At 45.3% G+C, this 144,179-nt stretch overlaps 3 protein-coding genes across 8 annotated transcripts in view; 1 reads left to right on the top strand and 2 right to left on the bottom strand.

Moving 5' to 3' along the window:
- Positions 1-9,650, bottom strand: part of ASB12 (ankyrin repeat and SOCS box containing 12) — a 12,648-nt gene extending 2,998 nt beyond the window's left edge. The window contains exon 1 of one of the 3 annotated variants that reach the window (XM_029607699.1): positions 9,470-9,650. The gene's annotated coding sequence lies outside the window, so the exon portion shown is untranslated. Of the gene's footprint in view, positions 1-8,586; positions 8,726-9,404 lie in introns of those variants that run through there. The other 2 variants (XM_029607698.1, XM_029607700.1) reach the window with 2 other exon arrangements.
- Positions 9,651-24,618: 14,968 nt separating this feature from the next.
- Positions 24,619-108,622, bottom strand: LOC115094544 (myotubularin-related protein 8-like). 4 transcript variants are annotated; one of them, XM_029607701.1, is made up of 14 exons: positions 108,498-108,622; positions 75,751-75,873; positions 69,854-70,016; positions 69,025-69,182; positions 68,192-68,320; positions 53,336-53,470; positions 51,331-51,463; positions 46,927-47,036; positions 46,622-46,747; positions 41,005-41,054; positions 39,741-39,941; positions 38,463-38,597; positions 30,112-30,238; positions 24,619-27,878 (listed from the first exon to the last, which is right to left on the bottom strand). In XM_029607701.1, the coding sequence occupies exons 1-14, from the start codon at positions 108,519-108,521 to the stop codon at positions 27,588-27,590; spliced, it is 1,905 nt and encodes a 634-aa protein (XP_029463561.1). In that variant the 5' UTR covers positions 108,522-108,622; the 3' UTR covers positions 24,619-27,587. The 4 variants fall into 4 exon arrangements, with proteins under 4 accessions (XP_029463561.1, XP_029463564.1, XP_029463562.1 ...); XM_029607704.1 differs by lacking the exon at positions 108,498-108,622 and adding an exon at positions 104,142-104,629 and having other exon boundaries at positions 75,698-75,873; XM_029607702.1 differs by lacking the exon at positions 108,498-108,622 and adding an exon at positions 104,142-104,628.
- A 30,552-nt stretch (positions 108,623-139,174) lies between these two features.
- Positions 139,175-141,639, top strand: LOC115094729 (protein shisa-2 homolog). Its single transcript, XM_029607987.1, has 3 exons — positions 139,175-139,484; positions 141,168-141,313; positions 141,613-141,639. The coding sequence occupies exons 1-3, from the start codon at positions 139,175-139,177 to the stop codon at positions 141,637-141,639; spliced, it is 483 nt and encodes a 160-aa protein (XP_029463847.1).
- The last annotated feature ends 2,540 nt before the right edge of the window (positions 141,640-144,179 follow it).

Below are 144,179 nucleotides of genomic sequence, written 5' to 3' on the forward strand. Positions count from 1 at the left end.
AGGACAGTCAGATGAATATAGAACAAGTGGGTTATGCACTTCTACCAGCAGATGGAGACAGAGTAAACTGATGTCACAGTATACATACCCTTGCAGTGACATCAGCCTGCCTGTATTATCTTCAAAAGCAACCATGGACAGACTAGGAAAACTTGATTAAACAGATAACCATTTCAATCCTCAGCCAACAGGCAACATTGAGCTCAGACAAGCATGTATTAACACTAGTCTAGGGACTGGATGAACATTTACCACTAATCCCTATGTAGGACCACCATAATACAACCATTCGGCAGCCAAGGGAGAGAAGCTGGATTCATCTGACTGTCCTAAAGAAAAGGAAATTATCAGGTAAGTTAGTAATTTCTCATTTCTTAGCGTCCAGTCAGATGAATCCAGAACATGTGGGTTGTACTCAACCTACTCCCGAATAGGGTGGGAGGTTGCCCGCGGTCCAGTCAAAACTGCACATACAAAGGCTGCGTCCTCCTGGGCTTGCACATCCAGACGATAATACTTGAAAAAAGTGTGTAACGAGGACCACGTCGTAGCTTGGCAAATGTCGATGGGAAACAACTTCACTTCCGCCCATGATACTGCTTGAGCTTTAGTGGAATGAGCTCTGATCGGAGTACGTAATGGCTTCCCAGCATCATTTGTATGCAGCCATGACTACCTCCTTAATCCAGCGAGTTATGGTAGCCTGCGAGGCCAGCTCTCTCTGCCTAGTACCACCGTGAAGAACAAAATAGGCGATCCGTCTTCCGAAAAGGCTTAGTAACCTCCAGATACTGGACAATATGTCTCTTGACATCCAAGGGTCACAACAGACGATACTCCTCTACATCTTTTTCTTTGTCTAGAGAGGGCAGGGAGATGGACTGATTCAAGTGAAAGTCAGTCACCTTTGATAGAAAAGAAGGAACAGTATGCAGCTGTACTGCTCCTGGAGTCACCTGGAGGAATGGCTCCTGGCAAGACGAGGCCTGCAGTTCCGAAACCCTACGCACAGAACAAATTGCCACAAGAAACACAGTTTTCAAGGTCAGCATCTGCAAGTTCAGAATATACATCGTCTAAATGTAGAGCCCGCTAAGTAACACAATACCAAATTAAGACTCCATAAGGGTACTGGAAACTGCAAGGGAGGACAAAGATGTTTCACTTCTTTCAGGAAACGGGCCACATCAGGATAAGCTGACAAGGATCCACCATTCACCTGACCTCTGAACCAAGTGAGAGCCGCTATTTGCACCATTAAGAAAATAAATATCAAACCTTTATTCAAGCCATCCTGCAAAAATTCCAAAATGAGTGGGATCTTGACTGAACAAGGAAGAGTATCTAGATCCTCACACTAGGCCTCAAACACTTGCCAAACCCGCACATATGCCAAGGAAGTGAACTTTCTAGCTCGTAGCAAGGTGGCAATCACTGCCACAGAGTATCCACATTTCAGCAAGTGAGCTCTTTCGAGGGCCATACCGTAAGACAAAATCAATTTGGATCTTTGTGAAGAATAGGACTCTGCTACAACAGATCCCTTTGTACTGGAAGCCAAAGGGGCAATTCTGCCAGGAGCCACCACAGATCCACATACCACGGTCACCTGGGCCAATCCAGAGCAACCAAGAGCACCAACCAACCCTCTCTGGTGCTCGATCCTTCGGACTAATCTGCCCAATATGGGCCATGGAGGAAAGGCGTACAGCAACTTGTCTTCCAGCTATTCCTGCACCAAGGCATCAATCCCCAATGACTTCAGATTTCTCCTGCCACTGAAGAATTGAGAAAGTTTCGCATTGCGAGAAGTTTCCATCAGGTCTAGAAAAGTTTTCTGTGCAATCCAGAATCATCTGAAATACCTCATTTGATAGTGCTCATTCTCCTGGGTTGAGTCTTTCCCAGCTGAGAAAGTCTGCTCTTACATTGTCTTTTCCTGCTATACGCGAGGCTGAGATAATCTGGAGATGTGGTTCAGCCCATTCCATAAGTTAATCTATCTCCTGCAACATTCATTGGCTCTTGGTTCCACCCTGAAGATTTATGTAAGCCACAGTTGTTGTGTTGTCCGATATTATCTAGAACAATCAACCCTGCAACCTATTGATGAACTGCAAACATGCCAGCCAGACCACCCTGGCTTCCAAACAATGATGTCTCAGAGAGAATCCTTTGCATCCCAATGCCTTTGCGCTGTCAGCTCCTGACAGCGAGCTCCCCAATCATGGAGGCTTGCATTCATTGTCAATACTAGCCTGTCCAGTGGTGGCAGGGAAATCCCCTTCCTTAGATGATCCGACTGTAGCCTCCAATACAGTTGGGAGGAGACCTCCATCGGTAGATGGAGCTGAACTGAATAGTCCAGAGACTGCGGGTTCCACCAAGACAACAGGAAGTGCTAAAGAGGATGCATATGTGCTCTCAGCCATGGTACCAATTCCAGGATTGCCACCATTATACCAAGTACCTGCAGGTAGGACCATACGGTTGGGTGCAGAGTGTTCATCAATAGATGTGGCTGTGCCATCAACTTCTGAATACGAGCTTCCAACAGGAAAACCTTGCCCTGCTTCATGTCAAACTGAATCCCAAGGTATTCCAACAACTGAGCAGGCTGAAGACTGCTCTTGACCAGGTTCACAACCCAGCCAAGATCCTGCAATAGTGAGATCACCTTGCGGGTCACCAGGCGGTTCTCCTCCAACAACTAGGCTCAAATCAGCCAGTCGTCCAAATACAGGTGTTCTAGGATCCCATCCTCTCTCAATTCTGCCACAACTACCACCATTACCTTGGAAAAGGTCCTGGAAGCAGTGGCCAGACCAAAAGGCAGTGCCCAAAACTGATAATGGCATCCCAGATGCTCTAGTTGAATAGGAATGTGAAGATATGCTTTGGACAGATACAAAGACGTCAGAAATTCCCCTGACTGTACAGCCATTATCACCGAACACAAGGTCTCCATACGAAAATGTGTCACCCGCAGATGACACCCTTGAGATCCAGGATGGGATAAAATGATCCTTTTTTCTTGGGCACAATGAAATAAATTGAATATCGCCCCATATTTTCTTGAGACATGGGCACCGTAATCACAACCCTCAGACTAAGGAGCCTTGCCAATGTATCCGCCACTGCCTCCTTCTTCTGTGAGGTGTGGCAGGAAGAGACCAAGAACCCGTCCCGAGGAATACTGAGAAATTCCAGCGCATATCCTTCTCGTATCACCTCCAGGACCCATTGATCCAAAGTGATCTCGACCCACCTTTGATAGAGAGAGAGGCGTCCCCCTATCTCCTGCTCCCGGGGGTGGGTCAGCAAACATTTATTGGGAGGATACACTACCCAAGCCCGCACACACCTTCTGGGCTGTCTGGAACTAAAGGACCGAGACCTACCAAAAGGTCGAGTCTTATGAAAGATGGCTCCTCTATAGGGTCAAAAACACTTGGATCGCCTAGCATGACCTCTCATGCTAAAAGAGCATGGTGACCGCTTCTTATCCTCCGGTAAATTGAGGAACCGATGATTTGCCCCACTTACTGGCCAGTTTCTCTAACTCGCTCTCAAACAAGAGCGAGCCTTTAAAGGGCAATTTCGTGAGGTTAGCCTTGGAAATCGCATCGACCGACCAATTTCTCAGTCATAACTGACACCTGGCCACTATTACCGAAACCACCCCTCTAGTTGAGGAGCGGACCAAATCACAGCCTGCATCTGCAAAGAAGACGGCTACTGGTTCCATAACTGCTCTGGAATTCACTCCAGAGACATCAACCTCTTGAGAGAGAAGTAAACAAGAACGAGCCACTAGGGAACAACAAAAGTTATTTGCAAAGTCATTGCCACTGCTTCAAATGCTTGCTTAAGGATAGATTCAATCCTCCTATCGTGTATATCCTTCAAGGCCACTCCTCTCTCACAGGGACAGTCGTTCACTTGGAGACTGAACATACAAGTGCATTCACCTTCATAAAACATTAATGCTCTCTCACCACTGGATCCAGAGGGCACAGGCCTTCCAAAATCCGACCTCCTTTGAAATTAGCCTCTGGGGCGCTCCACTCAAGATCAATCAATTCTTAAATGACCTCCATCACAGGGAAAAAACAAGAGGCTTTAAGCACAGAAACCAAAATGGGATTCTTTGGCTCAGACATGAAATCTGCTCCAGGTACACTCAGCATTTTTAAGGTCTGGAAAATCAGGTCTGGCAGTTCATCTCTAGGGAAGAACCGTAGCATAGTCCTCTATGGTTCTAATCCTGGAGGAATTTCACCATCCTTAAAAGAGTCAGGATCCGCGTCATCATCCATGCCATCCTGATCTCTATCGGGTAGTCCTGTTGCTGCTCTAGGAGTACTTTGGCACTTACCAGTAGGTCCAGGCAAGGTTTGCACCTGTGACTCTGCCCTGGGAGCACTGGACAGGGTTGAGGACTGCAATCCCTGGAAAAAATTCTACCTTTGAAAGCGTAAAAGTATCCAGATCAGGAGGTACCTGAGGTGTACTCAGGGAGCTGCATTCCCCTGCTGAAGAACCAGTTAAGGAAGTTCCAAAATCAAATGCCCCAGGTGCAAAGTCTTTTCCCAGAACTACATCTGGCTGGGAAGAACCAGACTTAGCGAAATCAGAGGAAGATAATTCTCCCTGAGCCTCCAAAACAGCACTGGCACAAGTCAGCAGGCACTCCTGGTTGAGATGCCCGAATATGACAGGCAGTGCAAAGAGAAAGGTTTCTTAGATAAAGGTGCCATTAAGCCAGCAGCACACTGCAACGGTGGCTGGAAGCATGCATCTAGCTTTTTTTTTTTTTTTTTGGCCATGCAAAAATTCTAGGCATCTAAAAATTAGGTATCCAACATCTAGGTGTCCCAAAGCCTAGGCGTCCAAAAATTAGGCATTCCTAAGATAGGCGCTGTAAAAAAAATTAAGCGCACAGCGATACTCAACTTGTGCGCACAGGTAAGCGGACATCCACTTAAGGTGCCGCTTAACTTGGACGCACAGACTACTAGGCCTGCCTAAGCTTCCAGAAAGTGGATGCACAACTTGGACGCACAGCTAGACGTACACACTGAACCGACAATCCTGTAGAGGGCAGCCTAAAGAAAGCTCGCAATATGCTGTTGCGTCTTACCGTGCAGCACGCAGGGGAAAAAGTCTCAGTTAGGGGCCTAGTCTACAGTGGCTGCTCACGTCCCTTGACCTCCCATAGAGAAGGACTGGTGCACTGAGCACAGACACTGGGGGAAGGAGGAAGCCCTACAGTAAAAAACTCTCCTCCTCTGTATTTTTTTTTTTTTTTTTAGAAACTTACCTGAGCTCAAGCTCAGTCTTACCTGGCTGACTGCAGAGATGGTCTCTGGCTGTGGGCTGAGAGGGCATTTGTCCTCACCTCTGCGCTCGGCTTCCTGCACCGCTGCCTTTCAGCTGCTTAACAGCTAAGTCCATGCTGGCTGAAAAACCAGTTAGCTGACCAAGGCACTCATTTGAGGGACTCTGGAAATCACCTCAGGAATTTTCAACTGGGGGAGGGATTTTTTGGTATCACCATAGGAGAGCGGGGCAAATTTTCCTTATTTCTCTTTTTTTTTTTAATCAAAGCAATCCCCAGTACGGAGATGCACGTCCACCATCTGCTGGAGACGGAGAATACTGGCAGGCTGATGTCATTGCAGGACTATATATACTGTGACATCAGTTTGCTCCATCTCCATCTGCTGGTAGAGCTGTATAACCCACTTGTTCTGGATTCATCTTGCGGGTCACCAGACGCTAAGAAATCATGATTTGCACACACTAGTTCTATCCAGAATTGATTATTGCAATACCTTGTATTTAGCTTCTACAAAATATGGAAGCTAAATTTATTTTCCTTTGTTGGAAGATTTGCATTGTTACCTCTTATTTGTTGCATTTGCTTTAAGATCTTATGTCTAGCTTTTTGAGTAGTGCATAAAAGTCAACCGACTTAAAGGTCATTACACTTTCTCTTCAGCAGGGCTTATTGAGACTCCCTTCACCTACTGGAGATTCGTTTAGAGCTTATTTGCAAAATCTCTTCAAGCTATTAGGCTCCATTATTGCAGAATTTACTTCCACTTGATGTTACATTTGAACTAAACTAACTAAAATTCAGGAAAAAGAGTCAAGGCCTAGCTCACCTCTCAGACTTTCAGTTATGGAGCGGTTTTAGCTCTGGTTTATATATTTTAATAAAATTTGTAAGTTGTAAACGTCATTGATTTTGTTAACTATGAGCTATAATCAACTTTACTAAACATAACAATAAAGATATGCCATGTTGGGTCAGATCAAAGATCTATGACGCCCAGAATCCTGGCACTGTATTTAAAGTATTTGTTCAAGCTTACCCCATAAATTTATCTCTATAATATAATAAAACAAGTATTTTACCATTTTCTTTCACGATAAATGTCAATGGGCAAATTTCCTATCTTTGAATGGTGGAAAAAATTTGCCACCCTCACCAAAGCACAGGTCACCTGGCTGTTTGTTTCAGACAAAGTCTACTGTGAGAGTGTTTATAACCATAGGGACTGTGCAGGGAGGCATGCAATGGATTCCACTCCCGATGCAAGAACGTCAATGAACATCTTGACAAAATACCAGCTTGCTCCAGCTTAGCATTTTATTTTCTTAGGTAAAACATGAACGAACTTAACAGAATGGGGGGTCAGGAGCTGACATCACCTGTTGGGTTGGATCAGATCTCCTTCCATTTCGCTCTCTGCCACAGACCCAACTGGTAGGAGAAGCAGTGCTTAATAGCACATCAGCTTCCTCTCCTGGGGGGGGGGGGGGGGGGGGTTGCAGGCTCTCAGTATGAGCTACAAGGTGAGGAGGAAGGTGATGGACCAGCTGACGTGCACCATTCTCCCTTCTGGCTGATGGTGGGCCCAAAGAAAACCTGGGGATATGACTGCTGGGAGGGAGAGAGAAGACTGAAGAGACCAGGAATCAGGGGAGGAGACCTGCAATGTATTTTGGCTTCTTTTTTTATTTTACATTTAGGGGTGGTGGGGGCAGGGAGAGGGAGAACTGCATGGAAGGGTAGCGATGGGGAGGAAGGGAGACAAACATGATATGGAGTGGGTGGATGGCAAGGAAAGGGGAGACTGTACATGGGGTGGTGAATGGGTCCGGGAGAGGTAGATCTACATGGGCTGGGGGGGGGGGGGGGGGGGGGGGAAAGAGGGAGACTACATGAGGATGGGTGTAAGAGGAGGAGTTGGGACCCAGGATAAGAAGAGAATAGATGAGGGAATGTCATGGTAGTGAGCCCTTCGGCTGTGGCGTGGGTTGACGTAGCCTAGTAGGCGAACTTACTTGGCCCACACCAACAACTGCAGTCACGCCCTACAAGGACTGGAGCTGGGCTTCCCCTATATCAGCCCGGTTCCCCGCAGATTGAGCCTTTGGGTTTTCTGAGCCTGGCAGGACTTTGGCGACTGTCCCTAAAGGCAGTGGTCAGGGCAGGTGGCATTTGAGGATGAGTCGTTGTCCTTGGCTGAGGTCAATTCCAGGCAGGAGAAACAGAACAAGGAAGACACAGGGAAACTGAGCATGACAGGACAGACAGTGGCCAGGAGAGGGCACAGCAAGAAGACGCAGAAGTGAGGCAATTAATGTTGTGATGCTATTTAACTTAACGACGGTATAGAAAAAGATTTTAAATACATAAATAATTAAAACAAGCAAGGCAAGACAAAGTGGCAAAAGACACGGATGAGAAGCAGGGAGATGGCAACCAGCTCTGCAAGCAAGTCAGGGGCCCTGTTGGAACGGCGCTAGGGCTGGAGCACGGCTGGGGTTTAAATATCCAGCCACACCGACATCATCAGTGGTGCGGCGGCAGGACTTTCCCGCCGCGGGGCCTGGAAAGCGGGGAGACGTGTGCGCGTGCCTAGAGGGAGGCACGGCACGACGGGCCCGGCCTGAGATGGAGGCGTCCCAGGAACTCGGAGATCTTGGTGGCGTCTGGAAGGCTGGGTGGTGCACGAGTTAAGGTGTTAGTCAGGCACAGGGCCTTCCCGTGACCCAGCCAGGACATTACAGGGAGGGTCAGAACTGGGAGAGAATAACTAGAAGGAGAGAGAGAGGGAAGAGAATGAATGGGGTGGAGAAGAATTGAAGGCAGAGGGAGCAAGAGGGACAATGCCTGGAGGAAGACAGTAAAGAGAGAGAGAGAGAACTCCCTAGAGGAGGGGGCACCATAGACAAGTTTTACCCTGGAGCTGACCCTACTTTTTTCTCGTGTATATTACTTACTCTCCTAAATACTTTAATTTACCTCTTGTTCCCTTGTACATTCTTCTCCCCCTTTATTTTGATCTTCCCGTTGCTCCCGTTTCCCCCGCCCTGTTCCATGCATTTCATTAAGTTCTCTGTAAACCGCTATGACGCACCCAAGAACAGAAAACCTTTTAAAAATAAGACAAATACGTGTGCACGGAGATCCATTTTCAGAGGGGTTTGGGTCTGGGCAACGTCTCCATTACCAGGGCAAAAACCCCCTTTAATTGAACGTTTCCCTTCTTCTCACTGGCTAAACGTTACCTGGGTGCAGACAGGGAGGGATGCCGGGGCTTCACTTCAGCCACGTAGCACCCATACTGAGGACCAGCCGGCGAAGCGAGGTCAGAAAACAACGAAGGTAACTCCCCGCTCTCTGCGCTTCGGAATATTATGGACCTCTGGGTTTTGAGAGTTTTTTTCTGGGAGGGAGGGGGTTTAAGGGAAAGCTGCAACAGTGGTAACACAGAACGACATTCATGATCCGATTCGCTAAAGGCTTTTTCTCCCGTTCTGGGTGCAGGCCGAGGGAGATCCTGTTAAATCAGGTCCTGCACGAGAGGGTCTATGAGTGGGAGGTGAGCAAGCAGCCTCTTCCCTGCTCAGATCTGCGTCAAACAATCCTCTAATCCCTCACCAGAAGCAACCAGGCCGTAGCATGTGGGGGAAACTCAGGAGGAGCAGATTCGCTAGGAAGCTGGAGACCTCGGAGCACAGCTCCTCTGAGAGAAGACATGGGGAGGGGACATGGATGTGCCCCCTACAGGAGCAGAGATCGTCTCTGGACGCTGCGTGAACCATTCACCAAATACTTACGCCTAAGGGTGTCAGGGGTATAAGTTAAGCAGGTTATGAATTTAACAAATAAGATACTGGCACCCCATTTAAGCTTCTTAAAAATGTGAAATTTACAGGAACACCAGATATAATCAGCAATATCATCCCAAAGAGAGGCTCAGGGGCTACACCTTTAGAGAGTCTAATTTACAAGTTTAGTAGTTCAGTCAGTAAAAAAAAAAACCTTCCTAATGCTCCTTAGCCACTGTCCAACCCAAGTCCTGGCAATAAATTATTGTACTCACTCCTCTGCACCGACCAGGAAGTTGCCAAGCGCCTGGGGTAATTATCTCCTGCTTTGCTGTCTCACCTCTGTGAGCTGGCCGATGACTTCACGCTGCCAGAAAGGTGAAGCCCCTCCATGCTTGCAGGCTTAATCTCTCCCCCCTCTGCAGGAAAGATCAGCAGGAGCTGGGGGGAGCGCAGGGAGCCTTTCTGGTACACAGAGGGAGGAATGTCCCAGGCCCAGAGAAGCCGCACTCCTCTCAGGGCTAATTTTAGGCACCAGTTTTTATCTGGCCATTTCCATTCTGGGAGAGCTCAGGCCTGGAAGGAAGACAGGTGCTCGGGCGGTGGGGGGGAGGGGGGAGAGGAATGCAGAGAGCAGAACTGGGGGCAGCTATCTGACGAATGCGGGGAGAGGAAGAAAAGATGGCCCGACAGGAATGCAGGAGGGGGGGAGGGGGGCATGGGAAAAATGGACCGGAATGCCGGGGTATCGGAACCGGGGGGGGGGGGAGGGGGCAGTCGTGTGGGGAGCGCTTTGAGGGGGGCACAGATGTTGGAATGAGGGGGGGGGGCATGAGATCCGAAGTGGGGGTCGTCCTCTATAGGGAGTGCACAGGAGGAGGTTTTTGCAAGGGAGGTGTTTGCAAAGGAAGCACCGGGGAAGCTCCATTTTGTAAGGGCTGGGGAGGAGGGTCCACTTGAGGGGGCTCTCAGAAAACGTTTGTGGATAGACTCTCCCCCCCCCCTTGCCTGTTGGCCTGCGGCTGCAGCCTCCCTCCCCTGCGCTGGCCGATAGGAGGGTAGCCCCCAGGCCGACCCCTCTGCTTCCCTTCCCACGCGTGGCCTGTGGAAGCACTGCGTGACCGTCTCTTTTTCCCCAGGCCCACGCGGACGGGCGCAGGCAGGGCGTGAAGAGCCCCTGTGGTGGATAAAGGGCTGGTACGCGGATATTACACCCCCTCCCGCCCCCCCCCCCCCCAATTACGTTTCAGGCTCAGAGGCACCGCTCCCCCCCCCAACCCCCATTCTGAGATTTTAATAAACTCAACAAATGATCACCACGCCACTGCCACCCTTCCCAGAACAATCCTGCAAAAAAAACAAAAAACCACATAATTGGGGGGGTCGTAAGGTCGATATTCAAAATCCATTCAGACGGATAACTGAAAAGTTATCCGTCTGAATGGCTAGCTGGCTATATTTAAAGCCGCAGGTGGCTAGAATTTAGCCTCCTAAGTCGGAGACGTTCCAGGGTCTGGCGGGAGGCGTTTCTGGGCGCACCACAGGACTGCCTGAAGTGGATCCGGCCAACGTATCTGGCTAAAATTTAAGATAGCTGGGGATATTCAGTGGTGCAGCTCCAACTGCTAAATATCGACCTCTATACTTTTAATGATTAAACTTTGTCTCTTATTGAGATACACACACACACACGTGTGCTAGGAGCTGTGCCCCTGGCTCCCGTCGCTCACCAACCATGCCAGTGGGCTCGCTGCTCTAGAGTCCACGTTCCTGCCCAGGCTCGCTGCTCTAGAGTCCACGTTCCTGCCCAGGCACGCTGCTCTAGAGTCCACGTTCCTGCCCAGGCTCGCTGCTCTAGAGTCCACGTTCCTGCCCAGGCTCGCTGCTCTAGAATCCACGTTCCTGCCCAGGCTCGCTGCTCTAGAATCCACGTTCCTGCCCAGGCTCGCTGCTCTAGAGTCCACGTTCCTGCCCAGGAGGAAGGTGCAAGCCGTGCCGGGCAAGTGACTTTAATGAAAGGAAGGGGCGGGGAGAGAGCCAGAGAGTTGTCCCCCACGCCTCACCTTTCCCCCACTCTTTTGGGGATAATCCCTTTTTATTGGGACTTCCCCCGAGAGGCTCTTTTGGCCTGGCTTTCTGTTCCTCTGTTAGTACCAAGAACATAAGGCGATTAAACTTAACTTCCCTTATTTTATTATCCGAAGATGCCACCGGTAGCCACAAAAGATATGAGAGCTCTGAGGGGCGCATTCATATCTCACCCTTTATTATATCTGATCTCGGGACAGCGATAAGCCCCGGACAAATCACTGGTCAGCATAGCACACTCTGACCCTTACTCTGTGGAGTAAACCACTCTAGCTGCCTCCACATGTGGAGATTACATAAACCTATAACTCCTAGCCTGCTGCAGCGACGACATTTTTAGTACGTCTGCCTTGTAGCTATTAGGGGCTAGGCCTGAAAGCACAGTCCCATGCGTCGTGACAGCAATCAGCATAACCTGAAAGGGACTTCAAGGCTGACCTCCAGAAATTCACCTCACTTTACCGAGTGCGCCCGGCTGTTAAGGGAACCCCCCCCCCCCCCCCCAAAAAGAGTGATAATTTGCACTCTCCGTGTTCTTCCCCCCCTATTCCTCTCCCCTCCACCAGTCTGGGGATGGTGCGTATGTGTTGTGCTTGTGAACGGCGGGTGTGTAAGTGGTATCGGGGAGGTGAGTGGAACGTGTGGGCGCACGTTTGTGTGTTTGGGGGGGGGGGGGGGAGGGAACGTACCACCATTTTCTACTGCCCACCCAGCCCCCCTGTGTGAGTGTGTGGGCGCATGTGCATTTTCTCTCTTCTCCCCCGTGTGTGTGTGTGTGTTATGGGAAGGTGAGAATGTGTGTGTGTGTGTTATGGGAAGGTGAGAATGTGTGTGTGTGTGTGTGTGTGTGTGTGTGTTATGGGAAGGTGAGAATGTGTGTGTGTGTGTGTGTGTGTGTGTTATGGGAAGGTGAGAATGTGTGTGTGTGTGTTATGGGAAGGTGAGAATGTGTGTGTGTGTGTTGTGTGTGTTATGGGAAGGTGAGAATGTGTGTGTGTGTGTGTGTGTGTGTTATGGGAAGGTGAAAATGAGGGGGTGTGTGTGTGTGTGTTATGGGAAGGTGAAAATGAGGGGGTGTGTGAGGGCGGATGAACCTCCCCCCCTCCTGTGTGCGTGTGTGTGTGTGTGGGGGAACGAGAGGATTGTCGTGTGTTATGGGGCTGGTGTGAGTGGTATTAGGAATGAATTGGGGGGTGTGCATATCTGGGAGAGAGAGAGCTGGATGGGTGTACATGGCAGGGAGTGGCTGGGCAGGTAGGTGTCTGTGTGGGAGGGATCTGTGGAGGAGAACGGGGGGGGGGGGGGTGTGGGTGCGTGCATGCGTGGGAAGAGAGTGCGTATGTGTGTACGCACGTGTGTATGTATGGAGCTATGGGTGTGCATTGAGGGGGTGTGTGTGTGTGTGTGTACACAGAGTGTGTGTATATGTTGGGTGGGGGTTCGTGGGTCCTCTTCTCTTCCCATCCTTTGCCCCTTGTGCCCCAACTCTCTCTTCCTCCATCTCCTGTGCCCTATTGACGCTCTCTTCCTCCAGCCTCTGTGACACCCTGTGTCTCTCCCCCTTCAGTCCCTGAGCCCTCCTATCTTTTTACCTTCTTCATTCTCTGTCCTTCCCACTCTCTCCCCCCCCTCTATTCCCTGTGCTCTATTTTTCTCTCATCCCTTCTTTTTTGCCTCCTCTGCACCTCTCTCCATCCTCTGAGAGGGGCAGGAAGAGCTGCTTAGAGAGCAGCCGGGAGCTACTGCCGGTAGGAGAGGGAGACTGAGCTGTGGACCCCCGACCCCTCCCTCCACGAGCACAGCGGAGAAGGGAGATGGGGGGGGGGGGGAGAAGAGCTGCAGAGCAGCTGCTAAAGTGAGTGCCCTTGGATCAGGTCCCACCCACCCCCTCAATTCCCTCACAGCTGCCAATCTCAGCGTGGGGGGGGGGGGGGGGGGGAGGGCTGTAGCTCGGCTCTGGTGCTGAGCATCCTCCATTGGGGAGCTGCTGCAGAGGAAAGGAGCTGCCTATCACAGGTGACCCTGCCAGCTCCGCTACACTGACCGAATTCCCCCTCGCTCTCTCCAGTCCTGCCTACCGCTCCGGGCGAGGTCATCACGTCACGCCCACCCGCGCAGACGTGATGCAACCATTACTCAGAGCGCTAGCATTATTATAATACTGCGGGATATACATCTTACAAATGTTTGCACAGATAAGAGGAGGGAAGGAACGGTAATGAAAAGAGAATCGGTGGGGCTAAGGAATACGTTTCGTATCATATTTCACCTGACTTTTGCAATAGTAAAAAGATGTTAATTTTTGGACACTAAGCCAGTGGGGCTCCAGTGTATTCAATGGGCACATACAGCACACGGTGACGCAAAGTGTCCCCCTCCCGGGGACAAGGAAGACAATACAAAGGGTCACTCCTTGCACTCTGGGCCTTGAAAGTGCATCCTTTCCCCTCCCCAACAAAGGATCCCAAGCCTGGGAGAAAGAAAATATTAGAGCTAGCAAGGAGTGATTCCAGCTCCGGAGAGAGAGAACAATTTCTTTTAAGGCCCATTGGACCCAGGGATGGGGGTTACACTAAGAACATGCCATACTGGGTCAGACCCAAGGGTCCATCAAGCCCAGTAATCCCGTTTCCAACAGTGGCCAAGACAGGTCACAAGTACCTGGCAAGATCCCAAGCTGCTTATCCCAAGAATAAGCAGGGGATTTCTGCAACTCCACCTTAATAATGGTTAATGGACTTTTCCTCCAGGAACGTGTTCAAACCTTTTTAAAATGTAGCTACACTAACAGCTTTCACCACATCCTCTGGCAATGAATTCCAGAGTTGAGTTAAAAAAATATATTTTCTCCTATTTTTCTTAAATGTATTACCTAGTAACTTCATTGTGTGCCCCCTAGTTTTTATACGTTTACTCATTCCACTCATTTTATAGACCTCTATCCCCTCGGCCATCTCCTCTCCAAACTAAAGAGTTCTAACCTCTTTAGCCTTTCATCATAGAGGAATTGCTCCATCCCCTTTATCATTTTGGTCGTCCTTTTCTAATTGCACTGTCTTTTGAGATGTGGTGACCAGAACTGCACACAATACAGGGGCATTATGATATTCTCTGTTTTATTCTCCATCCTTTTCCTAATTCCTAGCATTCTATTTGCTTTCTTCGCCACCACCGCACACTGAGCAGGGGATTTCAACATTTTATCCATGAGGATGCCTAAATCCTTTTCCTGGGTGCTGACTCCCAACGTGGAAGTGGAACCTTTGCATCGCGTAGCTATAATTTGGGTTGCTCTTCCCTACGTGCATCACTTTGCAATTGTTCACATTTTAAATGTGATTTGCCATTTGCATGCCCGGTCTCCCAGACGTGCAAGGTCCTCTTTACAGTTTCTCACAATCCTCTTGTTATTTAATTATTTTGTACCAACAAATCTGATGATCTCATTTAATGTTTCCATCTCTAGGTCATTTATAAATGTTAAAAAGCAGCAGACCCCTGAGGCACTCCATTATTTTAACCAGTTCTCCATCCACAATAGAACATTGTCGCCTATCCCATGGCTTCACTTCCTCGAGAGTCTCCCATGAGCTGGTTTTGTCAAAAGCTCTCTGAAACTCCAGATACACTATAGCAGCTGGCTCACCTTTATCCACATGTTTATTCTCGCCTTGATGCCGAACACCGCTTTGGATGATTATGCTTAATGGAGAAGGCAGTATAGAAAAATGTTAATTAAAAAAAAACCCCAAAAACCATAAGTGGAAGCGTCTTGCCCAGGGTTACGAGAAGCATCACTGGGAACTGAAACTCGATCTTTCCTGTTCTCCGCCTGCTGCTCTAACCGCAAAACCACACCGTCTGCTCCAGGTTTAACCTGCAGGCTGCGTGGAAGGGGAGGGGCTGAAACAGAGGCAGGGAAGCAAAGGTCTGTGGGAGGCTCTGGGCTGTAGAGGCACTGAGGCTCCTGGAATGGACCTCCTGCTATGTAGGACCAGGGCAGCTGCCCCTTCTTTCCCCAGAGGTTAAAAGTGCCCTGCATCTTGCCACTCACTTGCTCATGTGACTTCCTGCATTCACAGGAATCACCTTAGGTTTGATCAGTCCCAGCTCAGAACTGATCGAGGGAAGCAAGCTTCATGCCTCACAGCTGTCACTGCTGTTATTCACGAGACAACCCCTCTCCGCCTCTCGGTGCACAATGCATTTTTCTTTCTTCTTGCCCTCAGAAATGTGTGTGTGGGTGGGGAAGGGAGAGGGTGTTTGTTTTGTTTTTTATTTTTAGATGTAATTACTCACCTTTGTAAATCTGAGGTCATGGCAAAATTACATTCAAGCACGGTAGGGATTTCCCTGCCACACTGGGCTCACAATCTAAGTTTGTACCCAGTGGTAATTTTCTAAATTAAAAAAAGGGTACCAAGGTTGGGTCCAACAGTGGCCTCCAGCTTCCACTCCCCCCCCCCCCCCCGTGAGGAAAAGGAAGTCGAAAATGGTTCTAAGGTGGTGACCTTGCAAGATCACCATTATTTTGTAGCAGGGACAATGGAGTGTAAAGGGCCTTGTTCAAGGTCACAAGGAACAACAGCAGGATTTGAAGCCCGTCTTCATTGGGTCACACACTACACCTACCGACCACCTGTTAGGAGGGAGTCTCAGCCATAATTTCAGGCAGACACCTCTAGCGGCCAGAATTCGGGTCCACATTAGTTGGCGTTCTGGAAGGAGCAAAGGCTAATAATCTGTTGCTAGCAGCGACGAGGCTGCGTGGAGAGGAGGTGATCTATCTGCCAGCATAACCCTTCCTGGACTGCATGGATACAATGGGGTAGATTTAAAAAAACTGCGCCCGCACAAACAAAAGTACACTGGATTTTAATAGATATGTGCGAAGCCGCGCGTATCTTTTAAAAATATTTTTAAAAAATATTTTTGCAAAATAGGCAGCCTGTGCACACAACCTGCCTCCGTTGATACAGACTTTTAAACACCTGAAAGATAACAATGCATAGTAATCAAATCTCTTCCGATGGAAAGGAAACTATAAAACTGGGATCATGATCTGAAACTCCAAGGGGGTAGATTCAGGAACAATGTCAGGCAGTATTTCTTCAGGGAAGCGTTTTGGATGCATGGAATGCCATCTCAGAAGAGATGGTGAAGACAGGAACAGTAATGGAGCTCAAAAGGGTATGGGGATAAATAGAGAGGATCCCTAGTAGCTAGAAGATGGAAGAGACTTGGTAAAAATCAGTGGAAACTTTAGCTGTAACATTTCTACACGGGGGTAACCTGCAGGGAGTGGCAGTCACAACTCTAAACATTTTCTGGGCAGACTGGATAAGATCATTTGGGGTCTTTATCTGCTGTCATTTGCTGGGTTACTATTTAAAGCCAGCTTGCTGTGAGACTGATCTTGGCCAGAACCTTCCTTGAAGCACTCATCCAAAAAATGAAAAGCATTCCGGTAATGCCACAATAGCACTAGGAGAAAACCGTTCACCACCCAGACTGCAGCCCATTGCTGGCTTTATATAAAGGTTGCAGTGTGGAATGCATGCTCGAGCCCCGTTTTAATGTTAAGTGTAATAAGGGTGGATAGGAGGAGCTGGAGAATGTGGCAGGCCCCTTGGAACAGCGATGGTGTGAGGAATGCAAGTGTCTGTACGATGCTAATAACTCAGAGAGCCATGGCCAGGCTACATACTTTGCATCTTTGATCATGTTAGTATAAACCTGATAGAAATGAATTATTGAGTTACTACACCGCACAAATGGATTAGGAAGTGGAGCTGGATTTTTTTAGTGGAAGTGGTTTCTTTCATTAAAAAGTAGGTTGCTCCAGGGCACTCCAAAATCAGTCCGGTCACTACTTAATTATGATCATCCAACTAAATGACCAACCATACCTACCATCAAGCTTGCAGCATACAGCTAAATTACCGATATCCTTTCTATTTATTTCACATGCCGATTATTCAATTTTCTGTGCATTCAGTGGGATTAATTTCCCTTACAATTCAACATTTTAATCCAATGTATGAAAGACACCCCTTCCCCTTAACATCGGGGTCAGGATACACCACCACACACCATTTACCTTAAAAATGGAAAATAATTTATTCTCCTTCCCACCTCGCAGCAATACAGAACCAAAAGTTGAGCAGAAGGAACAGCATCAAGACCAAGAAAACATTTAGCAAAAATGGCACAGGACAGATTTTATAATCGTACAAATATAACGACAGCAGTGCAGCAAGGAAACAGGATATTCAGATAGGGCAACGGGGAAAACCAGAATACATGTGCTTCAGTCATAGCAATTACAGCACAGCTCGCCAACAAGTACAAAAAACCACAAAGGGCACGTTTACAGACAGCAAAATCAACACTTCAGTTCTCCTGCTCATACCCTAATATCACCTTTTGGGAAAGATGCATGTTCTTGTGCTGTTAATATGTATAGATCCAGTGGCTAAATGTTCAGCAGTAGTATATCACCAAATCGGTGTATAAGTGTAATATGCATGGACACATAGGTACAGTTATTGTGGATACAGTGTGACCTAGTCACATTAACCTGTTTCTTTGCAGGGCTTCTGAGAAACAAACCCCCATGTCTCCCACCCACAGGCATTGCTATTTGCCTCAGCAAAAACGGAACAGCTAAGCCACCCAAAACAAGGCTGGAGATTTTCACCACATCCTACAAGACCCAACAGGAATTTCAGTGGGAAAGGTGTGATGGTCTTAGTGCTGTCCATAGCATACAGGCCGATACAGTACAGTGCGCTCCACTGGAGCGCACTGTTAGCCCGCGATTGGCCACATGTGTTCAACACGCTATTTTTACTCCTTATACAGTTGAAAACGCACGGCCAACCCCCCCGAAACGAATAGCGCCTGCAACATGCAAATGCGTGTTGATGCCCTATTAGTCATTCCCGCGCAATACAGGAAGTAAAATGTGCAGCCAAGCCACACATTTTACTTTCAGAAATTAACACCTGCCCAAAGGCATAAGTTAATTTCTGCTGGCATCAGGAAAGTGTACAGAAAAGCAGAAAAAACTGCTTTTCTGTACACCCTCTGACTTAATATCATAGCGATATTAAGTCTGAGGCCCCAAAATTAAAAAAAAAAATTTAAAATCGGCCGATGGCCCACGGGTCGGAAGACGGACGCTCAATTATGCCGGTGTCCGTTTTCCGAACCCGTAGCTGTCAGAGGGCTCGAGAACAGACGCCGGCAAAATTGAGTGGCGGCTGTCAAACCCGCTGACAGCCGCCACTTCTATTAAAAAGGAGGCGCCAGGGACGCGCTAGTGTCCCTGGCGCCTCTTTTTACCGCGGGCCCTCGTTTGCATGCAGGCTGATACTTAAATCACGTGCACAGGAGAGCGCTAATGGCAATAGATCAGCACGTCAGGATTATGTCATGCTGAAGTCTGACAGATACATCCTCACCCACTCCAATTAGACCAGCACTCGGAAGCTGATTTTCCTGGAACTAGGAATGCCACGAGTCCATTCTGCAAATGCCGCTGGGCTTTTTTAGGTGAAATGCGACCCCTCCTTCTACACATTCTGCTGCTAGATGTGGGGGGGGACAGCCAGGAGCCCAAAAAACACAGGACTACAAGAACTTTTTGAAAGTACTGTTTTAATCTTTCTAAGGATGCAGCGCTGTTATGTGCTAAATGATTAGTCACCAGGTCGACTGCGGACACAGCTCCGTTCAGCACTTCACAACAACATTTCCATTCCTTTGATTTCCGCACATAAAAAAAATTAAGCTATTAAAAATCAAGAAGGGGGGAAAAAGACACCATGGCTTGCATTCACTTATTTTGCACTGTGTCTGTCCCCCCCAATATAATCACATTGCATAACATCAGAAAAGCAAGTTATTTTGCCTCTTTCTTTGGTAAGAACCAGGCACCAGAACTCGATTGGAAGACAGTAACGCCTGAACCATGCCGCTGCCATGACAGCTCTGGGTACACCTCTCTGGCAAATCCTTTGACTTGCGTTAAGTTACGTGCGCTTCTGGCATAGCAACCGCTTTATATAAAAGTGCAGACTTTAGCACGCGGAGGGAACACGGCGGTTTATTTTATCCCATACAAACGTGCACTCTCTGGCACAACAAGATGGCGGCACTGCTCTGGTCTAGCCTGGTTTGGCTTTGGGTAAGGAGTTCCCCCATCTGAAGGAAGAGAAAGTCTGGGTCATTCTTGCATATCCTCAGCTTTCGCGCCCACGTTCATATACCCAAGCGCTCCGAGTTAAGGGCAATAAACTGAGTCTGAAGCATGACTTACAAAAACACAGAAACGCAGTCAAGTGGAGATTGTACCAGAAAACTGTAGGTGGAACAAGCAAACATGCTGAATCTGAAAGCAATGGCTCGTTCTTACGCACAGATCAGAAAACAATACAGCATCTTCCACATCCATGTAAACGTGTTACTCCATAGCCTTGAGGACAGGAAACAAAATCACACAGGCCTACTCTCCCATTCACTGAGAAACCAATCTCGCATACGTGGCCTTGAGACATCAATGAAAATCATTTTAACGAGCTAGGGTCCAATTTCTTTTTTAAGTTTTAATTTACCCTGGCGTTTTAATTTCACGTCGGAACATTGAACCAGTGCACGTTTCGATATTGATCGCATACACGCTGAAGTAGTCTGGAGGCCTCAGGTCCTCCTGGGCTTTGCCATGCTGGCTACCTCGAGGGACGGCATAAAACATGAATGGAGACCTGCACGGATTGCTTCAAACACAGAGTTTTCATAATCACATTTTGTTCCAACGCAGGGAGCAAACAGGCTGGAAATCAGCCTCCCTCGGTGTAGCTCCAACCGTGCATGCTGCTCAAACTATGGAAGGCCTTTCAGCCACACCGAGCGGAGGCATTGCTGAGGATGGGTGAAGTCTACGCGCAGACTCTTTCCAAACCTTTGCGCGTATGCCTATCCAGCAAAAATTCTAGCTACAGAAAAAGCCGGTGCAGGCGACTGCTCGTACTTTGCACTCATGACAAGTTTCAAAGTATTTTGGCTTTGAGGATTGGTGCCAAGAAATGAATGCGGTCCTTGTCCCAATATGGACAGTTTGAAAATTGTTACCCACCTGCCCAGATGATACACATGTGGGCGGCCACCTTCCAGGTTACATGCATCATTCATTTTTCAGTGAATGCAGGAGCATATCTAAATGACTTCTACCTGACCTTATTTATTTATTTATTTATATTCTGCTTTTCGCACTTTTTTCAGCGCTTCAAAGTGGATTACATTCAGGTACTGTACGTATTTCTCTATCCCCAGAGGGCTTACAATCTGTTTATACTTGAGGCAATGGAGGGTAAAGTGACTTGCCCAAGGTCACAAGGAGCGACAGCAGGACTCGAACCCTGGTCTCCTGGTTCGTAACCCACTGCTCTAACTCATTTTATGTCAAGGATATGGTTGGATCTGCTGTATTGTTTCACGTTAGTTACACATCCCAGTCTTATCTTGGGGTACTGAGAAATCTTACCCCCATCACGCATTACAGAAAGAATGCCTAACAATTCAGCACTCAAGCGTTCCACTTAAATTAGCTACTGGTGAAAAACAGAAAGTGCATTCTATTGTAAAAATACTGAAACTTTGTAAACTGTTAACACTTTTTTTCACATTTTCGTATACAACCTGAATCAGCAAATATGTTTTAAATAGCGAGTTCCTTTTTTAGTCTGTAACCATGTGCTTGCTATATAAGATACATCATTTCACCTGGTAATATCAGTGCGGGGGGGGGTCTGCTGTGAACATCACTGGAGGCTGTCAGCCATAACCTACAGCTTGGGTGTTGATCTTGATTTGTTTGAGGCTAGATCGGCACGTCAAAACAGCTTGGAGATTTGGCAGTAGGGATACCTCACCAACTTTCCAGTACATGCAGGAAAACAGATAGTATGCATGCGCCCCATTATTGAAAATACACGCATATTCTGTTTCCCGCCGAAATGGATGTGACGAATGCATTAACCCTATTGGGCGGTGGCCTATAAACACTTGAGTGGGAACAGATGAACGGGGGAATGGTTATTTACCCTTTCAAATAGCACTAGGAGACGCTGCATTCAGCTGATAGGTAGCACATTTAAAACAAATCAGAGAACGTATTTTTTTTCATTCAGTGCACAATTAAACTGTGGAATGTTTTGCCAAAGGAATTCGTGAAAGCAGTTGGCGTAGCTGGATTTAAAAAAAAGGAGTTAAGACGTGTTCCTGGAAGAAAAGTCCATCCACCATTATTAGCTTTGTAGAGTTGGGAAAGCCCCTGCTTATGAGCAAGGACTGCATCTATTCCTTGGGATCTTGTTGGGTACTTGTGAGCTGCACTGCTCACTGTCAGAGACAGGATACTGGGCTTGATGGACCTTTATCTGACCCAGTCTGGCATTTCTTATGTCTGCCCTTTATTCACTGTGCATCACTTATCTGTCTTGCGCTTAATTCTCTCTTGCTGTGTGCTTCCCTTAATGTTTTCTTCTCCACACTAAACCGTGAGCATTGATGCTTCGCAGACCGTCTCCACCCTAGACGCAACTGCAATTTATCTGTCCCTGGCTCTGGGAAAGACAAGTGACATAGAAAATTAGGCTCAGAGTCCTTATCTGCAGACTCTTGTTATGTAAATCCTGGCAGTCTGCTGGGAGATGGGACTCTCGGAAACAAGAAACTGTCTGCAGCATAATTACACCTGCTCCAGCCAGGCCAGAGACCTTCAAGGGCCTGCATGTCTGTCCCTCTAAGTACTTTAAGCACTGCAACTTGCTCACTAAACCCCATTTTTACAGGTCCCCTTAGCAGGAGATTTTGAATTATCAAGTTGCAAAATAAAAAGATGACTCAGTCAACAAACACAGCCACCTCCAAACACCGCAGTTACTACTGACGATTTTAACCCAGCAGTACATGACTTTCAAGCATTTTAAACAAGTTATCCTTCTAGATTTATCAAGAGAACGTGCTAGGCCACCCTGACCAGGATGACAGGCAGCCCAGAACAATTCCTGGCACTTACCAAGTGGGAACCAGGGTTCCTGGAACCCTGCACTGCTGCCACTCCGAGGGTTGCAATTCTGGAGCAGCCATTACATTAGCCACTGATTACAGTTTTAAATACCAATGCAATGACTGCAATTTAATATTAATATGCGCTGTACTGGCTAATTCCATCATCTGAAACCAAAATAGAAAAACAAGATTTTTAAATCAAACTATCAGCACACACACTGCTTTAAATGTTTGCAAAAGTACAGGAACTGGAAGATTTCTGCTATGTTAGTCGACAGGAGTGTGAATATTGCCAACATGAAGCTTCCTATGGAGCAGAAGGAGAAAGGCCTCATTACAGAAGGAAGTCTGGTAGCAGAGATGTACACTAGAGTATAGCCATTCCCCAAAAGTAATTGGGGCGACAGGATAACTATGTAAAATGCTCAAACAATGAACACAACGGCTCAAAAAAAACCTCTTTTTCACCAAACACGGTTCCTCAAATAATTACCGTATTTTTCGCTCCATAAGATGCACTTTTTTTTCCCCCAAAAGAGGGGGGGAAAATGTCTGTGCGTCTTATGGAGCGAATGTAGTGTCTCTCCCTCTCATGCGCCCTCCCCCTCGTCCCAACTCAGCCCAATCAGCATGGTGGCGCAGGTCAAATATCAGCTGAACTGGAGGGGCCTCCGTAGCCCACGCGGCTCAAACACCCGCTGTTTGACCTGCGCCGCGCCGACCTTCGCAGTAAGGACGGTGTTCACAGTCCGAACGGAAAGGAAGAAATGCCTCAGGAGCAGCAGGCCGGCAGGAGCCCAGCTGACAGAAGATGCACCCCGGGAACAGCAGACCGGCAGGGAGCTCAAGCTCTACCGTCAGAAGACGATACATCTTGTAAGTAGAGAGCCAGCAGGATATCCAAGTCCTGTCGGGCAAATGTACGAGCATCTGTCTTCCCTCCCGCAGCAGAGGAGCCCTAGAGTTTGAGAGAGTCTGTTGAGTGGGGTGAGGGGAGAGCAGCCTGTGTGTATGTATATGTAAAGGAGAGAGAGAGTCAGTGAGTGTGAGAGAGCGAGTCTGAGTGTGTGTGTCTCTGTGCGGGTATGTGCATATGTGAGGGACAGCCAGTGAGTGTGAGAGAGCTAAGTGTATGAGGGAGAGAGAGTCTGAGTGTGTGTGTCTCTCTGGGGGTATGTGTATACGTGAGGGAGAGCCAGTGAGTGTGAGAGAGCTATGTGTATGAGGGAGAGAGAGTCTGAGTGTGTGTGTCTCTCTGGGGGTATGTGTATATGTGAGGGAGAGCCAGTGAGTGTGAGAGAGCGAGTCTGAGTGTGTGTGTCTCTGTGCGGGTATGTGCATATGTGAGGGACAGCCAGTGAGTGTGAGAGAGCTAAGTGTATGAGGGAGAGAGAGTCTGAGTGTGTGTGTCTCTCTGGGGGTATGTGTATACGTGAGGGAGAGCCAGTGAGTGTGAGAGAGCTATGTGTATGAGGGAGAGAGAGTCTGAGTGTGTGTGTCTCTCTGGGGGTATGTGTATATGTGAGGGAGAGCCAGTGAGTGTGAGAGAGCGAGTCTGAGTGTGTGTGTCTCTGTGCGGGTATGTGCATATGTGAGGGACAGCCAGTGAGTGTGAGAGAGCTAAGTGTATGAGGGAGAGAGAGTCTGAGTGTGTGTGTCTCTCTGGGGGTATGTGTATACGTGAGGGAGAGCCAGTGAGTGTGAGAGAGCTATGTGTATGAGGGAGAGAGAGTCTGAGTGTGTGTGTCTCTCTGGGGGTATGTGTATATGTGAGGGAGAGCCAGTGAGTGTGAGAGAGCGAGTCTGAGTGTGTGTGTCTCTGGGGGTATGTGTATATGTGAGGGAGAGCCAGTGAGTGTGAGAGAGCGAGTCTGAGTGTGTGTGTCTCTGGGGGTATGTGTATATGTGAGGGAGAGCCAGTGAGTGTGTGTGTGTGTGTGTGTTGGGGGGAGAGCTTGTATGTGCGAGAGCCTGTGTGTGTGTATGTGGGGAGGGGAAGAGCCTATGTATGTACGTGAGGGAGAGAAAACCAGTGAGTGTGAGTACCTGTGTGGAAGTTCTCTGCCTTACTGTAAAAAACAAAACCGAAAAAATATCCCCCAGACGGCCACCAGGGGGAGCTCCGTACGGAGCCCATCATGGGGACAGAATTTTTTTTCCCTTATTTTCCTCCTCTAAACCCTAGGTGCGTCTTATGGTCAGGTGCATCTTAAGGTGCGAAAAATACAGCTGGAAACATTGCGGGGAAACGCTATCATGGGAACTGTGACATTTAAAATCCAATATTTTTTTTGAAAATTTTTCATTGCAATTAAAATCTGATCCAAAAATCTTTTACTTTCTCTCGGTTATTGAAAACAATTTTATCTTGCTCCTTAGCTTTTTTTTTTTTTTTGTTTGTTTGTTTTTTTTAAATAGGCCAGGAATCCTGTGTGTTCATTATTTGATGAGTGGTTTACAGCTCACCCTTTTGTGCTTGGATGTGTAGTTATGTAAAATGCAACATTCTTCTCTAACCCTTGGTTTGTTTGCTTTTAAACTCACACCCTGGGATTGATGCTGTTTTTCCAGTTGAATACCTACTACTATATAACCCCGAAAGCTTTGCTATAAGAGGCAAGTACCTCCTTCACCATTCCCAATAATTATCCATGCAAAATGGTTCAGGGCGCCCAGAATCATCTGCTCACCAAGATGTACCTATGGTCATCACTCCTCCTCTTGGTTTTATTCACTTACTGTCTCTGTCTTCCTTGGCAACTTTTAGGTCATATTTAAAATATTGCAATTAAGGGTGTGCCCCCTTGACTATGACCTGACGAGCTAAATCCTTAACCACCATCCTGACTCCTCCTCCATCATATCATCATCTCATTAGCTATACCACTGAATAACTAACTTAGATGAAAAAAAACCAGAAGGGACTGGTAAATGAAATAAAATCAGAAACAGCAAACCACATTTTATGTTCAAGGGGGGGAAAAAACCCCTAAAACACATCAGCACCAAATAAAGGTAAACATGAGTGGGCATTACTAATTCTGTAGCCTCGACTGTCATTTTCAAACTTTTGAAGGCGTTGTTGTCTATATAGGAGGTGGAGCCAGAACTCAAGTTTAAACTCTCCTTACCCCTGGACTCCTCGAGGGCAAAACTGAGCAGAGTGGTGAGCGGGAAGTTACGCGGGTATTCACCTAGAGACGTCTGCTGCTGAACGGATCTGGCTCTCCTTACCCAGGTAACGCTGAATATCAGCACCACCCGAGTAAAAGCTAGGCACCCACCTCTCTTTATCCCAGGACTTTCTAATCTTGGAGTCTGGGTAACTTAAAAGTTACTCGGAAACACCCCTTTAAATATGGGCTTGTATTTGACCTTGAGCGAGTGATTTTACCTCTCTGTACCTCACCTGTGACTAATCTTAGCAATTTTGCTTCCTTCTTGCCTCTGGGAGCTGACAGCATCAAGACGGTAGTGGGACCTTCCACCCCAGAGATGGCCGACTCTGAACTGCGAGGCTTCGTGAAGCATGCTGGGCTCCTTTGTGGAAGAAGAAGTGTCAATTGTAATCATTTGAAAATATGTAAAAAGGAAGAACCAGCAAGTAAGTATAGAAACAAGCACGTGTGTTTCTAAAAAAATAAAATAAAATAGTAAGAGTGAGACCCCAGGTACCTGCTAGTGAAAGTTGTCCCAGAAGTTTGCCAAGTTAGAGAAAGATAAATGGAGCCGCTGGCATCTCATCTGCAGAGCCTTATTCAGAAACAGTAGTGAGGGGCTGGGGAAAATTCGGACATGCACACAGAGTCAAAACCTTGCACTCGCAGAAATGCACCCCAAACCTCTGGCAGGACGCTACCCTCTCCGTACACATCCGGTGCCGAGAAAAAAGGAAGCAGCGCTCCCAAAAACCTCATCACTAATGTCTTCAACCTCCAAAGGGCGTTCCCTACAACTTGTTGGTTCATTGACCCGTGTGCCCACTTTTTAGGAAATAAGCTTAGAAAGGTTTGTGCTGCAGCAGTGATTTTGCGCCAGGAATCTGAGTCTTGAAAGCTCTCCTGCCTAATGTTCCTCCACCTGCGGCCGCCAGAGACATTAGCAGCGCTTGGAAAACGCACGTTTACCATGAAATGGCCGACACTGGCCAATCCGAGATTTGCAAACCCGGCCCCACTGCTTCAAGGTACGGCTGGAATGACAAGTTAAGAAGCTACTGGGCTAATGTGACAGAAAATAAACATCTCTTCATACCCACATATAGAAATGGTTTAATATTAAAAGGATGCGTTTCTCTGGTCATTGGTTTCAAGCCAGAACACCATTATTTTATTGCTGGTAATAACCGAATATAAATAATCTAATCTCAGAGGTGGGTACACAACTTTTTAGTACTTCATTGTAATTCGCTCTCTCTTCAATCCCTCTCCTGGTGCTCTTTTTAACTATTCCTAAAAAGCAGAGGAAGGGAGTGGCGCTGAGACAGAACGCTCTGGGTGGCAGTGCTTTTCAATACTGGACTCGCAAGGGAGTGGCAAAACTGGAGACTGACAGCACCGCTGGACCCTGCACAATTTAGGACGGCAGCTGATCCGTTGCAGTGCCGTCAGCCAATCAAAGGCCTGATGACAGCAGGGAAAATCTGCTTTAAAAAAAAGAAATTCCAGAACTTTCTGCACCATTATAAAAGCCTGCAAAGTCAGTGGGAAAACGGATTCGATTGCTAGCCTTGCCTCTAAAGCGCTGGTTCTCCCATGGGACCGATGCCACTGCTTACACATCTATAGGGCAGCTGACTTCTGTCGCAGATACAACAGCATAAAACATTTTTACATCAAGCACTTTTTCCATACGGCAAAAAAAAAAAAAGAAGCCGAGAACAAAATAGGCTAAGTCCTTTCAACTCCCCAATGCTGCCTCTCCCCTTTCATTTGTAAGCTGGGCACGAATGTGCAAGAAGCAACCGAGACAAAGCTGCGCTGCACCACAGCACGCTCCCCGCCGCCGTATCGTAACAGGCCTCCCTTTCCTTACCCACTCACCTCTGCTACGACGCACAGCACTGTGTGTGAGCGCGCGTGCACGCATGTGCTTTTATTTATTCTCGCCAGATTCAACATGGACACACAACAGAGTCCCTGCTCCGGAATTTGTCAGCCTTCTGGGAGATGAACTCGAGTGGCTTTAAGGCTCGCAGGCTCAAGACCAGCCATGTTCCCCAGCTGGGAAGCAAGCAAGCTTTGTACTCCCCTGCCTGACACATTATCCCTTATCACGAATGTTCACACCAACAATTATTGCTGGGTGATGGTATTACCAGGTCCTGCTCCTTTAGCGTCAGGGATTAGAATCTGAAGAGCAGACATGTCCTCAATGGGAGACCGATCATGTACGGTCTCTTTGTGCCTCTGAATCGGGTCGGGAAGGTCCAGATTCTCTTTTGCAACCGTTCCATTTGGCAGTGAACTTAGAGGCCCCCCTTCAGCGTCTGATGTGGGTCCTGTCTTGGGCTCCTGAACGGTGCTTAAACAGATCCGCGTCAGGCAAACTTCATCCGGCGTAGGCCCGTCTGACATGGGAAGTTTCTGTCGGATTAAAACAACTTTGGTCAATGTTCTACCCACAGTTCTTTTGAAAGACAGGTGTCACGCCCTAAAGGCTGGTGTGGTATTCGGAGACCTGCCGATTTTCTACCCAGGAAGCCTTTGCAAAAAAAATAAATAAATAAAAGACAAGGAAATGCTGCACCCCCATTAAAACTATCACATGCAGTGGCTTGCAAAAGTAGTCAATTCCCTAAAAAGTCAGCAGATGTGTGTGGATTACAAGTGACTCGGATTGTTCCAGATAGTATGGGTATTGCAAACCAGTATGCTCTTAAAGTAAATTTTCAAAGTCGCAATTTATTATTTCTCTGCATTTTTTTTGTAAAATAAAATAGACTGAAAAAAAAAATGCTGCTTGCATAAGTATTCAGCCCCCGTGCTGTGCAAGCTCCAAGTTTACACAGATGAAAGATATTGCCCTAACAAGTGGCTTATAATTGGCCTCTACCTGTGAATCATTAAAGAGAGGTCAGCGTTTCTGGATAAAAGACCTCCTAATTGCAGTACCATTGGTCAGACTGTGAATCTGAAGGAAAGCTGTGAAAATGAAGATCAAAGAGCATCCTAAGGAAATTAAAGATAAAGTTACAGATATGCACAATTGAGGAAAACGCTACAAAATACTATCCAAGTGCTTGGGATATCCCAGTGAGCATTGCTGGATCAGTAGAGGAAATGGAAGCTGCATCATATCATCCAGACACTGCCTAGGCAAGGCTGTCCCTCAAAACTCGGCGTCAGAGCGAGGAGGAGACTTGTGAGGGAAACCACAGAGAGCCCAACAATCACTTTGAAGGAGCTACAGAGTTCAGTGGCTGAGACAGGAGTGGAGGTGCCTCAGTCACTCACATCAAGAGCTCTGCATACAACTGGCCTGCATGGGAGGGGGGCTAGAAAGAAGCCATTACTGAAGAAAAACCTCATCTGGAGTTTGCCAGAAAGCATCAGAGCGACCCAGCTAAAATGTAGGCCAAGTGGTCAGACGAGACAAAAATGGAGCTTTTTGGCCAAAATTCAAAACGCTAAGTGTGGTGCAAAGCTAACACTGCCCATTCCTCAGCAGACGCCATCCCAGCAGTAAAGTATGGGGGTGACAGCATCATGTGAGGGGATGCTTTTCCCCAGCAGGGACCGGGCGTCTTGTTACAACTGAAGGACGGATGGATGGTGCAACATTCAGGGAGATCCTGCAAGACAGTCTGCTTCAGTCTGCTAAAACAAACTAAAACCTGGGAGAAAGTTCACCTTTCAGCAGGACGATGATCCCAGGCACAAGGCCAAAGCAACACAGGAGGGGTCGAACAACAAAAAGGTGAATGGTCTACCATGGCCAAGTCAAAGTCCAGAGCTCAATCCAATCGAGAATCTGTGGCACTGAAAACCGCAGTCCATAAGCATCATCCAACCAACCTGGAGCAAATCTGCCAGGAAGAATGGGCAAAATTCACTCCCAAACAGTGTGCAAAGTGGGTAGAAACTTACCCCAACAGACTTAAAACTGTCATTGCAGCAAAAGGTGGCTCTACCAAGTACTGGTCTAAAGGGGTTGAACACTTATGCAAGCAGCTTTTTTCAGTTTTTAATTTTATTTTACATAAAATGCAGAGAAATAATGAATTTTGAGTTTGAAAATTTACTTTAAGAACATACTGGTTTGCAAAATACATACTGTCTGGAACAATCTGTGTAAGGGTGTCATTTGTAATCCACACAAAGACTTTTTAGGGGATTGAATACTTTTGCAAGCCTCTGTATTTAATTTGCAAAGCAACATTTTAAAGAAAGCTGGATGTCCCTTAAACGTACTGCAAAAGATGTCCTCTCCTCTACCCTCTTAACTCCTTCTTGCTTACTTACCCCTGCTTTCCGAGAGCGATTGCAAAATTCAAGATGACTATTAAAAATAGGATACTTCTACAAAATCTCTCAACTCTTTCCCTTCCCCAGAATGAATGACACCACTGTCTTACTCAAAGAAATCAAGCACCAAAAACAAGCTCCCAGGCAATTCGCAGTTCACCTGAGAATATCCCAACTGAGAGAAAATTCACATCATATTCCTGTAGGTACAGAGAAGCTGGGTTTAGATTCTTTACGCTGCAAACACCCCACTCTCTACAGCCTGAACTGCTCTTTCATGGGACTACAGCAGTGACATCCACAAAACAGAGGAGAGCTCTTATGTGCGTCAGGCGTCACCCCAGTGGCTCACATTTTCCAGGTCATTCTCGTTCGCCTCCAGCGTTCTCATCCGGCTCGCGCCCTCGAGAAGACGGTCCAGCACAGACTGCTTAGGGTGCATCCCTTTGTCAAAGCGGTTGTACATGCCACACCAGAACCTCAGAGAGAGACAGAGAGGAAGCAGGAGAAAAAAGTTATTTCCTCCCCAACGTTTAGCAACTGCACAGCATCCACATTTGCTTAATGAGCAGTTTTATCTTACAATTCCATCTTCTTCTAAAAGCTGCACATACAGAGCTGGCAGTGGTGCCCGACTGGCAAGCTGTGAGATCTGCAGATCTGCGCCACTGTGTGACACAGGTTGTCACCTGGGCTTACTGCTAGTTTTACCTGGATGGAATCTGTGTGCCACCAGAGACCTTAGAACCATGTGATTAAACTTACAATTGCTGTAAAAAAAACAAACATTCTGCAACGGAGAAAATTATTTCAAATCAGCCAAAAGTGATTGTGGAGAGCCCTGAAAGAGGAAGGCAGGGCTGACGTTTGCTAGATTACAGACAACTGAAAACACAATTGACAGAACAGAGGAAGAGAGAAGCCAAAATCAGTAAGAAGGGACTAGTAATTACCATGCTTACAAGTACCTTGGACATGTGTCAATAAGGACAGTGAGGGGGGTGTGCAATTTTCCAAAAGGTGATGGAAAGCCCAAGCATGAATGTCTATTTATGCACTGAAAAGGCAATTTTTAAACGGCCTCTGAAAATCGCCTTAGGTTCTCAGCAGGGAAAAGCATGAATGCTGCTAACAGTGCACATACAGTTGCACTCATAAGTTTACATACCTCTGGCAGAATTTGTAAGATATGAGCATTTAAAAGAAAACAAGTGTGATCAGATACAGATCATCTTATTTTTAATGTGTTTCAAATTAAATTATACATCACAGAATGCCACATTAAACAAATCATTGCAATAAGGGAAATAATAAAATGTTACTGTTCAAAAGTTTGTATACCGTTGAACGTTTGGGCTGATAATATACACTCAAGATGATACAAGTTGAGATAGCAAGGAAGGGTAGGTATCCACACTGTGCTTTGTTTGATTTTAAGTAGTGTGTTTATAAACAGTCAATTAGTTTCTTAGTTCGAGAAACCCTTGTGCATTTCATCCAGAGCTGCACCAACTTTGGTGGCTACTGAAACATGGGGGAAGCAAAAGAACTGTCAAAGAATCTGCAAGCAAAAGTAGTTCAACTTTATAAATCAGTTCAAGGATATAAAAAGATATCCAAAGATTTGAAAATGCCAATCAGTACTGTTCAAACTCTGATCAAGAAGTGGAAAATTATGGGTTCAATTAATACTATGCCAGAGCAAGAAAGCAGAGTTGCTTACTTGTAACAGGTATTCTCTTAGGATAGCAGGATGCTGGTCCTCACATGTGGGTGACATCATTGGATGGAGCCCGGCACAGAAAGCTTTTGTCAAAGTTTCTAGACCTTTGACTGGCATACTGGGCATGCCCATCATGCCACTAGCCGCGCTTCCACGCGGAGTCCCTCTTCAGTCTCGTAATATAGAATTCACGAGCGAAAAAAAATAATAAAACGAAAGGAGAACCCAACTCTGCGGGGTGGCGGGCGGGTTTCCTGAGGACTAACATCCTGCTGTCCTAGGAGAACACCTGTTACAGGTAAGCAACTCTGTTTTCTCCTAGGACAAGCAGGACTGTAGTCCTCACATGTGGGTGAATACCAAGCTACAGGCTGCTCCCAGATATAACAATGACCAACAGCCCCTAACTGGGAGCCAACGGGCACAAGAAACTACAATGTTGTTGGTAACAGAGGGAGGCAGCCTGAATCCAAACAATGGGCCCTAGGCAGGGAGAGTTGGGTTTAAACCTGGAAAAGATTGCAAAGAACATCCTGACGACCATCCTTGTCCAGGCAGTAATGGGCGGCGAACGTGTGTAGAGAACTCCAGGTTGCAGCCCTGCAGATTTTGGCGACGGGGGCTGCCCGTGAGCAGACGCTGCCATAGCCCTCAGAGAGTGAGTTTTGACTTGGCCTCCCAGCTGAAGGCCCGCTTGTGCCTAGCAGAAGGAAATAGAATCTGTTAGCCAGGTGGATAGAGTTTGTTTACCCATCACAATTCCAATCTATTCTTATTGAAAGATGTGAAGAGTTGTGTGGATTGTCTGTTGCCTGCTGTGCATTCTAAGTAGAAGGCTAGGGCCCTCTTACAATCCAAGGTAAGGCCCATTCGCCCTGGTGAGAAAAGGGCCTTGGAAAAAAGATGGGCAGAATGATGGATTGATTAAGGTGAAAAATCAGTCGACGCCTTAGGCAGGAACTTAGGATGCATACAGAGCTCCACCCTATCATGAAAGAATTTTGTGTAAGGCGGATAGGTAACCAACGCCTGAAGCTCACTAACCCTGCGCGCCGAAGTGATTGCCACCAAGAATAAAGCTTTCCAGGTAAGGAACTTCAGACTGCAGGAGCCCATAGGCTCAAAGGGATGGTGCATAAGCCGCGCTGACACAAGGATGAGGTCCCAGGACACAACAAGAAGCCGGATGGGGGGGAGGGGCTTCAGTTGAAGCAAGCTCCACATAAAGCGACCTACTAAGGGCTGAACAGAGATGGGTGTGCCCACAACACCTTGATGGTAAGCACTAACCACACTCAGGTGGACCCTGACCGAGGTGGTTTTAAGTCCAGCCTCAGAAAGGTGCCACAAATAGACCAAGAACCTTGGTGTGAGGCAGGTGAATTGATCTAAGCCATGTCCCTCGCACCAAACAGAAAACCTCCTCCACCCTCAATTGGTAAGACTTCCTGGTGGAAGGCTTCCTGGAAGCTACCAGCACTTAGAGACACATCGTCAGAAAGGTCCAGGGGTTGCAGGGCTAGGCACTCAACACCCAGGCCGTCAGGGCTAATGCTCAGAGGTTTGGATGAGGCAGTCTGCCCTGATCTTATCAGATCGAGGGATGTTCCCAGATGGATGGGCTCCCTGACTGAGAGGATCTGAAGGAGCGGAAACCAGACCTGTCTGGGCTAGAAAGGGGCCACAACAATCATGGTTCCCTGGTTCTGCTGGAGCTTCATTAGAGACTTCATGACCAGTGGAAGAGGAGGATACGCATATAGGAGACATGTACCCCAATGTTGGGCTAAGGCGTGAGGCTGGAAGTCCGTCCATCCTGTATAGGGAGCAGAAGTTGCTCATCTTGTGGTTGCAGGGGGAGGCAAAGAGATCCACATCTGGAGTTCTCCACTTGTGGAATATCTGAGCCGCCACTGCTGGATTCAGGGACCACTCGTGTGGCTGAAACATACGGCTAAGGCGGTCCGCCAGTACGTTCATTTCTCCGGCTAGGTACATCGCTCTCAGGTACATGCCCTGTGAGAGCCCAGGACCAAATTTGCACTGTCTCCTGACAGAGAAGGAACAAACCCGTGCCTCCCTGTTTGTTGATGTACCACACTGCTACCTGGCTGTCTGTCCGAATCAGGACTCTTTTGAGAGACAGATGGTCCCGAAACGCCCAAAGAGCGTAACGAATCACCCGAAGCTCCAGAAAATTTATCTGGTAGAGAGATTCCTGAGCCATCCACTGACCCAGTGAGTGCAGATTGCCCACATAGGCCCCCCAAACCATAGGAGGGAGGCATCGGTGGTAAGTACTACCTGAGGCGGGGCAGCCTGAAAAGGGATCCCTTGCTCCAGACTGGAGAGATTCTCCCACCAGGACAGGGAGACCCCGCAGAGGTGCCGTGACAGAGATATGGGTCTTGAGGTCCTGGGACGCTTGTAGCCATTGCGACCGTAATGTCCACTTTGCTCTGCACATGCAGAGGCAGGCCAATGGAGTGACATGGACAGAGGCATCCAAGTGGCCCAAGAGACGAAGCAGAAGACGGGTGGGAACCTGATGACTAATGTGCACCAAGCCAGACGAGAGGGCAAGAGCCCAATCTCAGGGCAGAAATGCTTTTGCTTGAACCATGTCCAGGCTGGCTCCAATGAAGTCCAAATGTGTGATGGGCAGAGGTGGGATTTGGGGTAATTGATAACCCAAGAATTGCAGCATCTGGATAGCCCGATGAAGAGAGCGTAGTGCCCCCCCTTGGGAGGTGCTCTTGATCAGCCATTCATCCAGGTAGGGGAACACATGCACCCCCTGATGCCTGAGGCGTGCCCCCACTACTGCCAGGCACTTGGTGAAAACCCGAGGGGCTGAAACCAGGCCAAACAGCAGTACTCAATATTGGTAGTAAGCCTTTCCTACCACAAAGCGAAGTTACTTCCTGTGACTTGGGAAGATTGTGATGTGGGCGTAGGCCTCAAGTCGAGGGAGCAGAGCCATTCTCCTCTGGTGAGGAGATGGATCAGGGTGCCCAGAGACCCCATTTTGAACTTTTCCCTCTGCAGGAATTTCTTCAATGCTCTGACACTGAGAATGGGGCTTAGTCCCCCAGTTCTCTTTGGTATCAGGAAATACCTTGAATAGAATCCATGGCCCTGTTGATGGAGGGGAACAAGTTCTACCACTCCTGCATTATAAGGGCGGAGAGCTCTGTAAAAAGTATTTCCTGCTGGGCAGACGAACCCCATGACGGACATGGGGGAAATTCCACAGGGATGACCCTGAAATTCAGCCGATAACCCTGGCGTATGATTGTGAGAACCCACTGGTCCAACGTAACAAGGGCCCAGTGTTGAGCGAAGAGAAGTAGCCTGTCCCCTACTGGGAGGGGGGGGGGGGGGGTAGGATGATGGGGTTATGGTGGGCTGACTCGTGCTCCCTCATCCCCAGTCAAAACCCTGCAGCAGGATTCTGCTGGGTAGCTGGCTGGGGCTTGGGGGCCTGCTGCTGGTGAGGACCTGAAACCATTTCTTTTGGTGGTAGAAGGACTTCATCGAACTTTGCCGGGAGGACCTCCTAGCAGAACATGGTGGGTCGGAAGCACTAGCCAATAGCTGTTGAACGGTCTCAAGGTGGTCCTTTCAACTGGGCTACAGCATCCCTGACCTTGTCCCCGAAGAGATTCTCTCCTGTGCAGGCAGATCAGCCAGCTTCTCTTGGACCTCTGGGGAGGTCCGAGGCTAGGAGCCAGGCCATCCTATGAGTGCCAATACCCACTACAGCTATCCTCGCTGCTGTCTCGAAGACATCGTAGGTGGATCTCACCTCATGCTTTCCTGCCTCTAGACCCTGTTGTAACAGCAGAAAACGCATCTTGTTGCTGCTGTGGCAGGCATTCTGAAAGCTCCTGGACCTGTTTCCACAGGTTCTGGTTATATTGGGTCATATACAATTGGTAGGAGGCAATGAGGGTGACGAGCATAGCACCCTGAAATAGGAGGCATCCAGTTCCCTGTGATCCCGGCCCGGAGGGGCGGATGAATGGGTGCGGGAGCGCTTGGCTTTTTTGAGAACGGACTCACTGATTGGTGAGGGAGATGACGTCTCTCAAATCCCAAAGCCTGCTGGACGAAGTAGATGGCATCAGTCTTCCTATTTACTGGAGGAACTGACACTGGATGTGGATTGGAATGGCCACTATCTCCTTTGGAGCATCGACAAACTGGAGAACTTCCAGCATCTTATGTCGAGCACCCTCCTCTATGAGGAGCTGGAAGGGGATGGCTTCAGCTATGGCCCTGATGAAACCAGCAAAGAGATCTTCTGGTGGAGACCTACGCCTTTCATCTGGCGGTGAAAGTTCCAACAGGATATCCCCGGAGTCCTCAGAGGATGACTCTGAGGTATCATCACTTCAGGGGTCATACAGGCCCTCTTTCTCGCTAAGGTCCCTGGAAAGCCTGCTCAGGAGACCTGTCTAAACCCCTCGGTGTGGGCACAGAGGGTACTGGGGGCACCGGTGGCCTAGAGGGCTGCAAGGGCACCGATGGCCGTGGGGGTTCCCCATGACCCGGTGAACTGAGGTCTCAGCACCAAAGGAGCAGATGGCACCAGTGGTCACAGTGAATCTTCCTCCTTGGAGGACCCAACGATGGGAATTGCTCCAGAGGGGGGGCATCAGTGGCCGCTGGGGCATCGAGGGACCCCATGGCACTGGCTGTGTTGGAAGGACACCGAGAGGATGTCCAGATGCTTGAGCAGAGGCGCCAACAGCATTTGTGCTGGTTCAGGCACTAGTATGGGAGCCGGTGCCGGGGGCAGTTTGATGCCCCCCAGGGCTCGGAGCACTGCACCCTGCGGTCCAACTCCTTCCTGAAGTCTGGTAAAGCTAGGTCTGATGGAGGGGGATAAGACGTCACCGGAGCCTCCTCATAACCCCAAGGAGGCTCTGTGCCTGGTATAGATATCATTGGGGAATGCCTGGGACTCCTGGGCCTGTCGGAGGATGGGGCTTCCTCACCACTAGGTTGCTTCGGTGGCGGCACGGCAGTCGCCGGCGCCACACTGGATCCGGGGCCATACGCCGACAGCGACCTTTGACAGTGTTTGCAGGACTTCCCACGATGCTTGATCCAGTCTTTCCTCAGCACCGAGGAAGCTGAAGATCCTGTTTTCGAGAGTGTCGACATCGGAGAGGGAGTATCACTGGCGCCTCTCTCTCCCCGGACAAACCTGATGGGGGAGCAGATAGGGGCAAAAGTATCCATCTGTTCCTCCCGGCCTCCTGGAATAGACGTCTCCAACGCCGGCGCGGGTGGAATGGACTTTTTGGGACCAAAACGTTTGTCCATCTTGTCTAGCCGAGCACAGTGGCCTTTAGGGGTCATCTGATCACATAGCTGACACCCTTGTATGTCGTGCGATGCCCCCAGGCAGAAGATACAGACCTTGTGCGGATCAGTAATAGATATGGTCTGCGGGCACCATCGAAAACCGGACACCATAAAAAATAGCCAGCGAGCGGTCGATGGTTGGCGGTCACTGAGGAGTGACACGCCGGGAATAGACTGCTAGGAAGGTTAAAAAAAAACAACAACCACCTACCGCGCCATAGAAGAGGCACCAACCAAGTCGACCTTCAGTGGCTGCAGCAGGAGAAAGCGAAGGCTGTGGAGTGACCGTCACAGTCTCCTGACCTCAACATCACTGAGCCACTTTGGGGAGAACTCAAACCTGCAGTTCATGCTACACCAGAGGTTCCCAACTTTTTTTGGGAGCATGGACCCCTTTTTAACCTCCACAATTTTTGCAGACTCCCAACATACTTCTCTTTCATTTTTACTTACAGTTATATGCCATATATAGAAAAGGTATTCATGTAACAACAAAGAATTATATGCACATCAGACTCATTCATAATAAATAAAACTTAGCCGTTCAATGTATTTTTGAGTTATCCCCCTGGTTTTCTTCACTTCTATGATCCTAGTTTTGTAACTCCTTGTTCAATGTAATGCACTCTTTGAGGCACTGTTTACTGTTACAATGTAAACCGAATTGATTTGTAACTTTTTACAAGAATTTCGGTATATAAAACTGTCAAATAAATAAATAAATAAACAAACAAACTAAATATTTAAAATTGCAAAGCAGAGCAGTAAAGGTGCAAGAATGTACTCATCTTCATTAACTTATGTAGTATAAATACAGGCAGCCACATAGCTGGAACTGTGCAGATGTGGAGCAACTGGAGGGAATGAATTGGTGGAGCGAGGAGTTGTAGGAGAGAGGGAGAGAGAGGGGGAGGGAGAGACAGGAGAGGATGGACTGGTGGAGGGAGAGACTGGCAAGGATGGACTGTAGAGGGTGAGATACAGACAGACTGGTGGAAATGAACTGATGGAGAGAGTGAACGACTGGCAGGGCTGGACAAGCGGAGAGAGGGGGACTGGTTGGAATGGACAGTAGAGCAGAGAGAGGGAGAGAAAGTGAGAGATTGGTGAGGAAGGGGGAAGGTGGGATGTTTGAGATAGTAACAACTCTACCTATGAAATATACACTACAAATATTACAAGCCCTAAAACACTCACACACCTCCTATTAACAAAACAAGGTATAAAATACCCACAGACCTTCATGCCTGCTTCTACATGAAAAACCACACATACAACTGAAAATTCTGTCTACATGGATTATTTCCCTCCCCCACCCTAAACTCTCCCCTCCGCTGGCTAAAAGTCCCAGAGCGGCCACAGTCCCGCATTGAGGGAGGGAAGATCTCAGATAGTCGATTACCGCTTTCTACTCGGGTAAATCTCTTTGAAAGCTGTCCAGACTCTGTATTCACCTTAAACAAAAATAATACTCAGAACAGGCCGATATGCACGATTCTTAGAAACCAGCGTGCCACTGGATGCAGTTTCCCAAAAGATCATACCACAGTCAGTAACTGGTTACCGTCTAACTCGGGGGATCCAGCAGAGGTGGAGGGACTTACTTAAAACTGAAAGGTAACGTGTTCGGCTGAAGCACCCCGTAGGCTGAAGGCAAGAAGCCCGTATATAGGGGGTTCAGGAACTCCTGCTTTCTCTGCAGTAGGAAAGGCCACAAGGAATAAGTCTTTTTAAAGACACTGCAAAAAAGAAAATAAAAAAGGTTATTGTATAGGAATCAAAGATATGTAGCACATGAAGGCTGACAAGCTGCTAATGTAACTCCTGTTACAATGTTTTAAACCCCCACTTCATTTCTGGCTTTGCTTTCATTCCTTCACAACCGGGGACCCTCCGTGCTTCTCCCAAGCTCTTAAATTCTGTCAGTTTTGCCTCCACTATCTACTCCCAGGGGGATCCTCCATGCAATCAATATTTAGACCTTCCTTTTCACAGATGGCGGGCTCCTTCTTGTGCCTCATTTATATGTCGGTTGTAGCTGATTACATCTAGCATACCCTCCCCCTCTCACTTCTCTTCTCCCATGAGAAAATCTATTCTTTTATTTCGCTATTTTCTCTGCCTTATAATCAACCAGGAAAACCTATTGATGATATGGTCCTACAACATTTGACTGGTCATACCTAACCCCGTCGCCAACAAGGCATGGACACCACCAACTTCCCCCCTAGGTGCGCATGCACAGCGCACACTGAACTAAAAGCATCCCCCGTAGTGGGAAAACAGATGTGGCGTCAGAAGACATCACTGCGGGCTTCCAGCCACCGCCTCAGCAGCGGGCTCCGCTGCCATGCAGTGCGTGCTGCTGCTACTACTTGTGTTCCTGTGCCTGGCCTTCCTCGTTGCCTTGCCTGTTCTGCTCGGGTCTCGTCCTAGTGCGCTGTCTTGCCCTGTCTGTCTCCTCGCTTGCCTGCCGAATGGTACTTGACCTCTGCTACAGACACAGACTTCTCCTTGGGCTTCCGCCTGCCCCGACCTTGGGCCTGGTCCCGGATATTGATTCTCGCTGCAAGCCCCGACTTTGACCCGTACCCTGACTTTATCAGACCGCTCCTTACGGGACTTCTGTCTAAGCCCTCCCCAGCCCTGGGAAACCAAAGGCTCAACTTGCAGGGAACGGGGGCTGATATAGGTGAAAGCTCCAGCTCCAGTCCTGGTAAAAGCAGGTCCACCAGCTGTCGACGTGGGCCTAGCGAGTTCACCCGCCAGGCTGTGTCAACCATACCACAGCCCAAGCGCACACATAGTTGACAGGTCCAAAAAAAAAAAAAAAAAGCAGTTTTTAACCATTAAAATAAAGTTGCGATGCAGCCTGGACTCACCCCAGATCCTCCCGCTCTTTGTGCGCATTCCCAATGAAGTTCCCAAACTGACAGGAGAAAACGTGGTCATGGATCTCAAGCAGGAAGCGCTCATTGAACTCAAACGCACAAGGAAACTGCTCCATGAGCTGCCAGACGCATTCCACAAACTGCGTGAAGACAGGAGACACCTCCTTCCGGTCGCTGTCCAGGTGGCCACACCTGCAGGGGTTTGCACAGAAGGAGAGAAAGCTGCGTCACAACAGCAGGCAATACTCCAAAGGTAGGAGAAATGATGTGAACATCTGTTGCATCTGCTGTACCTCGCAAGAGGCCTGAACGTTTAAGGCTGAGCAGCAGGTGCAGGGAAGCTCGCCTTGTAAGCCTCAGGATGCTTGTAGGAAGAGAGTCATAGAGCTTCATGCAGGGCGGTAAGGCTACAGTTTTGCCAGGTCTTAAAGAAAATTCCCAGCTTTGGCTTGGACAAGTTTAATCAATAAAAACATTGGGCACCATTGTGTAAAGCTGCCTGCTGAACTGTGCTCAACTAAGCTTGTGTGCCAATATGTGACAGCATATGCAGCTACAGGATACGGGCTAAGTCAGCAGAAAGTGAAGGACATGGGAATGGCCCACATAAGATCAGGAAAGTGCAGATATTGATAAGAGATGATCAATGTCTTCTTACAAGGGAAGATAGTACAGGAGACGACAAACATTTGGACACAAAAGAATGAATGTTTGGGTGCAGGAAGCCAGGCCAGAGTGTTGTATTTAGAAAAGATCAGTACTTGGCCAAAAGTAACTAGAAAAAAACAAAACTCTAAGCCTTGTAAGATGGTTACATAGGCAAGAGGGATCTTGTGCATTCCTGCTTCCCAGACACTCATATTGTGATTGCAAATAATTTATTTCCTATAATAAACATTTTGCTACATTTCTAAAAGCTCTCAGAGTCTCGTGTCTGGTACATGGGGGCTAAAACCATACGCCATGAAATACAAAGACAGTAGCGCCCCTGGGATTCTAACCTTGACTGTGTGTGACCCTTCCCTCCTACCCGTAAAGATCTAAAATTACTTCTGCTCTCCTCCCCTTCTCACATGTACACGAGACCCCATGTAAGGAAAAGTGACAGAGAAGTGGCAACTATCCCGATCTCATGTACTGACTTTTCTGCAAACATTCAGCAAGGGACGTTAGTAGAAAAAGAGCCAGCATGCAGGCCCAACTGGATCCGTGACCTCTCCCCACCATTGCCAGCTTAACAGCAGCCTGTACCTACCTTTGGGAGAACTTGTGCCCCACCGAGATCCATTCTTTCTCTATCAAAACCTTAATGACCATTAGGAGAAAAAAAAAAATAAGACAAATTAGGGAAACTGAAGATACCATGGAAAACCAAGAGGCAATTCCAGCAAGAGCTGAGTCAATGGGTTAGCATCATTTGTTTTTATTTCATTTCAAGCTATAAAGGGACATGAAAAGAGATGGACGCTTAGACCACCAGCTCAGAATGAGGTAAGTAGGACAATAAGCAAGAAGAACACCTGCCAGATGGGTTTGTTTTTGTTTTGTTTTTTTTTACACAGACACGGCAAGTTTTGAATCTTATTAAATGCTTAAGCTATTCAGAAAGCAAAGCTTGTGTCCTGTATTACATTAGATGAAGAGAGAGATCCAAATGATGCTTGGAGCCTGGTTTACCAAGGGTGTTTCCCACAGGCACAGAAAAGGAAGGAATTGCTTGGTGAGTTGGACCCCTGGATTTTCAGGGCCAAGTGGAAGCCACTATAGGCAGTGCACAGGTAACACCGTTCTTGATAGAAAACTTCCTTCATTCAGACTAGGCCATAATCCCTGCTGGAAATTGGTGCTGAGAGCTCAAGAGCTTTGTTGCCCCCTTCCGCTGATGAATGCCATTCTGATCTCCTTGTCTAGGCTGACCCAAAAATGCTCTGATAGCACCCCTCTCGCTGAGGTCATTGAGGGTCAATATGAAAAACTGGCCTGCAAGCCAGCCTCTTGGGTGCTGTTGGAGGGTGTCTCGCCCCTTGGGGAACTCCATAGGGAGTAAACAGAGGCATCAATGTCATCCTTAGTTTGGAGAAAAGTCTGAAATGGGGTATCCTGTAGCTAGGAGTGCCTGTTGCAGCCATGTGTTTGTCTTGATATCAACATTTATATACCTTTTTGATTTTGTAATTACCTTCATTTTGAGCTTACCTAGTTTAATCCTTAGTGAGCGTACAGCGTAGGATTTAGTTGGGATTCAAGTTATTTGTTTTTGTAATTATGTAATGGAGAAGTAATCTAGTGGTTAGAGTGGCAAGCTGAGAACCAGGGAAACCAGGGATAGCGGAGTTGCTTACCTGTAACAGGTATTCTCACATGACTGCAGGATGTTAATCTTCACACGTGGATGACATCATCAGATGGAGCCCCGACACAGAAAACTTATGTCAGTTTCTAGAACTTTGACTTGGCACACTGAACATGCCCAGCGTCCCTCTCCAGTCTTATAACATAGAATTTTATATGTAAATGAAAAATTAGGAGAAACCCAACTCTGCAGGGTGGCAGGCAGGTCTCGTGAGGACTAATATCCTGCTATCCTCGGCGAACACCTGTTACAGGTAAGCAACTCTGCTTTCTCTGAGGACAAGCAGGATGGTAGTCCTCACACATGGGTGAACCCCTAGCTACAGGCTGCTCCCCAACACAAAAAGGGAACCAACAGACACCCAACCAGGTGCCAATGGGCACAATAGTGCTATTGGTAACAAAGGGTGGAGACAGCCTGAACCCAAACAACGGGCCAAACCTACTGTCGCGTCGGCCATCCCTATGCAGACAATAGAGAGATGTGAACATGTGGCAAGAACTCCACGTCGCAGCCTTGCAGATCTCTTCCATGGGAACTGCTTGCAAGTGAGCCACAGATGCTGCCACGGCTCTGACAGAATGAGCCTTGACATGACCCCATGATGCAGTCCTGCCTTGGCATAACAGAAGGAAATGCGATCTGCTAGCCAACTGGATATTGTCTGTTTAGCAATGGCAAAGCTCAACCTATTCCTATCAAAAGAAATAAAACGTTGGGTGGACTGTCTATAGGCTTTTGACCACTCCAGGTATTAGGCTAAGGCTCGCTTGCATTCCAAACTATGCAGTGCTTGTTCACTTTAGTGGGAATGGGGCCTGGGAAAGAATATTGGCAGGACGATAGTCTGGTTAAGATCAAAGTCCCTCACCACCTTAAGCAGGAACTTATGGTACGTACACAAGACCACCCTGTCATGATAAAACTTAGTGTAAGGTGGATAAGTCACTAAGGCCTGGAGCTCGCTGACCTGCACGCTGAAGTGACCACCACCAAAAATATGACTTTCCAGGTCAGGTACTTCAGGTCACAGGTATGCAGCAGCTCAAAAGGAGCTTTCATCAGCTGAGCCAACACTCCCAAAAGCGATCAGACACTCTTTGGTCCTTCCTCGGGGGCGCCGAGGAATAGGTCCAAGAATGCTTGGCTCTCTTGAGAGTGGATTCGACCACCAGCGACTGATGAGGAAGCTGATGCCTATCAAATCCAAAAGCTTTCTGGATGAGGTAGACCCCATCAGCCTTCTTATTAACGGGAGGCACTGTGAGGGTGTGTTCCCATATCCTCAGCAGCAGTGCCTTAAGATTCTCATGTACCAGGACCACCACAATCTCCTTAGGAGGCTCCACAAACTGGAAGATCTCAAGCATTTTTTGCCTGGCAGCCTCCTCCATCAGTAAATGAAATGGGATGGTTTCTGCCATCACACTCACAAACCCTGTGAAGGTTATATATCCTCAGGTGGAGACTTCCTTTGCTCTTCTAGAGAAAAGTCAGAGTAGAGACCCTCAGAGCCCTCGTCGGACTCCAAGCTATCATCTTTCCCCCCCCCCAGGGGTCACAGGGACCCTCATCCTTACTGTAAGCCACAAGGTGCAGGCACCAGCAAAGCTGGTTGGGGGGCTACAGGCCTTGGCATCTCCGCCAGCCTAGGTGGAGTTTCCTCCTTGGAAGAACCATCAATGATGACTGTATCAACAGGAGGCGGCATTGGTGCCCTGCCGAGCACCGGTGCTGACTTGGGAACTGGTGCCAGCTGGGTCGGTAAAGTACCAATGAGCACATTAAGCTTCTCCAGCAGCGGTTCCAGGACAGACGGTACACCAGCTCCAGTGCCATCGCTGCCACAGGACTGAGGCCCTGCCGTGCCCGTTCCAACATCAGCTGGACTCACCGCTCCAGCTCCTCCTCAAACACTGCTTATGCCAACACCATCTAGGAGGGTGGCCAGATCTTATTTGGACCAGCAAGGTGGATCGGCACCTGGTATCAGGACCAGTGGAGACCAACATGGACCCCCAGCACCAGTAGAGGACTAGTGCTCGTCACGGGATTGCTTCAGGGTGCACTGCAGCATTAGCTGGTGCATCCCCCTGCCCAGCATTGTGCATAGACAGGGACCGGTGCCAATGCTTCTTTGGCCTCCCTCGATGCTCAGCCTAGTCCTTTCCTGGTGTCGGGGCTGATGAGGAGATCGACGTGGTCTGTCTCCAGCGCCACTATCTGCCGACAGCACACAGTCCGGCTGGATGTCGATGACGTGGTGTCCACTGATGTGGCTCAGAGGTCCTTCGATGCTGATGGCTCAAGTCTTCTTCGACCCGAAGAGCTGTTCCATCTTGACGAGCTGAAGATTACGTCACTTCAGGGTCATTTGTGTGAATAAGCAGCAACGCTGGATGTCATGCGGTGCCCCCAGGCAGAAGAAATGTATCTCAAATGGGTCCACAATGGACATGGGTCCTCAGGCACCAGGAGCATCATCGAAAACCAGAAGAAGTGGCCATAAAGGGACAAAATAAAAGGGCTGCAAAATCAAAATCAATGGCAGCGGGCATCGATGGCCGACAGGCACTGAAGCACCACCACTGCGGGGGAACTGACTGTGAAAGGAAACTTACCAGAAGCGTCAAAAACCCCGACTAGGAACACTATGGGGAAGCACCGAGAAGGACCCGGCGAATACTGCAAAGAAAACCCGCGAAAAAGAAAAGAAAAAGGAGAGAAAATTTTTCAACAAGGCCAAAAAGTCAACGTGAGCTCACTCATGCCATGTTGCTTACAGCTCTGCGGAAAACGAGAGACTGGAGAGGCACTCCACGTGGACACGTGGTATAGGGCATGCTGGGCATGCTCAGTGTGCCTGGTCAAAGTTCTAGAAACTGTGACAGAAGTTTTCCGTGTCGGGGCGCCATCTGATGATGTCACCCACGTGTGAGGACTACCATGCTGCTTGTCCTCTGAGAATGAATTGTGCTTATCCCACTAATGCTCCTGGTGACCTTGGCCAAGTTACTTCATCCTCCTTTCCTTCAGGTATAAACTTATAAATTGTAAGAAGCAAAGAACTACCTGAAGGTAATGCTCCTTGAGCTACCAATGAAAAGATCTGAGCAAAAGCTAAAATATAAACAAATTGTATTTAACTGATGCATCAGTAATCTAAAAATACATTTATTGCATTTTCCTGTATTTCTATGTTATGATTATATGAATATTAATTTTCATTCTGACTCGTAATCCATTTTGACTGAGTCTCCTGACCTTGGAAAGCAGAACAGAAAAGATTAAATTAGAAGCATAATGCAGCATTTGGAATACAGACCCGAAAGCGCGGGCCACATTACATTTCTGGCTTGTTGAAGATGATTTGATTTTGTGATGATCTAGTGTTAACTCAAAGTCACGATTTAATGCAGAGGGAAAAAAAAAAGTTCACTGTGAGGATTGGCGAGTGCTGAGTAGTATGGAAGAGAGAAGCTACCTCTCTGCTGACAGCATCCGGTCCTTTCCACAACAGAGTGCCATAAAGGTGCAGTTATGTGTATTTTAGTTGTGTTTTAGAATATAAAAGCACTGCCAGAGGTTTGCAGATCCCAGACAGACTCAGCACAAGAGCACACTCTGCCAGAATAGCCAAATATCTCCCCCCTGCTGGTGTGCACCACAATTGCATGGGATCTCTGCTATGCATGACACAGGTGCATACTGGAGTGCCACATGCACCCCACACCCTGCCCACACAAACTTTTTTTCCCCCTTCCTTGAAAGTAATAAATTGCGCACCCTTGTTTCCTAACATTCTGCAGAGCTACACGTGCATAAAATACACAAAAAACTGTTTCAACCCAACTGGACTCCTGTAATGGCCTGTTAATAGGCCATCCTAAGAAATATATCACATTCCTTCAAGTTAATGCAGAATGCTGAAGCTGGGCGGGTTACACCACCAGAAAGTCTTCAACTACAGAAAATCTGCACTGGCTCCCGGCAGAGTTCCACCTGCAATTTAAAATACTTTACTTGGCGATTAAATCTTTGCAGAGCGGGCTTACGGTGTTCCCAAACGGTCATTCACTCCTCCCAGGCGTCCTTACTGGATGCACCTTCTGTAAGACGCAGAGCTCAGCAGTACTAGAATGTGTGCTATTAAACGTAGAGAGCTTTTTCCATGGAGGTATTCACTTAGATTGCTTGACTTTCTGGAAGCTTGGTAAGGCTCATCAGTTTGTGTTAAGCATTTATCTGATTTTAATTATGTTGGTTGGATCTGTATCATACGCTGCATTGGATTTTTAATTTTTATTATACTGGAAGTCTTCAAGTTTTTTTTTTGTTTTTTTTTATAGTGCATTTTAATTCTGATGGTCATTAGGGGCAATTGCACGAAAGGGAGTGTAAAAAAAAAAATTAACATAAAAAGCTTGCTTGCTGGGTTCCTCAGTGGCAGAGTAAAGCTGGCACTGCAAACAAAAGGTCTTCCTGGGATGTTTGCTTTTAGGGAAACGTCACTGCTTACCATTAGCCCTTTGACAGTCCTGTAATAGGGGTCAAGGAGAAGACATGCCAGGGAGCAGACCTGCGCGGTGCGGTCCCATCCGTCTGAGCAGTGCACCAACACGCTGGCTTTTTCCTCCTTCACTGCCTGCCAGGACAAGAGAGAGAAAAAAAGAAGAGAGAGAGACAGCTTTGGGATTGCTGAATATATTCCACTCTCTTCTTGAGGAGCATCACACAATCCTCTCTCTCTCGCTGACATTTCTGCCCCATTTTCTAGTGTCAAATGATGATATGAGATTGGGTTTTAATATACTTTTTTCTCACCTTTGCTAGAAAGACGCCAGCATCCATGACAGCTTTAATATGCCGTAACCAGCCAGAGTTCTCCAGGCCTGTCAGGAAGTCGCTCATGGACAAAGATTTTGTTTCACACACTAACAGAGGAGAAATGAGAGCATTAAGAGGGGAAAAGAGTTCAGTCACCAGCCCTCAGGTCATATGCAATTCCTTGTAAAAGTCTTCACACCCTTGTACATTTTTTTATGTTGTCTAAAAATGTACAATTCAAAATGCATTAAAGTAGGTTTCTGTTTCACCGATCTACACAGCATACTCCACCCTTTCATCGTGAAAGAACAACTATACAAATATCCCCAAAGTAATTAAGAATAAAACTCCAAAAGGCCCAGATTGCTTAAGCCTTTACACTCCTCCATCCTTTTACAGCAATAACAGCAGGAGTTGTTTAGGGGAAGTGTCTACCAACTTTACACAGCGGGATGCTGCAAGTTTTGCCCGTTTTCCTTTGCCAAAGAGCGTGAGCTCTTGCAAGTTGGCTGGGAACATCAGTGGAGTGCAGTCCTCAAGTTTTGCCACTGATTCTCTATCGGATCGAGGACTGGGCCATTCCAGAACATTCCCTTTCTTCTTGCTGAGTCGCTCCATCGCTGCTTTTCCTTTGTGCTTAGGATCACTGCCCTGCAAAATGAATCTTCTCCCCAGTCCCAGGTGTAGGGCAGACTGGAATGAGTGTTCATCCGGGATTTACTTGTTCTTTGCAACCTCTATCTTTCCCTTGACCTGCAAAAGTCTCCCTATCCCCACAACATAAAGCTGCCACCACTGTGCTTTACTTAGGGGATGGTGTCAGCAGGGTGACGAGCTGCATTTAATACCACCGAGACCAAAAAGTTGCACTTTGCTCCCATCAGACCACAAAACCTTAGGGTTTCTTTGCAAACGCTACGTGGCGCATCCTACGGCTTTTCTTCGGCAGTGGCTTCCTTCCTGCCACCTCCCATACAGGTCATGTTTGTGGAATAATCTTTATATTGTTGAACAGTCAACATTTTCCCCAATCTCTGTAGTTCTTTTAACGTAATCTTAGATCTCGCAGTGACCTTCCGTAGCACTTTCCTGACTTTGGAGGGACGGCCTGATCACAGCAGTGTCCTGGGTGGTGGCACCAAACTGTTTCCACTTTACAACAGAGCCTCCAGGGATGTTCAAACACAAATGTCCCTATAGCCTTCCCCCAATCTGTCCTTTGAATAAAGATCTCCCCCAGAGCTCTTTCAGCAGCTCCTTGTTCTGCACATTTTGACCTTTGCTTCAAATTCACTTCGTACAAGAGAAACAGCTTGATGCTTCACCCAGGAGCGCTCAAATCAGCTCAGCTACTGGGACTGGACACAGATGGGCTCTGTTTAACTTATTATGGGCCTTGTTAAGGCAGGGTTTGGAATCTGAGCTAATCTGGGTTTGCTATGACAAAGGGTGTGAAGATTTATACAATCAAGACTTTTTGGGGTTTTTTTTAAATTCTTAATTACTGTCGGAATATTTCTTTAAATTGTTCTTTCACAATAAATGTGTAGAACAGTAGGACAGAACATCAATCCTGAGATATTTGCATGCACTGCCTCCCACTGAATGCACATATGTATCTCTCATACATATTCATTGCTGGTGTCCTGAAAATCAGACCTGTTTGTGGTATTCAGGACCAGAGTTGCCTAACCCTGGTGTAGAGTATAGATCCGCGAAAACTTATTTGTATTTTTTTCAACAGCAGAATGTGAAAAATGTAGAAGGGTGTGAAGACTTTTACAAAAGCATTGTCATTCGCGAGGTAAAAAAAAACAACAAAATAACCCAACAATGCTGATAGAGAGGAGCTCCATTATCTCAGCTGACTGCCACTTCCGATGGTTTGGCAGTTTTGCCACCTTTTTGATTCCTTGAAATCAAAGTCAGACAAACAGAAACACCTTTCCAACTGATTGATCAAAATCTCAGAGGTCTCCCCAGAGCTGAACTACTGGATTGTCTTCGTCCTTCGTCAAATGGTCCAACACTGCCTCCCTGCCCTACCCTCCAGCTCAGAGACTTTCTTCAGACTGTTTTACCACTGCTAATGAAGCGAGAGCACCGGCTTTGCTGTATGCCATAACATTATTTGAAAATGTGCAATGCCAGCCTGTCAGATTCTGTGATATCCTGAACAGAGCCATATTTCTTGGGAACAGCATAGGGGGAAAAAAAACACACACCTGAATGTCTTATTCTTACTTTTTCAGTCAGAAGGGATGGAATAAAACCTGAAAATATGCACCTTGTTTGCACATGCATAGTCCTGTCCTTAAGTGGCCCATAGGACCTGGAAGGGCTTGCCTAGCAGGGGACAATTTTGAATAGCCCTGGGGTACTTCTAGCCTATGTCCACTGCAGTCACTTTCAAAGGGAAACCACAATGCAAGAAGTAGGAGCACTAAAAAGCCATTAGTGCAGGCAGGCAAGCAGGGGCAACATCCCACACATACACTCTCTTCCCACCCTGCCCCCAACCCCCACACAGACTGTTAGCCAGCCAGGGAAGGGCAGCTTTCAGCTAAACTTTTTATCTGGGTAAATGACCCTTTCCAGGAACAGCCAAAAACAAACAAAGCCATTCAATGCACAGGGTACAAACAGAAAATGAAACTAACAGCTTTGCTGTTAAGGTATCAGTGGTACTTCTCCTTGGGGAATTCTGCACAAAAACAAAATTTTAAATTCTGCAAACTTTATATTGGTCAAAGTAACACAATTTACATGACAGTCTTTAAGTGATTATATTTAAAATTAATACAGAAAAAGGTTATTACTTAGAAATCCTGAATTTTAAATATTTTGAGCAGAATTTCCCTAGAAATTCACTGTAAGAGTGTCCCTTCCACGCGCTCTCCCTACTCCCCTGGCCACTTTACCCTCTCAGGCCCCAACTCCTCCACCTGCCAGTATCTCTCCCCTCCACCTCTACGCTCAACCCCTTCCACTCTATTGCCAGTCCCAGAGTTTGACCCCTTTCTCAGTACTGCCCCTCACACAGGCTTCCTCTGTCCCTCCCTCTCTCACACACATGTTTCCTCTCTCTAGTGCACATACACACCCCCTCATACAGGCTCCCTCACTCTCTCACACACACACTCCCCCTCATACAGGGTCCCTCACTCTCTCACACACACACATCCCCTCATACAGGCTCCCTCACTCTCTCACACACACTCATCCCCTCATACAGGGTCCCTCTCTCTCTTGCACACACACACTCCCCCTCATACAGGCTCCCTCACTCTCTCACACACACACACACACACATATCCCCTTTTTCATGCACACCAGCTCCCAATCTCTCTCACACACACACCTTCACAATCTCCTCATATAGACTCCCTCTCTCTGAAACCCACACTCAAGCATCCCCCAGCCCCTCTCTCTTACCTCCCATGCTCTCTCTCACACCCTCCTACTCTCTCTCACCCTCCCCTCTGTTCGCAGCCCACGGGGGCCTTCCTTCTTCATCGCAAATGGAGCACGTCCTGCAGCACACGCGGGACGTGCTCCGTTAGCGGCATGCCGGGGTCTCCTCTGCTATTTTCTGCGCAGAAAATGGCAATTCTGTGCAAATTCTGCGCTCCACAGTAGCGCAGAATTCCTCCAGGACTAAAACGTGCACAAAGGAACAGAAGTGTCAACACCATAGAATGCATTGGAAAAACAAGAAGCACAGATTGTGCATGCATACAACAGAAATTCTGCAAATGCCTTTAAAAAATGCTCTTTTTCCATTTCTCCTCTCCTACTCAGCCTTCTCTCTCTTCTTTATGTGGCTCTCATAAGGATCCACAAAGCATTATTGCCTCTATGTGCTCCCCACCCCAAATTTTCAGCCATATCGTAGGTAACTTCTTTCAAAGTCACTTCCCGGGCTGCCTGTTAAGCAGCTGGCGGGTGTCACTACAAAACTGTGTTCCTTGCAGTGGGGCTCTGAACACTACAGGCACTGCATCCCCCAGACTGGGCCAACCCAAGAAGGAAGAGGCAGGAACTCAAGCCAGATCTTGGGTGCTGAACAGCTCGGCACTAACTGCATTTATTCTGACTGCAGCTTGTGGAAAGGCCAATGATTTTATTAGGTTTAAAAAAACAAAACAAAACAGTACTATTAATTTATTTAGCATGTATACAGTCATGGCATCAAGCAATAGCCTTCTCAATGGCTACGTGGGTTCCTGAAGCCCTCCTTCCAGGTCAAGCAGACTATGCTCAACAATGCTCGTCACAGCCAAGCTGCTTCTCCAGCCTTCCTCCCTATATTCTGGCTCTGGCACACACCATTCATTTAAAAATATTTCATAGCCCGCCTATAACAAACCTCGCCAAGCTGGCAAACAGCTTCTATCCTACCTTCCAGGAGCTTCTGCAGACTGTTCCGCATCACGTGGATGTTGTCAATGCCGATGAACTGAAAGCGAATGTTGGCGTAATTATCTTCGTTCTCGTAGCCTTTGCCGGCAGCTCGGTTTGCCATGGCATTCAACTGCATTTCACAAGAAGATAAAAGCTGAAGCTCCAGTACCTGTTGTTTGGTCTTGGTTGAGTTGTTGCAACTAACAAAGGCCCAACCGAAGAAGGGACCAGCATGCTCTGCAAACTTAAAATGTCCTACAATATCTAGTTTTGTTGGCTCTTTAAAAAGATAAAAGTCTCCTCTGACAAGAGAGAGGAGGAGTAAACCTGGAACAATTCTAAACCCAATTTGTTCACCCGTGTTTTTGTTTTGATTATACTAAAGATGTCTAAGCTGCATAGGTTTATGATACCAGTACAGATCAAGAGGTATAGAGATTTTTGATAGTTTTGATTAAAAAGGAACCTATTTACTAAATGGCACTGATGTATGTTAAAACACCAGCATTACTGCTGAGCATGTGCTAAAGCAGCACTGCTGCATGTTACCAATAATGCAGATTTTTGTGCTGAAAATTAAATGAGCTAATTAAAATGCAGAATCAGAAAAATCAGTTCATCTGCACCAGTGCTGCCATTAACACACAACTTTACACCTCTAAAGGCACTATTTTGACTTTTAAAGCATGCAACATGTTCTGATCACATTTCTGCAATGCTTTAATGTGCAATCCACTAGAGCATATACCACTTTTACACACGCAGCAGTACCGTGGTATTACCGCATGCTTTTAACAGATTTTAGTCAACATTGCTCCGATGTGCAGACCTGTTTCATGCTGTGGGTCTGCAGATACAGTGTTCATTTCTGCCTTTCAATTTTCATTACCATTTCTATTAGTTCAAGGACGACTAGACAGTTTAACAGTGACCTCTAAAGATCTTACAGAGGAGGAGTCAGCAACTGATTCAATTTAAGTTTTTAGAAAGAAGGTTGCAATGTTTATTCCTTGAAGCCTGGGTTCCTGCATCTGAGCCCTTCAGAAGGTCAGAAGTGGGCATGCCAGTCATCTTAAAGGAAAGGTCAGAGGGCAAGGCAGACAGAACAAGCGACACAGCATACTACAGAGTTATTTTTCTGAATGATAAAAAAAAAAAGTGCTAGATGACCAGGCTGGAGGGATGAGGTGAAGCTTGTAATGTATATTTTCTAGAGTACCATACTTAGTTCTTGTTAAAGAGAAAGACGGCTGCAGAATACTATAAAACTCGTTAGGGGCAGCATGCAAATTCTTTTCTTAATGTTAAAGAGAAAAAACTGGTACTAAAACAGATCAATACTGTAATGGTCTACTGCTGTCTAAATATTAAGGAAAGGAGACGACCGAGAGAGGAAAAGAAAAGACAGACACACTGAAATGGTCTATTTGTTAGACATCAAATCATTTGTCTTAATTCTGAGGAGATGAGGAAGAAAAAGAGAATCTAATCCTATACTGTATAGAGTCTAACTGCAAGGTGGAGAGAGCAAGCGGAGTGAATCAGAGCAAGAGAAAGAGACAAACTAATTTTTAATAATGTACCACAAAGCTTAGAACAGGACAGGCAGGACACCTAGGTTGGCAGAGGGAGGAGATGCAATCTATAATCTCTCCTTCGTCAAACATTCACCATTCATGCAATTAACGACACTTGTTCAATAGGACATTTGTGAATTCATGGGATGGCTACAGGAAGACCTAACATTCATCCTGCGTAACAAATGCATAGTTATGGGAGAGGGAGGCGGAGCAGACTGCAGCAGCGGCTCTGGGGATGGACCCAGATGCCCGTGTATGCTGTATATCTTTTTCCCACGCACATTCACACTCGTGCTATCACATTCTTCTGCTCCGTCTCCATGGCAGTACTATCTTCTGAGCGGAAACGTTCATTTGACAGCTGTTAGTGCTGAACTAGCACTCCCTGCCTACAAGTAAGAACCAACTTCGTTCAGCAATACCTTTGGCCTTGTGTCAACAACATACATGAAGGGACTTCCTGGGTTGGCATCACTGATGGCCTGCAGCATCTGTTCATCCTCCACACAACGGGCGTTGAACCCAGACAGAGGCTGGCTACACCGGCAGATGGCAGCCTGCAATACACAATGGAAAGGCAACTCAAACAGCTTTTCTTTGGGGTAAGGGTACAGAACAGTCCTGGAAGACTGCAAAAGGGCTCGTTTCCAGGGTTAACAAGCTACGCAAATTAACCTGAGCCTTGGATCAAAATAGTCACTAGCCCAATACATGGGATTTTCATAAGTTTTTTTTCACACCTGTTTTGTTTTTATTTTCAGATATAAACCAACCAAAAAAAATATCTGCAAATTATTTTAGGGAAGCCACTTTCAGTCTACCAGTCAGAGTCTGGTCTTTGTGAGCCTCCTTTTACTATTCTGAAGCAGCTTACAGAGGAGCGGCTCAGGTGAACGGGTTGGATACAATCCAAGAAGCACAGGAAAAGCAAGCGCCATCAGAGCTTCCTTTAAATGACTCTCCAAAAACAAAACAGTCATAATACAGATCACTGCCACATATTACAAATTGTCTGTGGAGAATAATTAAAAAGAGCAAAGTCCTGTATTTGGTAATAAAGTTGTATTCTACAGGGTGTATGTGGGATTACAGTTTGTACAACAGACAGGGAAATGGATACAAATGCTTCAGTATTGTGCATAAAAACACAAGTGGTGCATGCTGGGTCAGACCAAGAGCCCATCGAGCCCAGCATCCTGCCTCCAAGAGTGAGTCACTTGGAAATACCCAGCAAAATCTGAAAGTGAAGATCCATTTCCTGTTGATCTCCAAGTCCACCTAACTATGCTCAATCTTTTATGCTTTAGTAGGTCTTGGACTATTATTGTTCTTTTATCTTATTTATAAATTAATGGTTAAAGTTATTCTATTTAATTTTTTCTTTTTGCAATTGATCATGAGTTTAATGTAATTTTATTCCTTTATAATTTTTAAGTTTTTTCTCTTCTAATTTATTTTAAATTAGTTGGTGAGTTAGTTTATAGCTAATTTTAGTTTTATTTTGAAAATGTATTGTAAACCGCTTCGGTCATTTCATGTAGCTGGTGAAACGGTATATAAATGTTTTAAATAAATAAATTATTAATGGACCAATCTTATAGAACCTGCCCCAAACTTTTTTTAAACCTGGCTGTTACAGCATTAGCTCCAACCTCTGTTATCAAATTCCACATCTTAATTATGCATTGCCTGAAGAAAGATTTGTTTTAAATCTGTTACTAGTTAGTTTCATGGCATGTCCCCTAGTCCTAGAATTATTCAAAAGGGTAATTATCCATTCCCTATTAATTTGCTCTACATCACTCATGGCTTTATAAACCTCTCTCATATTGCCTCTATCATCTCTTCTCCAAGCTGAAGAACCCTATCCTCCTAAACCTTTCTTCATAAGAGTGTCAATTCATCCCCTTTATCATTTTTTGTTCCTCTTTTCTATACCTTTTCTAGTTGCTATACCTTTTTTGAGATGGGGCAACCAGACATGCAAACAATATTTGAGATGTTGTTGCACCATGAGCGTTTCTAATAAGTTACTGCTTTGTATCCGGGTGCTACCCAGTAATAACCTATAAAGGGCCTTTGAAACTTACTAGAATAGACTATTGGGTGTGTGTGGCATAGCTTCTAGGACAAGCATTCCCCTCCCTGCTCAGTCCTTTATATTTTTCTCCTTCTCCACCATGACACATTCCCCAACGGACGGACTCCTCAGAAAAGTACAAAGTCATGGGATGAGAAGTAGTGTTCTACTGTTGATTAGTAACCGGTTAAAAGACCAGAAAAGGGCAGAACTAAATGGTAAGTTATCCAAATGGAGAAAGATCATTAACGGAGTGCCCCAGGGTTCAGTACTGGGATCTGTGCTGATCTGGAAAAGGGATCGATGAGTGAGGTGATCAATTTTGCAATTGACACAAAATGATTTTAAGCTGTTTAAAAACAAAACAAAAAAAACAAACAAACAGCGGATTGCGAGGAACTGCATAAGGACATTGTGAAACTAGGAGACCTGGCATCTGAATAGTAGATGAAATTTAATATGGAAAAGTGCTGCACTTTTTTTTATTTAGTCATTTTATATACCCTTGTTCCATTTGTAGATCACAACAGTTTACAAAGTGAGGTTCATAATTTAACTCAACAAATAAACAAACGAAGATTGGTTATAGGGGAGGTATTCATAGTCAGGCACTGATATCCATCAGCAATCAGCTGTCCAGGGAGGCAGGTGGGTTCGCATGGCTAACTCATCCTGCTATCTACGGAAACACTGTTTACAGTAAGCAAACTTGCTTTTTCCTGTCGATAGCAGGGCTAAATTAGCCATGCTTTCTGGGAGTCCTCAGCTCCCGGGTTGCGCCTTGCTCACTGCACGGGCCCCTGCCCCTGGAAACTGTTTCCGTTATGCAAGTTCAAGCCGTATTACCATCGACAGTCCTGGAGGGTTCGCTCTCGTGAAGTGATTCAACACTGCTACACCCAGTGCTGCGTCCGACGACGTCTGTTGGTCCAGGCAGTAATAGACCATGAAGGTATGCAACAATGACCACATAGCGGCCTTGCAAATGTCCAACAAGAGTGGTATGCTTTGAAGGTGAGCAATCGAGGTAGCTACTGCTCGAACCTGATGTGCCTTCACCTTTGGGGGAAGTGAGTGAGTGCACTTGGAGTAGCAGAATTGGATGCATTGGGAAATCCAACTGGCAATGGTCCGAATTTGGATTGAATGAAACGAAGAGTTGAGAAGTTCTGTTATCTGTATGTGCTCTCCGTTTGTAGTAAGCAAGCGCTCTTTTGCAGTTCAAAGTATGCAACAGGCGTTCCCTTGAATTGTTAAGATTTAGAAAAAATGTAGAGAGCAATAGACTGGTTGAGGTGGAACGCAGAGGTCACCTTGGGCAAGAAGGAAGGGTGGGTCCGAAGGGTTCCTTTCTCATGGTGAAACTGTAGATGAGGAGGGGTAGTGAACCAGCATTTGCAATTCATTAACTCATCTGGCCAAGGTCAAAGCCACGAAGAACACCGCCTTCCACGTCAAATACGTCATGTGTGCACTTTCCATTGATTTGAAAGGAGGTAACATAAGCTGTTAGAGTATTAAATTAAGGTTCCATGGCACAGGAGGTTTTGCCACTGGGGGTCTGAGATGCAGGAGTCCTTTCATGAAACGAGAGACCAGTAGGTGTGATGATACCGGTAGACCATTGTGCAGACGGCAATAGGGTGCTATCGCACTGATATGAACTTGCACTGATGCTGTTGCCAGCCTCGATTGGTAAAGAGTGTTAAGGTAATCAAGTAGGGTTTCAGACAAGCAGGCGAACAGGTCTACTTGGTGCCGCTGGCACCAGATGGAGTATCGTTTCCACTTGAGGTGACAGTTTCTCCTTGTGGTGCTCTTACAAAAGGAGATCAGAACATTTTGGACTTCAAGCAATATTCCTTGTTCCGTTAGTGTCGTCCTTTCAATCTCCAGGCTATAAAATGGAGTGTGGACGGCATCGGATGTTGAAGAGTTCCCCCTTCCTGTAACAGAAGATGTATGTCTTGGCCTAGGGGAATGGGTGGAGCTACCGATAGGTGGATGAGATAGGCGTGCCATGGTTGTTGAGGCCAGGCTGGGGCTATCAGGATCAAGTCGGCAATGTTTTCCATGCACTTCTGGATAGTGCGGGACAGGAACGGTATGGGAGGGTAAGTGTAGAAAATCCCCTCCAACCATGGGATTAGGACAGCATCTTGCGCGGACTTCAATGGACTTGGGAACACGGAGCAGAATGTGTGTACTTTTTGGTTGTGTTCTATGGCAAACAAGTCCATGATCGGGGTGCCCCATCAGGCAAAAATTGCTTCTGCCACTCTCTGATTCAGGGACCACTCCTGTGGATGGAACATCCTGCTTAAACAGTCTGCTTGCAAATTGGCCACCCCGGGAAATAGGTGGCCTGCAACGCGATTGAGTGCTGGTTGGCCCAATCCAGAATGGTTATCACCTCTTTGCACAGCTTCCATGAACCGGACCTTCCTCCTTTGTTGATGTAGAACATGGCCACTTGATTGTCCGTATGAACCATGACTCTCCTCGCCTGAAACTGATTCACAGAGGTGAGCAAGGCATTCCGAATTGCCCAAAGCTCCAGGAAGTTTAATCTGTTGAGCACTCTCTGTTGGTGACCATAGACCTTGTGTTTGAAAGGGGCCGATATGGGCTCCCCATCCCGTGTGAGGATTATCACATAATCCTCCCCAATCCGTGGTAGGATTATTTTGTGGGGCGGCATTTGGAACAAGACACCCATCATGAGTGTGTGCGGGCGCAGCCACCAAGCTACGTCCCTGCGCATGACTTGGGTGAGGTAAGCCTTGTCCGACAAGGGCTGTTGATACTGAGTCCATTGAGCCTTGAGACTCCACTGCAGGTGACGAATGTGCAATCTGGTGTGTGGAACCACATAGATAGCTGCCGCCATGTGGCCCAGAATCGTGAGGATCTGATGGGCTGAAGGTTTCTGAGTGGACTGTAATTGCCCGGCCAGTACACGTTTGGTATCTGGCTGCTCGCTAGGCAGGAACACTCCTTGGCAGCATGTCGATTTTTGCTCCTATGAACTGTAGGATTTGCGTTGACTGGAGACTGGACTTCTCATAATTTACCACTAGTCCCAGTCCTTGAAGGCAGTTGATTGATTCCCTCAGATGCCTCTGAAGGGTTAGGGTGTCAGAGGCTACTAGCAACCAGTCGTCTAGGTTGGAAAAAGCTGGACTCCCTCTCGTTGGAGATGGGCCTCCACCACTGCAAGACATTTAGTAAAACACTCTGGGGGCAGAAAACAGGCCAAAAGGGAGCACCTTGCTTTGGTAGTGCTGCCCATTGAACTGGAAGCACAGGTACTGCCACGAGGAGTGGTGCATGGTAATGTGGGAATAGGCGTCCTTGAGATCCAGGGAGCACATCCAGTCTCCGGGCTGCAGGAATGGTAGGGATGTTTTTAAGGATGTCATCTTGAATTTCTCCTTGAGGAGGAATCTGTTCAGCTCTCTGAGGTCTAGGATGGGATGAAGGCCTCCTGACTTCTTGGGAATGAGGAAATACGGGGAAATAGAACTCCTTGCCTTGTTGATGTGGTGGAATGACTTGGATGGCCTGTTTGGCAAGCAGTGTGGCGAGCTCGGCCCAGAGGAACTGAGGTTTTGAAAAACCCTCTCATGGAACAGCAAATTGGGGAAGCGTAGGGGCCTGCTTGAATTTGAGGCGGTACCCTTTGCAAATGATTTCCAGCACCCATTGGTCGGATGTGATCGCAGTCTAGGCATTGAAAAATGGTGGTATTTTACCCCCCACGGGGTTGACAGGGATGGCCCTGCCAGTTTTAAAAACTCTGCGGGGGTCTCGTTGCAGGGGTGGGTGGATGGCGGTGCTGTTGCCGTCGGCCCCTGGGTCTGCCTCTTTGCTGCGGTTGATGGGCCTGCTGACAAGGTAGCTGGAAAGCCGGGCCCCTGTACAAAGCGTAGGGTCGGAACAAACTGTGATGGAAGGTGGGCTTACAGTACACCAGGTACTACCTCTTCACACTCATGGCTGGTCCGCTGGAGAGACCAAGGACAGGACCGCTACAATTTGTTCCTTCTAAAGTGAGACCATCTCCCGTAGCTTCTCCCTTTACAGGGGAGGTCCGCCAGCTTCTCATGTACATCCTCCCTAATCACACTGGCCCTTAGTCATGCTAGACAAGCTGATATGACTGATGTGGAAGCTCTCGACGTCTCAAATGATTCTTAGATGGTAAGGAGTAGGTACTGCAACCCCTCATGTCCAGCACCGGTTGTGGCAAACTCACGGGTAATAAACCATCGCAGAAATGAGGTTTCAAGGACTGGAGGCACTCAGAGATACTGGGTGATGTAAAATTGGTGTATCTTGGCACCCAGCATAGAGGATTGGAAGGATCGTCTCCCGAAATCGAGGTAGCAATTGTCCTTCCCCGGGGGCGTACTTGAATGGAGACTTGTCTTCTCCGCGCACTTCATAGCGGATTTCTACTACAATGGAGGCATGTGGGAGTTGAGGAGAGGTATAATACGGTGACTGCCTCATTCTGAACTTGAGGTCTTTCTTCCTGGAAGTCGGTAGGGTGGAGAAGGGTGACTCCCAAGTCTTTCCTAAGACTGCATCCAGAACTCCAAGGGAAGGAAGGGCCATAGGCTTAGCTGGCATTTCAAAAATTTTCAATATCCCCAAGACCTTAGCCCTTGGGTCCGGGATCTTCTTGGTCTCAATACTGAGCTTTGCTCCCACCTTTTCAATGAACTTTGAATAAGAAAGGTCCTCAGGTGGGGAGGAGGGCACAGGAGGCTCCTCAGGTGGGTCTGACAGCATCCCCATGGATGACCCTGGTGAAGATGGGGGCGAATCCCGTGAATGTGAACTGGGCTGGGGGGGAGAATTGAGGCGCAGGAGAACATATGTTCTCAGAGGCTTCCACTGTGGACTGTCTGCTTCCTCTCCAGGAAGGCTTTCCCCAGATGACTGACTAGCTGGAGGTGGCGGCCTGGTCACTGAGTTCCAGGGACACAAATAGTCCGGTGAGAACTGAGAGATGGCTTGCCCCGCCAGAATTTTCCTTTGGGGTGCTGAAGAAGCCCGCGGTTTCATCTGCTTGTCCTACTGCTAGAGGAAGGTGATTGGCCCCCGGAGACGCCAGGAATGGCAGCTAGTAGTATATCAGAATCCAGTCCCCGGGGTTGGTGGGTCCATGGGGGTACCATTGGTGGATTCGCTCTTCGAGCAGCTCCTGCAATTGAGGGGGGGGGGGATCTCCTCCTGTTTGGATGACGAGGAGATATCAGAGTACACAAGGATGGACGATGCCGCAGAGTCCGGATAGTCGGATAGTGACGCTACATCCAAGAGTTCCTTCCCATGCTGCTGATCTGAAGCGGATACCTTCGGGGAAAAGTCTGTGGTGTCTCTCTGGAGCCATGCTGATGGCTTTTTTGTTGCCGGCTGCGTCAAGGAGGGGCTTTTTGGATGTGATGCGGGGTGTGTCAAAGTTCGATCCCATTGTGTGTCATAGAACTGCGCACTGCTTCATGCGTCATGGCTCGAAGCACTGCGTCGTGCGTCGATCTCTTGGTGCGTGCTTGGAGTGATCCTGCGTCAGCATCGAAGTCCTAGGCTGGTCCACGCACTAGAGCACCTGCACTGGTATCAATGCCCTTGGCATTGCGTCTGGGGGACAGCGCTCCCACTCTTGGCCCTTCGATGGACTGGGGGCATGAGGTGATGGTCTTGACAGGCCAGGTGCTGGGGGCATGGGTATCTTTGTTTTTTTTGTGCACTTACCTGGAGTCCCCAGGGAGGAGGTTCTCTTCCTCTTTTTGGGCCATTCCATGCCGGGCTCCGGCGAGGAGTGGGACTCCGATGGCGGGGTATAAGAGCCCCCGTTGTCCTCTCTCAGCCTCGCAATTTTGAGAGCTCGCTGCCACTGGGCCCAAGGAGACATGTGACTGCAGTCGCGACAGGAAGACTGGTAATGGTCCAGTCCCAGGCAGATGCAGCAATAATTGTGGCCGCATGTTAACACTTAAGTGCTGTTTTATTTATTTATTTATTTTTGAGGAGAGTAGGAGAAATATCCATGCACACTCAGTTGGGGGGGTAGGGGGTAAAGAATCCTAAAGCGCTCTCCCCGCCGTTCCTTTCATTATAATCACTTGCCCTATCCAGCTTGCATTTTCCACCTGGGCAGGAACAAGGAATCTAGAGCAGAGAGACCCATTGGCAGGGCTGGTGAGTAGAGAGAGCAAGGGTGCAGCCCCTAGCATACTGTACTGTATATATAAAAACCATAACAAAAAAAAAAATTCCGATTCCCCTATCCATCACCTGATTAATATAAATAAAAAAATGTTTACAGTACTGTTGCTTTAATCTAGGTTTGCAAAAAAAAAAAAAAAAAAAAGCTTAGTGTGATCGCAACAGGGTGAATGAGTCAGACCAAGCTTCAGTGTTTTAGCAAATTAGTTCATGCAAAATCACGCTGTTCACCTGGTAGCATTTCAAAAGCCTGTCTGCCAGAAGCTCAGCATATTCACCCATAAGTAATGCTGCCCATCAGCCTAACATCAGCCAGCACACCAGTTTCTTTTTCTGTCAACAGCTTTTCTTATATTTATCCCTTTTCTTTTTCTTGTGTTTCTTACATTTTTCAAACTTGAATTCAAGGTGGGTACCATTCACTGCATCCTACCCTTAGGCTTTTTAATTTTTCAAAAGAAATCCAACTCAAGGGTCACATAATAGTAAAGGCGTTAGATGCCTCACACTGTTGTCAGCATCAGCTCCCTCTTCATCCAGTCAGACCAGTCCAGATGAATGGATTATGCCCGACCAGCAGATGGAGACAGAGACATCCGTGCTAACATCAGCCTGCCAGTATTGTCCATTTCCAGAAGATGGCAGGTGTGCATCTAAAGCCTGGTTAGACTGGGTGAAGGGGAATTGTTAGTGGGCAGCTCCTATGGTAAGAGACTAGCTTTCCTTCCCTCGGACCACCATAGCCTTGGAGTGTGTATGTGTGTGGCGGGGGCAGTCTATTTTCTTAAGGCAGCTCCTGAGGTGAAAGTCTGATTTCCCTCCTTCAGATGAGCTATGTCTGGACCAGGGGGGCTACCAGTTAGGGACTAGAGACCAAGATCTGGTCTGGTCTTTTCTTTTTCCCCCTCCCCTCCTCCTGCAGCTAGGAAAAATAAAATAAAAAGGCTCAGTGTTTGCTAGCGTCCAAGTAAAGTTCTTCCTTTGTAACAAAATAAATAAACAGAAACAAGCCAAATCGGAAAATCTAGACATTCGAGGAGAGTCGGCACCGGAGAAGTGCTGATTTTTTTTTGCTTTCCCCGCCCCCCACGACTCCCAGCTGTGCTTGTCGGCGGGTTAATGTGTAAAAAAAAGGAAGCCTGGCTGCAGCAGCTGAACATGGCAAGAAAGCTGCACTCTGCAGAGGCTGCAGTGCACTGAGGCTGCAATCGGGAGTAGTAGCGTAACTTTGCAACATCTCTTTGGGGGGAGGGGAGGGGAAGCAATAGGAGGGCAAATAAAGACCTCTTGAAGGGAAAGGGTGGCGGGTCAGCGGGATTGTTTGTACTGCTGGTTCCCCATCAGGGAAGTCTGCGCACTGTGGCGGGAACGGCAGCCATTTTGAGAGAGCGGCACTATGAGAGAACATCAGAGCCTCCATCACTCACTCCCGTGGTGCAAGACGACAGCGTGGCAGCTCCTGTTTCTGCTGTTTTTCAGGAGGCTATGCCTGGCTCTTCTGCTGTTAAATTTCTTCCTTGGCCTGGGCTTCCATGTCCACACAGTTGCTTACACAAATTCATAAGACGTTTTGCATGGGACAGTCCCACAATCCACTCTGGGTTTTCTCCTATCTTAGATAATACTAAAATGGGAAGAATTTTAATTTGAATGGGGATTCCTATTCCCCTGATAATTTTAGAGATTTCAAGCGAGCTGCTGGGCACAGAGGAGCTGGAAGAAGGGGGAATACCCTGCAGGAGAGTTCTTCTAGGATCAGTCTGTTTCAGAGAGGAACTCTCTGCTCTGATAGCACAGACTATGGGTATGCCATATATTGCAGAAGAGAAAAAAAAAAAAAGGAGGCCTCTGCTTCAGCTGAGGATCCTATAAAATCTTTTCCCCTCCTAAGTGGGTTTCTCCAGAGGCAAATTTTAAAGGGAACCATGTCTTGGCTAAATTGTTCCCCTTGGTGCCTCAAAAGAATGGGAGAAATTTAGGTTTCCTAAAGTAGATGCTCTAGCATGTGCTGTTACCAAAAGGACCACCATGCCAGTGGAAGGGGCACAGCCTTGAAAGATAAGCAGGATATCCTGAAAAGCCGACTGGCTGGAGGGTGCCCGGGACAGGGTTGGGAACCACTGGTCTAGTCTGGTCCGATTGGATGAAATGGAAAGTGAAATATGTTTACCTGATAATTTCCTTTCCTTGAGTCTAATCAGACCAGTACAGAAGTCACACTGATGTGCTGCCAAATGTGGGTTGTTTTTTTTAATTTCAGTGCTCAAAAAATGAACACCGCTGAGTAGAGCAATCCTCCAGTTAAGCTGGTAGGTTAAGAGTCATAATTTGTATATGGTTCTGTCCTTGTACTGTTTCTTCTGTTTTTAACCTCCTTGTTCTGAAAAGTTCTCTGGGGTTTTAAGCTGCTTGGAAGTTAGCTTGTTAAAGAAAATAATGGCAGGCTAAGGGAAGCACAGATACCTATAAGGTGTGATGTCAGCAAACCTGTTGACCTCTGTCTCCAGCTGCTGTCACCATGTGTTAGACTGGTCTGATAGGACTCAAGGAAAGGAAATCATCATGTAAGAATACAATTTCACCTTTTGGTAACAAACTAATGCACAGGCACACAGAGGAGATGGAGCACCCAAAACCACAATGTAAGCAAACCACAAAAAGGTTGGGGAAAAAAAAACAACTTTATAATCCAGTTTTGCTGTTCAAAATAATACATTTATTAAAGTTTATGAGAGGATTAAATCTGCAATAAAGTGAAGCAAACGATGCCCCAATACAGGCTATGTTTCAGAGAACTGCATCAAGAGCGACTAAATCTAAAATAGAGACAAATACAAATGAAAATGTGGACTAGAGAAGGGCAGAAAAGGTGAAATTTATACTTACCAGATAATTTCCTTTCCTTTAGTCCTAGCAGACCAGTCCACACCTGCAGGATTCCCTTGCTTGCCAGTAGGTAGAGGCAGAGAACATTTGCACTTTTTTTTTTCCTGCTTTTATCACTTAAGCTACATATCCTGGTATAGCTGGTAGGCTCCTCATTAGCCTCTTCCCCTAGCCTAATAGATTGATATTCTGTATTTTTTTTTAAACCCTCTTTTTTTTCTTCTTTCGGGAGTGTACTTGGACTGGTCTGCTAGGACTAAATGAAAGGAAATTATCTGGTTAAGTATAAATTTTTGTCCCACAGACCAGTCCACACCTGTGGGATGCACCCGAGCAATAACTAATTCGGGTAGGCTGAGGCTTTAGAGGCCCCCAACATTACTTTACTAAACTTCAGATCCTCTTCTACATGCAGGTCTAGCATGTAATATTTTGTGAAAGTACCCCAGGAGGACGATGTGACTGCGCTACAAATATCCTGAAGCGTTGCAGCCCTACTCTCCGCCCATGAGATTGCGTGAGCTCTAGTAGTGTAGGCGCACGAGGTCCTCGGGGCCTGCTTCCCCTACACAGCTTCTAATTGCATGCTGCCACTATCACTTCCCTAATCCAGCATGCAATTGAGGGCTTAGAAACTGTCTGGCCCCTTTTTTGGCCCTCCAACAAGACAAAATCTTTCTGACCTCCTGAATTCATTGCTGACCTTTAAATAATGTAATAGAGTCCTTCGGATGTCTAGCGAGTGATACAGGTGTGGCCCACTACAAACAGGCAAGCAATGTCGGTCTCCTGGCGATAAAAGGACCTCCTCAGGCTCTGCTGTGAGGAATTCCTGGCAGAGGATGGTGGGTCCGATGTACTGGCAGAGAGATGCTGATCTTTCAACTGAGCCACAGCATCCCTCATCTTATGACCAAAGAGGTTCTCGCCAGTACACGGCAGGTCTGCAAGCTTCTCCTGGACCTCCGACCGGAGATCAGAGGCTTGGAGCCAGGCCATCCTACGGGCACGCTGCTGACACCCTAGCTGCTGTTTCAAACACGTCATAGATAGAGCGCACCTCGTGTCTACCACATTCCAGGCCCTGCTGGACGACTGCCAACAAAGCATCCTGCTGCTGTTGGGGCAGGCACTCTGAGAATATCTGGATCTGGTTCCAGAGGTTCCTAGAGTACTGAGACATGTACAGCTGGTAGGAAGCAATACGGGCAATCAACATGGCATCCTGAAACACCTTCCTACCCAGCGCAATGTGCTCCTGACCCGGAGGGGCAGAGGCATGGGTGCGGGAACGCTTGGCCTTTTTGAGGACAGACTCCACTATGACCGACTGATGAGGGAGTTGATGCCTCTCAAACCCCAAGGCATGCTGCAATAAACAAACAGCATCAGCCTTCTGATTCACCGGAGACGGGATGCTCCCAAAACCTAAGGAGCAATTACCTGAAGATCTCATGGACAGGAACAGTCACCACCTCCTTTGGGCATCGACAAACTGGAAAACCTCCAGCATCTTATGCTTGGCATCCTCTTCCGTCAGAAGCTGAAATGGAATGGTTTCTGCCATGGCCCAGAGAAACCCCGTAAAAGTCAGGTCCTCAGGCAGAGACAGACATTGCTTCTCCAGAGGAGACTGGTCTCAGGGAAGATTCCCAAGTCATTAGACGAAGACTCTGAGGTATCATCCCCCCATGGGGCATCTTCCTCACTAAGATCACCCACAGACACCAATGGAGGCCCCTTGCCCAGGCCCCTCTGCTTGAGCACAGAGGGCACTGTGGCCCCTGGGTCCAGACTGGGCAATGCCAGCCACTGCACCAAGGGACTTGACAATGCTGCAGGCTGCAATGGGCCTTCCTCCTTGGAGGAACCCACAACGGGGATCACACCAGACGGAGGAGGCAACAGTGGTGGCCAGGGTAGCGATGGACTCCTGGGTACCGGCAGCGTAGGGAGGACGCCAAGAAGGACATCGAGGCACTCCAGCAGCGGTGCCAACATCGAGGGGGCAGATTCGGGCACCCGTGAAAGTACTGGTGGTGCCGGCAGTTCAATGCCCTGCAGAGCTCAGACGACTAGCAGTTGCACCTTGCGTTCCAATTTCTGGAAAGCCAAAGAGAGGCTGGATGGAAGAGGGAGAGGAGTCACTCTCCCTTGGAGCCCCAAGGGTGATTGGTGCCTGGCACCAGTATCAGTGGGGAACACCTGGGACTCCCGGGTTCGATGAATGGCAGTGCCTCCTCCCCACGAGGTCGGTTCAGAGGCATCACAGCAGGTGCAGACCTGAGCCCAGTACCGTGTGTAGACGGAGACTGGTGGCAATATTTCCTGTGGACAGCAAAGGCTCGGTCAATGTCCATTGGTTCCCCTCAGCCTCTTGGCGTCGATGCACCCGGACACCGGAGTCGAAGGTACAACTTCTTCGAACCGAAGAGTTTATTCAGGCGAGCACGCTGGCCCTTGGGGGTTCATCTGGTTGCAAAATAGACACCCATCCCCCCCCCCCGAATGTAGTGCGATGCCCCCAGGCAGAGGATACACACATGGTGTGAATCCATGAGGGACATTGTCAGAGTGCACTGGGGGCACCAACAAAAACCCAATACCATAACCAAAAAGCCCGGTGAGCGGTCCATGACCAGCGGGTAACGAGGGAAACACCATCGGGAATCGACTTCACAGAAAGAGAAAAACTCACTGCGCTGCCCAACTAACTAATCCGAAGGAACGGAGAGGGACGGGGCACAGGAAAGTCAACGAATCAGCCGGGACAAGCTTTCCAACACAGAAAAACAGCACGAGCTCCACAACCACAAGACAACAGCTCCGCAGAAGAGAAGAGACTGGAGAGGGACCCTTTGTGGACGCATGGATAGTGGCATGCTGGGCATGCTCAGTGTGCCAGTCAACCTTTCTAGAAACTTTGACATAAGCTTTCCATGCCAGGCTCCATCTGATGTCACCCATGTGTGAGGACTACCACCCTGCTTGTCCCTAGGAGAAAAAAAAATGAATGTGGAAGAGGATCTCTGCCTCCACCTACTGGCAAGCAGGGGAATATGCAGGTGTGGACTGGTCTGAGAGTGAAAAGACTAGACAGATATACATCAATATCCGTACACCAATGCCATATTTTCTGATATTTGCTTCCATCTGACTTGTCTGCCTTGCAGATTTTGTTTTTTTTGCTTTGCTCTAACCCCTCACTGTGAAATGTGTCGTCTCTTACACTTCCTATGGTTCTAAATGTGACAGTTTCCCCCTTTACAGTCCCTAGTTTGCCAGCCTCAGTTAAGGTGACTTACTGATGTTTTAATGATGTTGCTCTCTCGTTACTTAGACAGCTCGCGTCACAAACCTTCAATTTTTGGGCGCCATTTTCACTAGCTATTTAATCTGCTTTATCGGAAGTCCATGCTGTTATGCGGTTCTTTAAATCTATGCAAGCTCTGCCGCTTACATGAGAATTCTTTGTCTTTTTTATGAAAATGTTATGAATGTCATCATTGATGTATAGATATAGATGTTACTGATGTACAGATATAGGTTTCTCGATGTTTATTATTATTTGCTCTTCTGTAGTCCACATTTTCATTTGTATTATTTGTGTCTTAATGTTTCAGATATGGTACCTCTCAATGCAGTTTACGAAACATGGTCCATGTTGGGGACCGTTTGGTTTCACTTTGCTGCAGATTTAATCCTCTCAACACTTTAATAAATGTATTATTTTGAACAGCAAAACTGGTGGATTGCAAAGTTTGTTTCCCATCTTTTTGTGATTTGACAAACAGTAATGCAACGTCATCAATTAACTGATCTACACTGAACAAAGCACGCAGGAGGAATCTATTTTTTAACATGTTCATTTTGCTTCAAAATATATATCTGAAATCTGGGTATTCCGATATCTGCACAATCCCCAGACGTTTCCACCGGTACTGACACTTCTCAGGGACAGCTGCACACAGAAGAGGAAAAGAGAAGTCAGCCAGAGATAAGATAAATATGATGCAAGGTTCCTGCTCTGATCAGGAAAACAAGGGGGGGTGGAAGAGAGGACGGGGACACTCACATTGTTCTCTTTGTAGAAGTAGGAAAGCACCGGAATCCGCCCCCTGCTTCTGAACCTGGCACTTCCAATCACCGTGGCACTGTTCGCTGCTTTGGGAACCACTATGATAGGCGGGTATGTGCTACAGACCTAAAATACACAGAACACACCACTCATGCCACCTCTGCTTACCTTCAAACGCAAATAGCACTTTCATTGGTTCACTTCTGGAACAAAATATTTTCAAACAAGACCTCATTTCCTATAGCATTTTTAAGCAAGAAGGAAGCAGTGTAGAAAAGCAAAATAGATAACACTTTGGGTTAACGCAGCTCATACATAATTAAGACAGATGCACAAGAGCAGTATTAAAGGTGCCGATTACTATAAATTGTGACCCTGTGATCAGAAGAGAAAACCCGAGCACCAGACTTAGCTAGTGACGAGCAAGTGGGATTACTGTCTGTCTTTCTGTCAGATAAAGTCTCCCATTTCATGTAGTGACACCAATGTGTTAACAGGAAAGAGCTGTATTTCAACAGATAACTCGGAAAGTACAAGGAAGAAATCTAGACAGGGAAAATAGGAAACAAAATTCTATTTTCCACTCAAAATAAGAGCAACTTTTTCTGACACCATACAGTGTAATAATCATTTATAGGAGACCAATATTTAAATGTTATTTTTCAGAGATATTCTGGGAGATGTGATGGGAGACAGGTAGGCCCTTAAAGCACCACCGATAGGCACTGGATTAGCTGTGTTCTTTTGCAAGCAAAAATTAGTTATTTTTATAGACAAAAATGGAACTGCTACTTTAAGTGAAGCCTTGAGCCAGTTTAGCAGAAAGTTACCTCGTAATCTTTGTTAATGTCACTGATGTCCCAGTACTCGTTAGGAATACCCATGCGATGGAAATCAACTCTTAAATCAATCAGCTTCCAGCCAATCTCCCTGTCTTCCTCAAGCAATTTGGGGTTATAAGAAAAAGCATAAAGTTCTTCGTGCTTTACTAGAAATCAAACAGAACACAGTATTTTATTTAATCATTTTATATACCGTCACTCCAAGTGAAGATCGCAACGGTTTACATCATGACAAATATAACAGACAGCAAATTACAACCACATGATGAGTTCTTATACCATACATTTACGGAAAGAGACGTACATTGACTAAGGCGGTCAGGGAAGGGGAGATATACAGGGTCGAGGTAGCAGGAGTTAGGTAGCACTTTTTTCAAAAGGTGCTGAGGGAAATAAATGGGGCGTTGAGAGAGGTGTTTCAGATACGATACATTTATATGTGCTGGGTTGAAAAGAAGAGTGGTAATGTGCATTAATGCCCATCACAGGTTAGTGAATGGGTCATTCAGAGAGAGCGAGCACAAGTGTGGTCATCAGTAACTACCAATATGGACCTATCTGGCCCTATGAGTATAATACAACTTGTGACTCTTTTCCTAATTAACAGCCTGAGGGATTTCAGGAATTACAAGGGTGCATCTTAAATGACAAACATTTTTAAACCATACAAGGCACAAGTGTTTGCTGTGTGTACTGCTGAAATACTATACCAGGCCACAAGGGCTTGAAATCTTCAATCAAAACCTATTGAGATGCAAGGCACCACTCTGGCTCTCTTCTCCTCCCACCCTAAAATGCTCTGCTGGTTCCACATTACCTGGCTGTGAAAGCTTGAGCAGAGAGGTGTACACGTCATGGCAGTCCCTCTCTCGCATCAGGACAAAGTGAACCACACGAAAGTTCTTACAGTGAATCAGCAGGGGGCATCCGGAGGCAGTAAGGGGCAGTTTGTCCACTGTGGCAATGTGATGATGTGGTATCTGCAACAAAAGCAAGAATCCTCTCTCCAGCGACAATCAAGAATGGACTCATCTGACCTATGACATGCTCACAGCCAACACCTCCAAATTCATCGTTTACTACACCACATAATTCGCTACATTCTGACCAAAACTTCCAGGAATACAAGAGAACTACTGCTCACGTTAATGAGCAAACACCAAGTTCTCTTTTCATGGCTCTACACTGACAAAAGGAGCTAAAGAGATTCCATATTTCACACTTCCAACACTGAGAATGGAGACATTACATACCTGATAATTTTGTTTTCCTTAGTGTAGACAGATGGACTCAGGACCAGTGGGTTATGCTCCCCTGCCAGCAGATGGAGACGGAGCAAGCTGACATCACAATTTCAGATAATAGAAAGACTAGGGGGCACTCCATGAAGTTAGCATGTGGCACATTTAAAACTAATCGGAAAAAGTTCTTTTACTCCTGCAGTGACCCCAGCCTACCAGTATTCTCTCCAAAAGCAAAAAACATGATTAAAAAAAACAAACAGTCAAGCATAACTGTACTCAACCAACAATAAACACTGAACTCAAGTACGAACATAGGCACCCCAATCTAGGGACAGGATGTACACTTACCAGTTATCTGTTGGGACCTGTATTCCCATAAGAGGACTATTCTCACAATCATCTGGAAGCAGAGGGTGTGAAGCGGAGTCCTTCTGTCTACACTAAGAAAAATGAAAATATCTAAGTCATTTCTCCATTTCCTAGGGTGTAGGCAGATGGACTCAAGATCAGTGGGATGTACCAAAGCTACTCCTGAGCAGGGCAGGAGGCTGCCCGCGGTCCAGTCAACACTGCGCATGCAAAGGCTGAGTCCTCCCAGGCTTGCACATTCAGATGAAAACATGTGAAGAGGTGTGTAAGGAGGACCACGCCGCAGCCCGGAAGATATCGACGAGAAATAAACTAACCTCCGCCCATGACACTGCCTGAGCCCTAGTGGAAAGAGGTTGAACCTCAGTAGGCAATGGCTTCTCAGCATCCACATACGTGGCCATGACCATCTCCTTAATCCAGCCAGCTATTGTAGCCCGCAAAGCTGGTTCGCCATGCTTCCTTCCACCATGAAGGACAAACAGGTGATCTGACTTTCAGAGAGGTTCAGAAACCTTCAGATACCACACTACAAGCCGCATGACATCCAAGGAACACAGGAGGAGATACTCCTCCATGTCCCGGATTTTATCCAGGCACAGCAAAGAAATAGACCAGTATGCAACTGTAATGCCCCTGGAGTCAGCCACCAGAAGGAATGGCTCCCGGCAAGACAAGGCCTGTAGCTCAGAAATGCAACGCACAGAACATACAGCTACCAGAAACATTGTCTTCCATGGTGAGACCGCACTTTGAATACGGTGTACAATTCTGGTCGCCGCATCTCAAAAAAGATATAATTGCGATGGAGAAGGTACAGAGAAGGGCAACGAAAATGATAAAGGGAATGGAACAGCTCCCCTATGAGGAAAGACTAAAGAGGTTAGGACTTTTCAGCTTGGAGACGAGATGGCTGAGGGGGATATGATAGAGGTATTTAAAATCATGAGATGTCTAGAACGGGTTAATGTAAATCGGTTATGTACTCTTTCAGATAATAGGAAGACTAGGGGGCACTCCATGAAGCTAGCATGTGGCACATTTAAAACTAATTGGAGAAAGTTCTTTTTCACTCAACGCACAATTAAACTCTAGAATTTGTTGCCAAGGGATGTGGTTAGTACAGTTAGTGTAGTTGGGTTTAAAAAAGGATTGGATAAGTTCTTGGAGGAGAAGTTCATTACCTGTTATTAATTAAGCTGACTTAGAAAATAGCCACTGCTATTACTAGCAACAGTAACATTGGGAACTTGCCAGGTTCTTATGGCCTGGATTAGCCACTGTTGGAGACAGGATGCTGGGCTTGATGGACCCTTGGTCTGACCCAATATGGCATGTTCTCATGTTCAAGGTTAATAACTGCAAGGAAAGGGTGCACAGCGGCCGAAACGTAGGGCCTGTTAAAAAATCCAGCACCAAAGTTCAGACTCCACAAAGGAACCATCAATCACGTGGGAGGCCGAAGATGCTTCACTCCCTTAAAGAAACAGGCCACATCAGGATGGGATGATAAACACCATCCACTGTGCCTCTGAAACATGCAAAAGCTGCAGCTTGAACGTTCAAGGAATTAAGGGCCAATCATTTAGTCAACCCATACTGCAAAAAATCCAGAATAAACGAGATCTTAACTGAACGAGGAAGAACACCACACTCCTCGCACCAGGCCTCAAACATTCTCCTAACCTGCACATATGGCAGAGAAGCAGAGAACTTCCTAGGGCGGAGTAAGGTAGAAATCACTGCAGAAGAATATCCACGCTTCAACAGGCAAGCCCTCTCAAGGGCCAAACCATAAGACAGAACAGAGTTGGATCCTCATGAAGAACCGGCCTCTGCCACAACAGATCAACGTGTGGCAAAAGACAAAGGGGGTTCTCTACAAGGAGCTTCTGCAGACCTGCATACCACGATGCCTGGCCCAATCCGGTGCAACCAGAAATACTTGCCCCCTATGGACTTCGATTCTGAAAATGAGCCTGCCCACCAAGGGCCAGGGAGGAAAGGGATAAAGCAACTCATCTTCCAGCCAGACCTGTACGACAGCATCGAATCCCAGAGACCACAGATCTCTCCTGCGATTAAAGAAGAGAGGAACCTTTGCATTGTGAGAAGTTGCTTGCAGGTCTAGAGATGGAAGGCCCCAGCTATTCACTATCAACTGAATGGACAATACCCATTCGATGGGGTCCAGACTCTCCCTGTTGAGAAAGTCTGCTCTTACATTATCCTTTCCAGCGATGTGGGAGGCAGAGATCATCTGCAGATGTCCTTCTGCCCATTCCATAAGTTGGTCCACTTCCTGTGACACTTGCTGGCTCTTGGTTCCTCTCTGGCGATTGATGTAGGCCACGCGTTGTCAGATATCATGCAGACTGCTTGATCTTGTAGTCTGTGGCTGAACTACAAGCATGCCAAGCGAACAGCCCGGGATTCCAGGCATTTAATGTTCCAGAGAGCCTCTTCGGCCGTCCAACACCCCTGGGCCATCAGTTCCTGACAGTGAGCTCCCCAACCCTGGAGACTTGCATCTGTCATGAGAATCAACCAGTTCGGGGAAGACAAGAACACACTCCTTCTCAGATGAGCCTCCTGCAACCACCACTGGAGGCAACAACAGATTTCCATCGGCAAGTGGAGATTTATTTATTTTATTTATTTATTTAATGGTTTTTATATACCGCCGCTCAGAGATATCACGTCGGTGTACATAGAACGAAAATCCGCAATTGCGTTGTACATAAAACAGTAAGAAAACAACTGAATGAACTGAATAGTCCTGAGACTGCAGGTTCCAACGAGACAGCAGTGAGTGCTGAAGAGGATGCACATGTACCCTCACCCACGGCACCACTTCCAATGTAGCCACCACCAAACCAAGCACCTGCAGATAGCTCCATACCATCAGGCGGATAGCGTTCACCAACTGACGCACCTGGGACATCAACTTTCCCAACGTGGAACCATTGAAATGGCGTGCAGGTTATATATCGATGCAGTTTTGGGAAGAAAACTAAGCGGAGGAATGAAAGAATAATAGCAAGCTTCAGCATCTGATAAGTCACCAGACAATAATGAAGATGTTACGCACAGGAAACAGCAATATGATATGATCAGTTCGATTATGATATGATTACAGCAACATGGTGGACCAACACACATCGTTTTAACAAGACAACTTAGGCAACTAAAGAATATTATATTGAAGAATTAATAAGTGAAGTCCCTGAAGAAGCCCGGGTTAACAGGGAGAAACGAGGCTCTCATCGGACTGGACTGATACAAAAAGAACACCTGTTTATAAGAACATCTGTGCATTATATTGTATTACGTGAGAGATATAAAGTGAATTTTCAGTACATCCTTTTGGAAAGAGAATTTTGATAAATAGTCCATTGGTTGTTAGGATTAGGTTGCTTGAAAGATATACAAGAGATCTTTCATTGTAAAACACAGGTTTTAGATATTAATGAATGTATGAGTGCGTGAAACATGTATGGTATGATTGTGATGACTTTAGGATAAAGCGAGTGTGATATTTTTAGTTATGTAAGGTAATGGGTATTTATAGGATAGGAGAGTGGTCTACCATTCGGGCTGATACAGTAAAAATAGCGGGAGAGCGCCTGCTCTCCTGTGCGCGCGGTTCAGTAAATTAATTTCTTTACATTAGGGCGCACGGTAAAAAGAGGCGCTAGGGACAGTAGCGCGTCCCTAGCGCTCTTTTTGGACAGAAGCGGCGGCTATCAGCGAGTTTGACAGCCGACGCTCAATTTTGCCGGCGTCGGTTCTCAAACCCGCTGACAGCCACGGGTTCGGAAACCGGACGCTGGCAAAATTGAGCGTCCGATTTTCAACCCGCGAGCCCATTTAACATTTTTTTTTTTTATTTTACATTTTTTTTTTTTTTTTTAACTTTTGGGACCTCCGACTTAATATCGCCATGATATTAAGTCGGAGGGTGCACAGAAAAGCAGTCTTTACTACTTTTCTGTGCAATTCCCTGGCGCCAGCAGAAATTAACGCCTACCTTTGGGTAGGCGCTAATTTCTGAAGGTAAAATGTGCGGCTTGGCTGCACATTTTACTTACTGTATCGCGCGGGAATGACTAATAGGGCCATCAACATGCATTGTTGCGGACGCTATTAGTCTCTGGGGGGGGGGGGGGTGGATGCGCGTTTTCGATGCGCTATTACCCCTTACTGAATAAGGGATAAAGCTAGCACACTGTACTGTATCGGCCTGATTGTTATAAAACAAATTTTGTAAACGATTGTGATTAATAAAATTGTTTGGCATAGAGTTTACCTTATGACCTCTGATTTGTTTAGTACTGTTCACTGAGTTTTCAGAGGATATGCATGTAGTTGTTTACCTCATAGGTGTGGCCATAAAACTTATTTTGAAGTCTCTTTCTAAATCCATAATTTAATTATGCTGTGCGCCTGCTTAACCTATGGAACTGTCATAAGGATTTGCTCTTCGGCTGTCCGTGCTGTATTCAGGCTCCATGGGGCTCCGTTGAAGATCAGCTCTTCAGCTGCCTTCAAGCTTTTCATGTCTCACTGCAGCACCTGCATGGGATTCTGATGAAGAGCGGCTCTTCAGCTGCTCGGACTGTCTTCATATTTTCCGTGCATCAGTGCGCTGCGTGCATGAAGTTCTAATCAGCGCAAATTACTTACTTTCATAACGATGAAGGGGAGAGAGGAGCTCTCTGAACACCAATATCTCCTTAGAAACAAAATATAAATCTGAATGAAAGAGGGGGATATTAAGGAGTGTTTCAAAACGCCATTCTCATTGCAGAAGAAATAAACGCTCTCCAAAAATTGCCTCAGATTTTTTTTTTTTTATTATTTGCAGTAGCAAACAAGAACAGGAAATGAGTCACCTCACTGGATGTGCATCTTAAAATGATCAGTAACTTTAGTCAAGTCTATTCCTTGATATGAACAACAGCAAGAGCCCATTTAACAGATAATTAATGCTACTATTTAACAGGACCTCAAAAGCATAACTTATCAAAGCAAAGATCCCACAATACCTTACATCTCTTTCCAAAATGAAGACACAAAGCTTTCCTGTATCTGAGCCTACCCAGGTTTCCTTTCGGATTTCAGCAGAGGTATCTACGTAGATGAGATGCGTTGCAGTCAAGTATAAGGTCCCAATGGCTGGCTTCTTGCTTGTGTATCGGTCTAAAACTTTCACATTCTCTACCTAAAACATGGAAGGGGGGGAAAGCTGTTAAGACCCAAATTTATGACATTTTGAGGCAGAGATAGACAGAGTTGCACTCGTATACTAAAAATAAAAAACAAACAAACAAGGCAAGATATTCAGATCAAATAAATGTACGGCATGTGGAAAAGATTGCACACCCTCAATCATAGTAAAATGTACAGCATTACCTGCAAATTGTACAACAGAACCGCAGATTGGAAAAACAATATCCATTATAATTGAGGGTGCTCGATATTATCCGTGGCTTTGCACAGGAGTCAGCGGCCTATTTTAATAGGATCTTAAAGAGACTCATAAAGGTCGGTGTTGACTGTTCCTCCCATCCCCCTTTTCTGGGTGCATAAGGCTAGATAAAATGACCAGACAGAGCAGAGATTAGAGGGCAGCTGGGGGAGGAAGCACACCTACACCTAGAAGGTGGCTACACAAAGAAATTCATCCAAGTATTTCCAGGCTGCTATGTTAGGATCACTCCACCAGTTTTCATACATGCGGAATCACCGATGCCATTTATATATCATTTTTATACCCATAAAGTTCCCATACTGCACACACTGATGGACTCAAGATTACATAAAATCTGACCTTGTACGCGTATATAAGCCAAGCAAACAGGAACTTCAAAGCAATGATGTAAAGATAATATTATAATAATTTGGGCAGCCATCTTTCGCTATGGCAGATGGAAGTTTGCCCTGAAGTGGTTCGTATGTGTGCGAAACATGGCCATGTTGGTTATTTTTTCAAAGATAAGGATTACACTTTGCTGTTTTAGACGGACTCCATGAGGTAAGAGATGTTGCATCTTACTAAGGAAACACCGTAAGAGTGTTGAAGGGATTGCCATACCTTATGGATTATATGGTGTGTCCGCTTCAGTTATTGCACTATAGCACTTTGAAGAAAGGAAAATCTAATTAAAGGACATTTTGGAAATTTTTTTTTTTTTTAAGTGATGGCACCAAAACAAAAAGGTTCTGGACACAGAGAACTATACAAGCAGCAGATTTCAACAGGGCCGCCCTCCATTTTTTTAAGAACTGTATTAAGTAAGGGCAGTAGTATAGTGCATTAGTATAAGTGTGCAGCATGGGAACTTTATGGTATAAAAATTAGGAACTGGAAGATGAGGATATATACACACACACAAAACACAAAAATGGCAGTCATACAAAATATAAAGTGTCCGTGAGCAATATCTAAAAGAAAAAAAGTGAACACTCGTACTAAATTATATCCTTAATGTATACAACCCAATCAGTATAGTTATCCACATATATAAATAAAACACTGCCTTTGAAAAACCTCCTTCCTCTGCCTGAGAAAGAGAAGTCAGGCTCAGGAATCAAACGGAAGTCTTGCATACAGCACCAGCCCTGGATTCATTTCCACAAAAGATGATAGACTGTGTGCAAGGCTGATCCTTGCCCTTACCATGGTTTATAACATTTGTTTTGACATGACCAGAAATCCACAGCCAGCCTAACCTTGGATCATGAGATTGTCTCATCCTGTTTTTTCCAGCTCCACTTTCTGTGCACTCTGAAATTAGCAGTTTTGCTTTTGGAAAAGAACAACTGAAGAGGATCAATTTTAAATTCCCCACAGACTTCTCTTTACAAACTAACATCTCAACCTCCTCTCTGCTCAGACTTCCCCAGTCTGCAATCTTCAATCCCACCCAGGACTCCACAAATGTTTTCTTCAGCAAGCTAGCTGATTCAGGACAGCTCATAGGTTTTCATATCTCCATCTTAATTGGAAATATTAGAGGTGTGGGAAGATAAAAAACACACATTAACTTGGCAGACACTAAGATCACCACCAAACTTATTTCCTCAGGGCAAAACTCCAACATCAATAGCAACTGAACACTGGTATCAATTTGTTTTCTTTGTATGTATGTGTGTACACACACACACACCTTTTAAAATAGAGAAAAGGAATCAGATAAGGCAGCAGCAGCAACTCAAGGGGTTAAACTTGATATTTCAACAGCAAAAGAATTTCAATGGAAAGAATTTACATTTGTTTGGACAAGAGGAAAGAACTTGGCTTCCACCATAGCATTAGCCAGAAGAGGAATATGCACACCTTGAAGTCAACAGATTCAAGATTACACTTATCTGGTTTCTTCCAAACACTCCAACAGCAGCCAAGAGATTTCACCTCCCTCATGCTTTACCTTCTGTAACATCCTGGTACTAATCGATCTTACAGCAGCCTTCGACACCATGGACCACACCCTACCGTGACATCAGTTGAGAAACTGGAATAGGCGGAAAGGTCAACGATTGGTTCTCTTCCTTCGTAGCAGATAAGATCATTCAAATATATATATATATATATATATATATATATATATATATTACCCCTATGTACATTACTAGAGGATCTAGGAATCAGCTTCCTCCTATATGGAGACGACAAAGAATTCTACATTCCATTCGACAAAACGGTTTTGTCTCTGTCCACCTACGTGAAGACAAAACAACAAAAACTCTCAACTGAAGCTAACTCTGAACAGAAAAAAACCTGAAATTATGTAGCTAAGGAGAAACTCCACATTAATCAATCCGCTAACCTTAGACCTTGGAAATTTTAGCATTACACTCTCAGATCAAGTAAGAGATCTAGGAATTCAGATCGATGAGAACTTTTCAATGAAAAAAACAAATTAAATGAAATCAGGGTACACCAAGCTGAGAATACTACACAACTAAAACCATTGCTAATACAAGACTTTCGCATGGTTTTACAAACATTAATATTTTCAGACTTAGATTACTTCAACTCCTTATTACTAGGCCTACCCACTGGATCATTAAAACCACTACAGATACTACAAAATGCCTCAGCCAGATTTTACTTTGACCACATCGCTAATAGCATTGCACTGGCTTCCTGTACAATCCAGAATTCACTATCAAGTATTCTCTAATTTTTTAATATCATCAACATTAACCCATGTTTAACAGGAATGACTCAAACTTACCCACCGCAAAGAGCTCTAAGATCACAAAAAAAGGACTTCTAAAGGTGCCAACAATATGGAACACATACCTAACACAAATAAGAGACGGAATATTTTCCGTAGCGGGCCCTAGAATATGGAACTCTTCCTGAGTTGCTACGCCAAATAACAGAAAGTTTCAAGCAAGAACTAAAAACATGGCTTTTTATAAATGCATGCGAACTAACATCAAACTCCAATATGCTAACAATATAGCATAGTCTGATGTTCCGACAGCTAACAGATTGAGCAATAAGTACTGAGTGATGTATACTGAAAACAACATGAAGAATAATGTAATGGAAAGCTTATAATCCTACTTCAAAGCACACCAATTAATGTTGATATATTGACCAAGAATATGCATTTACCATTGAGATGAAAGATTATGTATAAAATCGACCTAGAAAATATATATGCTGTTATACTGATCTAGAATATGAGCATTGAAACAGAATGGGAATGTTGACCCGGCAACCGTAGGCCGATATCGTAAACAGTTGTGGTCTGATGTATAAGAAACCTAAATAAATAAATATTGGTCTAAAACTTGTAGTAGAGCAACCATTTGGTGTTTGCTGCTAAGTAGCAGACACCAAATCTACTTCTGAAACTTTCACTGATTTCCAACCAGCTGTCTATCACAGAAATCCTTACTGCAACCAGTGAAAAGTAAACCCAGTAAAACCCCAAGAGATCCCATGATGCTCCGGGGTCCAAGTTCACACAACTACACTCTGGGGATATGGACTTTCAGGGTGTTGCTCAGTTTACTGGATAAAGATCACAATACTTATGCACTTTATTATTACATGGCTAAAATGGATTACAAAACATTCAGGATGCAAATCTTTTTTAAAGCCAACGCTGTAAGTCAGAGCCGGCAGGGTCTAGCTGCCTGATACTATCAGGTACAGAAATCAAACACCATCTCCCGGTGCAGTAACTGTCAGTAGTAATAGGAATTTAACACAAAGCAGCTAAATGCACAGGCAGTCCTTAGAATCTCATTTTCACACAGTGATTTTGATCACTAAGACAACAGTTTCAATGTGGTCACCCCTGGATGGTCCTCCGAGCAGCTTCAACTTGGTCCAGATTTGATAAACGTTTCTCACAACAAGAATAGCATCTATCAACCTGAGAAATCCAGAGCTAATTAAAGATAGAAGCGTGGTTTGTAATGTGGGTTACTGGGAGCAGAGATAAAGCATATGCAGGAATACCATCAGCATACGCCGTGCAGGAGCAAAGGTCTCTCCAGTGGTCCCTTAAAGTCTGCCAGAAAGACAGCAGCAGAAGGAAGGGATCTGCAGGCAGAACTGGTTAAAGTCCAACTGGAATGACAGCGCAGCACAAGAACCAGAAAGAAACTGAAAAAAAAAAAAAGAAAAGCAGAAAATAATTCTCATTTAAAATTGCTACAAGATAGTAATTAAAAGAAAGCGAACCAACAGAGGAAGCACCAAGTATACCTGTCGTGATCCTTTACCACAGAACAAACTGACTGTCCACACACAGCCATGCTGTGTGTAGAGTACAATGACAGCTCCTGCTTCCTATTCAAGTCAGTGTGTACCCAAGGTCATTTAGCCTGCACAATACAAGGCAGGCTGAGCCCTAAGCTTTAATTTCAAAAGACATAACTTGATCCCCCTAGTCCCTTGACAGGCAAAGATTAGAGAACTATAGAAAGCTCTGTGTTTTCTTAATAAGGGGGGAATAAATGATTGCAAACAGCTCTTGTTGAGAAGCAGAATTCTGAATATAGTGCCTGCTGGTCACTGCAAAGCACCCAGCTCTGAATGAACCAGTCTACACCCCGTCATAGACATCAGACCAGGCGTCTTGTGGGTTATCACCACATCAAGGCACATGCACTGGCTTAAATATTAATGCAGCTTTCAGACACCCAAATAAAATTACTTTAAAACAGATGTTATGCGAAGCAAATAAAGCAGCCTTATGACCAGATTAAATCAGTCTCCCTGGATAAACACGAAAGATCTGTAACTGAAAGGTAAACCAAAGGTCTGTCTGCCTCTGAATGCACACTGGCAGGGGTTTTGCAGGTCCTTCCTTTTCTGCAGGGCTCTCTCCAGCTTCGCTACTGGAGAATAAGAGCTGTAACACTTTGGGCAACAGAGTCAGGCCTGGCCCAGTGGATCTCCAGCACAGAGCACCACAACACCAGGGAGGCCTGGACTACAGGAATCTGCTTTTCTGCTGTACTGTTGTTCCTACGGTGCTGGCAGAGACGTCCTTAGTTTAAAAGTGCCACACAGGCAAAACAGGTAGTGGGAATTGTGAAGACCGTCCCAGCGGCAGACTTATAAAGATAGATCGCACACAAAATACAGAAAACCTGCTGATCACAATCCCAAAGGGATGCTACGCCAATGCATCTTTACAAAAACATATGATGGAAAACGAGACAAAAGGGATTTCCAGACGCACATACAAAGCCTAAGTGTATTATAATAAATTCTGTAAACAAACATTTTACATAAATACTGATTGCAAACACAGCTTAATTGATGTTAAGACAAAATCCTAACAAACACACAGATAAAAGATCAACAATGCACTAACCTAACTGATTTAGTTTTTTTTATTTTTGGGGTTGTTTGTTTTTTTTTAGCTTTTTATGTATTTGTTCTGCTTTAAAATCACTAGACTGAGCAAAATTAAACTGGTTCCACAAAAACCAATGCAAGACTGCCCACCCAGCCTGACAGCATCATTGGGACACATGGGAACATATTCCAACAGGTCCGAAACCTGCGAGCTGTGCTTAGAGCACAAAAAAAAAAAAAATCTTCAGGTTTCTAGCCAGACGAAAAAATTTGTCCCAAACAGAACACGCGGATGGAAGAGATGCAGGCCTAACCCTGTTTCTTATTGCCTTCAGCCTTATCTTAAACCCCAATCCCTCATCCGGATGAAGACAGCCCTGCGTTTGCTTTCTAGTGCACTTCAAAAGTATAGCAAGGCTTCTAGTTTTGAGTGGGAGCATGAAATCCTCCAGCATGACTGCAGGGCTCCCACTTATCTTTTAGACTTATTTACTACCTTTACTGCCCAAAGAGAGGCCCCGAAAACGATTTGCATCCTGAGAACACAATACAACAATACATCATAATAAAACAAATACAAAAAATAAATAGAACTATATAATGCCCATATACTGAAGATACAGCAAAATACTTCCTGGACATGCAAAGAAAATATTTCACTGATTCGATACATAATAGAATTACTATTATTTAAATGTAATGATGGAAAACCTCAGAGGATCTCCTTTAAGTCTCTCTCTATTCTGCTGTCAGTCAGGAAAGGTTGCTTAACATACTACTAAAACGCAGCCCCTCCCCACATATTAAACCTAAGCAGGCCAATACAGTAAACTTGCAGGGAAAACAGGCGCTCAGTGCCGAGTGCCCGCTGTACTAACGCGCACCCAGCGTTAAAAAGGAGGCGATAGGGACAATAGCACCACCTCAGCAGCGGAAGCCCAGGACAGGTGGCTGTCAGCGGGTTTGGAAAACAGACGCTCGGTTTTATGAGCATGTGTTTTCCCAACCTGTGGACAGCCACGGGTTAGGAAAACGGACGCTCGTAAATCTGAGCGTCTGATTTCCTAACCTGACAGCACACTATTTATTTGTTTTTACCTTTTGGTTTCTCTGACTTTATCGCCACAATTATAAGTCTGAGGATGTACAGAAAAGCAGTATTTTCTGCTTTCCTGTACATTTTTTTCGGGATGCTCAAAAATTAATGCTCTTGGGCAGGCATTAATTGCTAAGCATAAAATGTGCAGATCAGGCACACATTTTATTTTCTGTATCTGGGGCGAATGATTAATGGCCTCATCAACATGCATTTGCATGAGCACTATTAGTTTCGGGGAGGGGGTTGGACACGTTAAACCCCTTATTGTATAAGGGGTAGTGGACGCACATACTGCGGGCTAAACAGTGCTCTCAGCTGAGCGCCCTTTACTGTGTCGTCCTGAAGATGGGCCATGCTGGGACAGACCAAAGGTCCATCAAGCCCAGCATCCTCTCTGCTACAGAGGCTAATCTGGGCCACCGCGAAAGTGTAGATCCAACCGCTCGTTGCTCACTCGCAGGGACAGGCGAAGGTTCCCCCTCCCCCAAATCCACATGGATAAGTTTTTCCTTTTTTTCCACTCAACACAAAATTAAGCTGTTACCAGAGGGTGTGGTCAAGGTTATCTAACATAACCCAGTTTAAGAGGGGTTTGGACAAGTTCCTGGAGGAAAAGTCCATAAAAAGTTATTTCTCCAATTTGTTTTAAATCTGCTATCTGACCTGTTAGTAATAGTTTCTTCAAGTGTCCCCTAGTCCTATCTGAAAGGGTGAATAACTGTTCCTCTTTTACCTGTTCCACCCCACCCATGATTATTTTATAAACCTCTATCATGTCCACTCTCAGTTGCCTCTTCTCCAAGCTAAAGAGCCGTAATCTGTTTAGTCTTACTTCATAAAGGGAGTCGTTCTGTCCCCTTTATCATTTCGATTGCCCTTCTCTGCACATTTTCTTGTTCTGCTATATTGTTTTCCTTACACGGGTGACCACAACTGCGCACAATACTCACGGTGTGATCATACCATGGTGCGATACAGAGGCATCATGAGTGTCTCATATACAGACTGCATTTACTTATATGGCTGCACCCACCTGAGATTTCTCTCAGATTGTCGTTTTGATTTTTAAGCTTTTATGTCATTTTATATTTAGTCTATTACTAAATGTAAATGTAGTGTTATTATTATGAAAATGATAAACAGATTCTGTGGCAATGAGCACAGTGTTGCAAACTATACATCCAAGGAAAAGCAGAAACCTAGCACCTTGCAGAGTCAGGCTGCTTTGGGAGTGACCCTGTAGGGGTGCTTTGAAAAGGTTCTTCTCCTATAAGGCCAGACCAGTTAAGTAAGAATCATTACTGCACTGTGAAATTGCATTAATCACACTTGAAAAAACTACTCAAGGTTGCTGACATGCCAGAATATGTTGAAATACTAGAATACGTGCTAAAAGTCAAAATGTATGTGGAAAGTCATCCTCAGGTTTTGTCCCTGCCTTCTGGGCTCAATTTTCAAGAAATCCCCTGACTTACAAGAATTCCAGTCCTAGTAACATTAAAAAATTATAAATGCCAACCAATTAAGAAAGCGTTCTGCAAACAAAATGGCTCATTGGCATGTAAATTGGATGTGTGATTTATTGATTTGATTTATATTCTATTTTTCTGGTACTTCATGTGTAAAAAATGCTCTCAGACCGTTTCTGAATTGCTTTGCTGGTAATCCCGCATTCTCCTGGGATATCCCATACGTTATCTAATGAAAAATCTTTTAGTTGCTAGTATTAAGTGTTTATATTGATAGCCCACAACAACCTGAAAAGAAATCTGTACATTGTAATAGACAATTCTTGAAGTTCAATATTCTAAACCCATTATTTTCTTGAACCGGCGTTTCCTCCGTTCTTCCAGCTCAGTCTGGTTTCAGGGGCCTTCATTCACAACTACCCAGGGATTTTCTCACACTTTTTATATGCATCCCCTTGCTCCAAACAGTCTTCATTACAGCAATGTGGTTGTCAGGTCAGACATTAAATTAAACCCCAGGCCAGGGGCCACAGACCAGGGCTCCTTTCAGAACCCTGCAATCGAGGGCCCTGAATCTGGCCATGAGATGTCACTTTTAAGCAATGACCACAACTCCCTCCCTCCCTGGGTGCTGTGAGTGCTTCCTCCACAGCCCCAGTCAACTGGGGAGCAGAAAACACAACTCAGGGATTGCACCAGGGCAACGGGCCAGCCTAACACAGAATATTCCAAGACATTCAACCACAGAATTCTAAACTCACTTCCTAGATCTTAGTTTGGGTATCATATAACTAGATAGCTCTTTAAGCTATTTATTCTGATTCCCAATTCCTACACTGAATTCACCGACAGATGTTTGTAGCAAAGCTAAATACAATCACAAATTGAAGTAGTAAAATGAAACTGAAAAAGATGTTAACACCTTAGCACAGTAGTTTCATAAAATCCAATTTACTGTACCCAAACTATCAATACTGCTATAAATCCCCCTGTGCATTACTTGGAAAGGCATGCTAAAAATCCAAATTTTTATTATACATATTTGCAAATGCATTGTGGTGCCTACAGTAGTGGCAGTGTCCTGGGAAGTTTTACCAGCAGATAATTATAATCAGCATACAGGTTTGTGGTTTGTAATATTCTTTTTATTAGAATGTTTATGCAGAGCATAAAACAACATTTCAGTGAACATATACACCACAAAAACACGCAGTCGTCACCCCCAACTTGTATTAAAACAATTAACCTGACAATATGTTCCAGGAATACATTAAACAATGAAATCCTAATATTTTCATGTTCCCCCTCGCCCCCATTATCTCCCAACACCCCCCTTCCCCTCCCCGCTCAGCATTCAACCATTGTGGGAATCGTCCATTGCTGAAATGGTTGCCACGTTTTATGGTATTTCGCCATCAAGTCTCGTCGCAAGGCAGTCAAATACTCCATATGAGAAATCCACTTCAGTCTCCGGAGCACCGCAGAGAGAGGTGTTTGTGGTTCCTTCCAGTGCTTAGCGATCTCTCCTCGAACCACGTGAGCAAGCGCTCTAATGAAATCACTATGCTCTGACTTCACCCTGTTTTCGGGAAGATTCAACATCTCCCTTGGGCTTAGCTGTATGTCCAAATGGAGCAACTTCTGCAGCCAACTTTCTGCCTGAGTCCATAATGTTTTGACAGCCGGACACGTCCACCACATATAATCAAAATCACCTTCTTGCCCACAATTCTTCCAGCATAATGAACCCCCCACATACCCCCATTTTCTTCAATTTACAAGGGGTAATGTACCATTGAAATAACATTTTATAGCTATTTTTCTACCAATTGTGCAGCTATAGAACTGCAGCTAATCGCTGTAAAACACACGTCCCAGTCACCCTCTGTAAGCGGAGCTTCAAAATCTTTTTCCCACGCTTGGATATGCCTCAGAGGATGAGCCACCGCTCCGTTAAGTATGATATAGATCTTAGATATTAGCCCTTTTATCATATGAGCCTTTTCACAAAACACTTCAATGAGAGTTTTCCCCTTAAGCATATCCACCCGCACTGCTTTGGAGAAGTATAAAGTGGTGCAATTGCAGATATGCAAATCGATTAGCTGAAGGTAGCTGATAGACATTACCCACTTCCTCGAACAATTTCATCCCCTGATCGAACCATCATTGTCCTAGAGTGCACAACCCCTGTAGTGCCCATTCCTGAAATATTTCCCCCCCTCGTCCTGCAGGAAACGCCTCACATCCCCTAATCCTGGTTGAATATAAATAAGTTTGATCCCCCACCATACGTTTCCTCCAGCACTGCCACGTCGTCACTGTGGTAGCCAAACAGGGCGAAATATCAGTTAGATCAAGTTTACGAACGCCCTGTCCCCAAAACAAATCCTCTATCAACATAGGGGCTGCCATATCTTTCTCTAAATGGATCCATTGTTTAATCATCTTATGATTATGGAAATCCACTAGTGCCCCCAGTTGGGAAGCCACATAATATTTTAGCAAATTGGGCACCTCCAATCCTCCCTCTGCTTTGGACTGATAAAGCACTGTCAGAGCCACCCGAGGTGGCCTCCTCTTCCAAATAAAGGAGAAAACCTTAACCTGAAGCCCCCGTAAGTAATATGGAGGAACTATGCAAGGTAGTGTTTGGAATAGGTATGCTAACCGCGGAAGTAAAGTCATTTTAATGGCCGCAATCCTACCCAGCCATTTAAGCGTCAACCTATCCCAAGTCTGTAGGTCCCTCTCCAACCGTTTCAGAAGCGGAAGATAATTTAAATCAAACAGGTCTGTACAGTCAGAGCTTAACTGTACCCCTAGATATTTAACAGAATGTTTTGCCCACATAAAGGGGAATTGCTGTTTCAAATAGGTAATCAAGGTAAAGGACAGGTATAGCGGTAAAATCTCCGATTTTTATTTATTTACTTTGAATCCCGACACGCGTCCAAATGCCTCCAGCTGTGGTATTAGGCCCTGTAGGGACCGTTCGGGACCCGCTAAAGTAAACAACACATCATCGGCATATAGTGCTATCTTGTACATTTTATCCCTGACTAATATCCCCTATATACTTGGAGACGCCCTGATTTTTTCCGCTAAGGGTTCCAAGCATAATGCAAACAACAAAGGTGACAAGGGGCACCCCTGTCGTGTCCCTCGCTGCACCGCAAAATTAGCCGAATAGCCCCCATTAACTTTTATGCACGCTGCCGGATTTCTATATAATTCTTGTACCCATGTTAGAAAACCCCCTCCTAGACCAACCTTCCGAGGTACCTGGAACAGAAAGGGCCAATGAACTGTGTCAAACGCCGTATCTACGTCTACCCCAAAAAGCACGGATGGGATCCTATTCTGATGTGCATGATGTATTAAATTTACTACCTTGCAGATGTTATCTCCGGTCATACGATTCGGCTTAAAGCCTGCCTGATCATCATGAACTAGCAGTGGGATAACCTGTTTTAGTCTATTGGCCAAAATTTTTGCCAGCAACGTCAGATCGATATTGATAAGCGAGATGGGCCTATATTTATTTAACACTTTTTTATACCGACCTTCATAGTATTAACCATATCGGATCGGTTTACATAAAACAAGGGTATAACTAAAGCAATAAATAAAAGTAATTAACAAGAGAAGTGCATAAGGTAAAGTTACATTTAACATGGAGTAAAAACTTGGGAAGCTTAAAAGCTGGAAGAGAAGAAAAGGCAGAAGGTAATTAAAAGATGCATAATACAAAAAGTAATTTGGGTTAGAGCATAAGATGCTTTAACCAGTGAGTGCCAGAGTTCTTCGTTAGAACTGTTGGAGGACCTCAATCTTCTACGTCCAAGTGAGGAAAAAAGATGACTAAGGATTGTCTGGGGGATCGTCGAAGGCTTGGTGGAATAGCCACGTCTTAAGTTTTTTTCTGAATGTAATGAGACAGGGTTCTAATCGGAGGCTTGAAGGAATGTTGTTCCAAATAGACGGACCTGCTATTGAAAAAGCTCGGTCTTTGGTCGAGGAAAGGCGTGAGGCTTTAGTTGGGGGGTAAATCAAAGTACCTTTAAGATTATCTCTAATTGGTCTGTTGGAGGAATGTAGTTTGAAGGGTATTTCAATGTTGAGTTGGAGTTGGTGATGGATGGATTTATGTATTAGGGTGATTGATTTGTAGAGGATTCTAAAATTTACTGGTAGCCAATGTAGGTTTCTGAGGATATATGAACTGCAGAGCATCGGGTCCTTCCCTGGTTTCGGTAAAATGGTAATTCCCGCTACATTTGCAGCAGGCAATAGGTGATTCCTCCGTATTTAAGCTATTAAACATATTGACCAGGGGAACCACCAAATCTTCCTTAAATTTTTTATAGAATAAAGAAGTATACCCATCAATTCCAGGTGCCTTCCCTGCTTTCAGCTCTGAGATGGCCAGCAATACCTCTGCAGAGGATTTAGGATGACTCACGCCCTCTTGCAAAGAGTCTTCCAAATAGGGAAGCTGGATCCCCTCCAAGTATTGGGAAATATCAGCGTCCGTGGCATCATCCTCCCTTGTGTACAATTTAGCAAAAAGCTGATTAAACTGGGCACTCATCCCTTCCCCATCAATCACTACGGTCCCATCACGTGCTTTAATTTTAGTAATTTGCGATTGGGCGATCCTGGCTTTCAAAGCATGAGCCAAGAGCTTCCCCGCTCTATTGCAGTGTTCATAATATTTCTGCTTCATAAGATCTAGTTGGAAAACAGTCTCATCCACATCTAGCTTCAGTAGCTGAGTTCTAAGGTCCCCTAATTCCGATAATAGGCATCTAGTAGGTGTTTTTTTTTTGTGCGCTATTTCTACCTTTTCCAACCTTGCCCGCAAAATAAGGCGTTGCTTAGCCTTCTCTTTCTTTTTGTAAGTTGCCAGGGCTATAAATTTCCCCCGCAGCACAGCTTTGAGACAATCCCACAACACCACTGGCTTAATCCCATCCCATTATTAGTGTGTAAATAGTCCTTAATAGCGGTTCTAATTTCCGATTCCACCTCCTTATCTTTAAGTAAGGAATCATTCATCCTCCAGAATCGGCGGCCAGCCTACGCCCATACCATTAAAGGACCACCGTATAAGGGGCATGATTTGACCAAATTATGCTCCCAATGTCAGCAGCTGTAGTTACCCCAACTAATGATTTGTCAATGAAAAAATAATCAATTCGTGTGTATAGATCATGAGCCTTGGAATAGAAAGAATAATCCCTTCCCCCAGGTTGCGTTCCCGCCAGATATCCACTACCTGCCACTTGGTAAGAAATGTCTGAAGGGCGCTCAAATCCACATTAGAATAATGCCCCCCTCCTTTGGAGCAGTCTACCGCAGGATTACATACCAAGTTAAAGTCCCCTCTGATTATCAACTTCCCGGTTTTAAACTGCAGCAATTGTTCATCTAATCTGAGAAGCACCTCTCTCTGAAGCGTATTAGGATTATATACAGTCACTAAAATATATAGAAGCTGATGAATATACAGTGAGACATCTGCCCTCAGGATCTCTATGAACAGAGTCTACCTGAACCAAAAGATCCCCGAGATTAAAATTCCCACTCCTGCATATTTCGACGTAGGTGTGCTAGCAGCCAAAAATACCTGTGTAAAATGAGCAGATTTCAATAAATGTTAATGTTTTTTACGGAGATGAGTCTCCGAAATAAACAAAATATTCGCCTTCAGAGAGAGTGCCTCCCTAAACATACTTTTACGTTTCGATGGATGATTGAGTCCCTTAACATTCATGGAAACTACCGTGATAGCCATCATCAATTAGGACTCCTCTCCCCTCAAGCATTATTAGAATCCTCAATCTGTCCTCTCCTCCAGTTCTCACTCACCCAAGCCCAGAAAACACATTCACACCGCTCTAATGGCCAAAAACTAAATCTTCCCCACACTTGCCATGACATGCTCCCCCTTTCCCCCCTCCCCCACTTCGTCCTCTCCATTCTCCATTTCCCGCCTCCCCAGAAAATTCTCCCGCCGTGCAGCCATCGGCAGGATCCCCTCTAAGGAGAAAGCGAGATCACCCCCTACCTCTCCCACCAACCCATAATATTTCAAGAGTAACAAAGGTAATATAAAACATCAGAATGTGTCAGTTCAAGATCTGTGACATGCATAAACGCCAAACAGAACTCAATTCACAGCCTTTGTATAGCACAGAAGGCCACACCTGATCCGTCAAATCCCACAGGATAAGAAAGAAGTCCCCACTAGACTCTACACTCTCAGTCCACGCTCTCCAAAGATCCGTGTTGCTCAGTGGATCTGCTTTGCAGTCTAGAGCCCGACTTCCCCACCCGTTGCCAGTGGGGGCGTTCCACACCTGCAGGCTTCTGGACGCCTATCTCCCCACCTGGGAGGGTCAAACCTGCTCCAGCCAAGATTGAGGCTGCCTCCGCTGCAGATTTAATGTGGTGTGTGCTGCCCTCTTTAGTAAAAGCCAAACCAGTCGGGTATGTCCAACGGTACCGCAAATTTTCTCTTCTCAGTAGCGCAGTCACTGCTTGTAGGTCTCTCCGTTTCTGAAGCGTAACCACCACCAAATCATTATAGATAGCGATAGTCTGACCATCCCACTTGATGGAATCCATCTTGCGCGCTTGTTGCATAATTGCTTCCTTGAGGCGGTAGCTATGCAGGCACACTATGATATCTCTGGAACATTCGCTTTTGGGGCTCTCAGCGCTCTATGTGCTCGATCAAATATAATGTCACCATCAATAAGAGCTCGCTGATCAGATCCGCCCTTTAGCACTTCCCGGCATATATTTTGCACTACCAGGCCAACGTCCTTATAGCTTTCAGTTTTGAGTACTCTCCGGATTCTGATATTAGCACGCCTAGATCGGTTTTCCAGATCTTCGTTAGCCGAATGCATATCATTCAGGTCTGATCAGATGCGGGAAATCTCCTCCTCTTGCCCCCTCCACTATATTTTCTACATCTTCAACCCGTCGGCCGTAATCTCCCAGCTCTGAACGAAACTCCGTCAGTGCCTCCTGCATATCCGTTTTAATGGATTTTATGACTCTTTGTATTTCGAGGAACCACTTTTTAAAATCCTCTTTTGTTGGCTTCGTTAGCGTGCCCAACCTTCCTACCTCCCATTTCGACTGGCGTGGCGTCCTTGCCTTCCGACTCAGCCCTAATGGAGTCGTCCGTCGTTACTAGATCACCCAGCTCTGGAGCCTCACTCAGGGCCGCAAATCTGGAGCCTCCAAGATCGTATGAGAAAGTTTTTAAATCCAGCCTGTTTGTCATCACTGATGGAACCGCTATCCTCTGGTACTCCCCAGAAGTAAAAATTAGCCCCGATGACACTGATAGAGCTTAGATTAGGTTGGTTGGAAGAGGAGCTATCGCTTCAAGCGACCATGCTGTAGGGACGACGTCACTTCCTCCTTTCAGCATACAGGTTTTTATGTGAAAGCTGTTATATCACGATAACACAACTGCAGCAAATGTGTAGGATCATTACAGGGCAGCAAAACATCACCGATATGCTTGAAAGATGCAAACATTGTAAAAGCTCGCATTAAACTCCTAACCAGTAGCCTTAAAAACATAAGAATAACTGCTTCTCACATTGAGTTAAAATCCTGGCTGAAGCAAACCCCTCCACTGTCAGGAAAATGACGCTTTCAAAATGCTCTGGTCTGGGTTTGGAACAGCTCAAGTTTTTACACATTTTCTACTGCTGTAAAATTCAAATCTCACCTTACAAAGAGGATACTCATTATGAACATTATGCAATCAAAACAATTTGAGTGTTTTTAAAGGCCTTCATCTGAACAGGATACTATGCTGTCAGCAACTTTATATTTACTCTAACTTTTAGAAAATGGAAAATGTTTGGCATTTTGTCAAAGTTAACAGTTTCTCTAACACTCAGATCTGGGGCCTGGCCCAGCTTGCACCATCTCGAAGATCTGGGTTTGGTGCCCAAGCCAGGCAGTTTCTGTAGAGGCAATGGGCATAGCCTCTGGGACAGATGGCCTCAATCACTGCGCAATGTCGCCTCCTGTAGCCAGACTCGGGATTCACAAGTACTTTGGGTCTAAAAGGGTCTGTGGCCCCTGACCAAGGACAGTTGCTGGGATGTCTGGGTAACTTGCTTGATGCGGCGGTTACTACCCTCAACCATTAAGCCTTATGCTCACCTTTGATGCAACTCCAACATTACTCTCTGCATCAATGACAGGGGATGGCAGGAAATTTGAATCAAACAGTTACCAACATGGGCCCTGTACTTGGTGGTTGATGAAACAGATAAGTTTGGGAAAATGGGTGTGGAAGCTTGCTGGGCAGACTGGATGGGCCGATTGGTCTTTTTCTGCCGTCATTTCATTTCTATGATAAAGAAATGTCAAAAATGGAAGGAAAAGGCAGAGGCTGAATGAACTATAAACCTTAAGGAGTAGGAAGAACCAGCTAAGGATACAATGCTTTTTTTTTCCCCCCTCACATAATCAAAATGTAACAAAAAAAAGAGCCTTTATGTTCTGAAAGCTTTTTTAAAAGATCCTGACATTAAGACTTTTACATTCATTATGGCTTCACTGGACTTCTGTAATTTATTTTATTTTTATTTATTTATTTAAAGTTTTTGTATACCAACATTCGTTAAGAAAACATCACATCGGTTTCCATAGAACAATAAGTAGCCAACAGGGCTTTATAATGAAACTGATAATAGAAACTGGGTGGGGGGGGGGGGGGGGGGGGTTTGGAGGGTGCGGGAAACCAAGGTTATGCTGTACAAGTAGGTAAACACAAAAACATAGTTAAATACAATTATAGATAATGTACAATCAAAATATAATTAAATAGAAGTAAAGATAATGTACAATAAAATCTAGGGGGGGGGGAAGTTAAGAAAGGGGGTATTCGGTCAAGGACCTGGGGGGGGGGGGGGGGGGTGAAGGAGGGTAGGAGTGATAGGAGGAGGGAGCTCATGCGTAGGATCGAGTGAACAACCAGGTCTTGAGGTTCTGTCTGAATTTCTTAGTGCAGGTTTCAAGGCGTAAGTGGGTGGGCATAGAATTCCATAAGGAGGGTCCAGCTAGGCATAGCGCACGTTGCTTGGTGGCTGTTAGATGGAAGAGTTTGGGAGAAGTGTGTTAATGTTTGCGGTGTAGGGTGTTCAGACTATTTACACATCCGTTCCTCTGATGTGTAAATAGTCTGAACACCAGAGCATGTCTGGATTGTGGGTGGCTTTGTGAATAAGAGTGAGGGTTTTAAATTGAATTCTGACTGTGATGGGGAGCCAGTGAAGTTGTTTGAGGATAGGTGTGATGTGTTCTTTTTCTGCAGGTGCCTGTTAATATTCTTGCAGCTGCATTTTGAAGCAGCTGCAGTGGGGGGCAAGGCTGTTCTTCGGGAGACTTAGGAGTAGAGCGTTTGAGTAGTCAATTTTAGATAATATGAGGGCTTGTAGGGCTGTTCTGAAGTCATTGAGGTGCAGAATTGGTTTGAGTTTTTTTGAGGGTGTGTAATTTAAGATTACACCCTCAAAAAAGATCACCCTTTTCTCTTTAAGCCTTTTCAATGCTCAATCTCTAACGAAGAAGTCTGTAATCTTAAATGACTACCTCATCGACGTGAAACCGGAGATATGTGCAATCACTGAAACTTGGTTAAAACCATCAGACACAGCAATAATTAATCAACTACCTACAGAGGCTTACGACTTCTTCTCGCTTCCGCGTCATAAAAAAAAGGGAGGAGGTATTCTTTTAGCAACTAAAAAGGACCTCAGATTCTCTCTACATCAATCCAATTCCAATTCAAAACTTGAATTCGGCTTCTTCACCTCAGACAAGCTCCAAATCCTTCTCGTATATGCTCCCCCAGGACTCTTGGAATCAGATGCTTCACCACTGGTCGAACTAACTTCCTCCCTCATCAACTTTGACTCACCAGCTATCATTCTAGGTGATTTCAACATGCACGTTGATAACCCTACCCTATCACCTAACTGTGAAATACTACTCACAGCCTTCACAGCGCTAGGCTTCACTCAATTAGTTAACAAACCTACCCACAAAGCCGGCCACACACTAGACCTGATCTTCGTTAACGCTGCAATCAAGCCCGCATCTATCCCAAATTGCACTAAGGTCCCGTGGTCAGATCACTACCTCATAACAACTTCATTCTCTATAAAAGATACCAACCCGGCTTGCATTCCTTCGCCCTCCTTCAATTACAGGAAAACTTGCTCCCCAGAAGACCTTAACAATCACCTTTCACCACTACTCCACCAACTGGACCTTACAGATCCGAACGCAGCACTTCGATCATGGAATACAATCACCGAAACTATAGCTAACAAGCTATGCCCTCCTATTACAAAAAAACCACACCAGAATTCCTCCAAAAGACAGCCATGGTTCTCTTTAGAACTAAGAAAGCTCAAACTCCAACTAAGACAAAATGAGGCTAAATGGCGCAAAAACCCAGGAACCAACACCCTTTCAATCTACAAATCATCTCTGCACCAATACAAATCAAGCACCCTAAGATCCAAGAGGGACTACTACGCCTCGAAGATACACAACCTTGTATTCGATGCCAAAGCCCTCTTCAGCTATGTAGCCAACCTCACACAATTAAACCAACCAGAGATTGCTCATGACCAAGCTCAATCGAAAGCGGAAGAATTAGCTCTATTCTTCAGCAACAAAATCAATACTCTTCTATCGCAGCTCCCCACGAACCCCACTGTTCCACTAACCACTCCTCAACCTTCAATCAACTACACTCGGTTAGAAGAACTTGACACAACTTCATCCACTGAGATCCAAGGAATTCTAAGGAAAATGAAACCTTCCTCTCACACTTCGGATCACATCCCAGCCAAACTACTACTATCAATTCCAGAATCTATCTCCAAAACCCTGGCAGATATCATAAATTGCTCCCTTACACAAGGAATCTACCCTGACAACCTCAAACTTGCCTCACTCAAACCCCTTCTCAAAAAACCAAATCTCGACCCAAACGATTCTAACAACTTTAGACCGATAGCCAACCTCCCATTCATAGCCAAGATAATGGAAAAATTGGTAAACTCACGACTCTCAAACTACATTGAAGATAATAACCTTCTATTCCCATCACAATACGGATTCCGTAAAACCTTAAGCACGGAAGCCCTCCTCATCTCTATGACTGACCACATCATCCTAGGCTTAGACAAAGGACAAGCCTTCCTTCTGATACTACTCGACCTTTCGTCTGCATTTGATACGGTCAATCACTCCCTTCTCATTAACCAACTAATAGCCATAGGTATCTCAGGCACTGCCCTATCATGGTTCAGAACCTTCTTCAGCAACAGAGGATATAAGGTTAAGATTCATAATAAAGAATCCTCTCTTCACCCCGCGTCAGTAGGAGTCCCTCAGGGCTCATCCCTGTCTCCTACCTTGTTCAACATTTATCTGTTACCCTTATGTAAACTTCTCACCGACCTCAATCTCAAACACTTCCTCTATGCAGACGATATTCAGGTCTTGATCCCCATCGAAGAGTCACTCGCAAAAACACTGTCTCACTGGGAAACCTGCCTCCAAAACATCAAACAGCTTCTCACAAGTCTCAACCTGATACTAAATTCATCAAAAACGGAACTTCTACTCATCACACCAGAAAACAGCTCCCTCACACACACTCATCCCACCGTACCAAATACTACACAAGTAAGAGACCTAGGAGTTCTAATTGACAATCACCTAAACCTGAAAGCTAACATCAACAAAACCACCAGAGACTGCTTTTATAAGCTCCAAGTGCTGAAAAGAATACGACCTCTCTTCCACACACATGACTTTAGAACGATTCTACAATCAATCATTTTCGCAAAGCTGGACTATTGTAACACCATCATGCTTGGTCTCCCCTCATCACACACCAAACCATTGCAAATGGTCCAAAATGCCTCCGCCCGTATACTCACTAACACCAGGAGAAGAGAACACATAACCCCAATCCTGATGGACCTTCATTGGCTGCCCATACACTTCAGAATAATCTACAAGGCCATTCTCACCATTTTCAAAAACATCCATCAATTAGCTCCAATCGATCTCCATATCCCCCTCCGATTACACCATTCAACAAGACCGACAAGAGATGCTTACAAAGGATCACTTCAAGTACCCCCAGCCAAAACTACCAGACACATCACGCTTAGAGATCGGGCATTCTCCACAGCCGGTCCAACTTTATGGAACTCCATTCCCCCGGATCTTAGAATGGAACCCAGCATCTCAACATTCAAGAAAAAACTCAAGACGTGGCTATTCACGCAGGCATTTCCTAACTCCAACATTATTTAACTCATCAATCAACACGCTCCGCTAATAATAACATTAATAGCCACCTCTTACAATGTTATTTATACAATGCTAATTATACATATATATAATCATCTGATCTTCATTTTCCTTCTCTCTCCAAGTTATTGATTTCCTTGTTATATGTAACTGCTTTTCTGCACTTTTGTTCATATTGTAAAGTTTTATTATTATTGCACCCCTGTTTCTTGTGAACCAGCATGATGGGACTTTCGTCCTGAATGTTGGTATATAAAAAAAACTTAAATAAATAAATAAATAAATAAATAAATAAATAAATATATCTAATGTTATCCTCTCCCTCCTTCTCTTCTCCCAGTTCTATTACCTTGTTATTTGTAACTGCTTCCTTCCACACTAATAGGTTATTCAATTGTTCATTGTACACCCCTGTTATATGTAAACCGGCATGATGTGATTGTATCATGAATGCCAGTATATAAAAATCTTAAATAAAATAAAATTAAAGCTTTTCTATACCGGCATTCATGATACAATCATATCATGCCGGTTTACTAAGAACAGGGGGGTGCAATGACTTTGCACCCCCCTGTTCTTTGTGCAGAGTGCAGAGGAAGCAAAAGTTACAATATAACAGGGTTGTTGAAACTGGGGAAGGAAGAAGAGAAGCATAGACATGAATAATAGAATCTTTACAGAAATAAATTAATTTACATTGTGCGGTAATGTCTCTTTATGTATAATATTTACATAATGCATAATTTGAAGTAACAGTCTTTGATGGTGGAGGAGATAAATTTCTGTAGGCTGAATTGGGGGTCAAGTGTGACACCTAGGTCTTTTACAAATTGCGAGAGGACTGGGGGAGCAAGGGGGGAGTTGGCTGAGGGTGTGGAACGGGGTTGATGGGTTGAGGTGAAATGATCATGAGTTCAGTTTCGCAATAGCAAGACATAGATTTAGACCTTTATATATTGCTTTATATATTAGGTTCTGTGCATGCAGAATACGCTTTATATATTAACGACTAACCACCGACCTGCTAGACAATCTTTCCCTCCTCCCCAGCAAACCACTAAAATGAATAAAATCGAAATTCTAAAACCACGCAAAAACACGAATGCGTGTTATTCATTTTAGTGGTTTGCTGGGGAGGGAAAGATTGTCTAGCAGGTCGGTGGTTAGTCGTTAGGAACTGACCAAAGAGGACAACAAGAGTTTGAGATTTTTTTACGCCAGAATTCTCATATGTTTTTCAGTTTTTGTATGCTTTTGATAAGAAATTCTATTATGTAATTAGATTTTATTTTAGTAAGTTAATTTTACACTTGGATTTCATATTGTACTATTATATATTTATAAATGTTTTAATTGTAAAGTACCTGGAAAGGTTCATAGTGCGGTCTAGAAATATTATAAATAGATAAAAAATAAAGGTCTAAATCTGTGTCTTGCTGTTGCAGATTCTCCCCGTCTGTACTTTTTATATACAACTCATAATACTCCTTGGTCTATCAACAGCTTTCCAGTTGATGCTTTACTACAGGCTTCAGAAAGACAGCACTAAGATACAGTATATAGAAATAGAGAGCGGATATTTTATACTTAATAGTTGCAAAACCTAAAGAATATATGTTAGAAATGCACTCAAAAGACACCTCAAATACAAACGAATAAAACACCAGGCATACAGCATCACAAGCCTTCACTCCACTACTGCCAAAATTAGGCCATTCCTGAGTCATGGATAATTCCCAGATGAGTCGTGGTGCTCTACATTTACATTTGACCCCTAAAAGCAGAAATGTCAACATTACTATGTAGTCATGTTGTATGTGTGAATAAGGATATTTCTGGAATACCTTTTAGCAGATCAGTAAGTGGGGGAAATATCGCCAGTTCTACAATTTCATGTGAGACTTGATGACAGTTATGGCTTTTGGTCAAGCATCCCTCACTCTGCTTATCCCAAAGTGAAGCACAATATAAAATCAATGTGCCCAACTCATTCCAGTTAGAAACTTCAAAAACCCGAAGCCCATACCCTGGTTCACATCAGAACTGAAACGTGTAAAAGAAACTGGCAAGTCACTAGAATGGAAATCAAAATGACAAGAAGATGACGACAACTGCAGATGGAACCAAGCCAACCACGCAAAAACAATCAAGGGAAAAACTCACCCGTTCTGCACAATCAACATGCCCCTCCAGGATTCTCCCCAACTCCGTGCAATAAACCAGAAACATTTTTCAGAGAAAACCACACACATCCAATCAAAACTGGACAGGGTTCCAACAACGGGCATATCAAATGCACGATAGACTGCATCACTTCCCTACTAGAGAAAGGCATTGATACCCATCTCCCCTCACTCAAAGCAATAACGTGCCAGAAAGACCCCTGCCCCTTCTGGATAGTCAACCAAGCTACCTCCAGGCCATCAATAAAACACAAGCAGAGCCCATCTAAACCAGATTGTTAAAAAAATAAAAATAAAAAAGTGTTCCTGAGGTATTCATTAAAGCAGCCCAACTCAGATCAGTCTCTAAGCTTCCTTCCTGAAGAGGCAGTGCTACCTACATTCCAGAAATGGTCTGGATCCTTTCCAGTTTGGCTTCTGACCACACCACAGTGCTGAAACTACACTAATAAGCCTGGCTGACAAATCTGTAAGCAATGAGCCTTACTAATAATCCCAGACCTCTCTGCAGCTTTGATATGGAGACCACAAACGCCTCATCATCCGCCTAAAAGATCTAAGACTAGCAAGGCTCTCAACTAGCTTGGTTCACATCCTTCCCTCCAATCTCTGCTGGATTAGTCCTCGCCAAGCCTCACCCTCTCCCCTATGGAATACCACAAGGTTCAATATTTACAGGACACTCCCACTCCTCTCCACAGGCAAAGTTACCAGGTTATAAACTACTCCCTAGGCTGATCCTACTCACCCCAAACCTTGACAAGACACTAGCCAACCTTAATGGCTGCGTCAAAATAAACTGATCCTAATCCACCAAAAGACAGAGGTACTATGGATTGGCACTCTCAAAGGACTAACCATCCTCCCCAGCTCCCAAGTTCAGAGCCTTTGCTTCATGCTGGACTCCCAATTTACCATCAAACCCCAAAGTACAAGCAGCAACTAAAGCAGCCTTCTTCCATTTTCACCCACTCTACCATCTTCTCTGGAATGGCAGTGGATTTTGCCACCGCTATTCAGGTGTCTGTTACCTCCTGCTTACATTACTGTAATGACTTTCATGTCAGGATACCTCAACAGATAAACCATTGAATACAATGCATACAAAAATACTGCAGTCTGAGTGATATAGAATGGAAGAATTACTTCAGACTTAAAAACCCGATCCTGGCTCCCTGCATTCTCCTGAGCCATGTTTAAAGGCTGCGCACTGACCTACCTCAGCACCACTTACATACCTTCCCACCTAGTCATGATAGACCACATATCTATGTGACTCACTTGAACCACGAGGTGAATCCTCACAGGATTTGCCCCAAGCTTTTGGTAATCTTACACCTTGCATCAGACTAGCTCCAGACCTCCTATCTTTCAGGAAACTTGTGACAACTTGGCTTTTTGAAGAAGCAATGAGTTCATACCCAAAACATGAACCCTTTTACAATAACCTTTGAGCGCCACTAGCACTCAACTGAGTGCCATCTGTACACTCAACAGACCTCCTGATTTGCACTACACATGCACTATGTAGTCTTGCCATTCTATCGTATTTAACATATTACAGCTCCTATCATTGTAACCCATAATATTTATGCTGTAGCCCCTCAACTTGTACACCAAAACCAGCCATGGGTATGCACTGTAATTACCACCACTCATGTAATGTACAGTAATCGGGGCGAATTACAGGAAAGTATCAGCCCCAGGGATTTCGTTTCAAAACCAGCCCACAGGGTATCTGACCGATTCTCCCATACACTTTCCCTGCAGTGCATATTTCAACAGCTCCCAAAAGCAAGTCAAAGATCTTTGAGAGGTATATATCATGTGACCTGGAGCTTGGCAAAACGGAGTCAAAAAAATCTCCAACATAAATTTCACAATTCTCCTAAATAACCAAGTAGTACAGCACACCCTAGACCAGGGATGAGCAAACAGCTGCAGTCACCGTTCTACCCATGCAATCGGTTGGGGGGGGGGGCCCCCCCCCGTACGTTTGGTTACATCTCTCATATAAATCTCTCTCTCCTAGGTTCCTGCTCTGGTGTTAAAGTCCCTTGCCAATCAATCAGCTCTTGAATTTGTTGCCAACTAATGAAACAACCATACTGCTAGCCAGTGTGAGACACATACACCCACTTTGTCTATATCAGAGAGAGAGAGAGAGAGAGAGAATGAATATGTATACACACACCGCTAATAAGGAGGCGCTAGGGATGCGTTATTGTCCCTAGCGCGACACCCAGTTTGAATACAGAATCGCGCGCCCAGAAGCGGTGCCTGGGTGCGCATCTGGAGAGCAGGCACTCAACACGGAGTGCTGGCTCTCCCACACTTTTTACTGAATTTCCCTGATTGAAAGTAAGAACGCATGTGTGGTCTTTGGGTCAAATAGACACTCATGTATATAGGCACCATATAGACACTCATATATATAGGCGCCCAGGCACTGCTCCTGGGCGGGCGATTCTGTATTCAAACTGGGTGTCGGGCCAATAAGGTGGCACTAACGACAGTAGCGCGTCCCTAGCGTCTCCTTGTTAGCGGTGGCTGCCAGCAGGTCCGACAACCGACGCTTAATTTTACCGGCATTGGTTTTCGAATCCGCTGATAGCAATGGGTTAGGAAAACGGATGCCGGCAAAATTGAGTGCCTGTTTTTCTTACCTGCTCACCAGCGGGTTAGATTAAATTTTAAATTTTAGGTTCCTTCGACAACATCGCTATGAAAGTAAGTCGGAGGGTGTACAGAAAAGCAGTATTTTCTGCTTTTCTGTACACTTTTCAGGGTCACTTAAATTAACGCCGGCCCAAGGGCTGGCGTTAAATTCTCTGAGAGTAAAATGTGTGGCCAAGCCACACATTTTACTTTCAGTATTCCAGGAGACTAATAGCCTCATCAACATGCATTTGCATGTGATGAGCACTATTAGTTTTGGGGGAGGGGGTTGGCTGCATGTTTTCCACGTGCTATTACCCCATACAGTATAAGGGGTAACAGACGCCAGTGGGAAAAGCATGGCCGAGTGCACCGTTCTGTATCGGCCTGCACGTATGGGTGTGACTGTCACAGAAAAGAGAGAGTGTGAGTGTGTGTATATGAGTTGAGTGTCTATTTGACCCAAAGACCACACATGCATTCTCATTCTCAATGTGTGGGTGTGACTGTGTCACAGAAAGAGAGAGAGAGAGTGCGAGTGTATCCGAAAAACACCCCTATCCACACTTTGTGTCAGAGAGAAAGACACCCACATATACAGACACAATAGGTGTGTGGGGGGATTCTCTCTCTTTCAGACATGCATATTCCACTGTTGTGCTGCTGCTCATCTGCTCAGTGAGTGCCCCCCGTTCCAGTACTGCCATGTCATGTTTTTGCTTGCTGTCAGTCCTTTCCCAGCCTGTAGCAGTCCCCTGCCTTTCCCATTCCCACCCTTCTTGTCACCCCCACTCTCCAGGAGGTTCATGACTCCAGGGCCAGCTGTCCCTTCTTAGAGTTCAGCCTAGCTCAGCCCAGCCACCTCAGACAGAAGCCTGCCGGGCACTTCCTCCTGGTTCATCCCCTCCCTTTCTGTGACTGCAGCTTGCCGCTGCTTCTCCGTGCCCCAGCACCACCAGCACCACTACTCCAGGAGGTTCATGACTCCAGGGCCAGCTGTCCCTTCTTAGAGTTCAGCCTAGCTCAGCCCAGCCACCTCAGACAGAAGCCTGCCGGGCACTTCCTCCTGGTTCATCCCCTCCCTTTCTGTGACTGCAGCTTGCCGCTGCTTCTCCGTGCCCCAGCACCACCAGCACCACTACTCCAGGAGGTTCATGACTCCAGGGCCAGCTGTCCCTTCTTAGAGTTCAGCCTAGCTCAGCCCAGCCACCTCAGACAGAAGCCTGCCGGGCACTTCCTCCTGGTTCATCCCCTCCCTTTCTGTGACTGCAGCTTGCCGCTGCTTCTCCGTGCCCCAGCACCACCAGCACCACTACTCCAGGAGGTTCATGACTCCAGGGCCAGCTGTCCCTTCTTAGAGTTCAGCCTAGCTCAGCCCAGCCACCTCAGACAGAAGCCTGCCGGGCACTTCCCTCCTGGTTCATCCCCTCCCTTTCTGTGACTGCAGCTTGCCGCTGCTTCTCCGTGCCCCAGCACCACTACTCCAGGGTTTTCCCACTGACCGTGTGCTGTACAGAGTCCTCGGCTTTTATGGTTCCCCAGGGTTCTGTTCTGCCTCCCTCCTACTGCTGTTTCACCAGGGCTTTAAAAAAGAAAAATTAAGCCCTGGCCGAGCCTGGACTCCAGATGGAAACCTGCTTTCCCACATGGAGTCCGAGCAGCCAGGACTGATGCAAGGGTATTAGGTGTCCTAAGCGAACCTTACAGTCTGCCCCTCCACAACCATTCCATCTCTCTTACACACATGATTAACACACTATGAATGTATAATACATTTTACATGGAAAAGGACACTTTTGAGGTAAAAATATCACTATATGTATATTATTTTTACATGCACTGCTGTGATGCCAACCAGAAAACTTACAAAAAAAGGACACGGGTACTTGCCAGGTTCTTATGGCCTGGATTGGCCACAGTTGGAAATAGGATGCTGGGCTTGATGGACCCCTTGGTCTGACCCAGTATGGCAGGTTCTTATGTTCTTAACCCAAATCGCATTAGGCAAATTATAATGTGTGTTCGGTGTGGGCTTGACCCTCAGAAAGCCATGGGTAAACAATTACAATACAATAAACCTCCCACACCAAAACTGCACTAACCTGCAGCATTTAAACAGTGACAATCCTACCTATGAAAAGGCAACCCTGCAAATATTACACCAAGCCCTAAAACCCCAATACACCTGTTAGGAAAACAGAACAGGCCAGGCTCTTATAGATCCCTGTACAGAAACTATGCCTACCTCGGACACACATGCAGAACGCTGAAAGATCCTCACTAAATACAGAACAAGGTGACCATAAAAGTATAAATAGTGACGTATAGACAAAAACTGAACTGGAACTGCAACAAGACTGTATGCAGTGCAAGAATGAAGAACAGAAACATCACCATTCCTCAAGAAACTTAAAAAAATAAATTCAGGCAATATAAATCAATAATAGTAAACCCATGCTAATAAAAAAAATACATTCATTAATTAAAAACTCAAATTTTTAAACATTTCCCAAACACCAATAAAATATTTTACAACAGCAGACACAAACACCACCTAATATTAACCAATAAAAATTTAAAAAAAATACTCCGCTCTCAGTACCTGAGAGTTTTTGATTACAGTCACCATGAGATTGTTATGGATTAGTTAGGGGCACAAACTTTCTCCTCTCTCATGTGCTCATCCTCAAACACACATGAACGCTTGCTCACATATGCATGCTCACTCAAATCTCTCTCCCACACTCACACGCTCTCTCAAACACAGACATACACACACATTCACTAACTCACTAGCATTGTTCTCACTTTTCATCCCCTTGGCATCTGAAGATTTTTTTTTAAATAAGCTGTTTTACTCACACTGGTCTTGGAGGAATGCAGGTAGGGCTGCTTGCTGATAATCCTGGAGGTGTCTCTTGATGTGGGAAGAGGAGGAGCATTATTTTTGGCTGTGGCCAATTATAAGGCGGGACCAGCAGGTCTTCAACCAGCAGTGAGGCCACAGCGTGGGAAATCTGCTGGTTGCACCCCGCTAGCACAGGAGGCTGCAGAGGCAGAGGAAAGCCACAAGAGTGCTTCAGGATGAGGGGTGCCTGAGGAGCCGGCCTGTACCGCCGCAATGCTGCTTGGGGAGATGCGCGGGGGGAACAGGACAATACCGACCTATTGCTGCTTGGGGAGAAGAGCAGGAAGCCGGCCATACTGCCGTAGCTACCACCTCCGTAGTACCCATGGAGAAGCTTGGGGGAAGCTCCAGCTCTGCAGAGCTGGTGTCGGTCGCAGCGGCTCCACGAGCATAGAGGCGCTGTGACCAACATACAGCGAACCACATGACTGGCCGGACCAGCCCACCGGGGCATGCCCGAAGCCCCGACAGATTATATTCAGGGCGGACTGGCCTATTTGTGCTCCCTACACTGTATCTGTAACCAACCCAACCTACTGTAACACAGTTGGAATGCTGCTGCTGCTGGAAACGCATGCCATAAACAACGATGATGTTTGATTTACCTCACAAGTTATACTGTAGTAAACCAGAATAGGTTAAATAAAAGACCAGAGATCTATCAGATCCTGCTTCATTCTATCTGCTGTTATTTCATAGCACTCCACAGGAAAGTGAAAAATAGTGTTGGTAATTAACACTGTATCAAATTGAACCAAAAAATGCTTTTTGACTCCCCCCAACTGCATCAGCACATTCCTTGAAATGGAGAATTGTGACCTTTGAGGCAAATTCAACACATAATTGGCCTGTCCTAAGATCAGACTGTTCTGGACATAAGCTACATTTCTAACTAAATTGCTGCTGACTGTGTTCTATTCCCTGCCCCTAATTGGCTTTGACTAAAGCCAGTCAGGAAAAAAATGTCTTATTCACGTTAATCGTTGCTAGAATTACCCTGGACAGACACTGGAAGCCCTGAAGTGCTCCTGGTACCTAAGTCTGCTCCATGGGTATGGTGGTTAATGAAAAACTTACACTGGATAAGAACATTTCAGACAAACTAAACCATCCAAATCGATGTGACTGAGTTTGCCAAGGGATTACTTCAGCAAAACCACCTTCTATAATCTCATCTGAACCCAATGAGAGCGACAACATGATTAATCTTTATACGCTTTCAGGCCGATGCAATACCGTGCTCTGCGGCCAGCGTACGGTCAACACGCGTCCTGGACGCACCTGCATAACCCCTGATGCAAAAGTGGGGATTAGCGCATCCAAAATGCATCTCCAATCAAGCGCATAGCTAATACCGCTCATCACATGTAAAGTCCACGTAGATGAGGCCATTAGATAATCCCCGTGATGCAAAATGTTTCCCCCACACGGCCAACGCACCCTTGCAATGCAGCAAATTTTACACCAGCCCAGGGCTGGCGCATTCAAGGGTGCATTGTAAAACCCCCAAAGTCCTGCTTTCTGTGATCCCTACTGGTATTGTTGCGATGCTAAGTAGGAGGACCCACAGAAAGCAAAATCAGTTAAAAAAACGTCTGGGCACCCATTATAAAACAACCATAATATACATGGTCCAGGCTGTGTATATTGTGCCAGTAGTGGGAGAAAACGGACACTTGCACTAAGCGTCCATTTCCTAAACCGCACCAACAGCCACCTCTCCTGGGCACTGGATGCCGAGACGGCGCCAGGGACACAATTTCCCCCTAGCGCTTCCTTTTTACCGTGGCAACTAAGTTAAATATTAAATCAGGGGCCTAAGAGAGGTGGATCGGCGTAAGTTAGGACAGCAGGCACTCAATCATGAGCACCCATTTTGCATGCGCCAATATTGCAAAGAGAGACTATTGTCAAGCTGCTTTTCTGATGCTTCACATTTTTTATGTACAGTGTAAACAAACTGTCACAAGGACACAAAGTATATGCACATTATATTTAATATTTTGGAGGCTGTGGTGCTCACTTATAGATGTTACCGTACATTAACTCAATAGCAAATGACAAAAAGACAGAAGTGCCATGGATAGTAAAGACCAAGAAACTAGTACTCACGAAAAAAATAAAACATTCAAATGCTCTACAAAGCTTATATTGAGGGATTTCATAAGGTACTGTATACAGCAAACACCTATACCCAGTTTCACTGGTGAAAATGAAAAACACATAACTAGTATTAAATGCAAGTGTCAAAAATAGGTGCAATACCCTCTGATCTACGACAGGAAGATCACCAAATCTCATTCACAGATGTCAATCAGATATACCAAAAATATATATACCAAAAATTAATCATCCGGATAAACTCTTCTAAAAACAAACTGAGCAAAAAATAAAACATTATCCAAGACAATGTCTACATTTTCCATGTCTACATGGAAAATGTGGTGGGTTTTTTTTAGAAGAGTTATCCTGATGGAGTAACCTGTGGTACTTTTTGGCATAACATTTCTGCAAGGGGGTGACCCCCAAAGAGCAGCAGTTACAACCTTAAAACAGAAGGCGAGGGGATAATCTGCACGGAATAGCAATTACAAGCCCACACATGGGGAGTAACCGGCATGGGGCAGTAGTTGGAACCCTGAACATCTGCTGGGCTGGACCATTTTGGTCTTGATCTGCCTTGGGTTTTTGAACAAGATGCTGGCAGCGCTGGTTGAGATGCTCTCAATTGTCCGATTCGTTTTTGCATTTTTTGTTACACCTGACTGACATTTCCAAATGAGATTTGGTGGATTTTCCCCCATTGTAGAACACAGAGCATATTGCATCTTTTTTGAACCATGGATTTACAGGTTTATATTTATCCAAGTTTCATTTTGAGATTTTGTCAACTAGGAGAAGTCTGACTTTTGAGTTTTTAAATCATTTTTTGAACTGTTGACTTGTTTATATTTTTATATTTCATTGAGAGATTGTGAACTTGCATTTAAAATTCAGTAAAAAAAATAAGTTTTTCACTTAGGGATCAATGATAACTATCAGGCCGATACAGCTAACCCGCATTTGGACGCGCGTTTGACACGCTAGCTTTACCCCTTATTCAGTAAGGGGTAATAGCGCATCAAACGAGCATCCAACACCCCCCCAAGACTAATAGCGCCCGCAACATGTAAATGCATGTTGATGGCCCTATTAGTCATTCCCGTGCGATACAGAAAGTAAAATGTGCAGCCAAGCCGCACATTTTACTTTAAGAAATTAGCGCCTACCCAAAAGGTAGGTGTTAATTTCTGCCGGCGCCAGGGAAGTGCACAGAAAAACAGTAAAAACTGCTTTTCTGTGCACCCTCTGACTTAATATCATGGCGATATTAAGTCGGAGGTCCCGAAACTTTCCAAAAGTAAAAAAAAAACAAAAAAAAAACAAAACTGACGTTGGCCCGCGGCTGTCGGGTCGAAAACCGGACGCTCAATTTTGCAGGTGTCCAGTTTCTGAACCTGTGGCTGTCAGCGGGCTCGAGAACAGACGCCGGCAAAATTGAGCGTCGGCTGTCAAACCCGCTGACAGCCGCCGCTCCGGTCCAAAAGGAGGCACTAGGGACGCGCTAGTGTCCCTAGTGCCTCCTTTTACCGCCGGGCCTAATTAGCATACTGAATCGTGAGTGGCCTGTGCGCGCACTGCGAGAGCGGCCGTTCGCCCCTCTCCTGCGGACTTTACTGAATCGGCCCATAAGTTAGGTGTCACGTTAATACGGAGGCACTAGGGACACTAGCGCATCCCTAGCACCTCCTTATTAGCAGAAGCGGCGGCTGTCAGCGGGTCTGACAACCGATGCTTAAATTTTACTGGCGTCGTTTTCGAACCCGCTGACAGCCACAGTTCTGATAACGGACGCCGGCAAAATTGAGCCTCCATTTTCCAGATTTTTTTTGGGGGGGGGAAAGGGGGTTGGTGCCTCCGATTTAATATGGCTATGATATTAAGTCGTAGGGAATACAGAAAAGCAGTTTTTTATGCTTTTCCCGCACATTTTACTTTCAGTATTCCGGGGTAATAACCAATAGGCATTTGCATGTGTTTCGGGGTGGTGGGCCACGCGTTTTCCACGCGCTATTACTACCCCTTACAGTACAAGGGGTAATAACAGCGCGTCTAAAACGCGCGGCCGAGCGCACCGCTCTGTACCGCCTGCCGGCTCGGGATGGGGACCTACGTTTTCCGCCCTATCTAAAGTTGTTGTTTTGTTCGGAAAGGCGGGAGGACGGCCGAGCGACAAGTGGCGGCTCCCGCAGCCGGGGGCGCTCCCTTACCTTAGGCGTGGAGATGTGCTCCATCCTCGTCGTCGCTCCCTCCTGTCCTCCACTGTCTGTGCCCGAGCGGAGCTCAGCACCCGGGGCTCTCCCGTCCCGCCCAACCCGCCATGTTGCCCACGGGCTTCGCGGGTCCCGTCTGAAACATCGCGCGATCTGCGCGTCCGTAACCACGGTGACTGAGACGGGGGCCGCCAGACGCTACGCGAGGGGGCGGGGCCGCCAGACGCTACGCGAGGGGGCGGGGCCGCCAGACGCTACGCGAGGGGGCGGGGCCGCCAGACGCTACGCGAGGGGGCGGGGCCGCCAGACGCTACGCGAGGGGGCGGGGCCGCCAGACGCTACGCGAGGGGGCGGGGCCACCAGACGCTACGCGAGGGGGCGGGGCGGGGCGGAGTCCCGTCCCCGCGAACTTCTCGCACCTTTTTTTTTTTTTTGACTGGAGAGGGGCCGTGGTTTTATTTTCGCGGATGTAAATTGCCGCCGCTCTTGCAGGCAGACTGTAAATTATCGGAGACCTGAGGCCTCTCATGTGCAAGAGAGTTTTAGATTCCAGCAAGGGGGACCGAGCCAGGAGTCACCCAATGGGATTGGGGTTTGGATTCCATGTGAGCATTTGCTCTGATCGCTGCTGGGCAGACAAGAGGGGCCTTTTTGCTCTTTATTTATTTATTTCGGATTTTTATATACCGACATTCTCAATACAAGTATCGAATCAGGTCGGTTTACAAAGAACAAAACTGTCGCAATAAAGGCGTTACATTAAACAGCGTTTCTTAACATATGAGTAACATATAACATATCATATAAAAAAATAAATAATACAAATTAAATATTACATAGACTATAATAATAATAATAATAACTCGTCAACAGGACGTGGATAAATACAAAGGATGTTTAAGGCATGAGTATATATCTTGAATAATTAGAGGGGTAGTCTAAATTGTGATATGTGGGTACATAGACCTTGTTGCTGTGCAAAGTCCGAGTTATGCATGAGTAAAAGGAGACTGATGAATGAGAGAAGGAGTCTTAAACAGGTGTGTAGTTCAGATCTGACGTGGTTAGATCTTGAGGGGAGTATGGCTGATCGAGGATCAGATGTTGGACTATTTTTCTCTTTGACCGGTGTCGGAGTGATCTTGTGATTCTGTGTAGGCTTGCCTGAAAAGCCACGTTTTTAGGTTTTTCTTAAAAGTTGGATGACAAGTCTCTTGGCGAAGATCCGGCGGTAATGAGTTCCAGTAATAAAGTTCACATAGCAAATGCCTTCATTTGCTATGTGAAGCGAGGAAGCATTTGGACTGAGAAAGGGGGTGGGCGAAGTGTTAAAAGAATTTCTAAAGAGGTGGAGGTGGGGGGACTATGAAACCAGCTTTTAGCGGTGCATCATGGAGGCCTGTACCCTGAGGGGATGCTGGAGCACCCCTAAAAATGGCTGCATAGCAGAATTACCACTTCACCCCGAGTCAGCTAAACAGGCTGATCAGTTCTGGTTTTGTCCCACTGCATACAGGGGTTTGTAGTTCTAATATCCATAAGCTTGCCCTGTGTTAGTTCAGTCGACTAGGTAATAATAAGGATCAATAAATTGAAATTGAGACCTTTTATTGGACTAATTTAATATCTTGTGTAAAGGGACCTGTAGACTCTTTACTAAGGACTATGGTGCACCCACTGGAGGAATTTTAAAGTTTGAATTTCATTCTAAGTCCAATTATGGATTTAGAACAACCAACCTCCCAGGTAACCCTGATTTTAGTAATTGACTAATTTTAATGTTATTACTGGGCACTGAAAAAGTAATATATAACACACCTAATAAGTTTGACAACCCTTTGATTTAAACATACCCCATTTCCTAGTTTTAAAAACTAACAATTCAACAATAATTAAGATGCAGCAAAATGGGGCTATCCAGTCTTTTGCACCGAGTGCCATCTGCATGATTATCTACCTGTTGGTGAGAAGAGCTCCTGCCTCAGAAAAAGAGTCTGATATCTAAAGGCAGAGCCAGGACCAGCTTTTTCTGTGCCTAAGGCAGATATTCATAATTACAAACAGCCCACTCCACCTCCCCACGCACATACACACACACACACTTTTTTAGTTTGTTTTAGTTGTGGACAATGTATTTGACATGACAGAGTGAGCCTATAATACCAATATAAATAGTATAATGTAATAGTGAGTTAATATAAAAAAAATAGTGGAGAAAAATAAACAGTATTCTTTATTTGTTTAAAAAATGTGGAATTAAAACTCCTATCACAAGGATAGAGCCAAAATCTACTGGCAATTATAAAAATGTGTGGATAGTCAAAAGTCACAATTTCACATCAGAAAACTAGTAAAGATATTGCTCTCATATATATGCAGCAACATGGTTACATAGCTTTCACTGAAATTTGAATGTAAACTGGCCCATTTTCTTCAATATAATGATACAGTCCAACATGTTATTTCATACACCAAAAATGTGAGTGAGGTTCTTTCCTTAAAAGTGCAATCAAATAATGAATAACATTTGGCCTTTTGTATTCTTGAAATGATCTCAGCATGAGCTACATTCCCCATTAAACCTACAAATTCATTTTGAATTTGATTGGATAAATAACTACCGCATCCCTCTCAATGGTTTGTAATGTGTTGCTTCAGTTCATGACTCTAGTGGCTTATCAGTGCTATAAGGTTCAGGAATATCCCAACTTTTGGATTTCCAGTAATCCTGTCTGAACTTCTAACAGAAAGATTGTACTTTGCACAAAATAAAATTACATCTTTCTTAGTTTTTGTCTCCATCTTTCTTTTTCTGAATTCATTGCTTTTTGTAGAACATCATCAATATGCCCAGTAGTCTTATTTGTTTTTCCATTGATTTCCACTTTAACATTTTTTCACAATGGTTGAGTGAATTTTCATGTTCTGGAATACTATGGTTCAAGTGTTTCCACGTTGAAAAACCTTTCCTTGGATTTGCTAATGATTATGTACTCTTTCCAAATAAAACACATGGAGAGCAAAATAAAGATTTGTTTGTCTTAGAATAAATCATCCAATTTCAATTTACATATTCATCAGTAGGAACTTTCTTAGTAAACCAGTCTACAGAGAATCGTCACCCTTCTGCTAATGAACTGAGAAAATCAGCATCTTTGCCTGGATCTGGACCATGTTCTATTAAACAGCATCTTTATCAGTAATATCTGCCTGCTGCAAAAGTGAGAGACCTCATTCCATCCCTAGATCCCTAGCGTAATTTCCTTAAAGTTTCCAATCCAAGGATCCCAGTGATATACCTGTACATGCGGTTGCAGAATTCGATCCAAAAATATCGCAGGAGCCTCCAAAATGGCTCCATTTAAAGATACTATCGGTCTTAAAGGTGAATTTTTCATGTTTTTATGAATTTTTGGAAGACCGTATATCACTGGGATCCTTGGATTGGAAACTTTAAGGAAATTACGCTCTTTATCGGTCAAGCCCAGAGTCACTTCAACCAAAGATGTTATTTGTTGATTTAAGCCTTCAGTAGGATCTTCTGGTAATACACGATAATATTTCTGATCATTCAAATGTCGATACATTGCCATATCATAATTTTTATCTTGTAGCATAATAGCGCCGCCTTTGTCGGCGGGTTTTATTATCACATCATTAACTTGAGACAAAGATTTTAATGCTGTCCTTAATGGTTGCGACAAATTGTGTCTCCATTTTGCCTATTAGTCAATTTTTTCGTATACGGAGGATCTGCTCGACTTTGGCAGAATTTGAAGTGCAAGCAGTTCAATTGAAAGAGAGATTTTTGTCCCGTGGTTATCCACAAAAAGTCGTAAAAAGGGCCTATAAAAGGGCAAAGTATTCGGATAGACAGGCCTTGTTGGCATATAGACCTAAAAAACAGGAACCCAATTTAGTTTGTGTTCTTAAACAGACTACAGCATTTCAAGCGATTGCTAAATCTATTAGAACACATTGGCACATATTGGGTATTCATGATGTGTTTCAAGAACCTCCATTGATTGTGACCTCTAGGGGTAGCAACATCAGAGACTAGTACATGCTCAGTCACGCACCCCATTAAATCGAGAAGTGGTTGGACATTTTAAATGCAACCAGTGCAGCCATTGTAACACTTGTTTAGAAGGGAATGAATGGCAAGATCCGGTGTCTGGTTATAAAATCAGAAGGAAAACACTTACTACCTGTAATTCCAGCTATGTAATATATGCTTTATGGTGCAGTTGCCCTAAAGTATATATCGGAAGAACAACCCGAAGTATAAAAATCAGATTGAATGAACACAAATCTCGATTACAGACACGGTTGTTAACTGCTCCAATAGTTTCACATTGTGTTCAAAATGATCATGCTTTTTCACAGATAAAATGGACCATTATAGATCAAGTAACAATTTCTTTGCGGGGTGGTGACCGCAAACACATGTTGGACTTAAGGGAAGCTTATTGGATTTTCACTTTGGACATGCGGTCCCCCAAGAGGATTAAATGAAGATCTGGAGTGGAATACCTTGTTGTGAGATTTATTTATTTATTTATTTCTTTTGTATACCGACATTCGATCGAGATATCACATCGGTTTCCAGGTAACAGGTTGAATAGGGCGAGATCTGCCCTATTTTACATTTAACAAGATAACAATTGATTAAACTATTGAAGTAAAAAACATTGTAACATATGAATACAAATGAATGGGAGTATAATTTATCATGTCAATTCGTAGAATCCACGTAATCACGCTGGTAAGCATCTTTGATAATTGGTCGAATTTGAAGTAGCGTTGAGTGGATAAAAGAGAAACGCCACCTGGGGCTTTAAATTAAAATGGCGACCATGTATTTGGCGATTTAAATTGTGTGAAGACGCCGAACAGTTTTCAAATGGTGACATTAAGACTGCTGTCCCCTGATGAAGAATCCACGATTCGAAACGAGGCCTTGTCGGGATTTGGACATGGAGTTAACAGCTGAAAAGTGCACAGATAACTGACGGGGAAGTTCTCTGCTTGAGAATTGAAAAAAACTAAGTGTCGGCGTTATTGAGTTTCGTTCTTGTGCTTTTTAAAAAAAAAGAGGAGGTTCAGTGAAGCCCCATTGTGGGTGAAAAAATCCTCAAGGATGATTTTAAATACAGACAAGTGTCGAGGAGTTTCTCAGTCGCAAAATTGAAAAAAACTGTGTATCGGCGTTATTTGAGAATTGTTCGGGACTTTCTTGAAAAATAGGAGGTTTGAAAGTAAACCCAATTGTGGGTAGAAAAATCCTAAAAATATTTCAAGGAACAGTTTTAAGTCATTTTTTTCACTAAATTATATCACGTTAAAAATAGAAAAAATATTCACGGGTTGGAGGAGGTTGGTTCGTGATTAAAAATACCATACATTGCAGGATGCAATGACATGAAATTGTATGAAACCTTCCTCTCCTTCCCCTAAAAATTTCTTTTTCACCTTGGTGGTGGATAAATAATTTGGATTTGACAGTATCTTTAAATATTGAGAGATTTTTTCTCCTGATTGGAAAATGTTATAAAAATTGATTGAAGATCGATTGGAGGTGATATCCGGTTTTGAGTATTTATGCGTTTAGCATCCCAGCCTGAAATGCTCACTTGCCAAAGTCATCGAGATATTTGCACTTGTGGCCTGGAGGGGGGTGTTGGAGTGAAGGTAGGACTTGTTTGGCTCTCCGATTTGACCACTACCAAGGCATGTGGGAGTTGGAGCATGCTGAAATACGGAGACTGGTGCATTTGAAACTTGAGGTCCATTTTCCTCAAGGTCGCTTGACTCAAAAATGAGGACTCCCAAGCTGTCATCATGACCGAATCTAGCTCCACATGCACTGGCAAGGCGGTCAGCTCAGCCGGCGCCTCAAAGATCTTCAGGATTCCCATGACCTCTGCCCTCTTTCCGAGTACTCAGAGGAGCCTGACTCTAATACCCGCTCCATATCTGAAAATCCCAACTCGATCAATTTGTCAGAGGTGAAGACTACTTGGGGGTTTATTGGTTTCTTAGCAGATTTCTTCAACGAGGAGGACAGCTGAGACTGATGCTAGTGACGCCTCAATGTCTTTTGCGCCGAGTGCATCCTCTTCCCTCGCGTCGTTTTTTGTATCAGGGTCAGAACAAGCGTCGAACTGGACGACGGAGAAGGATGCATCGGGTACCAATATTTCCTTGCATGGAGGCTTTGAGGAGTGTGTCAATGGTGCATCCTGTATGCGATGCTTCGGCCTCTGCACCATGCCGGCCAGGGCTAATGACTGCGCCGGCTGTGTTGAAACCTCGATACTCAATGCCCCTGACTTTGCTGTGGGCATCAGTGCATCACCCGAAGTCCCATGCACCTTGGAGTCATGGGGGCGCTGCGGCACAGAGACCTGTGTAGGCCATTTCTCCAGCGGTCTTAACGACAAAGCTTTTTAAAAATGGCCTGGCCATGTGCATATCTGCATATTAGGCCCTGTCCCGGGAAAGCTCGCACCGGCAGCCAGCTGGTGCATGAAACTTACTTCATCTCGCAATATGAAGTAAGTTCCAAAATTAAAAAAAAGGTAGGAAGATGGGTTTAGGGAGAGGGGAAAAGAGAGGCAGAATGGTTAGGGGGTTAGAGAAGTTCCCTCCCAGTCTGCTCCATGCACGGCAATGCACACGTTATAAGAATGGCAGGCAGCTTTTAAAATCTACCTCTTAGTATTTATGCAATAAGTATTGAAATTAGGTGCTTCTTAGCAAAGAATACTTATATATATATATATATATATATATATGAGCGCATATTACAATACACAAATATTGAAAAATATACCAGCTTTAACTCTATCACTTCCTCTTATGAGGCTTTTACACAGTTTTAATGGAATATACACACTAGAGCTTAATGATAAATTCAGTACCTAAAATGTTGGATTTATATATATGATATAAGTTCATGTGTCTCTGAGATGTTAAAACTATGAATCCATGTGTTGTTAAAACTATAGGTCATAAATTGTCAAAAAATGAAAAGTATAAATACAATGAAAAATTGGTTATTGAGGCTGCCATTTTTCAAATGGATGGCAGGCTGAGACCAGCAGGCTTAACTTGCATATGGTAAGCCCTTGTTATCTTTTTATCTATCTTTCTATATCTAAATAAGACTTGATCTATAAGATAATGTTTTCTCATGTAAAATAAAAACATTTTTTAAGAATATCTGACTGATTTATTGAGTTGCTCTGATCTTATAAAAAAATGTATTGCTCCTACCTAAAATCAAACAAAATAGCCCAAAATGCCTCGGAAATCTGAGGAAACTAACAAATAATCACACGAATCTTAACCTCAGTAGAAAAACTTTTTGCTTTGTATAGGTAAGGTTTGTAGGACCTTCATGACCTCAGTTTGCAAATAGTCACAAACTGGATAGATCTCTGGTCCAACTTTATTATTTTTATTTTTGAACTCACTAGGAGTAACAACTTTTTATAAGATTTTTTATCATTTTACTTTTTACTTAAAAAGTCATGAAAGTCCCCCGGGCAAAATAGATCATTTCTTCTTATTATTTCACGAAGAAAAGAGAGCATAGAGATATCAAACACTTAACTTAAATGTCCAGTGCGTTCATCACCCCGACATGGCCATGTTTCGATTGATCTCTGCTTCAGGGGGTCTTCACATTCAGGTTAACCTTGCTCTCTGTCACAACCTTTGGATTCCTAGCGTCCAGATCTATGCCCGAGATAGGCAGTGCCTATTGGTCTAGTCGGAGGTAGGCCACGGTCAGCGTCTGAGCAGGCTGATCTGGTTGTCACAGGAGCAAACAGAGTATCTGAGTGTTGCTCAAGGATGAAAGCCAGGGTATCAGTCCGAGGGTGGTCAGCCAAAGCAAGGGTCAGTTCCAAGATCAGTTCGTACATAGTCAAGACAAGCAGAGGTCAGTTCCAGGCGGCAGTCAAACGTGGTCAGAAGGCAGGCAGTGGTCAGTTCCAGGCAGCGGTCAAATGTAGCCAGGCAAGCAGAGGACAGTACCGTGAATCAGTCCAAGAAGGTACGACAAGAGGAGGAACGTGAAGCAGGAAGCAGGAGAGACGCTGGAACACAGAGAGGATCACGGGAACACAAACGCAGGAGCACTGGAACAAGACAGGAACGCAGGAACACTGGAACAAGATTGGATCAAGGAGGCAGGAGAATACAGGAAAGTGGAACAGCAAACTAGCTACACTGAAGGTGTCGACCCGATTGCCAAGGCGAGTTTCTGGGGACAGGGCCTCACCTTATATAGAATGTCTAAGTGATGTCATCATCGTGTGCCACAGACCAGTTTCCCGCACTGGGCACTTTAAAGGACCAAGAGGTCCACGTTCGCGCGCCTAGGAGTGTGGCCGACGTTGAAGAGAACGCTGAGCCCCGGCATGAGGAGCGCTGCGAATCTGAAGGCCTCGACGGGCCTGGGGACACCATGGAGTGCAGCGAGCGAGAGGAGCTGGCTGTGGCTGCAAAGGAGGATGGACCAGGACCTGCCTGAGCAAGGTGAGCAAGCCTGGCTGCAGCACAAGCACGGCCAGGACACGCAACATATACGTCTGATTTATGATGGTAATCAAAGTCTTCAACAGCCTGCTCTACCAGGGTCCTAAATTCTTGTTTCCCCAAAAGAGAGAGATTACGTCTCCACAATCCTATCCTGCCCTCCCCTCGGTCAGAGGGGAAACTACTCAATATATCATAGTCTGATATATGAGACATCAAAAGTTCTGAACATAGAAAATAGTTAATACAACTATATGAATTATGTCTAACAGAGTAGCACATATAATCTCACAATGAGGGATAGTTATGTCTCTAAACATCAGTCAATTGGAACACAGAAATCATTGCTGTCAAGGATCCTCGTGTCTTACGCTGTGAATTAACAGTTGTACAATCCAACCTCGGATTCAAACGCTCATTCCAGTCTCCACCAGCCACCAGTGATAGCCCTGAGAAAGCAGCCAACTTATTGGTCAGGTCTGCATAGAATGCCTGAGAATCCCCATTTGGGCCATAGACGTTAATGAGGTCAAACTCCCAAGACTGAAAACGATAAGGCAATATAAAGGTACCTTCCCTCCCCATCAGTTTTATGATCTAGCACTTGCAATGGGAAATTCTTATGTACCAAAACACAAACCCCCCTACTTGTTGACGTATATAGGGCTGTCCAAACCTGAACCACCCAAAGCTTCTTCAACTTGTCGTGTTCAGCACGAGAAAGATGGGTCTCATGCAGCTGCACAATCTTCATCCTTGTTTTTCTAAGAAACTGCAACATTCACTTACATTTTATAGAGTTTGATATGCCCCTAATATTCAGAAATACTATCTTCACCTGCCCCATGGGCACTCCCCCAAAAAATTATGCTCTATATAGGTCCCACAAAACATCCTTATCTCTTGCATCCTACCTATACAAATTGATACCTGGTAGTGTGTATCCATCTGATTCCCCCAACTATACAACCCACTCTTCCCTCTAACAACAAGTACCCCTTCCCCAACCTCAACATCCCATTGGCTGCTAAGATGCTCCAACCTACCAAACCCCCAACTTTGAACAAAAAACATTACCCCTTGTACAACCAAGTCGCCAGGAAAAACCCACCCCAGCACCCTCCTCCTACTTATATGCAGCAAAGGTATATCTGAATGGGACAATCGTCGAGACCCAGAAACACCCAGGATATTCTCTCTTGTCCCACCAACTTCTTTCCTCTCCCCCTCTCCAAAACTACCATCTCCTCCCCCCCAGAGCCCACCCCCTTCTCTCCACTGTTGAAACCCCTCCATACTTTCTCTTTCCATATGTAAAGAGAGTCTTCCACGTGCAAGATCTCTATCCCAGGTCCTGCTGTGAAGAGACTACAACCCCCCCCTTCCCCCCCCCAAAGATGTGCCCCCTCCTCTCTTCCCCTTGCTGTGCGCACACAGGCAAACCATTTCCTCCCAGGAACTCCATAAAAGAAATCCCCAGGGAGAAATCAATACCTGCCATATCAGTACATAATACTCTCCCTCTGGCTGGCAAAGCAGGCCCCAGCATTAAGACTGAATTTGTTTTCCAGAGTCCTCAGCAAGGGTCAAGAATTGCAAAAACCAGCCGTTTCAGCATTAATTCCGTGCAGCAAGGGAGACAGCTGACAACTCTCCCCTCCCCCCACCCGCCATTCAGTATAACCATAAAACCAAAATTAACTACCATATTTCCCCTATTTAACTACCATATTTCCCCTACCCCTCCTAGTCCACAGTACCAGCAGTAAAGGGTAAAAAAAACCAGTCAGTCCAGTTTGCCATCTCCAATTTAGTCTCATGGGAGTCTTTAATTAAAAGAAAATCCTGTTGCTGAATTCCGCAGTGAATAGTTGTGGGCTTGGTTATCAGAAAGCCATGAGCAAATTAATTTTCAATTAAAATATAATAAACCTCCCATTCCAAAACAGTGCTAACTGCAAACATTATGCCAGGCTCTAAAACACCAGTACACATTCTGTTAGGAAAACAGTACAAGCCAAGCTCCTATAGATCCCTACATAGAAATGATACCTTAGCAGAATACTTAACTTGCTTCATGGCGCAGTTGCAGGAACTGACGAGAGAGGGAGCTATTTTAGATTTAATACTTAGTGGAACGCAGGTGTTTGTGAGAGAGGTAATGGTGAAGGGGCCACTTGGCAATAGTGATCATAACATGGTCAAATTTGAATTAATGACTGAAAGGGGAACAATAAGTAAACCTACAGCTCTAACATGAAACTTTCAAAAGGGAAATTTTGATAAAATGAGGAAAATAGTTAGAAAAAACTGAAAGTTGCAGTTGCAAAGCTTAAGAGTGTACAACAGGCGTAGATATGGTTTAAAAATACTGTCTTAGAAGCATAGTCCAGATGCATTCCACGCATTAAGAAAGGTCGAAGGAAAGCCAAACAATTATCGGCATGGTTAAAAGGCAAGGTGAAAGAGGCTATTTTATAAAAAAAACAAACAAACAATGCCTTCAAAAATTGGAAGGAACCATTTGAAGAAAATAGGAAAAAGCACAAGCATTGTCAAGTTAAATTTGAAACATTGGAAAGACAAGCTAAGAAAGAATTTGAAATAAAGCTGGTAGTAGAGGCAAAAGCTCATAATAAAAACTTTTTAAAATATATCCGAAGCAGGAAATCTGCGAGGGAAATGGTTGGACCGTTAGATGATCGAGGGGTGAAAGGGGCACTTAGGAAAGAAAAGGCCATCATGGAAAGACTAAATGAATTCTTTGCTTCCGTGTTTACTAGTGAGGATTTTGGGAAGATACCAGTTCCAGAGATGGTTTTCAAGGGCGACGATTCTATACTTGATGTTATGATTCTTGCCTGCGGAGTTTTCCCCCGCGAGCAGGCCTCTCACCTCTCTTCTCCTGTGCTGCCTTTTCCTGCGCAGCAGAGGCCACCGACATCTAGCCACGTTCCGCGGCAGTCAGGGCCCGCCGCAGACGTCACTCTTAAGCGGCCAGGAGGCCGCTGCAGCCGCCGCACCATCGCGATCCGGACCGCCGCTCTCGAGGCCTTCACTCGCGGCAGGGAGCCGTGAGTCACCTGGATCTTCAGCGGCATGGGAGCTGCCGGCATCAGGGGCCTGTTCCTCGGCCCAGCCCTGCTTCTCCGTCGTCAGCGTCTGTGCAGGGCCACTGACCATGGTCCTGCACAGCTTCCTGTTTCCTGTTCCTAAGGCGCGGGCCGCGCCTCTTCACAAGATTTAAAGGGCCCGTGGCCGGATATGCCCCGGGCCCCACCTAATGACTGTTTCCTGTCTTAGCCCTATAAAAGGGCTTCTCCTGCACTCCTGTGTTGCCTTGCATTGGAGTCACTTGCTCCTGGAAGTCTCGTCTTCCAGTGCTCCGTCAGGTCTTCATTCTTCGTTGGAGCTCCATTTCTTGTCTGCTTCCTGTGTTCGTGGCTTCCTGATGTTCCATGTCTTCATGTCTTGAGGTTCCTAGTCCAGGCTTCCTGATGTTTCACTTTCTGATGTTTCACCTCCTGATGTTCCAGGCTCCTTGATGTTCCACTTTCTGATGTTTCCGAGGTTTCGCCCTCCTTCGCTCATTTTGAGTCCTCTTGACCCTCCAGCTCCTGTGGTTCTTCAGCTGACACCTGGCCTCGTCATGGAGTTTCGTCTCAGCTGGATTCCCTTCCTGCGCTTGTTCCGCTCTCCACGTGGTCCGTGACCCACCTTTCAGGTTGTGTAGGGCACGCAGTGGGACAGGGTGGTCTGCGACCAGCCCATTGGGTCCGCCTGTGTAGGTGGGCTGTGTAGGGCGCCCTGAGAGACAGTGCCAATGTCTGAACCTTCCATGCTTCTCGTCTCGTCGAGAGTCTTCCAAGATCCTCATCATCATCAACCCAGTGGCCCACCCACTAGATCCCATACCAATAAAAACCCTCAAACTAATCCCAAACTATCTAGCAAGACCCATCACAAACATTGTAAACCTTTTTCTTGAACAAGGTCTCCTCCCAAACTCCCTTAAATGTGCAGTAGTAAAACCTATTCTAAAAAAGCCTCAACTGGATCCGACTATTTTATCCAATTACTGGCCCATCTCCAACCTACCATTCCTGACCAAAATTATAGAGAAAACAGTTAACCACCAACTTTCAGAATTCCTAGAAAACCAAAATTACTTCTTCCTGCTCAACATGGTTTCAAGAAAGGTCACAGCACGGAATCACTACTAATTACCCTTATTGATACAATTCTTCGGGGATTTGACAAAGGGACCTCTTTTATCCTTATACTTCTTGACATCTCTGCTGCATTTGACTCTGTCAACCATAAGATTCTTCTCTACATCTCCTACAAAGTTCTAACGATCATCCATAAAGCCATCCACAATATCTCCCCCCTGGATCTTAAGTTCCCATTTCGACCTCACATGCCATCCAGACCAGTGAGATCAGCTTACAGAGACACCCTGCTGGCCCACCCCATTAAATCTACTTTAAGGAAGAGAGCCCTCTCCACATCAGGACCGTTGCAATGGAACTCCCTCCCTCCAGAGCTTAGACTAGAACAATGCCCAAACACCTTCAAGAAAAAATTAAAGACTTGGTTGTTCAGCGAAGCCTTTGCCCAACCCGGATGACCTTTCGGGCTCATGTCAGGCAGCGTTGTTAGCTGAACCACATCACTAGCAAGCCGCCTCTAAGGACTGACATGCCATCAAATGTTTTTCAGCTTTAATACTCTAACCAAGTTTTCCACTTGTTATCCCCATTTGTTGGTTCCAAGTTTTGATATCCCTGCTCTATGTAATGCATCCTTGGGCAAAGGTTATTGTTAGAATGTAAACCGAGGTGATTTGTAACTTGTTTACAAGAATATCGGTATATAAAAGTACCAAATAAATAAATAAATAAATAAGGGTTGCCAGGTTACAGGGAATATTAGGAAGGGGGTAGGAAGGCTCGAGCACTGACTTTTTTTTTTTTTTTTTTATTACTTTAAGTTTTATTGGCATTTAAATAACAAATGAATTGACACCAGGCAATCATGGTATGGAAAAACCAACCACAGGGGTCATAAATATGTGCTATAAAAAAAGTAAATCAACGCATCAAAACAACTGGGGAAGGGAAGAGAGGAGGAAAAAACAAAGAATATTTAAGCACAAAAAAAAAAAAGGCAAGCCACAACTTAAATCATAAGCCTGCCAGGTAACATCAATGCCGAATGCCCAAATATTCACAGTTAGTAGAGCAAAATTCAATTCAACGCATTGTTAGCAATAAGAAAAATTTCCAAATCCAAAGGGCCACAAAGCTGACACTGATTCCTCTGGTAGGTAATAAAGCACTTGCAGGGAAACTTAAGGAAAAATGTGGGCCCCTAAGGCCACAACCCGCTTTCTATTTAATTGAGATGAGTGGGAAACATCTGTAAACTTTTGGATTCTTTGACAACAAAAAGAAATATCCTTGTTTTGAAATAGATTTGGAGAACTAAGTCCTTGCCTTGTTCAGAACAAAAGAAGACCAGCAGAGTGGCCTTTGTTGGTTTTACCATCCTGAAATGCCTCCAGGAAGGCAAACAAATCCAGACTGTATGGGTGTGGTATCCATTCCCCCTTCTAACTCATTCAGCCCCCCTCGTGGACCTGGGGAATGTAATAGATCTTGGAGAGGGCAAATTCCTTCTCGTTGAAAAGCTTCAAGACATTCCGAAGATATTTCGTAAACAGTTAACATAGAAACATAGAAATGACGGCAGAAGAAGACCAAACAGCCCTTCCAATCTGCCCAGCAAGTTTCACACTTTTTTTTTCTCATACTTATCTGTTTCTCTTGGCTCTTAGTAACCTTTCAGTTCTATTTCCCTTCCACCCCCACCATTAATGTAGAGAGCAGTATTGGAACTACATCTAAGTGAAATATCTAGCTTAATTAGTTAGGGGTAGTAACCGCCGCAATAAGCAAGCTACACCCATGCTTATTTGTTTACCCAGACTATGTAATTCAGTCCTTGTTGGTTGTTGTCTGTATATAGATCCACTTTTCTTCATTCCCCTGCTGTTGAAGCAGAGAGCTATTCTGAATATGCATTGAAAGTGAAGCATCAGACTTTCTTCCCTGCCGTTGAAGCAGAGAGCTATGCTGGATATGCGTGAAGTATCAGTCTTTCTCCCCTGCCGTTGAAGCAGAGAGCTATGCTGGATATGCGTGAAGTATCAGTCTTTCTCCCCTGCCGTTGACGCAGAGAACTATGCTGGATATGTATTGAAAGTGAAGTATCAGACTTTCTCCCCTGCCGTTGAAGCAGAGAGCTATGTTGGATATACGTGAAGTATCAGTCTTTCTCCCCTGCCATTGAAGCAGAGAGCTATGTTGGATATACGTGAAGTATCAGTCTTTCTCCCCTGCCGTTGAAGCAGAGAGCCATGCTGGATATGCATTGAAAGTGAAGTATCAGGCTTATTTGGTTTGGGTAGTAACCACTGTAAAAAGCAAGCTACTCCCTGCTTTTTTGTGAATGCAAATCCTTATTTCCACATTTCCTCTTGCCGTTGAAGCTTAGAACAATGTTGGAGTCTTAGAGCAATGTTATGCAGACAATAGTCTAGTCAGAGAGCAATTTAAAAAACATGTTTTCCATAGACTCCAACTGATTGTGCAAAGCCAAACTGTTTTTTTTATGTGAGCCTCTCCAGAACTTTGTAAAGTTGCCACCTGTGTCCCTAAAGTGGATACTGTACCCTCCACTTCACTCAGGTGTTTCTCATGGTCTCCTAACTTGGATGTTGTACCCTGGGAAACAGAGTTAGTCTTTCCATTCGTGTGACCACATCAAGGAGCGTAACATGACCAGGGCCAGCAGGATAAAAAACCCTCGCGATACCCACACAATTTACCTGGGAGAGAAATTACCAATGGAAATGGGACCTTCCCAAGGCTCGAGGGCCCGTCACCGACCTTAGAAGCTGATGAAGGCTGTTGACCTTCATCAGCAGGTCACCAGAATTCAATGTCTGCCCGTGAAGCAGCAACCCCTCTCCTTAGGCTGGACAACGCCAGCCAATCCAAGGCAGGAGAATCGTCTGGGGATCCCTGCTGAATCAACAATTAAATCTATTGCACTTAATTTGAAAAGATATAGGAAGCCAATGCAAATCTCTTTACGATCATCAGTAATCAGTTTACTTCATGACGCCGTCGAATTATGTTTTATTTTGTTATTTTATTTATTTATTTATTTATTTATTTAAGGTTTTTATATACCGGCATTCATGAAATGATCACATCATGCTGGTTTACAAATAAACAGGGGTGCAATAAATAAATACACATACACCCCATGTTTGATAAGTGCATCGCTCAGTTAACTGTACATAGGCGATATATACATTTTAATAAAGATAAAGAGGCTACCTAGCCTTTTTACACCTATGTCTCCAGTCTAGTCCATTTAGAAATTTCAACAGCCCCTTTATCAGCCCAGAGTAATATGGTGATGAACTGGGGTATGAGTAATTAAACTTGCATAAACTGCAGGAGCATCAACACTGATCTCAACTGGGACAGTAGAGCATTTCAGCCCCACCATACAGTTCTCTTGACATCAGCAACAGCACCTGGAATCAGAGAGGCCTGAGGCCTCCACACTCGGGTCCTCACCGGCTTCATCTGCTGGACACCGAACTACAGGCAGAACAATGTCAAAAAGAATGCCTCACATCAAAAAAATCTAGAATCAATTGAAATGTAGTCTATCTTGCTGAGCCAGCCTTTGAGGGAATAAAATAGCTAGCTCAAATCATTTTGACTGTTGATAAATGTTTCAGTCATGGCTAGCAAAAAACTCCCACTACACCACTCATTCATACAGTGCATAAAATGTAAGTGCCGCACATAATCTGTTTCACATGCTACAAACTTGCCCCTATATTCCACCTGATTAGGGCTTTCTCAGTGGATGTATGTTACAACCAACATTTAATTGTTCTCTAGCAAATTTTTTTGTAATAATCACTTATTTTTGAATCTCCATTGCATGTATCATGACATTCCAGCCAATGTATCATAAATACAGCATCCAAATATAACTTTCCCAACAAACACCCTCAAAATTGTTTTATCTGAGACCAACATTGTTTCAAAACACAAAGCTTGTTTGTTCTCTGCAGCCAGGAAAGACTGTGCACTACTCCTGGGATGGGCCTGAGAAAATGCAGCCCGGCAACAGGGCCACCACCACATGGCAGCTCAAGAAGAGGAGGCCCGGCAACAGAGCCACCACAGATCCCACCTCGCGGTGGCCTGAGAAGAGCAGGGCCACTGCGGATTCCACCTCACGGCAACCCGAGAAGAGCAGGGCCACCGCAGATCCCACTTTGCGGTGGTCTGAGACGCGCAGGGCCGCTGCGGAGCCCACCCCACGGTGACCCACGGAACCCAGAAGTGAGAGAGAGATTGTACAGTATGTGCGTTTGTGTATGAGAGTGATTTGAGAGTTTAAGTGTGTGTGAGAGAGAGCTGAGAAACTGTGTGTGGGAGTGAGAGCCTGTATGATCGGAGAGACAGCCATGTGAAAGACTGTGTGTGTGTGTGTGTGTGTGTGTGTGTGTATGAGAGAGGCAGCATGTGAAAGTGATAGAGCCTATGTGTTTGTGTGAGACAGCATGTTAGAGTGATATAGTCTGTGTGTGTGAGTGAGACAGCATTTGTAAGTGAGAGCATTTTAAAGTGAGAGCTGTGTGTATGTGTAAGACTGCATGTGAGTGTGACAACCTGTGCATGTGAAAGAGAGACAGCATATAAGAATGAGAACCTGAGTGTGTGTGTGAGGGAAGAAGACAGGTGGATAGAGAAGAAACAGAAAAAAAAGAGACGCTGTAAAAGGAATTGGCAAAAGACCAAGAAAGAGAAGGTGGGAAAAAAAAAGCTTGTGACCAACTAATTAGAAAACTAAGATCAGACAACAAAGGTAAAAAAAAAAATAAATACTTTTGAATTTTTAGTGATTGGCATATGTTATCTTTGGGAATGTGCAAGAGAGGCACTTTCTCTATGCGGATCTCGCGATGTACGAGCGCAGTAATTGTTCACACAAGGCAGCAATAAAGCTAGCCCTGGCCCTGAGGAGAAGCCTCACATATGTTCCCTAATGCACCCGTTCATATAACTGGTCGGAGAGGGGGGGCCATTGTCACCTGCGTCCCTCACCCGTTAGAAGGGTTTTCCAGAGAGGCACTAAGCTGTAAGACTGCCTCTTCCCTGGGAATAGCTCCCCTGGCAGAGACCATTATCTGGGGGGGGTGAAAATAGTTTATTGACAGAAGGTCACTTGTTCATTCAATCATAGCTTGTCTGAGAAAGGGAATTTATACATTGGATTGGCCAGATGAGTCTTTTCCAGAGTGTAAAGTGGCTCTCTGCAGCAGCAGCAGCATATAACACAGGAATCAGGCCCGGAGACTGAAAGCAGCCCTCGAGTCGTTGGAAGTTCAGCAGCATGTCCGGAGCATAATTATACAGCTGCAGTCTTACATTCAAAAACCTGTAGTCTCTATAATTTGGGGCTGAATTCCTGGTTGCTCTCTTACTTCCTGCTGGGGCGTTTTACAGAGGGGCACAAGAGAACTGATCAGAGAAGACTATGTTCCTGCTAAACAACTATTTTGTAAGCATGCAATACCACAATGGCACTACACACCTGAGTTAAAGCACTCTACAACTGGCTTTTTTGGTCAGCTACTGAAATGCAGCCGGACTGAAGTCTGTAGAATGTTCTGGGACATCATTTTTTCCAGTGACGGCAATGGTGTGAAAGCCTCACGGCAAGCTCTAATCTAGTCATCAAGCCCACCTACTGCTTCCCTTTTCTGTCCCATAATGAGCGGGAGATATTATTCCTGTTCCCTGTGGATTTTCTTTGATTATAATAGCAGTTTCCCTAAGTAATCCCCCACAGTTTGCATATGTAACTGAACCCGAGGTGCCCATGCTAATCACCCCTGCGGAAATGTACAGCCCCGGATGCTCACCTGAGCATGGACACTAAAACCGTGAGCGCTTTCATTGCTTCCGTTTCTTTAGATGTCAATAGCCACAATTTCCAACAATAAAGTCAAGTCTTAGAAAAGCAGCCAGAAAGGCTCAGCGTACCTGTATGCTCGGTGCCTTTCCAGGCTGGATATTTGCACTCAGGAAGAGATTACATAACCTAAGAATATAAAAAATGCCCTGCCGAGTCACACCAAAGGTCCATCGAGCCCAGCAGCCAATCCAGGTCACAAGTACCTGGCAGATCCTTGCTGCTTGCTCCCAGAGATAGGTGGCCGAATTCCCAAATCTACCTGGCTTAATACGATTTATGGACATTTCCTGGCCAAGAACATAAGAACATAAGAAATTGCCATGCTGGCTCAGACCAAGGGTCCATCAAGCCCAGCATCCTGTTTCCAAAAGAGGCCAAAACCAGGCCACAAGAACCTTGCAATTACCCAAACACTAAGAAGATCCCATGCTACTGATGCAATTAATAGCAGTGGCTATTCCCTAAGTAAACTTGATTAATAGCCATTAATGGACTTCTCCTCCAAGAACTTATCCAAACCTTTTTTGAACCCAGCTACACTAACTGCACTAACCACATCCTCTGGCAACAAATTCCAGAGCTTTATTGTGCGTTGAGTGAAAAAGAATTTTCTCCGATAGTCTTAAATGTGCTACTTGCTAACTTTTAAACTCAGCTATTCTAGACGCCTTGACCATGTCTTCCAGAAATAAATTTCATGGCTTAAATGTGTGTTGATTGAAAAAATATTCTCTACTCTTCAGTATTTATATGGCTCCTATATGTAAAATCCTACTCAACTTATGTATGGCCAACCCTTCAGTTCGCCACTGGATGACCCTAGGCCCTTTACCATCAGTTCTAGTAATAGCATAGTGGGATTTTCCATTCCCTTTTCATTCTCTCCAAAGAGGTGACTGCGATTGGCTATCCCAAAGGCATAAGGTAGAGCTAAAGGTAGAGAGAGTGTGATCATTTTTGATTTGGCTCTTGAAGAGTAAGGAGCTGTTTTTCCTTTCCCCTGCTGAGTTGGGCCCACTAATCCAACTTGGTATTTCTTTTTGCATTCAGAGGAGATTCCTCATCAGTACACTCCCTGTCTGATAGGGTCTGCCTCATTTTTGAGAGAGAGAGGTTTTTAAAGACTTTGGTCAGCTTTTGTATGTTTTTTCTTGTTCTGGGGAACACCCTGTGCTTTGAAGTGGGTCACCCCCCTCCCCTCCAATCCTGAGAGTAGAAGCTAGTGACCTGTGAGTTAACTCCTCTACCTAGCCTGGGATATTTTTGGACTTAGAGACATTTGTATTTTTCCCCTGTTAGTGTAGAGTTTTCCCCATCCCGCTTCACAACTTGGAGAAAGGAGATAGAGAACTTTGGATGACTGGAAACATCAGGCGTCTCTCCCAGAGAAGCCACACAGAGAGGAAGGAGAGAAGGGATTGAAACATCAAGATCTGGAGACTCCCAACCAGATGTCCACCCTAAAGGGATCAGGACACAGGCTGTGGGCAAAAGACAGAACTTTGGACTCAGGTAGGATCTTTTTCGTGGTATGGGGGCTCCCCCCCCCCCTAGGATTTCCTATCTTACTGGGCTGTTTGCACACAGATGAGGAGACACTGGCAAGTTCCCATCCAGGAGCTAGAGAGATGAACACAAGCACCCCAGCAGAGAGACAATGTAAATAGTTCAAATGTACAGTTTCATTTTGTTGTGGCTCTGGTCAGGCAGAGCATGAGGACACCACCTCCAGAATGGCACAGGATGGTGGGCGAGGCTGGAGCAGGGCTTGGTTGGAATGGAGTACAGGTAATGCTGGAAACAGGGCTTGGACTGGAGCGGCGTGGAGATAAGACTGGAACTTCAGGAACAGTGTGCAGGTAAGAGTGGAATTCTGGAACAGTGTGTATGTAAGACTGGAAATCAGGAACAGTGTGCAGATAAGACTGGAGCTCTGGAACAATGTGCAGGTAAGACTGGAGCTCAGGAACAGTGTGCAGGTAAGACTGGAGCTCAGGAACAGTGTGCAGGTAAGACTGGAGCTCTGGAACAGAGTGCAGGTAAGAGTGGAGCTCTGGAACAGAGTGCAGGTAAGAGTGGAATTCTGGAACAGTGTATATGTAAAACTGGAGCTCAGGAACAGTGTGCAGGTAAGACTGGAGCTCTGCAACAGTGTGCAGGTAAGACTGGAACTCAGGAACAGAGTGCAGGTAAGACGAACTCAGGAACAGTGTGCAGGTAAGAGTGGAATTCTGGAACAGCATGTATGTAAGACTGGAACATAGGAAGAGTGTGCAGGTAAGACTGGAACTCAGGAACATTGTGCAGGTAAGAGTGGAGTTCTGGAACAGTGTGCAGCTAAGAGTGGCATTCTGGAACAGCATGTATGTAAGACTGGAACACAGGAAGAGTGTACAGGTAAGACTGGAACTCACGAACAGAGCGCAGGTAAGACTGCACTGTGTTCAGAAACAGAGAGTAGGACTAAATGGTCAATTTTCTCAGTGGAAAAGGGTAAACAGTGGAGTGCCTCAGGAATCTGTACTTAGACCGGTGCTTTTCAATATATATATAAATAATCTGGAAAGGAATACGACAAGTGAGGGAGTCAGTTAGACCGTTAGATGATCGAGGGGTTAAAGGGGCACTTAGAGAAGATAAGGCCATCGCGGAAAGATTAAATGATTTCTTTGCTTCGGTGTTTACTGAAGAGGATGTTGGGGAGGTACCCGTAATGGAGAAGGTTTTCATGGGTAATGATTCAGATGGACTGAATCATATCACGGTGAACCTAGAAGATGTGGTAGGCCTGATTGACAAACTGAAGAGTAGTAAATCACCTGGACCGGATGGTATACACCCCAGAGTTCTGAAGGAACTAAAAAATGAAATTTCAGACCTATTAGTAAAAATTTGTAACTTATCATTAAAATCATCCATTGTACCTGAAGACTGGAGGATAGCAAATGTAACCCCAATATTTAAAAAGGGCTCCAGGGGCGATCCGGGAAACTACAGACCGGTTAGCCTGACTTCAGTGCCAGGAAAAATAGTGGAAAGTGTTCTAAACATCAAAATCACAGAACATGTTTAATGGAACAAAGTCAGCATGGCTTTACCCAAGGCAAGTCTTGCCTCACAAATCTGCTTCACTTTTTTGAAGGAGTTAATAAACATGTGGATAAAGGTGAACCGGTAGATATAGTATACTTGGATTTTCAGAAGGTGTTTGACAAAGTTCCTCATGAGAGGCTTCTAGGAAAAGTAAAAAGTCATGGGATAGGTGGCGATGTCCTTTCGTGGATTGCAAACTGGCTAAAGACAGGAAACAGAGAGTAAGATTAAATGGACAATTTTCTCAGTGGAAGGGTGTGGACAGTGGAGTGCCTCAGGGATCTGTATTGGGACCCTTACTTTTCAATATATTTATAAATGATCTGGAAAGAAATGCGACGAGTGAGATAATCAAATTTGCAGATGACACAAAATTGTTCAGAGTAGTTAAATCACAAGCAGATTGTGATAAATTGCTGGAAGACCTTTTGAGACTGGAAAATTGGGCATCCAAATGGCAGATGAAATTTAATGTGGATAAGTGCAAGGTGATGCATAAAGGGAAAAATAACCCATGCTATAATTACACAATGTTGGGTTCCATATTAGGTGCTACAACTCAAGAAAGAGATCTAGGCGTCATAGTGGATAACACATTGAAATCGTCGGTTCAGTGTGCTGCAGCAGTCAAAAAAGCAAACAGGATGTTGGGAATTATTAGAAAAGGAATGATGAATAAAATGGAAAATGTCATAATGCCTCTGTATTGCTCCATGGTGAGACCGCACCTTGAATACTGTGTACAATTCTGGTCGCCGCATCTCAAAAAAGATATAATTGCGATGGAGAAGGTAGAGAGAAGGGCTACCAAAATGATAAGGGGAATAGAACAACTCCCCTAAGAGGAAAGACTAAAGAGGTTAGGACTTTTCAGCTTGGAGAAGAGACGACTGAGGGGGGGATATGATAGAGGTGTTTAAAATCATGAGAGGTCTAGAACAGGTAGATGTGAATCGGTTATTTACTCTTTCGGATAGTAGAAAGACTAGGGGGCACTCCATGAAGTTAGCATGGGGCACATTTAAAACTAATCGGAGAAAGTTCTTTTTTACTCAATGCACAATTAAACTCTGGAATTTGTTGCCAGAGGATGTGGTTAGTGCAATTAGTATAGCTGTTTTTAAAAAAGGATTGGATAAGTTCTTGGAGGAGAAGTCCATTACCTGCTATTAAGTTCACTTAGAGAATAGCCACTGCCATTAGCAATGGTTATATGGAATAGACTTAGTTTTTGGGTACTTGCCAGGTTCTTATGGCCTGGATTGGACACTGTTAGAAACAGGATGCTGGGCTTGATGGACCCTTGGTCTGACCCAGTATGGCATTTTCTTATGTTCTTATGTTCTTAAGTGAGGTTATCAAATTTGCAGATGATACAAAATTATTCAGAGTAGTTAAATCACAAGCAGACTGTGATACATTAGAGGAGGACCTTGCAAGACTGGAAGATTGGGCATCCAAATGGCAGATGAAATTTAATGTGGACAAGTGCAAGGTGTTGCATATAGGGAAAAATAACCCTTGCTGTAGTTACACGATGTTAGGGTCCATATTAGGAGCTACCACCCAGCAAAAAGATCTAGGCATCATAGTGGATAATAATTTAAAATCATCAGCTCAGTGTGCTGCAGCAGTCAAAAAAGCAAATAGAATGTTAGGAATTATTAGGAAGGGAATGGTTAATAAAACAGAAAATGTCATAATGCCTCTGTATCGCTGCATGGTGAGACCGCACCTTGAATACTGTGTACAATTCTGGTCGTCGCATCTCAAAAAAGATATAGTTGTGATGGAGAAGGTACAGAGAAGGGCAACCAAAATGATAAAGGGGATGGAACAGCTCCCCTATGAGGAAGGCTGAAGAGGTTAGGGCTGTTCAGCTTGGAGAAGAGACGGCTGAGGGGGGAATATGATAGAGGTCTTTAAGATCATAAGAGGTCTTGAACGAGTAGATGTGACTCGTTATTTACACTTTTGAATAATAGAAGGACTAGGGGGCATTCCATGAAGTTAGCAAGTAGCAAATTTAAGACTAATCAGAGAAAATTATTTTTCACTCAACGCACAATCAAGCTCTGGAATTTGTTGCCAGAGGATGTGGTTAGTGCAGTTAGTATAGCTGGGTTCAAAAAAGGTTTGCATAAGTTCTTGGAGGAGAAGTCCATTAATGGCTATTAATCAATTATACTTAGGGAATAACCACTGCTATTAATTTCATCAGTAGCATGGGTTCTTCTTAGTATTTGAGTAATTGCCAGGTTCTTGTGCCTGGTTTTGGCCTCTGTTGGAAACAGGATGCTGGGCTTGATGGACCCTTGGTCTGACCCAGCATCGCAATTTCTTATGTTCTTATGTTCTGGAACTCAGGAATATAGTGCAGGTAAGAGTGGAGCTCAGGAACAGAGTGCAGGTAAGAGTGGAATTCTGGAACAGTATGTATGTAAGACTGGAACATAGGAAGAGTGTGCAGGTAAGGCTGGAACTCAGGAACAGTGCAGGTAAGACTGGAGCTCAGGAACAGAGTGCAGGTAAGAGTGGAATTCTGGAACAGTGTGTATGTAAGACTGGAACTCAAGAACAGAGTGCAGGTAAGACTGGAAGTCAGGAATGTAGTGCAGGTAAGAGTGGAGCTCAGGAACAGAGTGCAGGTAAGAGTGGAATTCTGGAACAGTATGTATGTAAGACTGGAACATAGGAAGAGTGTGCAGGTAAGGCTGGAACTCAGGAACAGTACAGATAAGACTGGAGCTGTGGAACAGTGTGCAGGTAAGACTGGAACTCAGGAACAGAGTGCAGGTAAGAGTGGAATTCTGGAACAGCATGTAGGTAAGAATGGAGCTCTGGAACAGTGTGCAGGTAAGAGTGGAATTCTGGAACAGTGTGCAGGTAAGACTGGAACATAGGAAGAGTGTGCAGGTGAGACTGGAACTCAGGAACAGTGTGCAGGTAAGACTGGAGCTCTGGAACAGAGTGCAGGTAAGAGTGGAATTCTGGAACAGATTGCAGATAAGAGTGGAATTCTGGAACATATTGCAGGTAAGACTGGAGCTCTGGAACAGTGTGCAGGTAAGAGTGGAATTCTGGAACAGTGTGCAGGTAAGACTGGAACATAGGAAGAGTGTGCAGGTAAGACTGGAACTCAGGAACAGTGTGCAGGTAAGACTGGAGCTCTGGAACAGAGTGCAGGTAAGAGTGGAATTCTGGAACAGATTGCAGATAAGAGTGGAATTCTGGAACATATTGCAGGTAAGACTGGAGCTCTGGAACAGTGTGCAGGTAAGAGTGGAATTCTGGAACAGTGTGCAGGTAAGACTGGAACATAGGAAGAGTGTGCAGGTAAGACTGGAACTCAGGAACAGTGTGCAGGTAAGACTGGAGCTCTGGAACAGAGTGCAGGTAAGAGTGGAATTCTGGAACAGCATGTATGAAAGACTGGAACATAGGAAGAGTGTGCAAGTAAGACTGGAACTCAGGAACAGTGTGCAGGTAAGACTGGAGCTCTGGAACAGTGCAGGTAAGAGTGGAATTCTGGAACAGAGTGCAGGTAAGAGTGGAACATAGGAAGAGTGTGCAGGTAAGACTGGAACTCAGGAACAGTGTGCAGGTAAGACTGGAGCTCTGGAACAGAGTTCAGGTAAGAGTGGAATTCTGGAACAGAGTTCAGGTAAGAGTGGAATTCTGGAACAGCATGTATGAAAGACTGGAACATAGGAAGAGTGTGCAGGTAAGACTGGAACTCTGGAACAGAGTGCAGGTAAGAGTGGAATTCTGGAACAGAGTGTAGGTAAGAGTGGAATTCTGGAACAGCATGTATGAAAGACTGGAACATAGGAAGAGTGTGCAAGTAAGACTGGAACTCAGGAACAGTGTGCAGGTAAGACTGGAGCTCTGGAACAGAGTGCAGGTAAGAGTGGAATTCTGGAACAGAGTGCAGGTAAGAGTGGAATTCTGGAACAGCATGTATGAAAGACTGGAACATAGGAAGAGTGTGCAAGTAAGACTGGAGCTCTGGAACAGTGCAGGTAAGAGTGGAACTCTGGAACAGAATGCAGGTAAAACTGGAACAGATTGCAGGTAAGAGTGGAAATCTGGAACAGTGTGCAGGTAAGAATGGAGCTCTGGAACAGAGTGCAGGTAAGAATGGAATTGAACAGCATGTAGGTAGGACTGGGACAGACTAGGACAGGACAAGACAGCAAGACAAAGACAACACAGAACATTGAACATGAAGCCAGAAGGCAGCAAAGCCAAGGAAGGCACAGAGGGGCAAGACAGTGGAAGGGCTTGGTAGGCCACAGAACAAAGTAAGAACAGGAAGGGCCTTATACCACAAGGCAAGGCAAGGCTGGGAACAGAAGGTTGAATGGCCACATGGCAAGGCTAGTTAAGACTGAGATCAGAAGGCCTGGAGGCGATGAGACAAGGCAAGACTGGAATCTGGAGGCCCTGAGGCAAAGCAAGGTTGGGCCTTGTGAAGGCCACAAAGCAAAGGTGGCTAAGGCAGGGATCCAAAGGAGAATCGATGCAGAAGCACTGAGGCAAGGGACAGACAGGGTTAAGTAGGGCTGGAGTCTGGGAATGGTGCAGGCAGGGAGGAGGAGCTTGCCCAGCCTGGAGAATGTGCTCACTGAGGTCCCCTGGTGGAGTGGAGGCGATAAGACAGCAGCATGAGACCAGGGGCACGCTGGTGGAAACAGTTCTGAGCGGAGCTCGCCGGGGTCCCCTGGTGGAGTGGAGGCTATAAGACAGACTGCAGCACGAGAGCAGGGGCACGCTGGTGGAAACAGTTCTGAGCGGAGCTCACTGAGGTCCCCTGGTGGAGTGGAGGCTATAAGACAGCAGCACAAGACCAGGGGCACGCTGGTGGAAACAGCTCTGAGCGGAGCTCGCCGTGGTCCCCTGCGCAGCAGCCGGAACCAGAGCACATTTGTGGAAAGTTCGTGGGTCAGTGATTGACGTTTTGGAAAGAGTAAACTTTATTTGAACCCCCAGGCTGGACTCAGTTTGTCCCTGAAGAGAATACATCACCAGAGCAATACACACACACATATCAGAAGAGACCCTCCATCGTCCTGGGATCCCTCAAAGGATTTAATTTACCCCACAGAAAGAGCTGACTCCCTGGGAGTGAAAGAAGAAGGGGAAGAATGGAGAGAGGAACTCAGACTAATAAATACTTTTATGACCCTAGGGGAAACAACAAATACCCCAACAGAGAGTTACCTATGCGATGGCTATAAAATATATGCCAGTGACATCAAAGTTTTCATCCTTATTTGAGAAGCTGTTGGAGATTTGCATTTCTACCATACACAAATGGTTATTGCACAACAAGCTTGCTCTGAATAAGTCCACGACAGATTTCATGTTAGCTCAAAGAAAGTTATCCAACATGAAATCAGTTTGTCCAGCTGTTCCTATCAACAATCTGTCCTTTCCAGTCCCATCCTGTACAAAGAACCTGGACATCTGGATTGATTCACACCTTTCTTTCAGCTATCACGTTAAATCATTTATCAGGTCAGGTTTTTTTTCTAGTTGTGGATCCTTTTTGGGTTAAAAAATGTATTGAAAGACTTCTGCCCTGTTATTCAAGCATCCGTCTTGCCTTTGGTGGGATTTTGTAATTCAATTTACATTGTCCTACCTGGTGTTGTGCCAAAACCATTACAGCTCTTGTTAAATGCAGCTGCTAGACTCATCTCAGGTAAGCAATGTAATGGAAGTACATTGGCGCCTCATTTCTCAGCGAGTTCAATATAAGATTGGAGTAATCGTGCACAAATTAATTTTTTCCGATGACTGCCCTTGGGCTAATGCAACAGCTGTGGCTCTCTCATCTGTCTCGAATGCTGAGATCTCAACAGTGTGGACTCCTGTAGGTGCCATTGGCCAAGCAGGCTAGGCCTGTAGAAACAAGAGACTGCTCCTTCTCTATAGCAACACCCACCTTCTGGAATTCTCTACCAGAAGAGTTACAATTATCACACTGTGCAAAATAGTTTAAAGTGGCACTTAAAACTTTTCCTTTTCAAGAGGGCCTACTTGTCTACCTAAAACTGGCTGAATATAGAAATTTAGTAAGCTGAAGAACTGTGATTTTTGTGATTTATGCTTGAATGTCCTTATGTTATGCATGTTGGAAATGTACATTGACTAGTCCTTTGCGAATAGGCAATATATAAATCTTAACAAACTAATTAAATACATTACTTTATTCCAATTTGTTTTAAATCTACTACCTGTTAATTTTATGCAGTGGTGTTTATAAAAGTAAATAACCATTCCCTAATTACCTGTTCCACCCCACTCATGATTTTATAAACCTTTGTCACTGGGGTGTTACAACTGGGGTGTTTAGTGCGCCCTTGGGCCTCAGCCCGACCCCAGATGGATCCAGGACCGAACCGAGGGTTGACGACGTGTTCCAGCATGGCGGGACTACTGTCTTACTCTCTGCCAGGCCTGCAAGCTCCCAGAGTCAACAACATGATGATGTTGGTAAGGAAAAGGTCCTCCGACCTTTCCAAGCCCTTTCGGACCTGCTGCATGGATCGGCGTGGAGCAGCAGGCCGGCCTGAGGATGAGGGCAGACGGGTCTTGACACGAGGACATGACACCAAGGTTGATGCGACGGCATCCAAGACGAGGACTAAGCAAAGACATGACACCAGGGCTGATGCGAAGACATCACGGACCAGGGTCGATGCGATGGCATCACGGACTAACAGTCGATGCGACGACATCAGGCACAAGACGCTGAAGAGACGACATGACACCAAGACTGATGCAACGGCATCCGAGACGAGGCGAGGAACTTGATGAAGTCCAGATAAGACGAGAAGCTGGGAGGGCGAACATTGCCGCTCCAAGGCAAGCGCCCACTCTCCTGGGCAAGCAATCAACTATTTAAATGAGGGCACCTCCTTTTTGACAGAAGTGGGTTTGACAGTCAACGCTCAATTTTTCCAGCATCGGTTCTCGAGCCCGCTGACAGCCACGGTTTCGGAAAACGGACGCTGGCATAATTGAGCGTCCATCTTCCGACCCGCGAGCCACGGGCACATTTTAAATTTTTTTTTTAAATTTTACATTTTTTTTTTTATTTTTGGGGCCTCTGACTTAATATCACTGTGATATTAAGTCAGAGGGTGTACAGAAAAGCATTTTTTTTTTCTGCTTTCTGTACACTTCCCTGGTGCCGGCCAAAATTAACGCCAGCCTTTGGGCAGGCGCTAATTTTTGAAAGTAAAATGTGTGGCTTGGCTGCACATTTTGCTTTCTGTATCGCGTGGGAATGTCTAATAGGCCCATCAACATGCATTTGCATGTTGCGGGCGCTATTAGTTTCGGGGGGATTGGCCGCACGTTTTCGACGCGCTATTACCCCTTACTGTATAAGGGGTAAAGCTAGCGAGTCAAAAACGTGCGGCCAAACCCGGTCTAACTGTATGAGCCCGATAGTAAACATGGTCCCCCCCAATGGTTGTATGTAGGAAATACCACAATTCTGGCACATAAACTGCCTATTACCATAAAACACACCCCTTTTTCTATGCGATATTTAGCGCATTTTGATAAATCCAGGCCTAAGTTACTTGCACAGCCAGCTTTGAATATCTACCCCCTGTACCCCCTCCCCGCCCAACTCACCATCTGCCCCTCTACTACCCTTCTTGCTACCCCTGTTACCTCCTTACCGCCTCTAAATCCTTTTAATCACCCCAATTTACTTTATATTTAAGTGAATACCATCGTTCAGATAATACAGCCAGTCTCTCAATACCTCCTTAGCTCTACATAAGCTGATCGTATCTGTACATATTGTCAACTGTATATAGTTTTCCTCTATTTTGTTTCTTTCTTCTTCTTCTATCAGTTCTGCCTTTCCCATCCCCCTATCCCCTCCCTCTCCCACCCCCCCCTTTCCTCCCTCCCCACCTTCCTCCTTTGTTTTATTGTAATTTTCCTCCTTTGAGTTCATTGTAAACCGGCATGATGTGCTTCACGAATGTCGTAAATAAAAGTTAATAATAATAATAATAATAATAATATTGTCCGTTTCCTTTTATAAACTGAATGTTGGTCAATGAAATACATAATAGGAAGAATTATAATGGGCCTTTTCAATTCACATTTTTAATGCCACAATAATTTGCATGGCCCTTAGCTTATTGCATCACCTTTTTTTTAACCACCTGCATAAAAAAAACCTGCGTTGAATTTCGGCATACATTTTTTGCGCATTTTGGCCTTTAAGGTCGTGCACGGTCACATTTCCAGCCTGGAAAACTGGCTCCTCTCCCATACTTTGCCAGTGTCCCTGACTCCTTGACATTTTGTGCCTCATGTTTTCTAATTTATTTTATTTATTTATTTATTTATTTAGGATTTTTATATACCGACCTTCTCAATACAAGTATCAAATCAGGTCGGTTTCCATAGAACAAAACTGTCGCGGTTAAGGCGTTACAATAAACAGAGTTTCTGAACATAAGAACATAAATAAATATTACATAGACAACAATAACTCGTCAAAATAATGTGAATAAATATAGGGAATGGCTAAAAAAGGGGTAGTGTAACTTGGGATAGGATAAGGAGGATCCTGCTGAGGCGATAATGATAGTGAGAAGCTTACCCTGCCCAAGGAAGCTGCAGGAGGTAGAGCAGCTTTTGTTCAGTTCCTGCAGGGGTAATTATGAGATGATCCTGAATCTGGGGACAGCTAGAGCATCACACAAAATAGAAAGGCATGGGAAGGGGGGTGGGGGAGAAGGGGCTAAGATTAGTGGGTCATCAGCCAGACTGGCTTCTGATCCCTGGCTGTCCACACCTGTAGCAAGGGAGGGTCCAGGCCAGGAAGGAGCACTTCAGAGTCAGCAGCTACCCTGAGTGGGAAGGGACTGGTTTGCTTTATGGTTTTCTGACTCTTGGGAGTCCTGGCTGCCTCCATCATGGTGAGAGCTGGACTACTGCTGCTGCTAGTGGGCCCCTGGATCCTGGGGGTGCTCAGCTCTGGCGCCAGGCAGCTGGCAGGGAGCGGGGAGTACTGCCACGGCTGGACGGACGGCCACCGACTCTGGCATGAAGGCTTTCGGTGCCCCGAGAGATACGATGCCCCCGCAGCCACCTTGTGCTGCGGCTCCTGCAACCTCAGGTACTGCTGCGCCACCGGTGAAACCAGACTGGACCAGGGCGTGTGCTACAACGACAACGTCATGGGCCTGGCCACTGAGGGCCAAGTCAGCAGGAAAAATGCAGCAGGTGAGCTGGGACCTGGGGGAAACTGTGATTCTGATATTCAGGTTACTATTGCTGTTAGCTCTCATCCGCGCGTCTTGCTATTACCTATGGGATTTTAACCTTTTAAAGTTTATTTTTTTAATTTTTCATACCGATGCATAACTAGCAATATCTGTTCCGAACTTTCTGCACAGATTTAATAGTAGGGTATCGAGTTGAAAGATAGGAAACGAGGAGCAGAACTAAATGGTCAGTTTCCCCAGTGGAGGTAAGAAGTGGAGTGCCTGAAGGATCTCTGTACTCATGCTGATGCTGTTTAACTTCTTTGTTAATGATCTGGAAAAGGGAGCAGTGAGCGAGGTGATCAAATTTGGAGACGACACAAAAAATATGCAAAGTACTTAAAGCCCAAGCAGATTGTGAGAAACTGCAGAAGGACCTTGCCGGACTGCATAACTGACCATCTAAATGGCAAATGAACTTTAATGCTGACAAGTGCAATGTGATGCACACAGGGGGGGAAAAAATCCAAATTGAGGGTGCACAATGCTGAGTTCTGTGTTAGGAATCACCAGCCAGGAGTCGTTGGGAACAATACTTTGAAATCCTTAGCTCCGTGTGCAGGAACAGTAAAAAAAAAAAGCGAATAGAATGCTAGAGATTATCAGGAGAGGAATAGAGAATAAAAACAGAGAATATCATAATGATATGCTGCAACTGAACTTCAAGTATAAAAGATATAGCGGGACTAGAAAAGGTACAGAGAAGGGCAACCAAAATGACAAAGGAGATGGAATTGCTCCTCTCTGAAGAGAGGCTAAAGAGGTTAGGCCTCTTCAGTTTGGAGAAGAGACGGCTGAGGGGGGATATGAGAGAGGTTTATAAAATCACGGGTGGGGTGGAAACAGATATCTCTACTAGGGTAGCAAATGTAAAAGCAAAGCATTGAGCTTGCCCTGTTAGCCCCCTTGGATAAGCAGAACCAGCTGTAGATGAGACCTTTTTGGTGGACTAACTTAATACATCTGTGACGAGCTTTGGAGAGTTAGCCTTTCTTCATCAAGTCAACGAATAGCTCTTGAAAATTAGTCACAACACAAAGGTATCACCTTCAAATTTTGTTGACTCTTGGTTTTTCAGATTTCAAACAAATTGGAGAAAGTTGTTTTTTTTTTTCAGGCAGTACAAAATTAAGCCGTAGAATTCATTGCTTGAGGATGTGGTCAAGGTATCTAAGCATAGCTGGGTTTAAAAAGGGGTTTGGACAAGTTCCAGGAAGAAGAGTTCATGAGTAATAAAATTAGCCAGGTGGCCTTGGGGGGGGAAAGCCTCCGCTTATCGAGGAACTGCATCCCTGCCAGCTCCTAGAGACCTGGTTTGGTCACTGTTGGAGAGAAGATGCTGGGCTCCACGGACCTTTGGTTTCACTCAATGTGGCAGCTCTTCTGTTTCTTAAAGTCTTTGCAAACCAATGCTATTTTATTTTTTTGCGTTACATGGCAGTGGTGCAATCCTCCGGAAACCTTGCGACCATGCAGTGGTGGTTCTAATGCTATTCTCAGCTTTAACCTGTTTATAAGGGTGCAAGGGACGGTTGAAAGGTTATTTTTCATCCCATATTGTAGCCGGCGTTACATAGCTGGCTGGGATTTTTTTTTTCTTCCTTCATATTTCGATAATCCGTCCATCGCTTTTCCTTTCCAGTGCCGATGTATTTGCCCTTCCTGCTGGTCACCGGTGTGTTTGTGACGTTCGTGGTGGCTGGCTCCCTCCTGGGACTCTGCTGCTGCTGCGGGGGCCTCGGCCGCGAGGGCGAGGCTCCGCCGGGTGGCCCTGTGCACATTCCGGAGGCAAGGCTGCGACGGACGCGGGGGACGCCTTCCTGCCGCCCCGGCTCCGGTTCCAGCTCGACTGCCGCGGGCTTGCTGGGCCGCCCTCCCCGGACCGAGGCGGGCTCCCCGGCTTCCGAAAATCTCAGCCTCCGGGCGAAGGATTATTTTTTATTTATTACAGTTATTTTTTCACTTTTTTTTTTTTTTCGATCTGTTTAATTTAAATGAAAGAATCAACAAACAAACAAAACAATATCCACCCCACCCCCAAAAGAAAAAGTATTGGGTCTTCCCTAAGTCTCTCCCTTCTGCTGCAGCCGCCGCCTCCGGAGCTCGTAAATTAAACAAATTGAAAAAAAAAAAAAGTGAAAAAATAACTGTTAGGGAATGAAAATGAAACAAAAAAATATGTTCCGTGCGCACACCTCAGAAATATTTCCTTGCAGCAGCTGATTAAAAACCTGGCTTTTTTTTCTGTCAAGCATTTAACATCAAGTGGCCTAAGTCAAGGCACTTATGGTCTGGAAGAGTAACTCGACCTTATTTTGTGCACTTGGTTATTAGATGCCTTTTAATTTTTAGATGTGGGTGTTTATCGGGTGCCGTTGATGGTTCATGGTATTCCTTGTAGCCTAACTGGTGTTTTATTCCCATTGGATATCCACTACCATGCTGTTAATAGTTTTATTAGATAAAAATGTTATATCATATGTTTATGTTTGTGATATTGTAAATGTATTGTGTTGTGCACTGCTTGGGGTGAATAATAAAGGGATCAACAGATGTAAATAAAACACAATGAAATAAAGTGTAACTTCTAGCACGGGCCTTGTTATTTAGACAGCAGCTGTAGCTAATCTCCATTCTTCAATGTTTGCAATTAGTAGAAATTTAAAAATCTCTTTCAATCCAATGCTGGGAGGCCCTGAAATTCTTTGGATCAGTTTGGTGTAAGATAAGTTTATTATAAAACCAGTCGCCAGTAGGTTAGCAAAAACCCTCAGGATTTATTTTATTCTGATGATGGAAATGAATGAATACAAAAAAGAGATGGCTTTGTAACCCAGGTCTGATGTGGCTAATGCGTGATCCTCACAGGAAGAGAGCGCGTGTGTGTATGAGTTTATATACATATATATCATTTATTTCTTTGCTTGCCTTTGCAGAGCATTTCATGAAAGTAACCAGTAGCAGATTTAGAACAAATTTAGATTCACCATTTTGCTATAAATTTCGTAAGAATAGCGCCCACGATAAAAAAAAAAAAAGGGGGGGCATGGCTAGGGTAATTTTCCAGATACAGCAACACCCGCTATTTTACCGCATCGCAGAGGTTTTTTAGTGCAACAAAATTTATTGTACCCACATTTTGGGCTACAGCGAGAGAGAGAGAGAGAGAGAGAGAGAGAGAGAGAGAGAGAGAGAACCTCTTTATAAGGCTCTCATATAAGTTAACTTTTTATACCACTGAGGGAGGGGCAACTAGTAACTCAGGGTGAGGTTTTGGTGGTGGCCGAGGTTTGGGGGGGCAGTTTTACATGCACGGCAGGGGAGGTAGTGTCCATGCCAGCAATGAAAAAGAAAGGACAGGGCAATCACAGATCAAGTAGCACCACTGATACATCAGATTCAGATAATTCAGGGGACAATAGCCCACAAGAGCCTGCGGCAGAGGCTGAGCGGGCGTCCAGGGGGCTCCTGGCACTCACTACCTTATTGTAGCTCTGGGAGAAAGTGCCAGAATCTCTTCATAAAAAGATACAAAAACATAGCTACATAGACATTTTCTGGGTTTTAGAAGGAAGAAGAAGAAGGACCAAATGCAAGAAGGAGAAGGACACAGATACTGCATCCGCTTCAGACACGAAAGTCCCTAGAAACATAATTAACTGGACACGTGCATTCTTAAGGTTGATGAGCGTGATAGGACAAGACGACCCAACTCAGTACGGTCCCACGCTGAGCTACGCGGACATCATCCTCGAAGCTTATAAGGAGTATGACAGTTGTAGGTGGCTAAACTACGACAAGTGATTCTGCGACAAATGTGGAAGAAAACCAATTCATGTCCTGGGGGAGTCAAGATGTCAGCTTGTGACTGAAACAAATGACTAACAAAGTGAACCTCACAGGCACTTGTACGTGGTCCCTTTCAAAAATCCTTCGCAGCGCCAGCACAGGCCCCTGTACCCTCTCAATCGCTAAGCAAAGTGTGTTAGCAGGACAACAAATCCTTGTGCAACTTTTAGGATTTGCAGATTCAAGCAGATATGTTCAGTCTGCTTCACTCCCCACCCAGTGAACAAGTATACCACGGAGGCGGCAGGAAGGAGTTTCACTAAGTCCAAATGAGTAACAAGTTTTCTACCATGCCCCACCCCCCATAATCTTGGCAGTAATGTCTCCTTGGCTGGATTGTTACCCTAAGTGCATCGAGGCCCTTTGCTTCCAGCAAGGTTTCCGAGAAGGTTTCTGCATTCCATTCTGGGGGGCTCCACACCAAGCAATGCTCCATCCTCCGTACGACATGCAAACATCATGCAGCAAAACCTGTACAGTGAGTTGGCTATGGGGTGGATAGTGGGTCCTTTTGATACTCCTCCCTTTCCTGAGATAATCTTATCACTGCTGGTCATAGTTCCAAAGAAAGAGCCTGGAAATTCAAGCTCATAGAGAACCTGTCATACCCCAAAGGAGAATTGGTAAATGATTATTTACCCCCAGAAGAATGCACGGTACAATATGCATCTTTTGACAGTGCCATAGCCTTGCTGAGGAGGTGCAGACCGGGTGCTTTAATAGCTAAGGCAAACATCGAGTCCACATTCAGATTGCTGCCAGTTCACCTGGATAGTTTCCCGGTATTGGGTTTCCAGTTCCGGCA

Source organism: Rhinatrema bivittatum, chromosome 6 (assembly GCF_901001135.1).
Source record: "Rhinatrema bivittatum chromosome 6, aRhiBiv1.1, whole genome shotgun sequence".
NCBI classification, from domain to species: Eukaryota; Metazoa; Chordata; class Amphibia; order Gymnophiona; family Rhinatrematidae; genus Rhinatrema; species Rhinatrema bivittatum.

What these genes read in the sequence shown, in the direction of transcription:
- LOC115094544 (XM_029607701.1), bottom strand. Translation starts at nt 108,521, where the DNA reads ATGGAGCACATCTCCACGCCTAAG. An exon ending in TTGTTGACACAAGGCCAAAG is followed by an intron (nt 51,464 to 53,335) that starts GTATTGCTGAAC and finishes TGTGAAATGCAG; the next exon opens with TTGAATGCCATGGCAAACCG. An exon ending in ACGAGAATGACCTGGAAAAT is followed by an intron (nt 27,879 to 30,111) that starts GTGAGCCACTGG and finishes TTAATCCGACAG; the next exon opens with AAACTTCCCATGTCAGACGG.
- LOC115094729 (XM_029607987.1), top strand. Translation starts at nt 139,175, where the DNA reads ATGGTGAGAGCTGGACTACTGCTGCTGCTAGTGGGCCCCTGGATCCTG. An exon ending in CAGCAGGAAAAATGCAGCAG is followed by an intron (nt 139,485 to 141,167) that starts GTGAGCTGGGAC and finishes TTTCCTTTCCAG; the next exon opens with TGCCGATGTATTTGCCCTTC. An exon ending in GCCCTGTGCACATTCCGGAG is followed by an intron (nt 141,314 to 141,612) that starts GCAAGGCTGCGA and finishes CTTCTGCTGCAG; the next exon opens with CCGCCGCCTCCGGAGCTCGT.